Source organism: Vitis riparia, chromosome 18 (genome assembly GCF_004353265.1).
Source record: "Vitis riparia cultivar Riparia Gloire de Montpellier isolate 1030 chromosome 18, EGFV_Vit.rip_1.0, whole genome shotgun sequence".
In the NCBI taxonomy this organism is placed as follows: Eukaryota; Viridiplantae; Streptophyta; class Magnoliopsida; order Vitales; family Vitaceae; genus Vitis; species Vitis riparia.
The window spans coordinates 5,060,212-5,173,038 of record NC_048448.1 but is presented as its reverse complement, the minus strand read 5'-3'; the positions used below and the strand labels follow the sequence as shown (position 1 = coordinate 5,173,038).

At 32.7% G+C, this 112,827-nt stretch overlaps 10 protein-coding genes across 14 annotated transcripts; 2 read left to right on the top strand and 8 right to left on the bottom strand.

Annotated features, from left to right (window-relative positions):
• Positions 1 to 4,800: 4,800 nt before the first annotated feature.
• On the bottom strand, positions 4,801 to 6,206 carry LOC117907916 (purine permease 1-like). Its single transcript, XM_034821598.1, has 2 exons — positions 5,464 to 6,206; positions 4,801 to 5,351 (listed from the first exon to the last, which is right to left on the bottom strand). Exons 1-2 carry the CDS (start codon positions 6,175 to 6,177, stop codon positions 5,010 to 5,012), a joined length of 1,056 nt encoding a protein of 351 aa, XP_034677489.1. The 5' UTR covers positions 6,178 to 6,206; the 3' UTR covers positions 4,801 to 5,009.
• Positions 6,207 to 14,658: 8,452 nt separating this feature from the next.
• LOC117907239 (basic proline-rich protein-like) lies at positions 14,659 to 15,699 on the bottom strand. The gene has a single exon (XM_034820708.1). The coding sequence runs from the start codon at positions 15,697 to 15,699 to the stop codon at positions 14,659 to 14,661; it is 1,041 nt and encodes a 346-aa protein (XP_034676599.1).
• A 6,700-nt stretch (positions 15,700 to 22,399) lies between these two features.
• LOC117907231 (cationic peroxidase 1-like) lies at positions 22,400 to 24,207 on the bottom strand. The gene is made up of 4 exons (XM_034820701.1): positions 24,001 to 24,207; positions 23,530 to 23,721; positions 23,006 to 23,171; positions 22,400 to 22,785 (listed from the first exon to the last, which is right to left on the bottom strand). Exons 1-4 carry the CDS (start codon positions 24,205 to 24,207, stop codon positions 22,400 to 22,402), a joined length of 951 nt encoding a protein of 316 aa, XP_034676592.1.
• Positions 24,208 to 31,800: 7,593 nt separating this feature from the next.
• Positions 31,801 to 33,823, bottom strand: LOC117907030 (cationic peroxidase 1-like). The gene is made up of 4 exons (XM_034820359.1): positions 33,535 to 33,823; positions 33,071 to 33,262; positions 32,548 to 32,713; positions 31,801 to 32,347 (listed from the first exon to the last, which is right to left on the bottom strand). The coding sequence occupies exons 1-4, from the start codon at positions 33,739 to 33,741 to the stop codon at positions 31,962 to 31,964; spliced, it is 951 nt and encodes a 316-aa protein (XP_034676250.1). The 5' UTR covers positions 33,742 to 33,823; the 3' UTR covers positions 31,801 to 31,961.
• A 2,086-nt stretch (positions 33,824 to 35,909) lies between these two features.
• LOC117907028 (cationic peroxidase 1-like) lies at positions 35,910 to 50,675 on the bottom strand. 3 transcript variants are annotated; one of them, XM_034820358.1, is made up of 4 exons: positions 37,828 to 38,096; positions 37,381 to 37,572; positions 36,848 to 37,013; positions 35,910 to 36,456 (listed from the first exon to the last, which is right to left on the bottom strand). In XM_034820358.1, the coding sequence occupies exons 1-4, from the start codon at positions 38,032 to 38,034 to the stop codon at positions 36,068 to 36,070; spliced, it is 954 nt and encodes a 317-aa protein (XP_034676249.1). In that variant the 5' UTR covers positions 38,035 to 38,096; the 3' UTR covers positions 35,910 to 36,067. The 3 variants fall into 3 exon arrangements, with proteins under 3 accessions (XP_034676249.1, XP_034676248.1, XP_034676247.1); XM_034820357.1 differs by lacking the exons at positions 36,848 to 37,013; positions 37,381 to 37,572; positions 37,828 to 38,096 and adding exons at positions 49,472 to 49,637; positions 49,955 to 50,146; positions 50,384 to 50,675 and having other exon boundaries at positions 35,936 to 36,456; XM_034820356.1 differs by lacking the exons at positions 35,910 to 36,456; positions 36,848 to 37,013; positions 37,381 to 37,572; positions 37,828 to 38,096 and adding exons at positions 48,598 to 49,154; positions 49,472 to 49,637; positions 49,955 to 50,146; positions 50,384 to 50,670.
• Positions 50,676 to 59,897: 9,222 nt separating this feature from the next.
• On the top strand, positions 59,898 to 63,955 carry LOC117905940 (protein DETOXIFICATION 27-like). Of its 3 annotated transcripts, none has more exons than XM_034818826.1 (8): positions 59,898 to 60,187; positions 60,328 to 60,869; positions 60,961 to 61,047; positions 61,788 to 61,844; positions 62,771 to 63,009; positions 63,089 to 63,207; positions 63,457 to 63,543; positions 63,642 to 63,955. In XM_034818826.1, exons 1-8 carry the CDS (start codon positions 59,918 to 59,920, stop codon positions 63,693 to 63,695), a joined length of 1,455 nt encoding a protein of 484 aa, XP_034674717.1. In that variant the 5' UTR covers positions 59,898 to 59,917; the 3' UTR covers positions 63,696 to 63,955. The 3 variants fall into 3 exon arrangements, with proteins under 3 accessions (XP_034674717.1, XP_034674719.1, XP_034674718.1); XM_034818828.1 differs by having other exon boundaries at positions 60,098 to 60,187; positions 60,332 to 60,869; XM_034818827.1 differs by having other exon boundaries at positions 60,122 to 60,187; positions 60,308 to 60,869.
• An 8,555-nt stretch (positions 63,956 to 72,510) lies between these two features.
• LOC117906123 (protein DETOXIFICATION 27-like) lies at positions 72,511 to 76,771 on the top strand. The gene is made up of 8 exons (XM_034819081.1): positions 72,511 to 72,858; positions 72,962 to 73,503; positions 73,637 to 73,723; positions 73,824 to 73,880; positions 75,114 to 75,352; positions 76,090 to 76,208; positions 76,355 to 76,444; positions 76,536 to 76,771. Exons 1-8 carry the CDS (start codon positions 72,583 to 72,585, stop codon positions 76,596 to 76,598), a joined length of 1,473 nt encoding a protein of 490 aa, XP_034674972.1. The 5' UTR covers positions 72,511 to 72,582; the 3' UTR covers positions 76,599 to 76,771.
• Positions 76,772 to 78,460: 1,689 nt separating this feature from the next.
• Positions 78,461 to 79,861, bottom strand: LOC117907861 (putative clathrin assembly protein At4g40080). The gene has a single exon (XM_034821532.1). It carries the CDS (start codon positions 79,731 to 79,733, stop codon positions 78,723 to 78,725), a length of 1,011 nt encoding a protein of 336 aa, XP_034677423.1. The 5' UTR covers positions 79,734 to 79,861; the 3' UTR covers positions 78,461 to 78,722.
• Positions 79,862 to 94,521: 14,660 nt separating this feature from the next.
• Positions 94,522 to 97,227, bottom strand: LOC117906002 (protein DMR6-LIKE OXYGENASE 1-like). Its single transcript, XM_034818929.1, has 4 exons — positions 96,876 to 97,227; positions 96,515 to 96,750; positions 95,189 to 95,516; positions 94,522 to 95,088 (listed from the first exon to the last, which is right to left on the bottom strand). The coding sequence occupies exons 1-4, from the start codon at positions 97,074 to 97,076 to the stop codon at positions 94,843 to 94,845; spliced, it is 1,011 nt and encodes a 336-aa protein (XP_034674820.1). The 5' UTR covers positions 97,077 to 97,227; the 3' UTR covers positions 94,522 to 94,842.
• Positions 97,228 to 104,175: 6,948 nt separating this feature from the next.
• On the bottom strand, positions 104,176 to 106,109 carry LOC117906072 (RING-H2 finger protein ATL11-like). The gene has a single exon (XM_034819018.1). The coding sequence runs from the start codon at positions 106,002 to 106,004 to the stop codon at positions 104,775 to 104,777; it is 1,230 nt and encodes a 409-aa protein (XP_034674909.1). The 5' UTR covers positions 106,005 to 106,109; the 3' UTR covers positions 104,176 to 104,774.
• Between the last annotated feature and the right edge of the window lie 6,718 nt (positions 106,110 to 112,827).

Here is a 112,827-nt window from a genome sequence, read left to right as displayed (position 1 = left end):
AAGACCAAAAATGAAGTGAACTTGTTGTTTCAAAAATTTCATAAAATGATTGAAACTCAGTACAATGCAAAGGTTCGGGTTTTGCGTAGTGATAATGGTGGAGAATATCAGAGTTCTGATCTTCAAAAGTATTTGGAAGAACATGGCATCATTCATCAGACTACTTGATCCAATACACCCCAGCAAAATGGAGTCGTTGAACGGAAAAATCGACACTTGTTAGAGGTTGTTCGTGCTTCCTTGATAGCAGCAAAAATATCGATATCTTATTGGGGAGAAGCAATCACATCTGCCACATACTTGATCAATTGGGTACCTTCTAGCCCAATTAACTTCCAAACACCTCTCCAAGCTCTTACTAATGCCATAGTTGCCCAACCGTCCCAAATCTACCTCATCGTGTTTTTGGTTGCATGGCATTTGTGCATCTACACAAACACCAACACACCAAGTTAATTTCCCATGCATTGCAATGTGTGTTTGTTGGATATGCATTGCACAAAAAGGGATATCGATGTTACCATCCTCCAACTCGACGAATGTTTATTACAATGATGTGGTGTTTCATGAAGATTCGATGTATTTTTCATCTGAGTTGAACTTCAGGGGAGTACTATAAGGAAATTCAGACTCTCGATTATGATTATCATATTTATGAGGAGGATGAATCTGGACAATCTGAACTAGTGAACCAGGAAGCGGGTGAGTTGGATATGAGTGGTCAACAATTTGGGTCGAAGATGTCTTCACTGAAATACCAAACCAATCGTCGTCTGCTGAGGGTGTTCTTAATTTGGAACCTGATCCATTCATGAAACGGTTACCACACTGTCATAATAGAGGTATTCCTAAACCCACATATGAACCTGAATTGTCTACCAAAGTCAAATATCCCATGAGCAACTATGTGTCTAACCATCGTTTGTCTGAATTAAATAAGTCATTTGTAAATCAATTATCTACTGTAGCTATTCCTAACAGTGTGCAGGAAGCCTTAACTAATCTAAGGTGGAAAGCAGTCATGAATGAAGAGATAAAATCATTGCAGAAGAATGAAACATGGGAACTCATAGAATGTCCACCAGGAAAGAAGCCAGTTGGGTGTCGTTAGATCTATACTGTGAAGTACAAGGCAGATGATAGTATTGAACGATTTAAAGCAAGACTGGTAGCAAAAGGGTACACTCAAACTTATGGAATTGACTACACAGAGACATTTGCACCTGTAGCTAAGATCAACACAGTTCGAGTATTACTATCTTTAGCTACAAACCTAGATTGGCCATTACAACAGTTCGATGTGAAAAATGTCTTTCTGCATGGCGAGTTATCTGAAGAAGTATACATAGATCTTCCACCAGGATGCATGGTGTCAGAAAAGCAATGTTAGAATGTGTGCAAATTGAAAAAGTCATTGTATGGGTTGAAGCAATCCCTGAGAGCTTGGTTTGGAAGGTTCGCAAAGTCAATGAGAGCTTTTAGCTATTGTCAAAGTAATTCAGATCACACTTTATTCCTGAAAAACAACATGGTAAGATTGCGAGACTCATCATATATGTGGATGACATGGTAGTTACAGGAAATGATCCTGAAAAAAGAAAAGCTCTGCAAAATTATCTATCTAGAGAATTCGAAATGAAAGATCTAGGTCCTCTTAAATACTTTCTTGGGATTGAAGTTTCTCGATCAAGTGAAAGAATTTTTCTGTCTCAAAGAAAGTATGCCTTAGATCTTTTACAGGAGACTGGAATGTCGGGATGTCAACCTGTTAATACACCAATAGAGGAAGGTCTGAAATTGTGTGTTAAGCCTAATCAAGTATCAACCGATAAGGGAAGATACCAGAGACTTGTGGGGAATTAATGTACTTAGCTCATACAAAACCAGATCTTGCTTATGCATTGAGTGTAGTGAGTCAATACATGCATAATCCTGGAGAGCAACATATGAATGCAGTCATGCGTATTTGAGGTATTGAAGAATGCTCCTGGAAAGGGAATTTTGTTCGCTAAAAATGTTGATCATTAGAGTAAAGAAGTATATACTGATGTTGATTGGGCCGGTGCAGTGGATGATAGGCGATCTACATCTGGTTACTTTACCTTTGTAGGTGGTAATCTTGTAACATGGAAAAGTAAAAAGCAGAATGTCGTCGCCCGTTCAAGTGCAGAAGCGGAATTTAGAGGTGTGGCTCAAGGACTTTGTGAGGCATTATGGCTAAGACTCTTCTTACAGGATTTAGGTTACCTATCTCGGCATGTGACAATAAAGCCGCATGTGACATTGCTCATAATCCAGTACAACATGATCATACAAAGCATGTTGAGATGGATAGATTCTTCATTAAGGAAAAGTTGGATGATAAGATTGTGGAATTGCCTAAGATCGATCAGAAAATCAATTGGTCGATATCCTCACCAAAGCTGTCTCAAGTCAAGTGTTCTCAAAATTTTTAGACAAGTTGGGCATGTGTGACATCTATGCACCAATATGAAGGGGAATATTGAGATATTAGAAATGTTTTCCTTATATCATTTAGTGTTGAGATATTAGAAATGTTTAGATATTAGGAAAGTTGAGATATTAGGAATATTGAGATATTATGAATATTGAGATATTAGGAAAGTTGATATATTAGGATATTAGTTGTTATTTTTTATATCATTCTTTTCTTGTATCATTATTTCCCATTCTTAGAATGACGATTACCCTCTATATATACTCTGTACATGAACGAATGAGAAAAATTATTAATGAAAAAACTATCATTTATCAATTTGAAGACTCTAGACCATACGGGTGGCCAGCGCCACGACCTGTGGTATAGGTCGGCAGTAGGTTGTTTGTTATACGGATCATGTTTTGATCTCCAGAGCACGTCACACGGGCTTTATTGCATGGTTGCAATTTCTCAATCTAGGCCCAGTCTCTGAGATTCGACTCCCTTACAAAAACATGGGCCAATCAGTCCATCTCCAACATGATGAAGCCGAACCCTTGACGCTGAATCCATATTCCGATATGGTTGAGCCAACCCAGTCCACTCCACCTTCTAACCTGGACAGTTCAACCCAATGGGGCCATACATTGAGAATCCTCGGGAAAAACCACTTGGATTTTCTCACAGCTTGGAGGAACATCACCATTTCTCAAAGACAGTGCCTCTAAAGAGATGCGTTGGTCTTGGAGTTGTACGCAAGAGCATGTCTGGAATACCGGGAAACAATCAATAAGTGGCATCATATTGAAACGATGAATCCTTCTAAATCTAGCAAATTCAATGATAAAACTCTTACCTCGTTGCTTTAAACTGGGGACCATCACTTTTACTCTATGGGACAGACCAAATCTGAAGCTACAATACGTACCAAACCACAAACCTCCCTCTCGTCATATTCTGCTTTGGAATCTTTGATTATCTTCTTAATGTCCAGGTAAAGCCTAAAGAGTACGTAGAGTATCGAAATGACCTTGTGTTTTGTTTTTTCCTCCTCAAGCTTCACCCACGGAGATAACTAAAATGGATATGTCTGCACCCAACATTGGTAATCTTACAACTCCGTGTTGAATGAAGCTTCGATACCTGAAGACGAGAGAATTTCTTTCTTCCCTTCTTGTTATCTTATTATGATATTCTCTTCTTTTTACTCTAGTTTTTACGTTTATATAGTTAGGGCATGTGTCAAAGCCTGCCAGCCTGTTCCGATAATCTAAGAGTTGGTGAGACGTTCTTTTGAGGGCCAGTTCGGTAAACATGCCGGTCCTGCACGTGAGTCATATGCAGGCACTTATTTTTAGCCGAGCTCGTTTTGGATAGCTACAGTTGGTTGCATCCTGGGCGGCTATACTTTGGGGTGGCTTAAGGCCAAGTATTTGGAGGTGCCTATTTTGGCGGCGTCAACACCTATTTCAGAGAAGATCCATACGCCAATTCTTCCCAAAAGTTTCGATGCAATCAGTAGAAGTTGAAATGAACCGAGTCTTAGGAATTCGAATAGCCATTCATTCGCATGCAGTTGTTGGTCGACCATTATATATCAAACTACTTGGGCTACGACCCTAACATGTAACCCAAATCAGTGCAAAGTGCACTGTTGGTCCACTATTACATAACTTAATTAAGCTTTTAAGTTATACTGGATTAACAAAACAATCCATATCCACCTTCTCTTGATCCCAACCCTAACCTTAATGGCCCATCATCTTGCCTGGATGATGATTTCAATTCTTTCTCAGTGAGACCATTTCCTTATTGATTCTAATATTGGAAAATGTTGCAAGTTCCCAATCAATATTTAAAATATTCTTTAGGAATTTGAGGCATTTTTCAACCATTTCCACCGTTGTTAAATTTCGTTAAGTCAGTACTTCATTTTTTTATGGTATACACTATTGTGTACATCGATCGTGTATGTTAGAGTTTTTTTCATGGACCATGATCTTGAGTTATCTTTGGTTCTTCTAAAATATTCAATCAAGGTAGTTTTGATACCAGTTAATGTGTCAAGCCAAAGTTTCAATGCAAACATATTGATTTAAGAACATACAAAGACAAAACCAACCACAAACAAAATACAGGAGGTTTTAAATAATTTACCACTAATTTTTTATTTTCAAATAAAATTTCAATTTTTAAATGATATATAAATTATTATAATTATTTTAATTTTAATAATATATAAATTTTATATTTATGAGGTCATTCGTTTGATCATGGTTCAACAGTCGATCCCATCAATAAATCCTGAACCGATAACTTTTTCAATTGAACCAATTCTAAAAATATTGATGTCACTCAACTTGCTAACTAAAGTGGTGAATTCATTTATGGTAAAAAGGTATGTGCTTTCATGGCCCTTCCACTTTCTGTAGTGTAAAAAAATTCCGGAAGACAATTAATTTAGTTGATGGCCCTGTAACAACGTTTGACACACGCTATTCGGGCCTTGGCATTAATGGGCTTGAAAAAACGGTGAAAACGTGAAGACGCTTTGTCAAATTCATGTTTATCATGGATTGACCGTTTGAGGCAGCTCCGTCTCCGGAGTGGGATTCTTCTTTTTCTTGCTATCCTTCATCTCGCCGTAGAAGTATGAAACAAAACCCCAAAGAGAGAGAGCAAGTGAAACCCCCTTCTCTGCTTGAAATTTTTCGTCGAAGAAAATAACAGCCAAGATCTCTGTCACGGGGAGTAGGACAGCAATCACAATACCGGCTACCAAAGATGAAGCGCAAAAGATGACTCCTATTGCTCCTAAGAAGAAACACTGCATTATGATCCCATTCCATACCACCACCAGATAATATTTAGCTTCTCCAAGCTCGTATTCTTTTGCCTCTTTTGGAATTGCCTACAAAATTAAATAAGGAAGAAGCAAACATAAATTATCGACCTTTGTTTTTGGTGGTTTTATATGGCTGAATATGTTAGGGTAATTGGGTGGAGAGAAAATAGGAATGCACCTGAAAGTCATTATTAACCAGCATCCCCACTGTGCAAAAGACGGTGGCGAAGAAGCACATCACCATTTGAATCTCCATGACCAGTGAGTAGGTTATTGCCTGCTTTGCTTTCTTGTAGGTTAATTCAACCAACGGGAGAATGAAACCATAGAGCGCTGCAGCTGCTAGTGTCATGAAAAACCCGAGGTAATATTCTTTGTTGGACTCGTTGGCGGGGCGGTCAGAGCTACTGTGTAGAGCCAAGACACCAGCACCGATACTCAACAGAAATATGGCATTTACGGAGTATGAGGTAAACTTTTGTTTCACCAAGAGGAATGCAAAGGCTGCTGTGAAAGCGAGCTGGCTTGCGATAATGAGAGCAGATGTTGAAACGGGCAGTTTTGCTATGCCATATGCGTAGAAGTAGTCATCGAGGCCGGTGAGGACACCGATAACAGCGGAGGCCACGAACAGAGGAGGTTTCATGAAGAAGAGCTTGGCATGGGAGCCTTGCTTGGTTCGGCGGTGCATGTAAGTGATGATGAGAGGGACTAGGATCAAGGGCCACCCAGCCGTTTCCAACCAACTGGAAAACCATATTCTCTCGCCGCCACGAACGAAATACAGGCGCATCACCAAGGGACCACCGCAGTTTCCAATTGAAAGAATCACACAATTCAGAACCAGGAGAGCCTTCCTCATGTTGCTGCTCAGCTGAACTTCCACCTCCATTGTTTGGTTGGTAGGTCCCTCTCCCTCTCCCCCTTCCCTGTGGTCGCAGTGTGTAAATAGGGAATCCGGGTTATTTTAAGGCACAAACATGACGTCGAAATAAGAGTCAATTATAGCGACAACATTAGGTCCCGTCTATTATATTGCGATTTGACTGGCGAACTAAAATAGTGTGGGTCCAGAAGCCATTTTGATGCATGGCTGCTCTCTCATCCTTTGAAATCTCGTTGTCTTCCTTGATCGTAACAACCATATCAATACAAAAATTTGCCTTTCATCATTGTTTGAATAAAGGTTTATGGGTCCCAAAGGTCTTGACAATTTAGTAATGAAATCTCGTCTTTATTTGAAATTTGGAATCAAAATAACATAGATGTGGTCCGATCCTATGCATACATCAAACAAAAGAATACGACAAAAGGAGCCATGATTTTATTTGGGATTAAAATATCTAGTTGCACATGCCGTATGTGTCTGAAATTGGTTTGAGAAACGCTTCATCAATTTTTTCATCTCCCTGATTGTCTTGTACACTATTAAAATTGAAAATTTGTTGGACACCCAAGTGTAGAGATTGCGGTTTCCCTCCACATATCCCTCTCAAGTTCAAGACCCTTAGTCATTCAGGATAGACATGAAATCCTTCTGGAATCATTCCGTCCAGACCAAAATGAATTCCGTCTGACACTAGAAGTGAGAGGGTTCCCTCTCCCACAAGGTCAGACGGAATCGACAGTCTGAGCTCGTTGAACTCTCAAACAGGAAAATCAGTCTAATCAGATCCTTAGGATTTTTGGTATGCATGATCAATCGCATCTAACCTTTGAGTGTCAGCCTAGACACCTGATATTTAAGCGGCAGACAAGACCCCATTTACACCTAAAAGTTAATGTCAATTAATTATTGCACACAATCCCAAATATTGGCAGACTAAATGGACAATCAATTGCATGGTCCGAGATTTTGGCACGTCAGCAGATGACACCTATCAAGCGCCCTTATCTGATATGATTGCCCAATCGTGTTAAGGACAATCATCATTACAAGAAAGGTTAGAGTGCATAGTCAACACTACAATAGTAGTGTCATTAGTTCTATATAAGCCTCTCAAAAAGCATGAATAAGGTATGTGTGCACGATGCTCATTCTCTCCCACAAAATAGTTAAAGTTATTCTTATTTGACTTAAGCTTCGGAGGGGCGTGCTCATATCACCAGTCTAGACATCATTTTGTATAAAAAAAGAAGATCGTTTGACTCCAGTGCAATTGGATGGACTCCTTAAGAAGCACGAAAAATGAAAGAAGTCTGCTTGACTTCAGTGAAGCTAGACAGACCTAACTCCAGTTGGCTTGACACCAACAAAGATAAGAGTTTTAAAAGATTGATCTCTATAATCATTATCTTCGTTATAAGAGTTCAATAAAAGAGGGCAGCACCACCAGTTCCAAATTAATGGTTAGACTTACAAGGGTCCAATTATGCTTTAGTGAAGAGGACCCATTTTTTTGGCTTCTTCTATTGTGTAAATCCTGTGCAGCCATTCAAAGTAGTAAAACCTTCTAGATGACTAGTGTGGTGATTATAAGATAATGTTGTAATCCGTGCAACGATTTATGGTGAAAAATAGGGAAAAAAAGAAAGAAAGAATACGCAGATTTAACGTGCTTTGACAATTTACCTACTTTCACGGGAATAGGGAAAAGAACTTTCACTATATATTGAATTAGGGTTACATAAAAGGGTATTTATACTAATATTTTGGAATAAAATTCCAAAAATACCCCCCCCCCCCAATCCCCGAACCTATCATTCATCCACAACAATAGAAATACAAATTTGAATAACAAATGTCATCACTCCACTTTACTCCTATATTTATCCATTTTTCTTTATATATGTCTTTTGCTCGAATATGAACCACATACAAACAATAATTAAACTAATACAGTAGCATTCACCTTTTTTGGAATTTTGGGGTGGGAAACTGGTAATGATGACGTAACACATGGCAACTCTCTAATTCCAGAGGTCTTGGAACCGATGCATAATGCTTTCAGGACACATGTAGGCACAAACCGCGACTCTCGGAACCTATCCATAATGCTTTCAGAAGCATCCGGGCCTAAACCACCAGCCGACAATGTTGTTTGTGCAAGGTTTCAAACAAGGTTATGCTCTCCTTGATTAGGTTTCTTGAACAGAATTAATACTTGTTCTTTAGATTAGGATTGTGTGTACGTTATGCACGTTTGGCCATCACCAAATGCTAAATAGAAACAAGTCAATGACAAAATTGAAATGTTTATGAGAGAACTATACTGGTAATCGAAAACAAATTGATTGGGCATGCAAAGCAGTTGAGGACAATAACCTATTTTATTTTGATTATCAAGATTTGGTGGGAGGGATCGCATTTCCAGAAGGTTGCTGGGACCAAACATGCTATTAACTTGTGTTGTCGTTGAAGGACTGCCATGGTTCGTGCTTCAGTGCATTAATTGCTTAGTACACATCCCCTTTTCTTGAAACTCATTGAGGGGTATGGATCTTTCTTTTTCTTTTTTTCTCCTTTTGGTTAGCTTTTTTTTTTTTTCTTTAACTCTTCTCTTCAATTTCTCATCATGTAATTCCCCGTTTGATGGCCACATGTTTCTTGGGTGGACCATTTGGAAATCGGGGATGAGAAGGAATAGTGTCATTATGAGTTTGTGCATTCTCTACAGTCACTTTCCAGCTGCAAAAATTCAGAAACAGCTAGCATATACCCCTTGGATTTTCTCCCAGCTTGGAGGAACATTGCTATTTCTTAAGGATAGTGCCTCTAAAGAGATGCATTGGTCCTGGAAATGAAAACAAGAGCATGTCTGGAATATCGGGGAAACAATCAATAATTGGCATTATATTGAAACGATGAATCCTTCTCAACCTAGCAAATTCAATGATAAACTCTTACCTGTTTGCTATGGACTGGGGGGCCATCACTTTTACCTCAATGTGACAGACCAAATTAGAAGCTGCACAAATACGTACCAAACCACAACCCTCCCTCCTCGTATTCTGCTTTGCAATCTTTGATTATCTTCTTAATGTCCAAGGCTGAAGAGTAGAGTTTCAAAATGACCTTGTGTTTTGTTTTTCCTCCTCGAGTCTCACCATCGGAGATAACTAAAAAGGATATGTCTGCACCCGAAATTGATAATCTTTCAACTGTATGTTGAACGGAGCTTGGACACCCATTTGAGAGAAGATGCATACGCCAATATCCCCCAAAAGTTATGATGGAATAGTAGAAGTTGAAATCAATTCAAGTGGTATTTGATTTTTTACTTAATTTTAAATATAATTTAAAATTAAATAGTGTTTAATAGTATTAAGTATTAATTTTTTTAATTTTTAATATTTTATTTTTATTAAATATTAAAAATTAAAGAAAAATCAATATATTATTTTTTTTATTTAAAATTTTTTAAATTTTTTAATTTTTTTATTCAATAAAAAATTGTAATAATTTATAAAAAAAATTAGAAAATAAACAACTCAAAGTGTAACATCAAATTGTTTTCAACAAAAAAAAAAAAAAAAAAAAAAAACAAATATCCTTTGATTTTTCGGAAATTCGCATAGCCATTTATTCACATACAAAGTCAATTTGACCACCATTATATATCAAAATACTTAGGCTAGGACCCTAACATGAGATTTTTAATAAGAGTACATTATTTCATTTTAAAATCATCTATTTGAAAACGATTTATATATATATATATATATATATATATATGTATAAAAAAAATTGTCTTTTGAAGACATGAATTTTAAAATTCATTTTAAAAAAAAATTACATACTAAAATCGTCTCTTAAATATAAAATTTTGCATTCATAATAATAAATAATTTTTTTTATCATGATTGATACTTTATTAATTGTTGGGATATTTATTAGTTTTTTAGTATTTACATGAACAATATTATTGGTTTTCTTATAATCATGATGATAGGTGACTTAGATTCTTTAATATTGAAAACATTTGATAATTAAGGATTGATTTGATGTTTATATTTATGATATTGTGTATTTGAATTTCAAGGCTTTTATTTGAATATATAGTTTTTGTAAAAATAATTTCTTAATTTTTATTTATTACTTTTTATTTGATCAATTTTTTTGAAACTTATAACATTAAAAATTGAAAATAGATAAAAAAAATTTGATATAACAAAATATTTCCTCAATTTTTCTTAATAAAAAATAGTTAATCATTTCTAATTTTAAATGTATTAAATTATTTTTAAAGAAATATTTTATTAAATTTTCAAATTACTTTAGTTGTTTATCATTTATAATTACTAAATAAAATATTTTAATAGACAAATGATTATTATTTCTTTTTAAATTGATTAATACTTAAAAAAATTATATCTTTAATGCTGAAAATTTTATTGAAAATTAATTTATTTTTGTATATTTTATTCCTTCTACAGTTAAAATTTTAAATTAAATATTAATATTTTTTATTTTAAAATTTGTATAATAAAATTAATTTAAAAATTAAAATAAAAAATTATTTATTTTGTAAATAATTATTTAATAATTTAATAACAAATTTGTTTTTTATAAACGCATTTTTCACATAAAATTGATAATAATGTTTTTAAATTACAAAGCAAAAGAAACAAAAAATATTAGATAAATATATTTATCTTATAAATAAAAAACAATATCAAAGTAAATTAATTTTATTAGTTATAATTAATTGAATTAATTTTAAATTTTTGAATATTAAGAAGAAAATATTTTTTAAATCAATATTTAAATATTAAATATAATTTATATTTTATAAATATTATTGTTGATAAATATCTCAATAATCATAATTTTTTTATATATTAAAATTGATAAATAAAATTAATTAAGAAATCGTATTTTGAAGAGACAATTTTATTTTATTTTTTAAGAAATCGTATCTTTAAGAGATAATTTTAGTGTGTAAATTTTTTTAAAAATGAATTTTAGAAAATCATATCTTCAAGAGACGATTTTTTTGGAATATAAATCATCTTTTGAATAGACGATTTTAAAAGAAAATAACAAAAATTACAATAGATTTGAATTTTTTTTTTTTAAATTACCATACTCTTGTCAATAATCCCCATAAAATGTAACCCAAATAAGTGTTTAGTACAATATTGGTCCACTATTGCATAACTTAATTAAGCTTTTAAGTTATAGTATTGCATAACTTAATTAAACTTTTAACTTGTATGGACTAACAAAACAATCCATATCAAGCTTCATCGCAACCTTAAAATTTAATTTCCCAAGTTTCATTGCAACCCTAATCTTAATTGGCCATCATTTTGCTTGGTTGATGACTTCGGGCTCTCTCTTAATGTGACCATTTCCTCATGGATTTTAATATTGAAAAATATCTTAAATTCTTCATCAATATTTAAAATATAAAAAAGAAATATATATACTACATAAAAATTTAAAACATTTTTTATCAATCTCCATCTTAAGTCAAATTTTATTTAGTTAATCTTTCATGTTTTGATAATATATACTATTACGCACAGTGTGTGTTAGAGTTTTCTTCATGCATAATGATATTGCCAGCTCATGATTCCCTTGTTTTTTATACCATTTCCTAATGAGAGAATAATTGATTTTATTTTTAATTAAAATTCATTTTATAATCTTTTGTGTTACCTTTGGTTCTAAAAATATTGACAGAGGGTTTGATACCTGTCACAATACCAAGCGCAAAACTTAAAGGAAAAGAACAATAGGAACAATATAAAATATTTAAGGCTTTAGCGTGATTTGATTAATTATATCTATATCCATAAATAAAAAATATTATTTTATATTCTCACTTCTTATATCAACACCTTGAATTATGAGCTATTTTCACATTTTGCACTCCCCATCTTACCTTATTCACTTATCGTCCATATTTTATTGGAATTCCTTCATCTCAAGACCGGAAAGAAACCCACTTTAGTCGTGCATAGCACGCAATTGGAAACTTCAAAGGTGCCCATTGCAAATCCATCCACCAGTTTTTCTTGATTGAGACGGGCCTGTCTATCTCTGAAACTAGGCCCAACCGGATCATAACAGAGCCCAGCTGCAGCACTTTGAAGGGCGAGCCAACCCAGATCTATGCGCTGGGATTAGGGTTCCTTCTGCTTCTAATTCTTGCAACTCTTGTCAATTCCTTGGATGGGCGACAGGCACTTCCTCAGATTATCATTCTCTAACACTAGCCAGACCTATCATCATCATTACAACTTGGCTCACAAATTGCAATATTAAAGACTGTTCTTATCTGTTAGCCGATGTCATGCCAACTCAACTTACTAACTAAAGTTGTAAATTTATTTATAGGAAAAGGATATGTACTTTCTTGGCCCTTCCACTTTCTCTGAAATAAAAAAGTTCACGAAGATAATTAATTTAATTGATGGCCATCTAATGACAGTTGACGCATACTCTTTAGACCTTTATGAGCATTAATGGGCTTAAAAAAATGTTGACAATGTGAAAACGCTGTTATGTCGTTTTTTAACAATTAGTTAGCGTTCCAGATTATATTTATCTTATAGTATATAAAATTTATTGCCTTGGATTAAATTTCGTTTTCCCTTCATTTCAAACCTGTCGTTAACCCTAACTCGGCCCATCGGAGAATCTTTACGTGCCTGGAATGTTGACATTAGAAATAGTGTAAAAGCGAAACAGACAAAACAGATAAAAAGAAGGGAAAAAGTGGGAGAAAAACAGAAGGGAGATGTTTCCTGCCGGCGGCTTAGAGCCTTAGACTTGCAGCTGTAATCATGGTGGCAATATGACTTGTCAACAACGCTCCCACAATTATTCCATGTGACACATATCTTTCAAATAAGTTACATCCATGCCTGTCAAACCACATGCATCAGAGCTTATCTATCCAACAGTCCCCAGCCACGTTTCCAAGAGATATAACTTCGATGCAGATACGGTTGCAGAGAACCTCCGCCTTTCTGTCGCAGCCCAAACCATGTCTTGATTCCTTAGACGTGAAGCTAGAATAAATTAATTAGAATTAGAAACGCGAAGCTAGAATAAATTAATTAGAATTAGCTAGTCAAAGTAGGAAAATTCTAGGTAACTCTTCGCTACCTACCGAATTTTTTTTTTTATAACCATTGGATGTTCAAGATTACATATTGGTCATCCATTTTAAATTTAAAATAAAAATTTCACTTAACTAATTAAGGAAAGAACCGATGACCTTCTTTCTTTCATCCTTTTCAATAATTTTAGGTTTAAATAAAATAAATATGAGATAAAAATAGAATTGAAAAAATAATAATAATAATATAAAATTTAAAAACATATTTATTAACAAAAATAATCATCGTATATCATAATTATATTATTTTATTTTTAACAAATTATTAAAGATTTAAATTCAACATAAAAATGAATATAATAATATTTTAATATGAAATGAGTATTTTCATTAAAATTCAATATTTTGACAATCATATGTAAAATTTAGGTAATTAGATCATCTTAATTTTTTGTCATACTCTCCAAATTTTATATTTTTTGAATTTAAGATTTTTAAAATTAAATTAAAATAAAATAAATTACTAACACTCTTTTGAGTTATTAATGATAGTATTTTCAAAAATAAATTTGTAATTTTAAAAATTTTAAAACTAAAAATCAATATGAAAAATGTGATAAAAGTATTTATTTATCACATTAGTTCTAGTATTTTTCATACCCTAAATTATTTATATTTTTAATATTCCATATTTACTTTTTAAAATTTCAAAGAACAACCCTTCAAAGTATTGTAGCATGAGTCATGACAGTTACCAAACCCATTAAGGTCCACTGGGACATCGCCTTCATCAGCAATCTTGTCAGAACCTCCTTCCCATTTTTCTAGCACTCAACCTTCTCCTATCGGCTATCCTATTGTCTTTTAGTCTTATTAAACAGTAAAGTCAAGTGCATCTATCATTATATCCACTTCTCAGGCATATGAACCCTATTGCTTTTATTGTTACTAAATATAAACTTTGTTTAATACCAGTATGACAACAATGACGCATGGAGCACATGGAGCACAAGGTAGCAGTGCTAGACCAAGGATGCCCTCTTTCTGCTACTTAAATCCACAGATTCCACACACCATGAATAGATATATCTCAATGTAATACAAACAATCAGATAAGCCCCAATTCATATACACAATACAATACAAACAATCATGGAAGCCCCAATTCGCGGAACTTATTACAAATCAGTGAAATCACTAGTGTGACGAACTGTAGATTGAAATCACACCAATATGGGTTCATGCGTGCTGGCAACTTGGTTTATTACTGATCACTAGTGTAACAAACTGTAAATTGAAATCGAACCAATATGCATGCTGGCAACTTGATTTTGGTTTGAAGGGGAAAGGATGTACGAGCATTAGCAATGCTGTTGGGCTGGAGCATAAGAGGAAGCTCCGGCGACCCCAGGTGGGCCACCAGAAGGACCTCCGGCTTGATGAATTTGGACATCGTCCTCAACTGATCCTGTAACTGTTTGCTCCCCATAAGGCCCTGTGGTCATTGTCTCCCGGATTTGTTCGTGTTCTTCAACACAGAGGGGTGGGGGTACTGCTGGAACCATCACCGGCTTTTTCTTCTTCTTAGCTAAGCAGAAGAGACCAGCTGCGAGGAATGCGAGGAAGAAGAGACCACCCAACGAGACGCACACCGCAATAATGGTGGTGTGGTGGCCTCCGGAAGGTGGCGGAGACAGGACTGGTGGTGTTGGTGTGATTGAGCCATTAGTTGGGGGTGCAGCGTAAGGAGGCGAGGCATAAATTGGAGGGGAACCGTAAGGGGGATAACCATAATGAGAAGGTGGTTTTGCAACTGGTGGTTGTGCACCTGGTGGTGTTCCTTTTGGTGGCTGTGCACCAGGTGGCTTTCCATTTGGTGGCTGTGCACCTGGTGGCTTTCCATTTGGCGGCTGTGCACCTGGTGGCTTTCCATTTGGTGGCTGTGCACCTGGTGGTTTTCCATTTGGTGGCTGTGCGCCTGGTGGTTTTCCCTTCGGTGGCTGTGCACCTGGTGGCTTTCCGTTTGGTGGCTGTGCGCCTGGTGGTTTTCCCTTCGGTGGCTGTGCACCTGGTGGTTTTCCGTTTGGTGGCTGTGCGCCTGGTGGTTTTCCCTTCGGTGGCTGTGCGCCTGGTGGTTTTCCATTCGGTGGTGATAGTGGAGGTGAAGCAGTATAAGGAGCTGGCGCTGGTGTTGGTGTTGTGGTTGGTGTAGGGGGCTGGTACCCACACTTACATGGTGGCATTGGATGTTGGGGTGGGGGTGGGGATTGCGGCATGCCATGGTTACATGCGGGTGGAGGTGGAGGAGGTGGCGGTGGTGGCGTGACTGGGTTGCATGGAGGCGGTGGCGGCGGTGGAGGAGGTGGTGGTGGTGGAGGGGGAGAATAGTATGGGTAACGCATATTGTAGGAAAGAATTTGGAAGATTGGGTATGATCTGCAGATTGCACTTAATTTAGTACAACGAGATGGAGAAAATAGGTGAGGGTGTGAGCTCTATTTGTAGTAAGTGGAGGTCTTAGAGCAATTCAAGACTTAAGTGGCTTGCTCCCTTGCTAAGTTCCTGTTGAGTTGTATTCACATTTAAAATTGAATCGAATCATAGCAGTAGGGGCTCTCCATTAAGCAGCAGCCTTGTTGTCGGTGACACGCCATCTTAAATCCATTCGCATGTCTAAAATGAAAAAGAATATAAATAATAAACTCATGAATAGGGTCAGGCAACTCTTTGTTTTATATGTCCAAATAATATGTAGTTAGTGAGAAGCATTGTTCCCTTAAAAATATATTCCACCAAGTTGCACAAAAACTAACTCAAAGTTGAATACACCTTCTGAGTTGGGGATTCATTGACCAAATCCAGTTTTACATCTGCGCAAATCTTAGTTAACCCATGTGAGGTGATGCAAAATAATAATGGAAATGTTGAGTAAACTCCCATGTCTAGCTTGAAGCTGATGAGTACAGATGGAATCCCAGTTTGCTAACTTGTTCTATGAAGAACTCTCTCCTTGGGTTTTCTCCTTTCATGATACATTAGATCGAGAATAAAAAATCTTCCATTTTTTATGGTGACATAATCAAGTTGCCTGATCATGATGACAGTATTCCTAATTAATTAATGAATTAATCATCTATAGAGTATTGCTAGTGGTCACCCCGACTACTCACAATGATGTAGATGGTAAATATTTGCAACATTATGGCCTTTTATGTTCATGAGTATTCAACAAGCAATAATCAACCAGCTGTTTGAAATGGAATATCAATCATCTTTTTCTTCCTTTTTCTTCTTTTTAAAGTCCAAGTCGATTTGCACGGACATTGAATTCTTGATGTGTTGCTAATTTCTACCACATGTTCATTGCCTTCCAATGGCGCATTGACATCATTTCATGCAAGAAAACACTTCAAAATATTCTCGTCACATCCATAGAATTTTATCATCGTCCTGGATCAGCAGCAGGTGGCGACTGATACAAGGGCATGTAGCGGGAGCCATGATGCTAATTTGACTCAAGTATTAATGAAACCCAAATGCTCATTCCCATCCCAAATTTTCAATTAATTAAACTCGTATCTCGTGACCAAATTGTGATTAATGTGCATTTCAAACACTAAAACATAATGAATATTTTAAAGCTCCATATATAAAACAGCAACTTGGGGGTAAGGGTGATGTCCCCTGCCAGGTACATTTCAGAACATATTGATATATATAATTTTTTTTTTACTGGAAATGATGATCATATTATTATAGTATTAAGGTAAATTTTATTGTAAGACATAGGTTTCGCGTTTACGAAGCAATTGACGAGTTATCAGAAATTAACAACTTAATCCTTTTGACTGATGCTGCAATTTAAATCGGCTTATTTGCATTCACATCCTTAACCCTTCGGCTCCTTAATTCTCCCATTCAAGTTACTAATATGTATGTCATTACATTAAATTATATTTGATTATGAAGGAAATAAAATGGAAAGAAAAAATAAAATAAAAATCTATTTTAAATCAATTAACTTATTCATTTAATCTATTTTCACTTTCTAACATAAAATTTAAATAATTTGAAAAATATTTAAAATTTATAATTAATTTTAATTATATATTATTTATTTTATTTTATTTTTTATAGGATAATCAAACATGATAAATTTTTTTTTTCTTAAACGCTTTTTGGAACCCAACACAACCTAAAATTTATGAAGTTTCAATAAAACTGACATATAAGTGATAAAAATGATATAATTTGCCTTCTTTAAAAAATAATTAATGAATTTTATAATATCATATATTTAGTACGTCAATACATTTTGAGGAAGGTGAGTAATGTTTGATCCTCATCTACATGACATGAAACTTCAGAACATCTACCAAGGGAGTATAAACTGGTACCGTAACGCAAACATGAAGGTCAATGCGCAAAATGTAATTAAAAATTGAGTTAGTCGTTGCATTCGTAATGCTAAAAAAATCGTCGAGGCAGCATTACAAGCACATGCGAGGTCCAGTTTCACACATAATAGGCGGATTCAATTTTCAACCCTACATGAGAGGGCATGTGATGACTGAGAAATCGTAGGAGTTTGATTTTCTTGCTTGCTATGTGTCATGCTTGTAAAACAAACCTAAATAAAGAATGAATTGGCTATGGGGCTGCATACACGATACACCTACCCAATTGTCCGATCCGAGTTTTGGGTTGTCATAAAATCTTGGCTCTAGTTAGACAATACAGTGAATCATAGCTCAAGTACCCGAGGCATTGAAACCCCAATCTCTTCATTGTTTTCTTTTAAAAAATCCTTTTGTGCTATTTTGGTAAGTCAAATGAGATTCATATTTAGTTACGGTGAGTTATAAACACTTTTATATATATACTTTGTTTTAAGGTTTTTGAGATGCGGGAAGTAAGGAGAGAGATTGATCACTTCTTCTAAAATTATATTGAATAAAAGTTTTATTTTTCTTTTATTTTTCAATTCTTCTTATTTTATTTTCTGGGCAATTAAACATGGGTTTCGAGGAAAAATCCTCCACGATGTTTGGCTAACTTGGTGTGATCCAAAGATGTTAACATGAAAGTGAAGAATCCAAAGGTAGAGTCATAAAAAACAATAGAAATAAATCCTCTTTGTTAGTTTACCTTAAATAAGGTATGGAGGATTTTTACTAGGTATTAGTGATTCTTGGGAATTATTGTCTAGTTTAATCTTTATTGTTAACAAATCTAATAGTCGAATCTAAAAGATGGATATGAGTTTTTGATTGAAGAAATGAAAACCAAAATTAGTTGTTACATTTAATTGGTTTCTAATTTAGTTTAATCTTTATTGTTAACAAATCTAATAGTTGAATCTAAAAGATGGATATGAGTTTTTGATTGAAGAAATGAAAACCAAAATTAACTGTTACATTTAATTGGTTTCTAATTTAGTTTAATCTTTATTGTTAACAAATCTAATAGTCGAATCTAAAAGATGGATATGGGTTTTTGATTGAAGAAATGAAAACCAAAATTAACTGTTACATTTAATTGGTTTAAGAGATTTGTAAAACATGGTCAATTGAGTCAAGCACAACATTGAGGAGGGAATTGGAATTTAAAACTTTTTCAATTAGCACACTAAATGAATATAAAGAGAGAGATAAAGAAATGTAAACTTGATTTTTATAATTTTCACTTATGTCCACTCTTCTCAATTTCCTTTTAAGAATTCTATTAGATCAAGGCTTCTAACCCTAGCTTCAACTCTTACATGACTTGGATTCAATGCCTCTAATGGGCATGTACAACTAAGCTCTTCAAATTTAATCTTAACTTGAAGCTTTAACACTCAACCTTTCTCGAGGAAATTTAGGTTTTAATTTTACTTAATCCTGGCTTAATAAATGAGTAAGTACAAAAAAATGGAGGATGAATACAAAGGCTGCACTAAGAATGATTTGTAAGTGAAAGATTAATACGGAAATGAATAAGAGCTTTGAAAGAGAGAAAATGGTAGATGGACAATTCAATGTAAGTGTTCTCTTATTAATAAATGCATATGAGTTTTCTATTTATAAGTTTTTAACATTGGACACCTAAAAAAACATAAATAAGCCTTGATTGGTCGAGCTCCAATTTGATTGGTTCACTAGTCATTGGATAATAAATGCATAGTAGGTGATCATTAGTCTTTGTTTAAATTCAACTGGGCCTCGACTATACCTCAATTAGGAAAAATGTAGCCTAAATCAGGTATGAAAACTTCCTAGAAAAAAGAGAATTTTTTTGCACACTTGATTGGTCCTTGATCAAGAAAAAACAATTGATTTGATCGATTCCCAACTGGTTGGCTCAATTTAAGCTTCTCTTATGGTAACATATCGATATGCCGTGATGTTATCTTTGTTGAACATACCTTCTTATTTGCCAAATTGCAGTCCAAAGAACAGGTAACTTCTTCTTTCAACTCTTCATCCACTTCCATTCCTTGTCAAACCTCTTTTCCACTAATGATTCTCCTTTCTTCAACCTTTTCTCCAATCAACCCACCAATACCTCCTGCCACCTCTAACCAAAACGTAGCATCACTTCCTCTACCTTCTTCTTCCTCTCTTTTCCTACCCATCCTATGATCACTCGATCCAAGAATGACATTTTTAAACCAAAGGCTTATCTTATTTCTACCATTCCCACTTCAATCCTTGAAGTTCTCTAACTTAGCCATTAGAAACAGACCATGACTGATGAATATCTCGCTCTCCTTTGAAACAATACTTGGAATCTTGTCCCCCCCCACCCCATTAATCACAAATTGATCGGCTGCAAATCGGTGTTCAAAGTCAAGGAGAATCCCAATGGAACTATAAACAAATACAAAGCCTGTTTAGTTGACAAGGGCTTTCATCAAATTGCTAGACTTGACTTTAAGGAAACCTTTAGTCTGATTGTCAAATCGACTACCATTCGCATTGTTCTCACTACTGTCTTTCTCAATGGAAAGTTCGACAACTAGATGTTAATAACACATTTCTCAATGGCAACCTTCATGAAGAAATATTCATGCATCAACTTGAAGGCTTTATCGACCCTCTTAACCCAACTATGTCTGCAAGCTAAATGAATATCTCTATGGCCTCAAACAGGCCCCTAAAGCTTGGTTCAAAAAGCTACAACAAGCACTTAACACTTGTGGTTTCTAATCAACTAAATTCGATCAATCCCTATTTATCAACATCACACTTACTCACTCCACTTACATTCTAATAAATGTGGATGATATTCTTATCATATGCAACAATGATCAGTTTGTTCAACATGTGATCACTTAGCTTAACAACCAATTTGCCCTCAAGGATCTTTGAGATATTAATTACTTTCTAGATATCCAAGTCAATCATACATGTACTAGAATGCACTTGTCACAGGCCAAGTATATCTCCAATCTACTTCAAAAAACCAATATGCTTCATGTTAAGCCAATTCCCACACCTATGGTATCTAACCAATCCCTATCTAACTCTGGAAGTGCTCCATTCAGCAACACTCAACTCTATAGAAGCATTGTTGGTGCCCTCTAATATGCCACCATCACACGTCTAGATATCACCTATAGTGTCAACCGAGTTTGCCACTTCATGCAAGCTCCTCTTACTACTCATTGGAAGGCTATGAAGAGAATCCTACACTATCTAATTGGTACTCTTCAGCATGGACTCCATCTCCAATATTGCTCCAGCTCACACCTCAACTTAACAGCATTCTATGATGTTGATTGGGCCTCAAATGTTGATGATCACCACTTCACATCAGGATACTGCCTCTTTTTTGGTCCAAACTTGGTTTCCTAGCACTCCTGAAAGCAACATACAATCTCTAAATCTTCCATTGAGGTGGAATATCGGAGTGTAGCTACCTTAGTTGCTAAAATTTCTTGGTTGCAATCTTTCCTCAAAGAATTAAACATATCTTCATCCAAAACTCCGGTCATCTAGTGTGACAACTCAACACAGTATACCTCCAAGTTAATCTCGTTCTTCATGCTCATACTAAGCATATCAAAATTGATCTTTATTTTGTTTGAGAAAAAGTTCTTCAGAAACAAATCCACATCCATCATGTTCGTTTCTCTAATCAGCTACCAAATGTCTTCACCAAGGCAATTCCTAACTCTAGATTTCTCACCATGCGTGCCAAATTCAGTGTCAACCCAAGTCAACCCTAAGTTTGAGGAGGGCTGTTAGTGAACTCAGTTGAGTTAGTTTCCAGTTTCAACTGATCACTTCTATTAAAACTAGTCCCTCAAGTTAGTTATAAGCATTAGTTTGTTTGTTTCTCATTCTCCCTCATTCTAATATTGATTGTCATTCCATTTTATCGAACTTTAGGAATATTAATTTTCAGAGAGTGAAGTCAAATTAAAAATAAAATATGTCAAATTATATATAAAAATTAGCTCTTACTGAAAGAATTTCAAAAAATAATAAATTTACAAGAGACGCCCAATTAAGAAGACAGAGGCCCTGAACAGTATGCTGCACGATACACCAAATGTAGTGGGTCCGTTGAGCTTGCATAGTTTTGTTAGCAAAACCTAGATACAACATTAGGTTGCATTATTCACTAGGGTTTATTGAGCAGATAAATGACGAAGCTTTCACACTGTCACCATCAATCTTATTCGTACTATTATTATCATAAGAGACATATATGTATATGTATATATATAATATATATATATATATATATATATATATATATATATATACATATGGCTGCCAACTGTCCATCCAATCCCTGTGAAGGCCTGCTTATTTGCTTGGCTATGATTTATGACCCTTTATTGCAAAGTCTTTTGTGAAATTTTCTTATAATCTAGTTTTAATCAAATGAGTACGAAAATAATTTAAATCATTCAAATTTATGGTGCACAAAGTATGTCGCATGCAAAGAAATTTAATTTTTGTAGTAGATCCAAAACCAACTAAAAACTTTATTTGAGATAAACATTTAAGTTGATGAGCAAATACCGTAAACAAGATATATGTCGCAAATCACTTTGTGATAAGCTACTCCCAAATATTAACTGAAGTACAACTTTAAAGACATTTAAATTTATCCATTGATTTTCCTGCAGTTTGTCCTGATCTCTCCATCAGTGCCGGTCAGGGGACTCAATTTTCCCATTTTAACCATGGCGTTGGCCACATCGGTAAAGAAAGTGGTAGAGTCGGTGCTGTAGGTTTCGACCATGGAATCTGTGGAGTTACCATTGTAAAGTTGTTGGTCTGAGTGCAACAGACCCTTCTTCTCTATCAAATCCTTGAAATAAACAGTATCGAAAACAGTAGTCGTTTCATCCATATCAGACAGATTCTCATCCCCACCTGTCCATGGGCAGATTTTCTGTTTTGATTTTGCAAATACAGCATCGATGTTGGTCTCGTTGTAAATTCGATACCGAAATTTTATGCATTGTGCTTTACCTATGGTATGAGTTCCTAAAAGGCAAAAATAATAATAATAATTAAAAAAAAACCACATATAACAAATTATGAGGAATTTTGCATAATAAATATAATGATGTATATATGGGGCCCATTTGGCAACTGAAATGAAAACCACGCTTGAAGTACGATATCATTTTCTTATATTTAAAAAAAAAAAAAACTATTTTTATCAATTTTCTACTTATTTCTGCTACCAAATGCCATAGTATACCTGAGAGAGCCACCATTTCCTGGGTAGTGAAGCCCTTGTTGGAGAAGAGAGATATAAGAACATCAAGATCTGAGGTCGGGGCAGGGAGGTCAGCGTTAGCAGTACTTAAGCTCGCCGTGGTTGAATCTCTTCTGCCCAATTGCACAGTCCATGTTGGGCCACCCAACTGAAAAAAACCCGTAATCAATCAACAACAGTATTTAGTTAATTAACTAATTATTTGAAGTGTCTTAGCCCATTAATCTTTAATAGAACCATCATGATTTTTTGGGATGATTTTTATCGTAGTTCAGCAGAACACCGGTATACGGAGCTATGTTTTATCGTGCACCCATGTTAATTAAAAGTTTAGCCATGATGAGGGTTCTATGGTGGTTAATGAAACCTGGCCAGAAATAGTCTAAAATAATGGTGTTTGTAGAATAGGAAAGACGGATTATTATATCTCTGAACCCCATTATAAACTGCAAGGTTATGATTAATGGTTATATATATGGTAGTTGTGAAGGACGTTAGTCTCTTACAGCAACAACAGAGTCACGAGCTGCCACAGCTACAATATCTGCACAAGAAACAACTCCAGGGCACAAGCTTTCCATTTGAGATTTAATGGTGTCGATCACATCATATCCTCTCAAAGAGTTATTATTTGGTCCTGCTGTCTTCTCTCCAGTAAAGTTTGCAGTGTCATCCAATAATATAGAAGCATCACATCCCTGTTGAATTTATTCATGAAGATGTTATTAGTACGCATTTTCCTGTCAAACAGCTATATGTGTGCATGCATGTTACTAATATTTTCCTCTCCTGGCCTCTCATGTATGTAGGGATTGATTGAGGTTTATTAACATCTTAAAGTTCAACCAGTGCCAAATGATCCTGGTTGACTTCTGGATTTCAAACCTAAGTTGCAGAGCTAGTCAGAAGCAACCAGAACAAGTAATGAAAAACAGAATATCCAGAAAAAAGGAGTTCAATATACGTGGGGGACTTGCCAATACAAAACAATCATGGAAATGAAGGCGGAGCAATGAGGCCCCCATGCGGCGCTCTTTGGCCACTGCATTGTTTACTGCAGTTCGAATGGTAGAGAGAGCCCTAGGACATGAACTTGCATAGAAGTTGGGTGAGAGCTCTGCATGTGCCATCCCCAATAGAAACGAAAACATACAGAAAAAGGAAAACAAGGATAGGGAAGCCATGGCTTAATTTAGATGTGTCGAGACAAAAGCCAAGGAACCTTTGTGTTTGGAACTGGTTAAGCCCGATTTGGTGCTCTCTCTTGGTGGAGTAGCACTCCATATTTATGCTAATCGTGGAACTCTTTTCTTTTTCTGTCTACGTAGAAATGTCTACTGTCGAAGCCACCTTAGTTGGCCATGTTGGATTTTTTTGCATGTGCCGTTTCGGTGTAGGTTAAATTAAAGCGCATGCTGGGAAAGAGAACTTGAAATTGGGCATCTCTTGGACTTGGTCTTCCTCTCTGTAGATCTATTCATTACAAAACAGTTTTCGTACATGACCTACGGCTAAAAATTCAGGAAGTAATTACGTGCCTAGTTTTTTATTGGGATCAATTAATTGAAAGATTTAGAGGATGGTTTACCATATTCCTTAGTAAGCTTTAATTCACCAGTCTGTTGGGGTTTGACGCTTCAACTAAGCACCGACAAAAAAAGTAACCCAGGTCCAGTTTGAAGTTTGGGTATGAGGGTGATATTTTTTCATCTTTAATCACTTGATACTAATAAATAATCGAGTTCAACATTTTACGTAGTAAAGTAGGATTAACATTGAAAAAGTAAAATGGAGGATGAAATTAAATGAGAAGAGTGACGGCTGAGGAGTGTGGGTTGGCTGTTTTTGTTTGTTTTGTTGATTTGGAGTTGAGAATCCAGTTTCTTGCATGACAGGCGGATTGAATTTTCAACCCCCCAAGAAAGACCATGTGATGATTGATTTTCTTGCTGACCATGTTCATTTTGTGTGTTGTGGTAGACCTGTTCTTGGGTTATGGTGTTGATGATTTTGGTTATAAGTTTTGGGATAAACAAAATAAGAAAGTGATTAAAAGTAAGGATGTTATATTCAATGAGAAAGTTTTGTATAAAGATAGAGATGCAATATAGTCCATTAGACTGATATAACCTAAACCTGTTTACTTTGAGCTAGATGATATCCTAATGTAGTATGGTAGATAAGACAGGTTAGAATCATCAAATTGAAGAAAATATTGCATATGATGTTGATCATATACCACAGGATCTAGCCGTAGTTCTTACATTAAGGAGATCCAATAGGCCACATCTACCAAACAAGAAGTATTTGAATTATTTGCTATTGAAATGTGGAGGTGACCCTGAATGTTATGATGAAGCATGTCAGGTGGAACATAATAGCAAGGGGAGCTTGCAATGAAAAAGGAAATGAAATCTCTTATTTTTAATCAGACTTGGAAGCTAGTGGAGTTACCAGTGGGTAAAAAAGCTTTTCATAATAAGTGGGTGTATCGAATCAAATATAAGCACGATGGTTCTAAGAGATATAAGGTTAGATAAGTGGTTAAAAGGTTTCAGCAAAAAGAAATGATTGACTACATAGACATCTTCTCTCCAGTTGTGAAATTGAATACTATTCAATTTGTTTTGAGTATTGTAGTAGCAAAAGGTCTACATCTTGAACATTTATATGTGAAGACGGTTTTCTTCCATGGTGATTTGGAAGAGGGAATATATATGCAACAATCAAAAGGATTTGTAGTGAAATGTAAAGAGAATTTGATATGCAGATTAACTAAGAGTCTATATGGTTTAAAACAAGCCTCGAGAGAGTAGTATAAAAGGTTTAACAATTTCATGCAAAATAATGGGTATCTCAAGTGCAATGTAGACCATTGTTGTTACTTCAGGAAGATTGGTTCTAACTATATCATTTTGCTACTTTATGTTTATGACATGTTAGTAGTTGACACATATTTAGATGAAATCAACAAGTTGAAGAAGCAACAGTTGTCCAATGAGTTTGAAATGAAGGACTTGAGTGTAGCAAAATGTATACTTGGGATGATGAATAGTAAAGACAAACAAATGGGCACTTTATGGTTATATCAGGCTAAGTGTATTCGTAAGGTATTGCAGAGATTCAACATGAGTTATGCTAAGACAGTTAGAATACCATTAGCAAATCATTTTAAGTTGTGTAAGGAGCATTGCCCACGAACAGATGAGGAAAAAGACTTCATGGCTAAGGTCTCATATACCTTGATCATTGGAAATTTGATGTATGTTATGGTATGCAGAAGACCAGACATTACCTATATAGTGGGAGTTGTGAGCAAATTTATATCAAATTCAAGTAAGCAACATTAAGAAGTAGTGAATTGGATACTTAGGTACTTATGAGGTATTACATAAAAGTGTTTATGCTTTAGAATGAGTAAGTTGAAATTGTAAGGATATGTGGATTGATTTTTTTGGCGAGACAGATCGCAGAAGGAACACTATAGGGTATGTATTCACTTTGGGCATTATCGCTATCAATTGGATTTCCCAATTACAGAAGATTGTTGCTTTATCTACAACTGGAGCAAGGTATGTGGCTATGATAGAAGCTAGCAAAGAAATGATTTAGTTGTAGAGTTTGTTGGCTAAGTTAGGATTCAAACAAGTGATGAATGTTTTGCATGATAGTGATAATCAAAGTGCTATAAATTTGGCTAAGAATTCAACATTTCATTCTAGGACTAAACATATAGCACTTTGTTATTACTTCATTAAGTCTTTGCTTCAGGATGGAGTATTAACACTTGTAAAGATATAAGGTAGTAAGAATCTAGTTAACATGTTGACCAAAGCAATTAGTAGGTCAAGGGTGAGGATAGATTGTTTGAGTGCACCATACCTATTAATCATTTAAGGGGGATGTTTACTTGTTTACCTATATTTTAGTATTCAAGTGAGAGATTGTTGGATTATGAAACTTGAATTAGTATTATTACACTTCACTTGAGATATTGAGAGTCAAGCTACCCAATCAACTTACGGGAGTCGAACTCATCATTATAACTCTTGAGAGTTTACGGTCAACTCGCGGAGGATATTCATGGGGTTTTGTTTTCTAGAGCATGTGGTCATAATTGAATTTTTTTTTTTTTTTAATTTTATTATTATAACTCTTTTAATTCATTTTAATTAATCGAGATTATTGGGTGTTGGTATACTCCAAAATCGTAGATGTCCTATTGATTACTAAACCACGTTAAAAATGTCTCCTTTTTCTTAGTGTGATTTGATTAACAATTATTAAAGGAATCATAGTTTGACCCACGCCTGTAATGTCCTCTGCATTTTTTTTTTTTCCTATTTTCGAAGGTACATGATGTTGAGTACTTGACTTGGATGCTTATCAAGTCAAGATCGGTGAATATAACAAAACAAATAAGGTCGATTTTCATTATAGGGAAATGAGCCCACTTGCTTGGTGGAATGCAGCTCCAAGTCTTCTCTTCGAGAAGTAGTATCATTTTACATAATTATTAAAGTCAATAGCTCTCCAACCTCCATTACCCTCAATCTGAGGGAGAATACGCGGATATTGCAAATCAAAGACTTCCATATTGCTTCATCTGAGGAATGGTTTTCCAGAAATTTTCAGGGAAGATATTACGGAAATCTGCTTCATCGGGACTTTGAATTCCTTAATGAGTATTGAGTACTTGTCAAGATCAGCCATGTGGTTTCCATGGGCCAGTCTGAAAAAGTATGCCTCACTTAATATTTTTTTATTTTCTTTCTGAGAAATATCCCCCTGCAAACATGGTTAGTTGTTAGCTTTGTGGGATACACGGATGCAGCCAAGAGCAGAAATATCTATCAGAGCCTAGAGATGAAAAAAAACATGCGTTGATATTTGTAGGCTCCAGCTCCATTATTTTGACCAGAGAGCCAAATCTTGACAAACTCATAATATGGATGGCATCGATGTCCTTTTCCTAAAATTCTCTCTCCTACTGCTCCAAAATTAGACTTTGCCTTCCAAAGAATGAAGATAACATGGGCACATGCTGTCAGTTCTTGTGGAATCGTCTTCGCCATCCGCTTTGTCTGTTTAGCAGTAGACAACTTCCCCTCCCCGTTCATTGAATTAATAAAGTTGTTTGTTTTTACTAAAATCAAAATGGATTTAGCCAACTGGTTAAAATTTTGATGTGGTGGCTGATGATTTAAGGGAATCGAATAAAAGTAGTAGTTGGAACATATTAATCCGGATTACTGTTTATTGATATTGTATTATACAAACAAGCGCATGCATACATAAGTCTCAATTGTTGATTATTTTTCTCGTGAACTACTAGAGTCTTACAATATTGCGGACCAACAAAAATAAAAGAGTTTTAAGTAGAAAATAAGTTATTGTTTAAAGCCCATTGGACCTTTGCCATATCTCGAATGCAATGTATCTTGATTTATAAGTGGATATATTTTTATCGGTTGCGAGTAATAGGGATTGTACTCTTTATTTACATACCTAAAAAATTAAGAAAAAAAAAATGAACACAGCCGAGTAGAGTGAATATGGAGAATTTTCATACTGGTTTCACCTAATTTTTAAAATTTTAAATTATATAAGAGTAAATATGATTTATAAATATTATAAATTTTATAATTTATTTTATGAAAAGAATTTTTTTTTTTATTTGATATTATGTATTAGAATATGCGAGGCAAAACAAAATTATACCTAATCTAGGTTTAATTTTTTTACAAAACTCATTTATTTCTTTACATTTTATTTTATTTTTTAATAGATGAAAATGATTTCTACTTTTCTAGTTTAAAACTATTCTCTTTTTCAAAAATTGTTTTAAAAAAAATGACACATAATACTATAAAATTTTAAGAATAAAAACTGAATTTAAATCATAGGATGAAATAAACTTTTCGTCCTTATAAGTGAATTAATCTTAAAATTAAGTAATTTGTAAAAAGAAGGTTATGGATGTATTTGGTAACTGTTTTGAAAAATAATTTTTTATTTTTTCAAACAAAAAATTAGAAAAATATATTTAATAACCAAAAACTATTTTTTATTTTTTACTTTTAAGAATAAAAAAAATAGAATACTTTCAATAAATATAGTTTAATTATTTTTTATTATTTTCACTTGTTTTTTATAATTATTTTTTAAATAATTATATAAACATCTAAAATAATTAAAAATAAAACATTACGTATAAAAATTGTTTTTTAAAATATATTTGAAAATATTAAAAATATTTTAAACTTTGAAACAAATTTTTATATTTTAAAACATAGATAAAAGTTTTTAAAAATTATTTTTCCAGAACTATATGATAAAACAGTTACCACTGTTTCGTTTCTCACAGCCAATTTAGGTACACTAATTAAAAGAAAAAAAAATTCCATGTACAATGTTTACAATTTACGGTCAAGCTGATAAATTAGAACAGATTTTCGTTTTTCAAAAACCAAACTTTTGGCTTGTCTGTGTTGGTTCCTAAATCGACGTGACTTGCTATTATATTGGATTTTTGTTATATTTTATATAGGTTAGGTTAGGTTGAAGTTTAAGTTTTAAATTTTTAATTGAGCCCATCTGACATGATTTTGACTCAGAAAAATTCATAATAATTAGGTGGGTATCAGCCCAAGAAACGAGTATCACCTTTTTTTTTTTTTTTTTTTTTTTTTACATTATGAATAAAAAAAGTCATATCTAATTGAATAATTGACCCAAAAAAAAATTTAGAGGAAAATAAAAAATAAAAAGGAAAGTAGAAAAAGTCTGACTTCTTTTCAACTGTTCTTGAAACAGTTTTTAAGTAAAAAGACATGTTTAATTAATTTTTTATTCAAAAAAGGATTTTGTAAAATCTTGCTATAAAATAGAATGATTATTGAAAATAAATTCGAAGAATTTTTAAATTTTTTATTATGAAACAGAATAGAAAAATATTATAAAATAGAGAGAACAGAATAAAAAATATCCCCCACTCTTATTCTAAAAAATAGTCAAAAATTAAAAATAAAAGAAAGGGATTGGAACTATAAAACAAATTATATTACTAACTTAGGAGTTATGTATGATAAATAGTTGTTAAAATTTTAGGACAGATACCTGTTCGATTATTGTACATGGTTTAAACCTGTAGGAGTTAGATCCATGAACACATCTTCGTTACAAGCTCAAAAAGGCATGTTGCATAATGCAACAATGCCAACCGGCCTATTAATTAAGGCCGAACTGTTTTGTTAGCGACATGGGGCTACATTATTTGCTAGGGTTGAATAGACGGAAGAGGCAGCTTTCGCATCATCACTATTATCAAGTACTTTTTTCTTACTTTCATTATTATATGGGCCATAAGTCAATAAGTATCAATAATGACTCATCACTCTTTGTTGTGTTGCTGGCTAATTGAGACCGGGGAGCCAACGACTTTGATAGATAGGTTTATTTATTGCATGCATGCAAAGAAAAGTCTGCATTTGAGGCTTCCAAATTCAAAGTGTTGCTTGTCCATCTTACCCCTTTAGAGGTCTTCTGACGGGCTCAGAATGATTTAAAACCTTTTCTTGTAATATAATAACGTTAACCATTCAAAATTATGGTGCCCATGATTGATGGTACAGAAATTTAACTTTTGCAATAGATCCAAAACCGACTAAAAGCTTTATTTAACATAAATTTTTAAGTTGACGAACAAGTATAGATACCATAAACTAGACAAATTTCCTTAATTAATTACTTTGTGACAAGCTACTTCCAATTATTAATTGTAGTATATTAAAACGAGAAAGAAATAAAAGGCATAAACTGACTAGGATCCATTGACTTTCCTGCAGTCGGTCCTAATCTCTCCGTTAGTTCCGGTTGAAGGACTAAGATTTCCCATCTAAAACCATGGCGTTGGTCACATCCCTAAATAAAGTGGCAGAGTTGATGCTGTAGCTTTCGACTATGGAATCTGTGGAGCCATCATTGTAGAGTTGCTGGTCTGAGTGCAACAGACCCTTCTTTTCCTTCAAATCCCTGAAATAAGCATAATAAAAAACAGTAGTAGTTTTATCTAGAGGAGATAGATTATCATCTCCACCCGATCTTGGGCAGATCCTTGGGTCTAAACTCGTCTATCGTGGATAAGTTCTTCTACAAAACTAACAATATTATACTTGACTTGTAAAGTGAATGGCTTTTAGATACCATAGAAGAAAAGTGTCATCACTAGCTGACTTCTCTTTTCCACTCTATTCGAATAACGGTGATGCCTTTAGTTCGGAAAAAAAGAAGGATAGTATCAACAGTCAAGGATATTGGTGAAATACACATAGAGGGCCCATTTGACAACGGAAATGAAACCTTACGGACCACCGTTGAAAGTTGATATCATTTTTAAAAAAAAATAAAAAATAAAACAACAAACGTACTATTTTATCAATTTTCTAATATTACACCTGAGAGAACCACCATTTCCTTGGTAGTGAAGCCCTTATTGGAGAAGGCAGATACAAGCTAACTGAGGTTTAAGGTGGGGGCCAGGGAGAACACTTTTAATAGGCTTAGTTGAAGTGCATAGAAAAGTCTGGATTTGATGCTTCAAAAATTCAAACTGCTAACTGTCCATCCAATCCCTCTGAAGGCCTGCTGATTGGCTTGGCTATGAAAGTCTTTTGTGAAATTTTGTTATAATTTAGTTGTAATCAAATGGATACGAAAATACTTTAAATCATTCAAATTTATGGTGCACAAAGTAAGTCGCATGCAAACAAATTTAATTTTTGCAGTAGATCCAAAACCAACTAAAAACTTTATTTGAGATAAACCTTTAAGTTGATGAGCAAATACAAATGCCATAAACAAGATATATATCTCAAATCACTTTGTGATAAGCTACTCCTAGATATTAACTGAAGTACAACTTTAAAGACATTTAAATTTATCCGTTTATTGCCCTGCAGTTTGTCCTGATCTCTCCATCAGTACCGGTTAGGGGACTCAAGTTTCCCATTTTAACCATGGCGCTGGCCACATCGGTAAAGAAAGTGGTAGAGTCGTTGCTGTAGGTTTCAACCATGGAATCTGTGGAGTTACCATTGTAGAGTTGTTGGTCTGAGTGCAACAGACCCTTCTTCTCTATCAAATTCGTGAAATAAACATTATCGAAAACAGTAGTCGTTTCATCCAGATCAGACAGATTCTCATCTCCACCTGAGCTTGGGCAGATTGCCTGTTTTGATGTTGCAAATGTTGCATCGATGTTGGTCTCGTTGTAAATTCGATCCCGAAATTTTGAGCATTGTGCTTTACCTATGGTATGAGTTCCTGAAAGATAAAAAAAAAACCCACACATATAACAAATTATGAGGAATTTTGCATAATAAATACAATGGTGATATATATAGGGCCCATGGCAACGGAAATGAAAACCACTCTTGAAGTACGATATCATTTTTTTATATTAAAAAAAAAAACTATTTTTGTTAATTTTCTAATCATTTGTGCTACCAAATGCCATAGTATACCTGAGAGAACCACCATTTCCTGGGTAGTGAAGCCCTTGTTGGAGAAGAGAGATATGAGAGCATCAAGATCTGAGGTCGGGGCTGGGAGGTCAGAGTTAGCAGTACTAAAACTCGCCGTGGTTGAATCTCTTCTGCCCAATTGCACAGTCCATGTTGGGCCACCCAACTGAAAAAACCCATAATCAATCAACAACAATATTTAGTTAATTAACTAATTATTTGAAGTGTCTTAGCCTATTAATCTTTAATAGAACCATCAAGATTTTTTGGGATGAGTTTTATCGTAGTTCAGCAGGACAACGGTATACGGAGCCATGTTCTAGCGTGCACAAATGTTAATTAAAAGTTTGACCATGATGAGGGTTCTATGATGGTTAATGAAACCTGGCCAGAAATAGTCTAAAATAATTGTGTTTGGAGAATACGAAAGACAGATTATTATATTTCTGAACCCCATTATAAACTGCAAGGTTATGATTAATGGTTATATACGTAGTAGTTGTGAAGGAAGTTGGTCTCTTACAGCAACAACAGAGTCACGAGCTGCCACTGCTACAATATCTGCACAAGAAACAACTCCAGGGCACAAGCTTTCCATTTGAGATTTAATGGTGTCGATCACATCATATCCTCTCACAGAGTTATTATTTGGTCCTGCTGTCTTCTCTCCAGTAAAGTTTGCAGTGTCATCCAATAATATAGAAGCATCACATCCCTGTTGAATTTATACATGAAGATGTTGTTAGTACGCATTTTCCTGTCAAACAGCTGTATGTGTGCATGCATGTTACTAATATTTTTCTTTCTCTTTATGAAGGGATTAACTGAGGTTTATTAACATCTTAAAGTTCAACCAGTGCCAAATGATCCGGTTGACTTCTGGATTTCAAACCTAAATTGCAGAGCTAGTCATAAGCAACCAGAACAAGTAGTAAAAAACAGAATATCCAGAAAAATGGAGCTAAATATATGTGGAGAAAGACTTGCCAATACAAAGCAATCATGGAAATGAAGGCGGAGCAGTGAGGCCCCCATGCGGGACTCGTCAGCTACTGCATTGTTTACTGCAGTTTGAATGGTAGACAGAGCGCTAGGGCATGAACTTGAGTAGTAGTCGGAAGATAGCTGTGCATGTGCCATCCCCAATAGAAACGAAAACATACAGAATAAGGAAAACAAGGAGAGGGAAGCCATAGCTTAATTTGGATGTGTTGAGACACAAACCAAGGAACCTCTGTGTTTGGAACTGGTTAAGCCTGATTTGGTGCTCTCTCTTGGTGGAGTAGCACTCCATATTTATGCTAATCGTGGAACTCTTTTCTTTTTTTCTCTAGGTAGAAATGTCTATCGAAGCCACCTTAGTTGGCCATGTTGGATTTTTCAGTTTTGGCATATGCCCTTTCGCTATAGGTTAAATCAAAGCACATGCTGGGAAGAACTTGAAAATTTGAAATTGGGCATCTCTTGGACTTGGTCTTCCTCTCTGTAGATCTACTCATTACAAAACAGTTTTCGTACATGGCCTACGGCTAAAAATTCTGAAAGTAATTACGTGCCTAGTTTTTCGTTGGGATCAATTAATTGAAAGATTTAGAGGATAGTTAAATATATTCTTTAGTAAACTTTAATCGACCAGTCTGGTGGGGTTTGACGCTTTAACTAAGCACCGACATAAAAGTAACCCAGGTCCAGTTTGAAGTTTGGGTCTGAGGGTGATATTTTTCCTCTTTAATCACTCGATACTAATAAATAATCGAGTTCAACATTTTACGTAGTAGTGTAGGATTAACATTGATGTCGGCTGAGGAGTGTGGGTCGGCTGTTTTTGTATGTTTGTGTTGGTTTGGAGTTGAGAGTCCAGTTTCTAGCATAATTGGCGGATTGAATTTTCAACCCCCCCCAGAAAGACCATGTGATGATTGATTTTCTTGCTCATCGAGTGCAATGCCTCGTAACAAACCCAAATGCATAAGGAAGCTTTCATGGGGCTGCATACGGAGGCCCAATCTGTGCCCAACGGAGTTTGGCTCGACATAAACAAAACATTGAAGGGGTTAAAATGAAGTTTTGGGTTAGAAAAAACATATATATCTACCCAAACTATTAGGACTGATATTTGAAAGTTGTGTTTTTTATTCCTAAAATTACCCTAGGGGTGATGAATAGTATTGTCGACTGTAAAGTAAAGATGACTTACCAATATTTTGTTTGAGGTGTGGAAACACTTGAGAGTATGGAAAGCCATTAAAACGAATCATAATGGAAGACAAGTAGGTAACCGATTCTTGTCAAGGAACAGTACCAACGATTGAATGGCTCTGGGTTAAATTTGAGAGGTTCCTTCATTTGATAATGTCTTCATTTGATAATGGAAGACAATATTTTGATTGAGGTGTGGAAACACTAGAGTACGGAAAGCCATTAAAACGAATCATATAATGGAAGACAAGTAGGTGAACCGATTCTTGTCAAGGAACAGTACCAGCGATTGAATGGCTCTGGGTTAAATTTGAGAGGTTCCTTCATTTGATAATGGTTCTCCTTTGCATTCAATCTCCGCCTACACTAATATCTGCTTCAAGGATTTAATTACTTTGTTTTTATAGGAAAATTAGTTCATTTTCAAGTTAGACAGAGGCTATAAAGGAAAGATCCTACGTATTTCTCAAATTCCTTTCAGTGATAATTTTTTAGTATGTAGTCAAGATTAGAAGTAAAACATGTCAAATCATACATCATAAATAGCTCTTACGGGAGGGATTTCAGATAATGATAAATTTAAGAGAGACAGCCAGTGACGATGACAGAGGCCCAGAACAGTGTGCTGCATGGTGCTCCAAAGTCCACACATAGTGGGCCCGCTGAGTCAGACTTGTTTAATTTTTAGCGACAAAAATCTAGCCCCGGCATTGTGTTGAACTATTAGCTAGGGTTGAATTAGATGAAGGACGAACCTTTCACATTAACACCACCAATCTAATTCAAGCTATCAATTATCATATGGGCCTTACTGTCGACTGCATCATAAATGTTTCAACCCTTTCCTTTATCTTACTTATTTTTAGATATTCCATGTATATATTTATATATGAGTATGTGTTCCTCGTGGGATGACCATGTTCTCGGGTTTATCCGCAAATTTAGGTGAAAGAAAAGGAGGATTTTTTAAAAAAGTATTATTTTAAAAAATAAATTCTTTAAAAAATAAATACAAAAATATTCACCCTGTGGTGTTTTCGTTCCCGTTCTTTTCTTTTTCTCGTTATTAAATTTAGTTGTAATCAAAAGAGTCGGAAAATAATTTTTATCATTCAAAATTATGGTGCAAATGGTCTGGCGCACGGAAATTTTATTTTTTCAGATGATCCAAAACCAACTAAAAACTTTATTTGGGATAAACCTTTGAGTTGATGAACATTATACAAATGTCATAAGCAAGGTGAATTTTGCAAATCACCTGTGATAAGCTACTTCCAAATATTATTGAAGTAGTACAACATTAAAGACATTCATAAATTGACTAAGATCCATTGATTTTCTTGCAGTCGGTCCTGATCTCTCCATTAGTTCCTGTTAGGGGACTCAGGTTTCCCATCTTAATCATGGCATTGGCCACATCCGTAAAGAAAGTGGCAGAGTTGGTGCTGTAGGTTTCAACTATGGAATCTGTGGAACCACCATTATAGAGTTGTTGGTCTGAGTGCAACAGACCCTTCTTCGCCTTCAAATTTCTGAAATAAACATTATCGAAAACAGTAGTCGTTTCATCCAGATCAGACAGATTATTATCTCCACCCGTGCTTGGGCAGATTTTCTGTTTTGATGTTGCAAATGCTGCATCGATGTTGGTCTCGTTGTAAATTCGACTCCGAAAGCTTGTGCATCTTGCTTTACCTATGGTATGAGTTCCTAAAAATAAAAAAATAAAACGAAATATATTTCAAATTAGGAGGAATTTCGGATAATAAATTCAAATATAAAATTGAGTACTTGTGCCTCAACTAGCTCTAGGTCGTATGTGACTTCTTCTAAAAAATTAACAATATTTTGACTTATAAGCGTCATTTTTTGCTGTCTTTTCTTTTCCACTTTATTCCAATGATAGTGATGCCTTCACTTTGTGGGGAAAAAGCATGAGTAGTTGAGGATATGGTGAAAGACACGAAGTAGTGAAGTAGACAGCCCATTTGACAACGAAAATGAAAAAATATGATATCATTTTTTTAATATTAAAACAGAAAATACACTAATTTATCAATTTTCTAATCATTAATTTTTGCTACCAAATGCCAGAGCATACCTGAGAGAGCCACCATTTCCTTAGTAGTGAAGCCCTTGTTGGAGAATCTAGATATAAGAGTACTAAGATCTGAGGTCGGGCCAGGGAGGTCACTGTTAGCAGTACTCAAACTCGCCGTGGTTGAATCTCTTCTGCCTAATTGCAGGGTCCATGTTGGGCCACCCAACTGAAAAAACATATATAATCAGTAAACCGCAATATTAATTTAGTTAATTAACCAATTATTTGAAAGGTCTTAGCCCATAAATATTTTATAAAAACATCAATTTTTTTGGGTATGGTTTGTATCATAGTTCAGTAAACGCCGGTATACATAGCCATGTTTAATTAGCACCTATGTTAAAAGTTTGTCCATGATAAGGTTTCCATGGTGGCTAATGAAGGCTGGCTGGAAATAGTATTTCCGAAATACTCTAAAATAATGGTGTTTGTAGGATAAGGAAGACAGATTATTGTATCTCTGAACCCTATTATAGACTGCAAGGTCACGATTAATGGTTATATAGTAGTTGTGAAGGAAGTAGGTCTCTTACAGCAACAACAGAGTCACGAGCTGCCACAGCTACAATATCTGCACAAGAAACAACCCCAGGGCACAAACTTTCCACTTGAGATTTAATGGTGTCGATCACCTCATATCCTCTCACAGAGTCTTTATTTGGTCCTGCTGTCTTCTCTCCGGTAAAGCTTGCAGTGTCGTCCAATAATATAGAAGCATCACATCCCTGTTAAATTTGTACATGAAGATGTCATTAGTACATATTTTCCTGTTAAACAGCCTTATGCACGTATGCATGTGACATGTCGTGTATGAAGGGATTATTATTGAGGTTTATTAATTTCTTAAGGGTCAACCAGTGCCACATGATCATGGTTGACTTCTAAATTTCAAATCTAATTTGCAGACTAGTCAGAAGTAACCAGAACGAGCACTGAAAAAATGCAGTAAAAAGGAGTTAAATATGGAGGAGGAGACTTACCAATACAAAGCAATCATGGAAATGGAGGCGAAGCAATGAGGCTCCCATGCGGCGCTCTTTGGCCACTGCATTGTTTACTGCAGCTCGAATGGTAGAGAGAGCCTTAGGGCATGAACTTGCATAGAAGTTGGAGGAGAGCTGTGCATGTGCCATCCCCAATAGAAACGAAAGCATACAGAATAAGGAAAACAAGGATAGGGAAGCCATGGCTTAATTTGGATGTGTTGAGACACAAACAAAGGAACCTTTGTGTTTGGAACTGGTTAAGCCTGATCTGGTGCTCTCTCTTGGTGCAGTACTACTCCATATTTATGCTAGTCGTGGAACTCTTTTCTTTTTAAAAAAGTAATGTCTAGTAGACGGCTTACCAGACATGTTTGACTTTTTTTCCTTTTTTTTTTTGGGGGGCATTCTGCTTTTCGGTTGTGGTTAAAAGAAAGCGCGTGTTCGGAATGAGAACTTAGAATTAGGCATCTCTTGTACTTGGTCATCTCTCAGTGGATCTACTCATGGCGAAATAGTTTTCATGCACATTCTAGAACTAACTATATTTTTGTCGGGCTTTGTAGAGTTTGGTTTTATTTGATTTGATTTAATGACTTAACTCGAATAATATTGCATTCATGGACAAGTCTTTTCGAGGTCCGGGGCAATACCCTCAGGAAAATTTTTTGAGTCAGTTTAGCTCATTGTGGAACCGTCTTTTGTAATTAGGGTTTTTTAGTATGATGTCGTTACCGTGTTTTATATAAAGAAAAAATATTGTAACCAAATGTGATACTCTGTATTCTTTCATGATAATAGTGATATTCCTATAACTCCATAGACATAGGCAAATTATTGAATTATGTAAATATTATCTTATGCGTATAATTTATACTTTTTTCATATTGAAAATTCAGCTTAATTTCCTACACGTTCCTAGTGTTTGATTGAGATGAAGTAAGTAAGAGATTTGGAGGATACATAGCTTCAATACACAAGTTTGGTGGAGTTTGAGGTGGCCTTTAATTGACCACCGACGAAAAGTAATCAAGTCCAGTTTGAATTTCGGGTACGAGGGTGGCGTTTTTTCTCTATATTAATCAATTGATAGTAATATATGATTGCGCTCTTTTGACATTTTACGTAGTAGTGGATGATTAAAATTGGAAAAGTATAATGAAAGAAAATGAGAAGAGTGACGGGTAAGGAGTGGGTTGGCTGTTTTTGTTTGATTGGGTTGATTGGAGTTGCAAGTGGTGCAAGCCTGACCCACGCCTATACTTTACTTTTTTTGCCAGCGGCCTTTCGAAAAGACCATGATGTTGAGTACTTGACTTGGATGTTTATCAAGTCAAGATCGGTGGATATAACAAAACAAATAAGGTCGATTTTCATTATCGGGAAATGAGCCCACTTGCTCGGTGGATTGTAGCTCCAAGTCTTCTCTTCCAGAAGTAGCATTATTTTACATAATTATGAAAGTCAGTAGCTCTCCAACCTCCTTGTCCCTCAATCTGAGGGAGAATACGCGCATGTTGCAAATCGAAGGCTTCCGTGATTGCTTCATCTGAGGAATGGTTTTTCAGAAATTTTCAGGGAAGATATTGAGGGAATTTGCTTCATCGGGACTTTGAATTCCTCAATGAGTACCGAGTACTTGTCAACATCAGCCATGTGGTTTCCACGGGCCAGTCCGAAAAATATGCCTCACTTAATATTTTTTTATTTTCTTTCTGATAAATATCCCCCTGAAAACATGGTTAGTTGGTTTGCTTTGTGGGAAACAGGGATGGAGCCAAGGACATAAATATCAGTGTCAGAGCCTTGAGATGAAAAAGGCATGCGTTGATATTTGTAACCTCCAGCTCCATTATTTTGACCAGACAGCCAAATCATGACAAACACATAATGTGCGGATGGCATCGATGTCCTTATCCTGAAATTCTCACTCCTACTGCTCCAAAATTAGACTTTAATCGTCTTCCAAAGAATGAAGATAACACGGCCACATCATGCTATCAGTTCTTGTGGAATTGTCTTCGCCATCAACTTATTCAAAACCGGCTACTGCAATTTATCAGTTTAGCAATAGACAACCTCCCGCTCCCCATTCATCGAATTAATAAAGCTGTTTGTTTTTATTAAGATCAATATGGATGTAATCAGCTGGTTAAAATTTTGATGTGGTGGCTAATGATTTAAGGGAATTGAATAAAAGTAGTACTTGGAACACATTAATCCGGATTACTGTTTAGTGATATTGTATTATTTTTTGAAAATTATTAGACCAATAAACCTAATGCATAAAACCTTATTTTATTTGAAGTTCATGAAAATTCATAAAAGTGTTAAGGAGAATCAGAATAGTTATTTCAGATCAATTTTCACTTGTAAAATTCTAATAGTGGTTTGATTGATTTTTTAAATTTTGAAATTATTTTTAAAAATAATCTATCGGTGAAAGAATCAAATATATTAAATCTTATTTGATTTGAAATTTATTTATTTATTGAGAAAATTTGAAAACAAAATATATATATGTTTTGACCAAATGAGAAGCAACAAAGTTATTCTCCATTAATTTTTGTCCATAAATTTACAAATTCTATAATTTGGTTTTACTTAATTTAGAATTTATTTATCTAATTGAATTTTTTTTAAAATTAATTATGAAAAAATGATATATAAAGAAAAAAATTAGTAAAGTCACTCAAAATAAGTTTTAATCTATTATATATTTCCTTCTAATATTAATCAATATTTTAGTTTCAAATTATTTTAAAAAAATAAAGTAAATCTTATCTATCAAATCTGCTTTATTTGAAATCTATTTAATTAGCCATGAAAAAATTTAGAGAAATTAAAAGAAATTTTAAAAACACACATAATATAGAGACAACTTATATTTAAACATTTTTTTATAGGTTTTTTAAATTATATCTTTATTTCTCTATATTTTTATTTTATTTTTTAATAGTTGAAAATGATTTTTACTTATTCTTTAAAACTATTCCCTATCTTATTTTGTTTTAAAAAAATATGTTTTTAATTAGAAATAAAAATTGTATTTAAATCACATAATCAAATAAACTCTTGATCAAGTACCTTGAAAAAAAGAAGGCTATTTTATTAGGTCCCTAACCGCCTGTTTAGGGTACTCTAATAACAAAAAAAAAACGACAATGTTTACAGTTTGCTGTCAAGCTTATAGCTTACAACATATTTTCGATTTTCAAATCCTAACTTTTGGGTTGTTTGTGTTGATTCATGTATCCATGTGACTTGCCCACTATTATTTCGGGTCTAGGTAAAGTAAATAAAAAATAAAAAATCTATCAAAACATATGATATTGGTTCAATTTTTAATATAAAAAAAAAAAAAAAATCGGTTTGATTTGAGAATTTTGAAATTGGCCTTAATAGTTCAATTTTCGATTTTCTTATTTCCTAATAGTTAAAAACGAAATCAAACCAATATTTTAAAATTTATACATAATTGTTTGATATTTGATAAATTTTTATATATTAGATTTTATTAAAGTAATTCATTATTTTTATATTATGATCAAATCAATTCTAAATGGATTTGATAGATTTTTAATATCAAATTCAAGTTGGTTTCAATAATTTTAAAAATAAATAAAACTCAAGATTTAATATAAACTCCTGTTAATAAATTTTAAGTTCAAAACAAATACAAATCTATAATTAAAAACCAAACCAAATGGATCTTAAAATATTTGGTTTGGTTTGATTTTTCATTTTATATCTAGTTAATTTGATTTCTATGACATATAGAGTTGATCACATCGATTGAGTTCAGTTTTTATTAGAAACAGATGGAAGTATCATATTGGATTTTTGTTATACTTTATTTAGTTCAGATAGAGGTTTTAAATTTTGAATGGAGCCCATTGACATGTTTAATGAGTTGTTTATTCAAAAAAGATTTTGTAAATCTTATGTTAAAATAGAATCAAGACCAAACCATATATTTCTTCAACGGATTTTTTATAAAAGTACGACAGTTTAAAAAAATAATTTCTAAACTACTGTGATTGAAAAAATAATTTCAAATCTACCATAGTTTTTGTTAAGTATGAAAGAGAACGTTATTTCCTTTTAAAATCGTCTATTTTAAAACGATTTATATATCAAAAAATCATTTTTTTAAAATATGATTTCTAACATTTATTTTTAAAAAAATTTACACACTAAAATGGTCTCTTGAATATACGATTTCTAAAAGAAAAAAAATAGGGAGAAATCGTATTTTTCTCCACAAAAAAATAAAAATAAAAATTAATGATATATTTTTTAATAATATATATATATATATATATATATATATATATATATATATTATAAAATTAATTAATTTTATTTATTAAATTTTAATATATAAAAATTATAATTATTGAGATATTTATCAAAAATTATATTTATAAAAATATAAATTAAGTTTAATATTTAGATATTGATTTTTTTTATTATTTATTTGTTGATGGTTCATATGAACAAAGTTGTTGGTTTTTTGCATTCATGATAATAATTTATTTTTTTATCGTGGTTGATACTTTATTAATTGTTGGGATATTTGTTGATTTTTTAAAATTTATATGAACAATATTATTGGTTTTCTTATAATCATGATAGTTGGTGACTTAGATTATTTAATATAAAAAATATTTGGTAATTAAGGATTGACTTGGTGTTTATATTTATGATATTATATATTTGAATTTTAAGGTTTTTATTTGAATATATAGTTTTTGAAAAAATGATTTTCTTTTTTATTTGATGGATTTTCTTGGAACCTATAACTTTAAAAATTAAAAACAAATAAAATTTTTTATATAACAAAATATTTCCTCAATTTTTTTCTTAATAAAAAATAGTTAATTATTTCTAATTTTAAGTGTATTAAATTATTTTTTTTAAAAATATTTTATTATTTTTTCAAATTACTTTAGTTGTTTATCATTTATAATTATTAAATAAAATATTTTAATATACAAACGATTATTATTTCTTTTTAAATTGATTAATACTTAAAAAAAATTATATCTCTTCATATTGAAAATTAATTTATTGAATAATAAATTAATTTATTTTCTATATTTTATTCCTTTTACAGTTAAATTTTAAATTAAAGATTAATATTTTTAATTTTAAAATTTATATAATAAAATTATTTATTTTGTAATAATTATTTAATAAATTAATAACAATTTTTTTTATAAACGCATTTTTCACATAAAATTGATAATAATTTTTTTAAATTACAAAGCAAAAGAAATAAAAATTATTAGATAAATATTATTTATCTTATAAATAAAAAACAATATCAAAGTAAATTAATTTTATTAATTATAATTAATTGAATTAATTTAAATAAAAAAGTGAAGATTAAGAAGAAAATATTTTTAAAATCAATATCTAAATATTAAACATAATTTATATTTTTTTAAATATTATTGTAGATAAATATCTCAATAATCATAATTTTTTTATATATTAAATTTAGTAAATAAAATTAATTAAATTTATAATAATTATATTATTAAAAAATATATCATTAATTAAAAAATTTATAGGAAATGAAAAAATGGATTTTTTTTTTTTTTTTGGGGAATCATCACTTCAAGAGACTATTTCTCCCAACAATTTTTTTTGTTATGAGAAAATTGTCTCTTGAAGAGACAATTTCTCTCAACTATATATATATATATTTTTAAGAATATCATTATTTCAAGAAACGATTTTTTCCAAATTATTATTTAAAAATAAAATAAAAATCGGAGAAAATTGTTTCTTTAAGAGACGATTTTCATGTATAATTTTTTTAAACTACAATAAATTTGGAATTATTTTTTTCATAAGGGTAATTTAGGAATTAATTTTTTAAACTACCGTACTCTTATCCAAAATCCTTTCTTCCGCGGGTTTTACTTTGGTCTCTGTATCTGTATTTGTTTTCATGTCCGCAACACGCCTACATATTATAATAGGCTAGTTTGCAGCCTCAAGCTTTCCGTGTATAATGAAGTTAGATTCGGGATAGTAGCGTATTGCTTCTGGGCCAAGGCCTCTCCTTGCATGCGTGGCAGTAAAATTTATAGAGAGAATTACCCAAAAGGGTGGGTTAGAAAAAATAATGACTACGAAGGCTCACTGTTGTATAGGACAATTTTACCTTTAAATATGTTTTCTATATTATTTATAAATAAATTGATATTGTCAATCATGTGGGGTCCATACATGATGATAAGTACAGGTTGATAAATATTGTGGGGCTCATACATGAAGATAAGTACAGCTTGAAAAAATTGTTGTCAATTTTGAATAATTAATTGTTTAAAAATTTTCTATATTTTTTTTAAAAAAAACTTGAGATTTTTTAAAGAACCTTGTAAAAAAAAATTTAATATCTCATGAATAAAAACCATATTCTAAAGTTATTATATCGTTTTATATATAAAACATACAATTAAAACTTTGTTATCATAATATAATAAATAATTATTTTGTACGAGCACTCATCAATTGAATAATATATAAATATTTAATTGACTAACTCACAATTATTCATTGGGTAATATAGCACGTGAAAAAATTAAATAAAAATAAATTAAATTATGTTGTAATATATTGTAATGATAGTGTATTTATATTGTAAGTATAATGCATTTATGTTGTACCTATATTTCATTATAAAAATAATAATTCTAAAAATGTTTATTCATACCCTATTAGTATTAACACATCGTATTAATATATTAACAACATTTATTTAGTGTTTTGAAATTATTTAATAATTTTTGTATATATATATATAAACTACTTGAATTCAAATTAGTATTTCATTTTATTTCAAAAATTATTTATGATGTAGGTATGTTGTGAAATATGGTATAATCATACAAATTATCATTTTTATAAAAAAATTCATAAATTTCTTAATTAGGTTTTATTGTAATGTATTGTAATGTAAGTATATTTATATTGTAATTATAACATATTTTTGTTGTGCCTGTATTTTATAATAAAAGTAATAATTTTGAGGATCACCTTTTATACCTTATTAATATTCAACATATCAAATATATTAACATCATCCACTCGATGCATTGAAAAAAAAATTATATGAAAATTAAAATAAAAAAACACTATGCAAAGGAAAAAAATCATATAATTTTTTAAAAATTATTTTATTATAAAAATAAAAAAATGATTAAACATTCTTTGTCATTTTTTTATTCTTTTTAAAGAATTTGAATGAAAAATTAAACATTTTATCTTCCTTAAATTTAATACAAAAACATAATTTATCAATTTAAAATATATATATGAAAAAATCATCATTTTTATTATATAATTATAAAACTTATTTGTTTTCTTCATAAAATTAAAAATTAGAATAAAAATAAAAAAGGAAAAAAAATAATAAATGATATTTTGAAAATATTTTTTAAAAGTATTTTTGTTTTAAATAGTAAATTTAAATAACAAATTATATATAATTGTAAGGGTTAAATCTAAAATTTTGATTTAAAATATAAATATCAATAATTACAATAAATGTGGGACCCATGTACCATAAATGTATTGACAAATCAAGTGAAGTGATTTAAACGCTTTAAATTTTAAAAGTTTTAGTTAAATGACAATTTTGGTATATTAAGTTTATTAAAGTCCTTTTCAAGAATTATTAAAAGATACCACCCTTTCTAGTAATTGTTCTACCCAACTCACCTTTTTGGGTAATTCTCCCAAATTTATATATATGGAAAGACATTAAAAAGACACACATAATCGAACCCAAGTACTTGACTCGATGCTTGCAAGGGGATAGTGCCAATGATTGAAAGGCTCTTGTTAAATTTGTGGGGTTTCTTATTTCTATGGGGGTTGGTCCTATGCATTGAATCTCTACCTACCCTGCAATATATGCTTCAAGCATTTAAATTATTTGTTTCTATAGAAAAAATAGTTCCTTTAGAAGCTGGACAGAGGCTGAAAAGGCTATAATTTTGACCTCAAAATTGAAGGTAAACCATGTCAAATCATAAATTATAAACTGTAACTACTGAAGGAATTTCAATCATAATAATTTTTTTGAAGGCCTAAACTGAAGACTGGCACCAAAAATAGTGAGTCCATTGAACCTGAATAGTTCTGCTAGCAACCGAAACCTAGATCCAGAATTGGGTTACATTAATGTTAGATAGAGCATCTTCACCATCCATATATCTTATAAATACCATCCTTTTCATGTGGACCTAATTCATATATGTATGATTAATTCATCATCATTTTTTCCTGTGCTATCGTAAGTTTTAATATAAATAATATTAATTTGAAAACATAAAGATAAAACAATCTAATTAAAGATACAGGTTTTAATATGGTTTGATTAACAATCAAGAGGAATTGTTAAAATATATATATATTATTTTGAGTTCTGGGATGAGAAAATATTAGGAATTTGAGACCCATTTCAACATTGGTTTATTTTATTCACTAATTGAGACTGAGAGTGAACACCTTTGATGGGCTTAGTTAAAGTGCATGGAAAAGTCTGGATTTGGACCTTCCAAGTTCCAACTCCTACTTGTAGTTTGTCCTATGATCCTATCCCTTAAAGGGCCTGCTGTAAACCCTAAATTCATCGTTGGGTCTTGTTTTATTAAAACTTTTAATGTAGAATCTCATTCTTTAATTTTTGAGGGTGAAGGGGACTTTCTCAGCCATCTTGGGGAAAGAAGAGAACACAATCGCCACCCTCTTGGCAATCGGGTGGAGGGATTCCGAGCAAACAACACTACTGTCGTCGCCCTTAGTTTTGAAATAGAAGGCCATTGTTGTAGGCTAATGGCCCAGATTATGCAAGAAAAGCTCCTCGAAGATCTGTTGCTGGTAGTTTAGCTGGTCATAAATGGATTTTACCATTCGGTGTGCAACATCTATAAAAAAGCATAGAAAGGAGTGATTCCTTTCAGTTGTCAATTTTTGAATGCCTGTAGAGTTGGACATTCAAAGGTAAATTCAATTCCCACTTATTCTTTCATCACAGGAAGGAAGAGATTCGTTGTGGAGAGATTTATAAATATATATGTATAAAAAATATTATTATTATTATTGAAAAAGGTGCAAAAAATAAATTTTGGAGAGCAGGGCCAGAGCAATTTTAGAGAAAAAAAAAAAACTTTTTTGCTTTACCTATGGTACGACTTCCTAAAAGAAAAACTACAAATATGACAAATGGTGAGGAATTTTGGATAATAAATTCAATGATCTATAATACATGTGTGTATATATATAAAATTAAGCTCTTGTGCATGAAGTACTCAACTCGGCCGACATCGTGTACAAGTTCCACAGGACTAACATTATGCTCTTTAACTTAAAAGTTGAATGACTTTTAGATACCATAAAAGAAAAGTGTCATCAGCAGCTGACTTTTCTTTTCCATTCTATTCGAATGATAGTATCAGCCTTTACTCTAAGGGGGGAAAATAGTACAGTTAAGAATATTGGTGAAAGACATGCAGTGAAGTAGAGGGCCATTTGACAACGGAAATGAATACCACTCTTGAAATATGATATCATTTTTTTTAACATTAAAACAGCAAACATACTATTTTGTCAATTTTCTAATCATGCTTGCTACCAAATGCCGACCAGTACACCTGAGAGAGCCACCATTTCCTTGGTAGTGAAGCCCTTCCTGAAAGAAGGCAAATATAAGACCACTTGGGTGAGGTCAGTGATAGCAGTACTTAAGCTCGCCTTGATTGAATCTCTTCAGCCTAAAAACCCATAATCACTAAACAACAAAATTTAAGTTAATCAAATAATTAAAGTGCCTTAGCCCATTGATCTATTTATTTTACATCTGTCCGAGTTTAAAAAAAAATCTCAAATTCATTTTTAATCTATTTATTTTTCATCTCAAATCCATCCAGATTAGGATGATATAAGTATCCAAAAAATTTATCTTATTTTTATTCCTAATTAATTTTCAAGTATGAACTCAAAATAAGAAGTGGCATATATATATAAATAGTTTTTAACAAAAAAAAATTTAATAAAATAAATTTAGAGGATATACCTATTGAATTATTAATTTTCCTAAAAACTTATAATATATGTATAAATAAATTTAAAAGCTTATAATATATCATATACATGCTAAGATAAAATCCTTGAAGTTTAAACTCATAGGAGTATATTATGCACTACAACAAAACATCTTGATTACAAGCCCAAAAAGGCAAGTTGCATGATGCATTACTGCCATCGGGCCTATTAATTAAGGCTCAACAGTTTTGTTAGCGACAGAAGACTAGATCTAGCATTGGGCTACATTATTTGCTAGGGTTGAATAGACGGAAGAGGCAGCTTTCACATCACCACTATTATCCATCTGATTCATACTATCATTATTATATGGGCCCTGAGTCATACGTGTATCAAGAATTATTCATTGCCCTTTCTTTATGTTACTGACTAATTGGGACCGGGAGTCAACACCTTGGATAGCTAGATTTAGTTAGTGCATGCATATTAAAGTATGAGGCTTCAAAATGGCTACCTGTCCATCTTATCCCTTCAGAGCTCTTCTGATTGGCTTAGAAAGATTTAAAATCTTTTCTCGTAAGAAAAAATCTTTCTTACCATTTACTTGTAATCAAATGACTAGGAAAATAATGTCAATCATTCAAAATTATGGTGCCCATGGTTGATGATACAAAAATTTAACTTATGCAATAGAACCAAAACTGACTAAAAGTTTTTTAAGATAATTTTTTAAGTAGACGAACAAATACAAATACCATAAACTCCAGAAATTTCCCAAACTGCTTTGCGATAGGCAACTTCCGATTATTTATTGTAGTAGATTAACATGAAAGACACTTAAACCAGAAAGAAATAAAAGCCATAAACTGACTAGGATCCGTTGACTTTCCTGCAGTTGGTCCTAATCTGTCCATTAGTTCCGGTTAAAGGACTAATATTTCCCATCCTAACCATGGCGTTGGCCACATCCGTAAAGAAAGTGGCAGTGTCGATGCTGTAGGTTTCAACTAGGGAATCTGTGGAGCCACCGTTGTAGAGTTCCTGGTCTGAGTGCAAAAGACCCTTCTTTTCCTTCAAACCCCTAAAATAAACATTATCGAAAACAGTAGTAGTTCCATCCAGAGGAGATAGATTATCATCTCCACCCGATCTTGGGCAGATTTTCTGTTTTGATGCTGCAAATGCTGGATCGATGTCGGTGTCGTTGTAAATATGATTTCGAAAACTTGTGCATCTTGCTTTGCCTATGGTATGAGTTCCTAAAAGAAAAAAAATATATATATACATATATTAGAAATTATATGGAATTTGAGATAATACGTTAGTTCAATGATATATTATACATATACATGCATACATGCAATACATGTACATAGATTCAAATGACGGTGATGCCTTCATTTTGGAAAAAAAGGAAGAATAACAATAAAAGTTAAGGATATTGGTGAAATATGCATAGTGAAGTAGAGGACCCATTTCACAACAGAAATGAAAACCACCGTTGAAATATGATGTCATTTTTTTTTTTAAATTAAAACAACAAACGCACTATTTTATCAATTTTCTAATACTATACCTGAGAGAACCACCATTTCCTTAGTAGTCAAGCCCTTCTTGGAGAAGGCAGATATAAGCTGACTGAGATTTAAGTTCGGGCCAGGGAGGTCGGTGCCAGCAGCACTGAAACTCGCCGTGGTTGAATCTCTTCTGCCTAATCGCACAGTCCATGTTGGGCCACCCAACTGTAAGAAAAAAAAAATCATAATCAATAAACCACGATATTTAGTTAATTAACAATTATTTGAAGTGTCTAATCTTTAATAGAACCATCAAAATTTTTCGGCCTCATTTGGGCCACCCAACCATGTTTTAGCACCCATGTGAAAAGTTTGGCCATGATGAGTGTTCCATGTTGGCTAATGAAGCCTGACCACAAATGCTCTAAAATAATGGTGTTTGTAGAATAGGAGAGACGGATTAGTATATCTCTGAACCCAATTATAAACTGCAAAGTTGAATAATGGTGATATAGTAGTTGTGAAGGAAGTTGGTCTCTTACAGCGACAACCGAGTCACGAGCTGCCACTGCTACAATATCTGCACAAGAGACAACTCCAGGGCACAAACTTTCCACTTGAGATTTAATGGTGTCGATCACCTCATATCCTCTCACAGAGTTGTTATTTGGTCCTGCTGTCTTCTCTCCAGTAAAGGTTGCAGTGTCATCCAATAATATAGAAGCATCACATCCCTGTTAAATTTATGCATTAACATGTTATTAGTAGCCATATTCCTGTTAAACAGCTATATGCACGCATGAATGGTACTAATATTTTCCCATCTTAAAGGTCAACTAGTGCCAAGTAATAGCTGATTTCTGTATTTCAAACCTAAGTTGCAGAGGCAGTCAGTTGTAACCAGAAAAAAGTTAAAAAGCAGTGAAAAACAGAAGATCCATTAAAAAGGAGGAATGTGGAGAACGACTTGCCAATACGAAGCAATCATGGAAATGGAGGCGGAGCAATGAGGCCCCCATGCGTTTCTCTTTGGCCACTGCTTTGTTTACTGCAGTTCGAATGGTAGGGAGAGCCCTAGGGCATGATCTTGCATAGAAGTTGGGGGATAGATAATGTGCATGTGCCATCCCCAGTAGAAACGAAAATATGAAGAATAAGGACAACAAGGATGGGGAAGCCATGGCTTAATCTGGATGATGTGAGGCAAAAACCAAGGACCCTTTTTGTTAGGAACTGGCTAAGCTTCTGGTGCTCTCTTGGTGCTAGTACTCCATATTTATGCTAGTCGTGGGACTCTTCTCCTATTTCTATTTTTTTATTTTTTATTTTTTAAAAGAATATCTCTACATAGAAATGTCGACCACTGAAGACATCTAATTACTTGGAGACGTTGGATTTCTCATTCTTGGTATGTGGCCTTTCTGTGTCGATTAAAGGAAAGCACGTGGTCGGAAAGAAAACTTGGAATTATGCATCTCTTGGACTTGGTCCTCCTCCCTGTAGGGTGTAGATCTACTCCTTGTGAAACACGGCCTACAGCTAAAACTTTTGGAACTAATTACGTGCCTAGTGTTTTATTGGGATCGATTAATTGAAAGATTTCGCGTCTTCTTTAGCAAATTTTAATCCACAAGTCTGGTAGGGTTTGTGGAGGCCCGTATCTAAGTAAGCACCTGAGAGAAAGTAATCCAGGTCCAGTTTGAAGTTTGGGTAAGAGGATGATGTTTTTCCTCTATAATCACTTGATACCAACAAATTAATAACTGAGCTCCTTTTGACATTTTACGTAGCAACGGAGGATTAACATGGGAGAAGTAAAAATGAAGTATGAAAAATGAGAAGAGTGAGTGGTGAGGAGTGGCTTGGCTGTTGCTCTTTTGATTGGGATGATTAGGAGCTGAAAGTGCCGTCTCACCCACGCCCAAATTAAATTTTATACATTTTTTTTCCGCGAAAGGATCGTGATGTCGAGTACTGAGTCTTGGCCTTGGATGTTTATCAAGTCAAGACCGGTAGATACAACAGAACAAATTAGGTCGGTTTCCATCATCTGGAAATGAGCCCACTTGCTTCGTCGACTGTAAGTAGCTCTAGGTCTAGTCTTCCAGAAATATATAGCATCATTTTACATAATTATAAAGGTCAGTGGCCCCTCCATTACCATCGATCTGAGGGAGAATACGCGGATATTGCAGATCAAAGGCTGCGTTTGCTTCATCCGAGCAATGGTTTCTAGGAATTTTCAGGAAGATATTAAATTTCATCGGGACTTTCTTTCCCTTGATGGGTACTTTTTAATAATGAGCAATGTGTTTTCCTTCCACCATTCTGAAAAATATAGCTGTAGATGCATTTAATTAATTTTTTTATTTTTTATTTTTGAGAAAAAAATGTGTTTCCATCTAAAATCCGTTCTCTCATATTTCAACACATGAGTCAAAAATATTTATTCTACTTTCTTTCTTAGAGATATTTCCCTTGAAAACATGGAACTCTCTGGAAAAAAGGAACGGAGTCAGGAGTAGAAAGAGCTGTCAGTGTCATATGATGGAAACTGAAAGGGTTGATATTTGTAGTTTCCAGGTCTATTTATCTTGACCAAGTCATGAACCATGATAATATCAAAATGTCCTTTTGCCGAAGTTCTCACTCCTTCTGTTCCCAAATTAGACTTAGCCGTCGAAAGAATGAAGATCACACGTAGGCACATTTTATCCCTTAATCTCTCGGCACTGTTTTCGCCATGCATCTTATTCAAAACTGGGTACAGCTAGCATTCAGTATCCCCATCCGTTGAATTGGTAAAGTTGTTTTGTTTATTAAAACCAATATGAAATTGAATCAACTGGTTCAATTTTTCGTGTGGTCGATAATGATTTAAGGGAAATCTAATAAAGAGGTGGTTGGATGTTGAACATAATCAGGATTATCATTTATTTCGATGTTGTGTATTGCAAGTCCATGTGTATAGGTCCCAATTGCATTGTTTCTTCTTTATTAACTAGTCTTACCTTTCAAAATTGGGTTCCACCAAAAAATGAAGGAGCTTTAAGAAGAAAATAAGCCATCAATGCGTAGGGCCGTCGGATCCTTGCTATATATCACCAACGCACTTCATCACCATTTATGAAGTAACTGTTTTTATACAGTTGGTTTTGAAAATTATTTATTGGGTTAAATATATTTTAACCCTTTGAACTTGGTGTATTTTACCCTTTACCCCGTCGTCTTCCAAACATGCATGGGATTTGTTAAAGAACAATACTTTGCTATCGATTACAAATTTTTCATAAAATTATAAAAGAAATTATTTTTTTAACATTTTGATTTAAATATTGATTCGAATTTAGTATAATTAATTTTGAATTGATAATTTTGAAATAAAATTTCTTAAATGGTTTTGAAATATAACAAACATTTTTTTTATTTTAAATAAATATGTATATGACTATTTATGATTTTTACATGTACCTGTAATGTATGAAGGTTTCGAATTTGGACAATGAATGTTTTTTTTTTACATTTCACTCCCATTGACAAAAAGAAGAAAGTTGAAAACATTATCAAAAGTGGAGGTTCAACTAATAGAAGAAATCCCGTCTCGAGCTAAAGTAACTTTTTCTTAATTGACTACAAAGTTTTTTTAATCAAGTTTGGGGATAAAGTATTATTTTTTAACAAATTTAAGAGACAAAATATTAAATTTTGAATGTAATGAGGTAAAGTGTAAAACACGCCAAAAGTTTTAAAACTTAAAGTATATTTAACTTTTATTGATTTTGTTTTGTTAATGGAATACTCATAAGTTCTCGATAAACCTTTCAACATAGCAAAATTCTCAAAAATTATAAGACGGAGATTGAGTGACTTAGCCAAACCCATCAACAAATAGCAAGAATTATTTGTATGTGAAAGTAATAATAATGTAGGTGGAGAATGGGGAAAGAAACAAGGTCGTGTTTAATGTAATTATAGTTTATATTAATTAAAATCCCTTAAAAAATCTTAACATAAAATATAGGTTATAGAAAAAAAAGAAGTTATTTTTAGGATTTTTGAAATGAATAATTTTGTTTATAAAAGTAACAAGATCATAAATGTTCATAAAAGATTTTTTTAAAAAAAATAAATTAATTAAATTAGGTGATCAGTGAGAATGTAGCTAAGTTGGGTTGAATATGTGAAGAAGAAATAACTTACAACAAAATTTTCGAGGCAATTACTCCTTTAGGAGCCTTCGTCTAACATGATATTTATTATGGGTAAAGATGATAGTCTCCAATGATGAACTTCTTCAATGAAAAAGAAAACAACTAAACTTTGCAATTTTTTTTCTAGATTTTATAAATACATCACTGGGCACATGGGATGGATGCAGCAGAGAGAAACCTCCATGGAAAAATTCATTGAAAGTGTAGATGAATTCATTGAATTAATACTTGATCCTGAGGACCTTGAGGAAAAATTCAAAGGATGAAGATTAAACTATCATTCTATTAAATTCCTTACCAAACCTTTTGACCTACTTAAAGATATCCTAAAGTACAACAAGGATAAACCATCTTTCGAAGTAATGATTAAGGCTAGTCATTCCACGGAGAGACCTCAAAGCAAAAGACAAAGATAGAAATATCAGAGAATGGTTATACATTCAAGTTTGATCAAAGAAAGGGAATGGAAATGGCAAGAATAACCACAACAGATCTAGATTTAAGTAAAAAAGAAAGAAAAGTTATCATAAAGACGAACACTTTAGGCACGGTTGTCCTAGCTAACAAAAAATTTAAGGAGAAAAAAGAAGAGTCAACAAATGCAACCAATGTATCAAAATATTATGATAATGTTGAAGCTCTTTTCGTGTCTACCAAAGATACATCAAAGGAATCGAGTGTTTGACTCTGGATATGCCTTCCATGTGCTAAAAAAAAAGGAATTGTTTTCAAGCTATCAAGAAACAGATGAAGGTGAGGTTTTAATGGCGTTAACATGGCCTTGTAGGGTTGTTAGTTTAGGATTGGTATAAGTTAGGTTACATGCTGGTAATGAAATTAAAGATTCTATCCAATGCAAGAGATGTTCCTGATCCTAATAGAAACTTGATTTCATTAGGATGCTCAATTATTCTAGATTTACTATTAACCTTGAGAATGAAAGCATAAGATTCTCAAGAGCCTATTGATGGTGATGATGGGTGCAAAACAAAATTGTCTCTATATACTGCAGGGAGAAACTATCTCATATTGTTGTGGTAGCCTCCAATGCTAAAATTAATGAAATGAAGTTGTGGCACACGTGGTTAGGCTATGTGAGTGAAAAAGGTTCACAAGTTTTGAACAAACATGGAGTATCTAGCAAAAGGACAAAATTACCGATTTGGGATTTTGTGAACATTAATGTGTCATGGGGAACCAAACTAGAGTGTGATTCAACCTTGCTAAGCACATAACCAAGAAAAAGCTTGATTAATAATATGGATCCAAATGACACTAAAATATTTTCCTTAAATGATGAATGGTGTTTTCTATCTTTCATTGATGATAATAGCAGAAAAGTTTGAAGCTTACTGTCGGGTTGTAGGTTGACATTTGTTACCACAACGTGTCACCTACTCATCTAGTGCTCTTCGACTACAATTAATCTGAAAACACCATAAAAAATCTGAACAAGTCACTATGTTGATTATTCCACACTTAAAAGCGTTTGTTTAATAGCTTGAGTTCACATAAATCATAGTAAATTACACCAAAGGGAAAAGAAATGTAGTTTCCTTATCTACCCTCCTGGAGTGAAAGGATATAAGTTGCGGTGTCTAAAGCTTAAGAAGACAATTATCAATACGGATGTTACTTTTCATGAAGAAAAATTACTAGGCATACTTGAAAGTTCCACGAACCAAAGCAATCCCTATGATCAAAGGCAACTTACAAAATTTAAAGAGGAGATAATCAAAAATTGAAAATGTGACTAAAAATGCTCAAGATTCAAAGGAAATTAATAAAGTGGATTAAGAACAATAGGCACATAGACTTGTGAGAGTATTAATTGATTAGAAACAAATTCTAGGAAAATTGGACCTCTAACCATAACGGCTCACTCCCAACTTTATATATTATCCATTTTGGGCTTAAAGGACCTACACAACTTGAAAACTCATCTATAGGTTTAAGAAAAGCTCATAGCCTCATACATATATAATATCAAGACATTTTTTTCTCATTTGATGTGAGATATTGCAATCATCCCTCATTTAGATATGACATCCTTATCGTGTCTCATGAGATTATGAAATCAAACAACATATATTTCTTATGAGGTCAAACAAAAAAAGACTCACATTAAGGTTAATGATTGATTTTTTTATCATTTGTAACAACTCATTTCCAACCATATAGATATATTTATTTTAGACTTAAAGAGTACTTATGATTTTAAAATACATTTATAAGGTTAGAAAGAGCTCATACAAATATAGTATCACAAACTTTTTCCCCTATTTGATGTAAGATATTACATATATACATGTTAATGTCATAGCATATACATATCAAATAGCTAAGAAAATTGAAGATCAATATTCTAAGTTGTTTGTTTAATTTGGCCACAAAAATGGTTAATGCAATTGAATCATGATAAAGAAATGCTACGTAGGAATTACTCAAAAGCCAAAAGGGATAGAAATATTGAGATGTTTGAGGGTATATATTCCAAAGTGGGAATTTGTAGTGTAAAATCAACTAGCTATAAAGCAAGGTTGGTTATTAAGGGATTTACACAAAAGGAAATAATTGACTATCAAAAAATTTTCTCATCAATTGTTAAACACACCTCACTTAGATTGCTTTTGACCATAATAGTACAATATAACTTAGTATTAGAACATATGGATGTTAATATTGTCTTCTTGCATGACAATCTTAAGGAGGAATTTCAAGTGGAAGAATTGGGTATTTTCTTGATAAAGGATTTGAGAATCATGTGGTAGGTGAGGAAATCATTGTATGGTCTAAAGTAAACATCAAGATAATGACATAAAAGAATTGATAGTTTCATGATTAACATAGGTTTATTAAAGCAACTATGATAATTGCTTTTATCTTTTCAAATTGGTTGAAAAGGACTATGCATATCTATTGTTAGAACTTAGATGTTGATCATATGCTCCTTATCAATGATGACACCGAATGGAGAAACTCAAGTTACTTTTGCAGTCAAAGTTTGACATGGACTTTAGTCTAGCCAACAAAATCTTAGGAATGTAGATAAAAAGGGACAACTCAAGGGTTTGAGTCATATGAGCATAAGTTGAGAGATGGATTATTAGATAAATACCACTCCTTAAACCCCATGATGGATGTTATGGGATAGCTAAGCCCCACCTACTCGTTATAAGTTGTAAGATGAGTATAAAATCAATCATATATGGAGCATTGACTTAATCTTATTCAAAATCAATTGATTTTAAGATGAAATGATTAATTCCTACAATAAAGGTAATCTAACCTCTTTATAAAATTATAACTTTTTTCTCAAGTAAAAATCTATTTGAAAGGTTGAAATGTAAGGATAACAATAAGGTAATTTTTTCAAGTTCTCGTCATGCCTACTCAACTCGGGGCCATTTATATATATAATTAAATCTAAATTATTTTTTTTCATATTCCCTTTTTAGCACATGTAAAATAAAAAAAAATGTTGTTAAAATATAAAAGTTTTAAATTTTCATAAGATATTTATTTATAAATAGATTTACTTTTAATATATTTATAATTTTTAAAAAATAAAACAAGACGAAATGGGATGAGGAAAGGAAATTCTCATATCCAACTTGTCCAACCCCTTTTAAATTTTTTATTAAGAAGGGAATAAGAATAAGTTTATACAAAGACAACTCATTTCAACTTATCTCATTGTTATTTCTATTCAAATGTCCTTATTTCCTTCACCACATCTATCCACCTCAAAAACCTACCCTAAACATAAATACAAAACAAATATAAATTTATAAATAAAGTTATTAATAACTTTAATTAAAAAATACTTACACATATATCATTATTTTTTTTTATATCCTTCAACATATCCAAACTAAATATATTATAATTTTAATATTAATATGTTTTCAAATTTTATGCATTATAACAAAATATATTACACATATATTTTTTTTAAAAAAAAAAAACTTAAATATCTATATTATTTTTTATTTTATCATTTCTTGAAATTTAATAAGCAAACAAAGACACTTCAATCCTTTTACATAAGTTTTATCTGAAAATAAAAGAAAGAAAATGGATAGGATAATGGGGAGATTAAATGGTCCATTTAAATCATATTTAACCAAAATTTATCTTTGTAAGCTTTTTTTTTTTTTCAAAAAAAAATTATTGTATTACAATTTTTATTAAAAGCTTTTAAGTTTTAAGGTCCATATGAACCGAACAACCTTAAACAAAATTAAATACCTTACAACAAAAAAGACTTTATTTTCTTTGCTAAGGTATACCGTATGTTAAGAAAATGAATCCAATATTCACAATGTTTACAATTTACAATCAAGCTTACTAGAGACTTTCGTTTTTCGGATTTGATTTTTATCCCACGTGACTTGGACTTGCTATTAGATTGGATTTTTGCTAGATTTGGTTTATGTAAGGTGGAAGTTTTAATCTTTTTAATTGAGCACATATCATGATTTTGAATCCAAAAATTCACTAGGATTATGTGGGTATGTAATTTAATAATTTACCCAAAAAGAGTAGGGACAAAAAAAAAAAAAAAATCAAGCTATGGAAAATAAAGACTCTTTTGCAATAGTTCTTTAAACCATTTTTTAAACAAAACCATATTTGACAAGTTTTTCACTAATTTTTTTTTTTTTTTTAAAAGGGTTTTGTAAAATTTTATTCTAAAATACAATAATTTTTTAAAACAAATTTGAGATATTTTTAAGTATTTTTTTTAAAGTATTGTGATAAACAATTAGAAACATGAATATAAATTGAAAACATTTGTATTTACTATTTTTCACATTTAAGTATAATCCTAATTTTCAAGTCCAAGAATTAGGTTTTTTAATTATAAATTTTTTTCGTCAAAATGTAATATCTGAGAATTATAATACAAATCCGATCACATTTGAGACACTCGGTGTATGTAAAAAAATCACTTATAGAATCTACAAAAAAAACTTTACAAATATAAAAAGTGTGGATTAATTTATATAAAGTAAATTCACTAATTTTGAAACAATAATTACAATGATTTACTTATACTAGATGTTACTTTCTTCTCATGATATACATAAGTTAATATCTATATTTGTCTTTTTGCCTTTGAGGTAGAATGTTATGCTTAATGAATTTCTCAATAACTTGAGGAAATGCAACAAACCACAATGATTTTATGTGGAATATGAGTTAGTTTTTTATAGTGTAAGGCATATTTATGTAGAGAAAATCGTAGTCGATCAGGTTCAATTCTACAAATTTAAAAAACGCGGATTTTCAGGAGAAAAAAAAGAGTAAAAAATAAAGGAAAAATTGTTCCTAAGGCTATGTTTGGTTCCCGGAAAATTTGAGGGAAAATGCGAGGGAAAGAAAATACAAAGGAAAAGTAGAAGGAAATAAAAAGTGAAGGAAAATAAAAAAATAGATTAAAAGTTGATAAATTATTTTTTTTGTTACTTCAAACTCATTTTATTTATTTTAACTCATCAATATAAAGATTAAATAATTTAAAAATACATAAGTTTTTAATTAATTTTAATTATATTTGATTTTCTTTGATATTTTTCATAGGACAACTAAACATGAGAAAATCATTTTCCTTAGCATTTTTTTTCTTTCCTTTGTACTTTCCGGAAACCAAACATAGCCTAAGTGTTTGAGCGCACCCCAAGGGCCCTTGGGCGTTCTTGATGGGAATTCAATTTTCTCACTTGCCTTTTTATAAAACCCATTCACACCTTTTGTGGCTATTATCCATGTCAAGCATACTCCAATATGTTCACCCAAACGGTTCTATATTTGAACGGATGATTTCAAGTGTTCAATTCCCCAATATAAACTCAAGGGAGTACCTAAAATTAATATAGTAATATTTGGAACAAGATTATTAACTTAAATTACTTAATAGTTTCTATATAAAATTTTATTCATAAAAATAATTAAGAATTGTCTTTTAAGAACTGTTTTTAAAAATATTGCACACAGGCAGGTGGTCTTTTAACCCTTCCAAACAAATGCACCAAACGGGCTTTGGAGATTCAGTCACCTTTCATGGGAAGCCCAGAAGTTAATGGTGGGTGTTGATGGGAAGAAGATGAACTTTACCTATTTCAGCCCAATAACTTCGACCTAGGCCCAAGATATTTTGTGTTTGGGGATCTGGGTCAAGTGGTAGCAATCATTATTGTCTTGGGCCCATCCATATTTGAAAAGAGTGGAGGCTGAAGGCCCAGAGGATTGACTACCTTGCAAAATTGCGACGGTCTAGGCGAGTGAGACATGGCAGGAGCGAGTGCAGAGGAGGAGCCTCTTTTAGTTCCCTCCTCTCGGGAGGAAGATAATCGACTGCAGGCGCAAAGTTTAATACTAGAGACATGGTTGGAGTCCAAGAAGATGTGGAAAATTGCGGCGCCTTCCATCTTCAGCCGCCTAGCCATGTTCTCCATGACTCTCCTAACTCAAGCATTCGCCGGCCACCTGGGTGACCTGGATCTCGCCGCTATCTCCATAGCCACCACTGTCATCATCTCCATCAGCTTTGGTTTCTTGGTAACATACTTCTTCTTTTTTTCCCCCTATTTTCCTTTCCTGCATTTGCTCCATCGGCAAGCAAATGCAGCATTGTCCCCCTTTTTTTTTATCTTCAATTATAGATCTGTCATTATCAAGATTTGGGATGGTTGGTTTAGCTAGGTATGGCGAGTGCGTTAGAGACGCTATGCGGCCAAGCTTATGGGGCGAAACAGTACCATATGTTGGGTATATACATGCAGAGATCCTGGATTGTTCTGTTTCTTTGTTCGATTTTGTTACTACCCATGTTCGTGTACGCTGCTCCCATATTGAAGCTCATCGGACAGTCCACGGCGGTGGCGGAGCAGACTGGATTGGTGGCGATATGGTTGATACCACTTCACTTTAGCTTTGTCTTTCAGTTCACATTGCAGAGGTTCTTGCAGTGCCAGCTCAAGACTGCGGTGATTGCTTGGGTTTCTGGGTTGGCACTTTTGGTCCACGTGTTTGTTACCTGGCTCTTTGTTTATAAGCTCAAGGTTGGTCTTGTTGGGACTGCAATTACTCTTGATTTCTCGTGGTGGTTGTCGGTTTTGGGGCTCTTTGGTTACAGTGTTTTCGGTTGGTGTCCTCTTTCATGGACTGGCTTCTCCTCTCAAGCTTTTGTTGGGCTCTGGGAGTTTTTCAGGCTCTCTGTGGCTTCTGGGGTCATGCTGGGGTATGTGCTTTTAGCTCTCTCTCCTGATTAACTTATGTTTTCCTGTATTTAAGTCAAATTTTGGGCATTAATTTGGTTGCAATTTTTGTAGGTTGGAGAACTTTTATTATAGAGTATTGATCATAGTAGCTGGGTATATGAACAACAGCGAGGCTGCAGTTGCTGCCCTTTCCATTTGGTTGGCTCTTAGTCTTTCATCTCTTATTTCATTAACTAATTTCAGAGTTTGTTCTCTCTTTGACTCAATTTTGTATTTAGCAATGCCAGAACCAGGAATGATGTTGAGATAAATCAGAGGAAGAGAGCTTTGGTATTTTGTTTATGGCTATACTAAACATTCTTGAAATGTGGCTCCATTTATTACTTTTTGATGCAAATTTCCTGGGAAGATAGGGCATTCAGAAGTGATTACTTTGTTGCATTTTTGTTAGTTAACAATTAATTAGAAATGCATTTAAGGTTAATCAACTAATATTTGAATAAAAACCAAAAGGGTGTTTTTGATAGTGCTATTGGCAATGTATCACATGACGAAAAAAATGATTGTAGGAAGAACTTATCAAGTGCTAGTCTAAAAATCAAGCCATTTTCCAGATTTTTAGAACTATGTCAAACCTGAAAATACGCTTTCAAGCATTAAAAAGTACTTCTAATCCTCCCAAACTCATTCCTGAAGGGGCTCATATTCTGACCAGCAAGCTTTAGTCTTCTCTTGTTATTAACATTTCCAGTTATATGCATTGACATTGTTGTAATTTACAATTAAGATGACAGGTTGCATTATTCTGCATCACAGAAACATTTGTTTTGCTAATTTTACTTTCCACTGGAACAAGCAATGCCTCCATTTTTATTTTCATTTATTTCATTTTTGTGGAGCATTTGGTTTTCTAATTTTTTATTTTTTTTATTTGACAGCATAGCTATCTGTGGGTGGGAATCCATGATTCCACTTGGTTTTTTTGCTGCAACTGGGTACGTTAACCTTTGTAAGTCTCTCTCCATCTGTCTCTTTTCAAAGCTAGTTTTGAGATCAGAAAAGAACTTGAACTTGGGAATCATGCACAAAGAAGAAATGTGCATATGCTGCAACTTGGGATTGTTCAGGTGAAAAGCCTAATTGAACTTAACCCCAGGTTGGAGTCAAAGCTGGCAATAACAAAGTTTCATAAGGGGACTGGAGCAGGTTACCATGAAATGAAATACCATCTGAAGAGATTTGATTTGGAACTATTAAAAAGGCTCATCAAAAGGATGACTTATTTACATTAGAATTTGATATAGTTGAGTGGGTCAGACCATATGATGCTGTCCAGACCAGTCCTAATCTAATCCTAGATTGGGTTGAGGTTTATCAACCCAACTTACCTTTTTATAAGGTCACTTGGAGCAGGTGCACAAACGGTTTTAGGGCAGTGCAATATTGAAATCATGCTATTTACAACTTTTTAGTTGGGATAATAAGGATGGCCTCATAATTTTCTGACTTCTTGAATCTCATGAACTATTGAATCCTTAGATATTGAGTTGTCACACTGGTACTGGTTCTGCCACCTCAAACTTTGAACCAATTTTAAGTAGGATCTGAATTGAAAAACTTACTAAAATGATTCAAAACTTTAATAACTTCATTTTTGCATTTGTCCTGATTATTATTGGTGTTTAATTTGAAACAAAATTCTGAATTGCTAGAACTCTGTGTAGGGTAGTGGCCATTTACTGATGTCTCAATTTTCTTCTATGGGGTATCCTCTTAGTCCACAGCATATTCAAGATTGTGAATTTTGATTACCATGCTTCCATTCTTGCGTGCTAGCATTATGCCATCAAAGGTAATGGTTAAAGAGGACTGGAGAAAAAATGATCTCTTATTTTAACTGTGTGGTATTTGCTGAACACAGGGTACGAGTTGCAAATGAGATTGGAGCAGGCAATGCAAAAGGTGCCAGGTTTGCCTCATTCGTGTCTGTGTTGACCTCTCTAGTGGTGGGACTTTTCTTTTGGTCAATGATCTTAGCCTTCCATGATAAGCTCGCAATGATCTTTACGTCAAGCTCTTCTGTTATTGCAATAGTAAATGAACTAGCAGAATTATTGGCATTCACCATTCTCCTCAACTGCATTCAACCAGTTCTCTCAGGTGAAATAAGAAGCATCCTATTCTTGCAATCTCATATGCAAGTCTCCTGATATCCTTTTGTGTCCAAATCTCTCTCCAGGAGTTGCAGTTGGGTATGGATGGCAAGCAATTGTGGCATTTATAAACATAGGTAGCTACTATATGGTTGGAGTACCTCTTGGGATTCTCTTGGGATGGCTGTTTCATTTTGGTATCAAGGTACAAATGATTACATTGTTGCAATAGTATGAATATGTCAGCAATTCATACTCAAAACTTTGTTCTACCCATTTGATGATTTTTCAAATATTCCTTATCATGGGACATAGCATGCTTGAGTTAATTTTGACAACCTGAAATTAATGAACTTTATATAGAACTTCTATTGAAACAACTGTTGATTTGGCGTTTCTTTCAAAGTTTAGTATAAAATTGCATTGTGATACATACAAATCCATGAATAAACAGGGTATCTGGACTGGAATGCTAAGTGGAACTCTTGTTCAAACTTTGTTATTGGCAATCATGACAGTCAGATGTGATTGGGAAAAACAGGTAGAAGTAGAAATAGGAACTCTTGTGCAAACCTTACTTTACTTCCCTTCTTCCTCCATGAACTGACTATTTTGTGGTCCAAATTCATTCATCCACAGGCACAGAAAGCTCGCGTTCGCATGGCTGACTCACCAGCAACTTCCGACCTGTGATCCTGACACAGAAAATACCCTATTTGGATGCTCATCTCATATGATGGTTCTTATTTTACCTCTGAGATGCTTGGCGTACGTACAAGGGATTCTTTTTCCTTTTTATGTCCTTTCTATATCTTTATTAATTTTAACAAGAAAATGCACATTCTTGTTACTGCTGCAATTTGTGATTTTTTACGCTCCAAGTGTAACGGCTTGTTCCAACCATGTAAATATTCTTTATTCTAAGTTAAGTTATTTTTACGGGTTTTAAAATACATCTACATGATTAAAAGATCATATCTTATGTAAGAAATCACATGAAAATGTTGCTCATATCTTATGCAGAAATCACACATAAAATTGAAGGATTGAAATGAAATATTGACATCAAAGTCTCTCTCGATGAAAATCCACTATTTCATGAATAAACAGAACAAAAAAAAAAAAAAAAAAGGAGTGAGCAGACGGTACCAAAGGAGCTTTCCCAAAAGCTTGAAAAAATAACCCTGCATGCAAAGTCATAAAAAATCATCAACAAAAGCTTCACCTATCAACTTTTGATACATGTCCTTGGGCCTCGTGACAATTCTCAAAAGCCAAGAGCTTTACCTTGATGCTTTTATAAATATCCTTGAGCCTCTTAACAATGCTCGAAAACCCATCATTGTTTCTCTTTTTCTCCTCTTCACCATCTATTAATTTTTCATTTTTTCAGCATCTCCAAAAAGAATCCTAGATGATGCCAATATTTGAGCTGTAAACCTAGTCGATTATGGAGTTCATTTCATTTGCTGGAAAATACTAGGTTTCAACCTTGGCTGCATGGTTGATTGGAGGCTGTATGTGGACATGGGCTGTCATCAATCTTCATTGCTTGAACTACGTTCTCATGTCCACTTTGGCAGGTATACAAAACCAACGTATAAAAGACAAGACCAAAATTGACCATATTAATTTGTGTGTTTACTGACTCTACTAATTGGAGACTTCTAGAGTATACATCAAATGAATTTATTCCATGCCCTCCAAAATAAGAATTGGGATTTTTTTTTTTTTTTTTTTTTGTGAGCAAAAAGGTAGGATTTGTTTAGCAATTCATTTTAAAACAATTTTTACTCTTAATAATAATAATAAAAAGTTTTAAAATTGAAAAACACCTTTTAAAGTAATATGTTATTTTTCAGAATAAATTTAAGGTATTTCCTAATCCTAAACCGTCTGGATTGTCACTTTCTTTTACCCTTTTTTTTATTAGAATTTAATTCTTAGATATAATTTTTATTTAAAAATGATAATTTAAAATTTTATTTTTACATACTAAAATAAAAATTTCTTCTTGGATATAATTTAAAATTTTTATTTTTAAAATTTTATTGTATCTTGTTGAAAAGTGATTCCATTTGTGTTATTTCAAAAGTTTTTTTTCAATTTATAAGGATAAGCATAAATTTCTAAGCCACATCCCAATTTTAAAATTATGCTTGTGATCGGGAAGGTTGTCGAAACATCATTTTTATCAGTCATCTCCATCAACCTTTATCACCTCATAAAAGTGGTGGACCCATTGAAAAAGGACTCTTAACTTTTTCTTTTTGTTTTCATATTTTTTTATAATAATAATCAAATACAAGAAAAATATTTTATTTAATATTTTTAAAGAAGCAAACATAGTCCAGGCCTAAACATAGTGTAAAGGGTTACTAATCATTTCATTAGTGTGAGAGTAATTAATTTTAAAATTTATAGTTATTTAATGAAATAAAGAAGTTTAAAGATATATAATGCGTTTGGTAAAACTTTATACTTATTATTTAATAACTTAAGTTAACTTCAAGTTAAATTATACTTCAATAGTTAGCTTAAAACTTGTTAGTTAATTTTTATTTTAAGTATTAAAGCTGTTTAATAAAATTAACTTAAAATTTATTATAAATAATCAAATTGATATATTTATCCTCATAAATTGTAATTATAATAAAGAAAGTCGAATAATAATGGAAATTATGAAATACCAAAAATTGTAAAAGTAATTGAAGTAAATGAGAGTAAAAAGTAAAATGAAAATATTAACTTAAGAATAAATCAATTATTTTTTAGTTTAAGTAATGTCATTAAGTTATTTTATCAAATATACTTAATTTATTTAATATTTTAAATTAAATTATTAAATCACTTTAAGTTATTAAGTTATTTTAATAAATACTCATATAAATTGCAATTAAATTTAAATTCAATCATCATTTCATTCTTCATGCCTTTTTCTTTTTTTTCTTTTTTAAATTAAATGATGTGGATATAGAGGAAGAAAAAGTGAGTATGTTTACCATATTCTAAACTAAATTATCTTAAATTCTTTCTAAGTTATTGTCATTGCTAGGCTGGTGATCTTTTATGTTATTTACAAGACCTTGACACATCAAGGTTTAATAGTAAAAATTTATAATTCCAAATAATTATTAATTTTAATTCCCTTGAAATCTTTATTCTATTAATTTTTTAACCAATATTTAATTAAAAAATAATTTTTTTCACTAATTTGAAAACATAGCCTTTGATATTTATTTAATTTATTTTGTTATAAAAAAATATTACGATAAAAATCATTTTTTTATTTTTTTAATAATAAAATTATAAATAAAAGAATATCTATTTTGTAAACAATTTATCATATATTTCAATAGGACTTAGAGTAGTAAAACTAAGATGAAGACGCAAATCGGCCAAATATCCTTCAAAACCGGTACACACCCTATACTAGTTTGGATGCAAACATTATCAATTCCCACGATTTTAGAAGAATTTGTGTTATTCATCCTCACACATGACCAAAGTCTTCTCTTTGTGTAGGATACAACTATCTATATTAATGAGTCATTCTTTTTGTCAAGAAAGAGAGTTATTGCTTCTAACAACTAAGTTTCCCACCTATTTTGTAATGAACTCAAAATCAATAAGGCTTGCAATTCATCATAAAAAACCATCTTCATTGTAGCCGACTAATTCACAACATTCTCAAATTCATTCAAATGATTAGAAATTGAGTAACCTTCTTCAAACAGCATATCAACAAGCTTTTTAATTGAGAAGACTTTGTTTGTTCTATCTCATTAGACATGTGATGAAAGACATTATCATCGAATCATTGCCTAATATTTCCGATTGTTTTTCTATACAACTTTTTCCAAGCATCATCATCCATATTTTTAGACCTAGCATTCTCTCACCTTCCACATGTTCAAATAAGTCCTTATGATAGAAAATGTCTTTTATTTTCAATTTCTAAATACTTGCCAAAAACCAAACATAGTCATATGGTCATTAATAATTTTACTAATGTGTTAGGCATTCATTTTAAAATTTATGATTTTTTTTAACAAGAATAAATAACTTTAAACATAACGAATTTTAGTTAAACTTAAGCCCATTCATCTATTTCATTATTTCATGTTAATTATTTCTTTATTTTTTTATTAAATGAGGTGACTTAGAAGAAGAAAAAGTGAGTATGTTTAATATATAATTAATTAAATTATTTTAAATTCTTTCTAATATGTTATTATCACTTGTTAGGGCAATGAATTTACTTTGTATGTTAACAATTTTGTTCTAATTTATTTTTTAACATAGGAAATTTTTTAGTTAGTAACTTACATTAAAGATTTAAGATTGTTGTTTATTCAATCAAAAGGTCACAAATAAGTCTAAAAAGGTTTGATTCATGGCAAATTAGGTGTCCAAAGGGTTTAAAGATGATCAATATGTTTTTGTCATTTTAAAAAGTTAAAATTAATATTTTGGCAATTACAGGTTTGTTCAAGTGGTGGAAACAACACTCAAGCGCCCAAGGTACTATACAAGTTCTTTTCTTTGATAAATTCTAGATATTAATCCTTTACAACTTATATATCATATATACCCCTTTATAACCCTTTTAAGTTTTTTTCTTTGGTAAATTCTAGATATTGATTCTCTACAATCTATATATTATATATACCCCTTTATAACCCTTTTAGGGTTCAATATTCACTGAGGGATTAAACTTACTTTGTCACACCAAGATTCAAAGTATTGAGAATTTAGGGTTGTTTGAAGACTTTCATCATCCTTTCAACAAAGCTGAAGCGTATTCATTAAATATTGTTGTGTCGCGAATGTAAACCAAGTTGTAGGTTTTTAAGAGTAAGTGCTAGGGGTAAGTATAGATGTAAATCTGTGTAACTTGATCGATTTTCTACATAAGATTTTTTTGTGTCTATTGCATATTTCTTCAATAATCTTGATTACTCTGATTATAATGGTTATTTTGATGATTTAATTGGGTTAAAAATTCAAATCCCTATTTGAAAAATTTTTAAGGGTTCTTTCTCTTGAAGTATATTTTTTTATATTCATACTCTTAATAAGAAATTGATTAAAACAAATGTTTCATTATTTTACTAATCTAAAAACAAAGAAATTAAATTCGTTCCTTTTAATGCTTATTTAATTTATTTAAAAAGGATATTTACTATTAAGAGAAAATTACTTTTGATTTTTTAATAATTAAATTTTAAAAGATTAAAAAGATAATATATATTTTAGAAATAATTCATCACATACCTTGATAGGAATGAGGAGTAGTTGCGTGATAGATCATGTCACAAAAAGCAGCAAAGTCATGTTTGAATTGTACAAACGTGAATAATCATTTTTCTGAAATGACGGTGGAATTAGGAAAAGAAAAACATAAAGAAAGAGCTTTCATTGGATGCCATCATAATTTATATCCAAATAGAGAAACACCTCTCCACAAAATCATTACGGCTAGGTATATTCATTTGAATTGAATATGTAATAAGAAGATTGCATGAGCCTGGTCGGATTTGGTGGAAGAGTTAGAAGCCAACTAGAAGTCCAATTTGGGGGACAAAAAAGCCAACAATGTCACCACCACCATTGGTTGATTGCTATTAGCCGTACGCCCTCTTAGACAATAATGGTCGATGTCATATGTCTACAAGTAAGGATACACCTTTGCCATACTCATTTATTTGTACGTTCTTAATTTGGTCCTTGTCCCATTCCTTTTTTCAACCATCCAAATTTATTATTTTATAGATAAGATTGTACCACTTAGCGGGTCATTTTTTATAAGAGTATGATTATTTTAAAAAATAAATTTTAAATTATTATTATAAAAATAATAATTTTAAATCTATTATATTTTTTATCAAATAAAAAAATATATATTTTTAAAATTGTTGCTTTGATATATAAAAAAAATCGTTTTTTGAAAATATGATTTTTTAAATTTTTTTATAAAAATCGTCTTGAAAGATAAGGAGAAATTTTCTCAAAGATTTAGATTTAAAATTATTTTTTTTCATAAGCATGGTTTAGGAATAATATTTTAAAACTGCCGTACCCTGTACACTCTGCATGAATGGCCTAAAATCAATGACCGAGGGTGCAGGTCTGTTACCCAGAACCAACTTTCGAGATGCCGACATTTTATCCGACGTCAACTCCCCAACCATATTTTCATCATTTTAATCCGCTTCCTGTGAGGGGCTTTACCACTTCAATTTAAAGCGGCCCTTTCAAGTTTCAACTTTCAACTAGCTCTGGCTCTATCATAAACGTCAATCTTTCTAATAAACAATCTCTGGCACTCCCGCCAGTTTCAGGCTTTCAGTGGGCCCCTTCCTCAATTCCTGGAAGCCTCAACAGCCTTTGACATGAGTTTCCACGTGTCAAATCGCTAGGAGGAGCGGGTAACGCCTCACACCCACCGTAGATCCACGAAACCGGAGTTGTCACCAATCACCATCACTCGGACCCGAAGGTGCTGTATCAAGTATCATTAATAATCAACCCGCAGGGGTTTTTTAACCCCAGAAACTGAGCCACCCCAAATTCCAAAGTGGGGGATGAGTTCGGCTCTCTGCTTTCAAACAGACTTTTATGTCATTTTTCCTCTTCTTGATTAGTTAGCCCATAATAAATTTCCCTCGATTATCTCCCATTTTCGGCAAAAACAATCTTCGGGCAATTAAATCGTGATCAGCTTCCGACCAACTCCAGTTGTTGATTATTTAATACTGAAACATAAATAATTAATTTTTTTAGACACATCTTTTCAAGAAGGACCTCACGTCCCTGCTTTCGGCCCCACTCTGGAAATATCACAACCATTCACTTGCGCCTTGTTCTCACCACTCGCAAAATAATTATTTTCTCAACATTCTTTTGACTGCCATAAAGTCACCAGTAAACTTTTTCAAAACCCCACTCGCGAATGTGATGGACTCACGCGAGAAATGGAAATACAAATTTTTCTTCATAATTAGCTAATTAATTACCATCTTTCTAGTTTATTTTTTTATAGATAAAAAAATAATAATAAGTAACAAGTAGAAAATTCTACATTTAATTTTTATTTTGTGGGTTGATGGTCTTAAAAACATTTGATTCAATTTCAAATCCATTTCATCTTTTATAGAAGGGTATATAATTTTACAAATTTAGATTTCTATTTCCTTTTTTGGTTTTGGAATATTGTTTTGAAAAAGGCTTTAAAAACATCTAACTGTAGATAGCATTTTGTATGTACTAAATTACTAATTTCAAAACGATAAGAAAGTGTTTTAGGAAAACATATCTCGGTCGTCAGGGTCCTCAAGGTCAAAACATGAAAATCAAATTCCAGAAGTTTGAAACCTGATTTCACATCGTCTGCCATTAAGTGTCCATCTTTATCTTTTATGACTTATTATGTAGCATAGAAGTTTGTTACGGAAAAAAGGCAAGGCACAGCTGTCACCATGCTTATCACAATCTTGTCAAACTTTTACATTTGAAAGGCAAAAACGGTTTGAAATTAAAAGTACTAATACAAAGGATATATTTAGGGAGTCGCCTCCTAATGAAAAATAAATAAAATTAATTACCAATTACAAGGCCTTGAAAAATGATAGAAGTACAAGTGAGGAGTGCTTCAAGGGATACAAAACGCCTAAGGTCCATAAAATGGGTAAAATTTAATTCAAAGATTAATAAATATTTATAATTAAGTTAAAAGATGTGATTTTTTGTAATGTCAGAAATACTTAAAAGACATAAAATTTTTATAAAATAAATTTATACCATATGATTATGTTGTATCATCTACAATGAATCATACCTTTTTTTTTGAGATTTTAATTTTCTAATAATTTATTTTTTTAAATGATAAAAATAAATAAATTAAAGGGGCAAAGTAAATTTTTTATTAAAAAAATTTTATTTTAATATATAACTTTAAATTATTTTTCAAAACACAATTTAAAATGAAAACAATAAAATTGTTTTCTAAATAATTTAAACTTTATTTTTTTATTTTATATAATAAAATATAAAAATTAAATTAAATTATAAAAAAATAAAAATATAATTAAAAGTCTATTAATATGCATATTGTGTTTTTTTTTTTTTAAGAATGGTTAAAATGGAAAACTGTTAAAATACTTTTAGAAAATAAATTAAAATTGTGAAATAAATATGAAACTTGGAGATCGAAAAGAGAAAGTAAAGAAAAAGAGAAAAAATATATTAAAGTAAAAAAACTTAGAAGGGTGAAACCCACATGTACATTCATTTTTATGATATTCTTCAAGAATATTTTTATATTTCACATTTCAAATCTTTATCATCAATTATGTTCAATATATGGTCCTTAAATCACAATTATCCCAAGTTATTCAATTCAAATGGTAATTGAAAATCAAAATTTGAAACTCCCATTCATTTTTTTAGCCTCTTTTAAACAAAAATGTGTTTTACTTTTTTTCTTATAAAAAGAATATATTTATAGAAGAAAAATATATGAAGGTAATTAAATTTATAATTTTGAAGACTATTTCACTCCTTTTAATTATGAATTCAAATGAAAATTATGAAATACCCAAGGGATTTATGGACATATAAAACATATCAAATGAAATGTTTTAAAAAAAATTTAATATAGTAGCAATATTTTTTTACATAGAACTCTGATAAATAATAAATTATTAAAGCCCCATTGAATTAGTGAAATAAGATAAAATAAGATATATACATATTAAGATATTTTATTTTCCTGGATAAAAAATTCATATCTTTACATATGATTTTCAATGAAATATTATGTCTAATGCACGTAATATCTTACGATAGCTTATTCAATTAAATATGTTATGTTATGTTTATTTTAGTTTTTAAAATGAATAAAAATAGAATATATATACTTATATGAAATAATGCATATATTAATATTAGTTTATAATATATTTATAATATTTATTTATTTTACAAAATAAATAATATAAAAAATAATGAATTATATATTTCATCACTTATTTTATCTCATATTCTATTGAATATATAATAAATTAGTGATGAAATAACTTATCTTATGTTATGTCAATCAAATATGAGGTAAAATATGTTATGTTTTTTCTTATTATATTTTATATTATATCCGATAGATGAAATATAGTCTAATAATATATATTATTTGAGTTTTTTAAGAAATTAATATAAATATAATAGTATTGAATATTCGTAATTCATGAAAAGAGTTTACATATAAGAATTTTGAATTTTTTCCATGGCTTACCATGCACATAAGATGTTAGAATTTTTTATACGGTATTATAAATTCATTTTATATAAAATCGGCGTATCGATGTCCAATATTCATGCCAAATCCTTGAAATAATGTACCTTATAAGTTACATATCTGCTGACGAAGACCATGAGATAATGTACCACGTACGTGTAAGTGTGTAACACGTGACGTGACACAGCCACAGGCTAAACCTCTGGATGCCGCTCTTTCACTCGTGAAGGACGCCTCCTCTTTCTCTGTCTATTTCTCTCTAGTCTTGTGAAGAATCATAAAGAAATGGAGAGCATCGGCGGTGACGAGGATCTTAATCGGCCGTTGCTACAGGAATCAAAGGGCGTGGTTGTAGATCCGGAGAAAGAAAAGCTTGCATCAAGGGTGTGGATTGAATCGAAAAAACTATGGCACATAGTGGGTCCCTCCATCTTCAGTCGGGTCGCTTCTTACTCCATGAACGTTGTCACTCAAGCCTTCGCCGGCCACCTGGGTGAACTGGAGCTCGCTTCAATCTCCATAGCCAATACTGTCATCGTTGGCTTCAATTTTGGCCTCTTGGTGCCTGCTCCCACCCCCCCTCTCTCTCTATGTGTGTATATAATGTAACATACCTTGACTGGTTTCTTTTAATCTAACATTAGTTGTGGGTTTTGTGAATCAGTTAGGCATGGCAAGCGCACTAGAGACGCTGTGCGGGCAAGCCTTTGGAGCAAAGAAGTATCACATGTTGGGGATATACATGCAAAGGTCGTGGATTGTTCTTTTCTTATGTTGTTTTCTGCTATTACCATTCTACGTGTTCGCCACCCCGCTTTTGAAGTTGCTGGGTCAACCGGACGATGTGGCGGAGCAGTCAGGATTGGTGGCTTTATGCTTGATTCCGTTGCACTTCAGTTTTGCGTTTCAGTTCCCGTTGCAGAGGTTCTTGCAAAGCCAGCTGAAGACAGGAGTCATCGCCTGGGTTTCTTTGGTGGCGTTTGTGATTCACGTGTTCATTAGCTGGCTTTTCGTTTACAAACTGGAATTTGGTATAATTGGCACCGCAATTACTCTCAACTTCTCCTGGTGGATATTGGTTTTCGGAATGTTGGGGTATACCGTGTGCGGTGGGTGCCCACTTTCTTGGACCGGATTCTCCATGCAGGCCTTTTCTGGGCTCTGGGAGTTCGTCAAACTCTCTACTGCTTCCGGAGTCATGCTATGGTAACCCCATCCGCACTCCTCCTCCTTTTCTATTTCAATTTCATTTCCTCTCCTCAATCTTTCCGTTTGTGTGGGTTTTCCACTTCTTCTGTTTTTGGGATTATTTACACTGGGTTTGGTGTACCCTGCACAGCTTGGAGAATTGGTATTACAGGATTCTAATTTTGATGACTGGGAACTGGAAGAATGCCGAGTTGGCCGTGGATGCCCTGTCGGTCTGGTGGGTATTTTTGTAATCTAATTTACTCGTTTGTAAATTTGTCCCTCGTGTTGTAATTTTGCTTTCACCCGTCTTAATGTTTTGAAAATAAACTTGACAGCATGACAATCAATGGGTGGGAAATGATGATTCCTCTTGCCTTTTTTGCAGCAACCGGGTATTAATCTTTACCTTATCTCTCTTATTACCTCTTTGGGTTTTTTTGTTTTCTGTTTTTTTTTTTCCTTGGTTATTTGATATAATTTACTTCCTACAACATATATTTATGTTTACGACCTAAAAATTATGTTAATTTCTTTTAAATATTTTAAAAGTAAATACTTCATTCGTTAAAATGTTTGGTGACGACATTTTTAATAACACGTGTTGTAACCTGTAAGTTCCAATGAAACGAGGAACATCCGAAAAAGGAAAAAATCACCAGATCTAAGGTCAGCGATTGGAAAGAAATGGATTTAGAAAAACGACGATAAGCTTCACGCCTTGCATGTGGGGAGTGGGGCAAGAATCGCATTTGTTCATTTTTCTACCTTTTTCGGTGCATTTACGAGATTCTCAGAGGGATCCAATTCCCTTATGTTGTCAAGTGGAACTTAGGAAAAAGTATTAACTACTGAAGAAAATTTCGTAGTACATATTTGAAATTTAATCTTAATTACTGAATTTTAAACCCCCACTCCCTGTTAACTGGTGCCTTGATTTAGATACTTCCCGTTCCATTCTTCCTTTTGTAATGTTAGTTTTTCAACTTAATTTGTTGCTTTAGTTCCGGGTCAAAGTTTCAAACTTTTAGTTCAATAACTATATGTTACAACAGTGCTTAAACACCTTTAATTTTACTTTTACATAGGGTCTATGATGATTATTGACTCGTCTCAAACTTCATTATCACTTTACGTGTGTCGTGATTCTTATGAATCATGCTTCCTTGGTGCAATAAGAAAAAACAACAGAAAATGATTGAGATTAGTTGGCATTGATTATTCTTACTCAATTAGCATAATTAGAGTCAAGTCGATGTAGCTTCTCTAAGTTTTAAGTTCAGTTTTTGAGAATTTTGATTGATTGAAATGAGATATTTACGGCCATCCAATAATCTCATGTATGAGATAGTTCTGGTGTAGGAAAAAAGTAAAGGTACAAACCTCCATTGCGTGCATAAAACAGTCCTTTGGGTATTATTTAAACTTCTTTTTTCTCAGGACCCCGAATAAAATTGATGAAAATAATTAAATAATTGATACTCATTTTGATATAATGAAGCTAATGACGATCCCAAAATGGAGAGTTCAAACACTATCCCAAATGTTCTGCTCATTTTGGTAGTACAACTTGTGTAAGTTTCATATGGAATGATGGTTTCTTGTTATTTTGGTGATGAATTTTGAAGGGTAAGGGTTGCCAATGAGCTAGGAGCTGAGAATGGTAAGGGGGCAAATTTTGCAACCAAGGTGTCCGTGGCGACTTCTTCAGTGATTGGTTTTGTGTTCTTCCTACTTATCATTGTATTTCAGAATCAGTTGGCAATGATATTCACATCTAGCACTCCTGTGCTTGAACAAGTTGACAAGCTCTCCTTCCTCCTAGCGATCACCATTCTCCTCAACAGCGTTCAACCAGTTTTATCAGGTGAACTTCTAGATATATTTTACAAACTGATTTTACATGAACTCTTTCTAACCAATGCAGGGCCAAAACTGTTTCCAACTGGAATCATCTGATTTCATTTCCTGAAGCACTTTTTCAAGTACTGATCATAATTGTGCACTTCTTGGAAATGATAGAATAAAGGCTTGCTTTTTCTTTTTGAGATGCTATTTTCCAAAGAATCTTAAGCACATTTTTATATTCTTCAGTAGTGCGATTTAATGTTCTTACTGGTTCAAAGACAATACTAGTCTGATCTCATATATCAGTATGCATGAAGGGATTTGTTTTCTTGTTGGTTTTGTTGTTCTTCTAAGCATTAGTGTCAGTGACAAGAATTTGTTTTCCTCATTAAGGTAAAAAGGATCCTACTAATTTTCTTCTTTTATAAAGCATACACAATTGAGGGCCTGTAGCCCTTGCCAATGGGCCGCCAGTTTGTATGACCCTAGTCCCCATCTGCTGGCTACATTTGAAATAGTATTATAACGCTGAAACTAGTAGCATCGCTATTACATGAATATACCAATGAAAAGTTAAAAATAGTAGTGGAAGACGATCGACTAATTTCGGATACGAACTAGCAGATTTTTCTTATGTTTCATCAATCAACAATGGGTGAAGCAATCTCTATAATTTGGCTTTATTCTTTTATTTTTTTCATCTCAAATCCAAGGCTCAATCCTAATATTTATATTCTGTCCACAACTTTTTTACAGGGGTGGCTGTTGGGTCGGGATGGCAGGCATGGGTCGCATATATAAATTTAGGATGCTATTACATCATTGGGCTCCCGCTTGGAATTGTGATGGGCTGGGTTTTGCACTTTGGTGTTGCGGTACGCTCCTTTCCTCCCTCCATTGTCTAGGATTGCAATGCACTTTCAAAATCATTTTGAGATGGATTCTAAATCATATCCTAGTGTTGTTTTAAAGTGTTCACAGTTGTTAACTGCTAACTGACCATGCCAATTGGACAAACCAGGGCGTGTGGGGTGGGATGATTGTTGGCGGGACTGCTCTTCAGACCTTGATATTATCCATCATGACAATGCGAACCAATTGGGAAAAGGAGGTAAAATTACAAGAACTCACCGCTCCGGTTCCAGTCCATTGAAAACTCAAAAGTAAACTCACTCTTACCTTTCTTGTTCATATTGGTGCAGGCCGAGAAAGCTAAGGCGGATGTACAAAAGTGGTCCGCTCCTAGTCCAGTTGATGAATCCTAGATATGATAGTATTGATGGTGGAGGAATTGTATTCCCCAGCTACGGTTAATCCTATACACAATGAGTTTATTTATTCATTTTTTCTTCTTCATGATTTTGTGGGATAAAATCATGCATATTATGATTCATGATATTTGTCTTTAAATTATATTACACGGAAATTATGTTGATGATAAAAAAATATGTTCACAATTTCTAAATTTGTCAAAAGCAATATACTTATTAAAAATTATCATGATTTGAACTATTATAATATAGTTTCATAGGTTATTATAAGATAATAATTACTAAACCGAATTGCTATCGTATAACTCTGGGTCTCTTATTATCATGTTAGGGCTTGTTTTTGTTAATATTATATAAGGTTATTTAACTTCAAGGGTATTAGTAATGGTATTTATTTTTTTAGTTTTTTGTTAAAAGTAATTTACTTTCAAACTTTAAGTTTTTTGTTTTTCTATTTTTTTTTATAATTTATTATAAATTTTTTGTTTAATTAAAAAAATCAAAATATTTGACTTTTTCAAAATGGAAAAAAACAATAAGTTGGTTTTTTTTACTTTTTAATGATTAATAAAAATAAAATAGTTAAAAAACAAACAACTTGATATTTAACACCATTAAACATTAAAGTTCTATTTAGAATTAAGTAAAAAAAATAAACAGAATCTAAGTATTATGTCTGATATTATATAACTTCATTATTGTCAATTGTTAGTGTCTAATAATGAAAAACTTTATAATAGGGGAAAATATTTAATATTGTATCATATAAATGGAATATAATATTTACATGAATTCCTAAATTGGTTTTTAAAAAGATCTAATTATGAGAGGTGAAAAGCTTGTAAACTTGGATAATGATAACTTTCTTTGGATTGTAAAAAAAAATAAAAATGGTTAAGGGAGGACTAATATATAAGTAGACTAGTAGTGAACTCATTTGTATATCTCCTGGTTTTTTTTTTAAGTGAAATTATAATTTATAAATTAATTTATTTGAAACAAACTTATTAGAGATCAGTAAAATTGTAAATTTATTAAGAATAAAAGTTACAAACAAATAAAATTGTAAATTTATTAACATCACATGTGTCGCTTTCAACTGGTGAAGTAACCCCCGAGACAAATATTTTGATGGGTTTTGGGATAATGCCTTCAGCTTTCTCAAACATGATCCACCCCGCCAAAGGAGCCCTGCCTTTTTTCTTTTTAATTTATTGAATACCTATCATCTTAGGAGCCATGTCCATGTGGTTCTACCGCTTCCTATCATTCCTAGATCTGAATGTGACTATTTGATACTCCATTAAACACTATCGATTCCACTGATTGGTACAAGTATATCTGAAAGATGCAGAGAGTCCCTATCTGTGCTGGTTTGATTCAGCAGCAGTTAAATTCAAACTTTTCCGGTTAAGACTTAGAAGAGTACCATTCATAATGGCTTTGGCATATTCGGGAATGCATACAAATCAAGTCTTGAACATAAAAATGTGTCCCGCTATCTAATCCTACCCCATGTATCAGAAAATTAAATAGAGTGTTCTCACGTCAGGAAAATCGTCCACAACCGATGATGCCATTGGTTAAGGCTGCTGCAACCAGGCAACTGCTAAAGCGCGGAAGGGTCATTATCTAGGGAAACATTTCTCAATGATCACCCCTATCCCATATATTCAACATGTAGACCCATCATCCACCTCTTTGATTACAACCGCACTTTTTGAATATGCCTAATCCTAAGTCTAAGTCCTAACCCATCTAATAATAAATAAGTAATTAAATTCAAATTGTATCCAAAGTCTAAGTCCTAACCCATCTAATAATAAATAAGTAATTAAATTCAAATTGTATCCATATCCATTGAAATGGTCAAGTTTATTGGGCATGTTGAGTGATGGAATGGAATCTTGGATGGCAAAGGGTCGGGAGAAAAATAAAAAACAAACATTCAAAGTATGTATCCTATTTACTAAATTACTCATTGAAAGGAGGGCCAGAAGAAAAAAACACCCAATCTCAAACAAGGTAATTTTCTCAATCATGGAGTCACGCGGTGCCCAGCGTCATCTAACTGTTGAAACAGTTAAAGGACATTGGTTCACGCCTAACAACTCGTCATCACCTTTGAACCGGCATAACTGTAACGACCCAACGATTCCTTCCCTGAAACGAGTTTAACTCACTCGGCTCATCTCTCATCCCTATCGTCAACAATCTCTTCTCTCTGCTCTCCTTCATCGTCACCAGTCCCTCCTTCGCCTCACTTATCAATTCCCACAGTGCATCGTTCCTTTTTCTGTTGGCGAACAGCTCCGCCGTCCTCTCTTTGCAGTTCTCCAACCTCTTCAAGCCCCATAAGAAATCAGCCGCCTCCCCCAAATTTAAACTACCCATTCTATCTTGTAGATCCTTCACTCGGAGGAATATTTCGTATTGAACCAACCTATAATCTTCACCCACCAATCTCACCACCTCATACACCAAATCATTTCTTTGAAGATGTAATGAATCGGGCACTCTGCAAATTTCTTCAACCATGCCCACCAAAGCATTTGTTTGTGCCAATAAATCCAAGTTCAACAGCATAGAAATATTGTCTTCTCGTTTGTGATTCTTAGAGGGCCCTGAAGTAGAAGAAAGGTAGTATCCCAAAGCCCTCGAAACTATCAGGTTTTGCTCCACGACTCCAGCGTACCACCTGACCCACAACGACAACTCCAAGGAGTCAACATCGGAGCCGTCACGGAAGACGGAGAGGTTGAGAAAGTTGTGACCCCCGGAGGAAGGGCAGAAGGAGAGCTGGTCCTTGAGGATGAAGGAGCCTCTTCTGACGATGTTGTGGATGGTGAAGAGGCACTTGAGGGCCACAGACGCATTCCGGGTGTTGTGGAGGCGGTCCATGAGACCTTCGATACATGCACAGGCGGTAGCACGGGTGCCATGGCCAAGGGAGAGGACGGCGGTTATGCGATACTCCGGTGGCGGTGCGGCCCGGTCATGGGTGGTGGCACGAAGGACGGCTACGTGTATAGAAGAGGTATTGTGTTTGGATAACAGACTTGCTTTGATTATGGAAGCTTTGTCCTTGAGAAAGCCAATCAGATCTTTCAGCTTCGTTGGACGGCCCATCAAAATTCGATACACAGAGCAACATGCATCCAGAAAATGAAGAGAGGAAGAAAAGGAAGACTCGGATAAAGACCAAAAAAGCGCCGTTAATTTTGTTAGCAAATATTCGTGTTTTCTGAGGAGACACCAAATTACTTATGTAATCTAATATACCTTAGCCGTGTTGTCTAACCTAGAAATGGGCCAAATGGTCTCATCATCACTTCTTTCTCTATTATACCATATTTCATTATTATCCCAGCATAATTGATTCTTGTAAAAGTGTCAATTTAAGGTATCCGAGGACTTTTCCTCTTTCCCTATTTCAATGTTGATGCTCATTCAAAATTTCAATTATATTAATATTACCCTTTACGTCTTTTCGTTTCTTCAATTTGTTATTTGGCTCAAACCTCCACGTCTCTCTCATCCTCCACTCCACAATAAAAAAAATTTATTGACAACTTCAAATTTTTCTTCCTCTTTGTCACGGCCTCATAATATTATTGGACCAGAGAGTGGCAGGAGATGAATATATAGTTAAGATGAATGATTTTTTGGGCAATTCAATAAGATAAAATAATAAAAATAATTATTTTTTAACTTAAAGTCAAGACATGTGGTTGGGTGTAAGTAAACTTGGTGCCACGTTCAGGGCCAGGATATCATAAAGCGATGCCACGCAAAAATAGGAGCCTCTTGTACATTATACAAATGGGAGTTTGTTTACGGAGAATATACCTTGCGCCAATCTGTATAATAATCAAAGTTAGCTACTACATAGTGGGGTTTGGTGCATTGAAATTAATTTTTTTCTAAGAGAAATGTCGTTTTAGCTCCCTGTCTTGGCTCTTTTTGGACGTATTCGTCCTTCAAATTTCAAATGAAAGAATGGGCTACTGCCTAGTAATGCGGGATAGAAGCCACATGGATTCACCGTTTCATTGACACCTCATGAGTACAAAGCCAGTTATGTAACTCATTGCATAGCCCTTTTTCTAAGGTTTTCAGGGACTAACATTTTGTATCATTTTATCACTACTGTGATTTTCAAAATTTTACTAAAATTAATACTTTATGTCTTTTCTTTCCTGGACACCTTTTTCGATCTTAATGCCTTATACATAAAAGTTCTCCTTATGTTTTCCCTCCTATCCATAATTAAAAATTTCAAATTGCAATTTCAAAATTTTGAAACTTTTCCTTTTTTGCTTTTTCTTTCTTCATTTCCTTTTGAACGGCAACCAGCTCTTGTAGGTCCTACAGGAATGATGAAAGATTTTAATGGTTAAAGTTTCATTGAGTTTTTTTTTTTTAATTAAATAAAAATATATTTGTTTTCAAGGCGGAGATGATTTAGGAACGAGTAGGGAAACAATTTTTTTATAAGGCTGTAGAGCTGGACCAATTAATCAAAGGCGGAGGCTAAACTGGGAATTGTATAAAGGGGAGAATTTATACAGAATGCCGATTTATGCTTTACTGAATTTGATAAAACAATCCAGTTTGATTAAGACAAGGCGGGCAGGCGTTGAACAGGTCTATTTAACTTTTTGTCTTTTGCTATTATTAGAGTCGTAATTGGATTTTTGTATGAAATTTCCAAATCAATGAAGAACGAATGTGAAAGGGAAATTTCTGGCCAAGTTCTCTTCGGCTGTTTTAGTACGGCTACCAATGGTGTCTTTGTCTAATCTGAATTGACAATGTTCATACTAGTACCCATTAGGCAGCAAGGAAGGCACATGGATGGAGGGAAGCAGGCCAGCCCAGGTGAATGGTTGGGCCGGCTCGTTGTCTCAATATAAAGTTAGGACCTACATGGACTTAGGGCAAGGCCCAATGCAGTATGACAAGCAAATTCTGAGAACCGTGGGGTAAGTCATCGTGCACTCATGGTTACAACGTGAGTCATCATCCTTTTTGCAAGTAATTATAGCATTCACAAAAGTACTGGTGAGAGCAGGCGTTGTTGAAGGTAATCTCTTATGAACATTTGGTAAGATGAAGATAGAAAACCACGGTGCTTCCTATTATAGTAGGGTATTCTTTGTAATAACTTGGTCCTTACATAAGAAATTACCCTTTGTGTTTTTGTTTTTTACATTTTTAGATATGTTATGCACAGACCCAATGCCAAATTTTGATGATAGAACATCTTCCACCTCTTACGAAAGTTTTTGCACTTGTGATACAAGAGGAGCGACAACGAAATATAAATTATGGATTCTCATCTTTTGGAGATCATCTAGTTCTGGGTTATTCCAATTCAGCTTTAGCAAATGCTCATACCGGCAATGTTCTTTCTAAAGGAAAGCGAGAGTGTCCTTAGTGTGTCCATTACCGTCTTCAAGGACATACAGTCAACAAGTGCTTCAAGCTTCATGGGCATCCCCCTGGATACAAACCTCGATCGAAGAATTCAATGAGTCAAACTCAAGCCCATCAAACCACTTTTGTTGTATCCGACGATATAGGTTCTGCTTCATCAGATGCAACATTGGGTGCTCTTTCCTCCAACCAATGTCAACAACTTATTGCTTTGTTGAGTTCACATTGCATCGAAGCACGACTGTCATTTCGGAATCACAAAGCAGTGAGCCCATTTTGTTTCAATTTTTCTTGGTAAATATTCTTTCTCATATTCATTTTCTCATAATTCGATTCCTCCCAATTCCTAGGTACTTGACACTGGTGCTACATATCATGTGTGCACTTTCCTGCACTTGTTTAAAACCTCTCTTCCTTCAAGGAATTCTAATGTCACTTTGCCGAATGGTCACTTTGTTCCTATCACTCAAATTGGGTCTCTTGAGTTGTTTACTGGTCTTATTGTTGATAATGTTTTATATGTACCTGAATTTCGATTCAATCTTATTTTCATTAGTGCTCTCACATAATTTCACCACTGCTCAGTACACTTTATCTTTGAATCTTGTCTTATTTAGGACCGTATGCAAAGGAAGATGATTGGGATGGGTAGCCACTTTGGAAATCTCTATATCTTGGATCATGCCAACATTTTCCCTATGTTTTCTCATGTCTCAGTTGTTTGTAATAATGCCACAAAGTTTGATCATTAGCTTTGGCATAGTCGTTGAGTACACCCATCTCTTGTTAGGCTTAACACTTTGAGAAATGTATTGAAACTCAAGGATTTAATTGTTCGTTCTTCTCACTGTAAAGTTGCCATTTAGCAAAACAAAAACGATTACCATTTTATGTTTCTAATAAAGTTACACATTCTCCTTTTGAGTTGATTCATCTTGATATTTGGGGATTTTTTCATCATCTTACACATGAAGGATACCGTTATTTTCTTACTGTTGTGGATGATTTTTCATGTTTTACTTGGGTTTATTTGTTGCATTCCAAATCTAATGTCAGTAGCATTTTTCCTAATTTTTACAAGCTTATTCAAACTCAATTTGGTGTGAATATCAAATCTGTTCGTAGTGACAATGCCTTTGAGTTGTTGTTGTTGTTGTTTTTTTTTTTCCCAAGGTAAAGGAGTAATTTCTTTCCATTCTTGTGTTGATAAACCTCAATAGAATTTTGTGGTTGAATGAAAGCATCAACATTTTCTTAATGTTGCACGTACACTCTTGTTTCAGTCTTACATTTCATTAGACTATTGGAGTGATTGTATTCTCACTACCACATATCTCATTAATTGCATTCCATCTTCGATTTTGTCTAATAAAACACCTTTTGAGATTCTTTATAATAAGGTTTCCTTCTATTCTCATTTATGTGCTTTTGGTTGTTTGTGCTATGGTTCAACTTTTGATCGACATTGCACTAAGTTTTCTCCTAGAGTCATTCTCTCTGTTTTTCTTGGTTACCCACCTGGTTATAAGGGATATAAACTTTTAAACTTGTCAACCAATGTCATTTACATTAGTCGGGATGTTATCTTTCATGAATCTATATTTCCTTTCTAGTCTACCAATTCCACCCTCACTTCTATGAATTTTTTATCTGAATTTGTGTTTCCATCTTCATTTCCTCATACTTTTCATCAACTTTTTTTCACCATCTCATGACCCTAGCCTTATTTCTACTTCTCCCAAACCTCCTACACTTTCTCTTCTATCTCATTCTCGTCCTGTTCACGTGACCCGATCTCCTTCATATCTCAAGGATTTCCATTGCTATTCCACTACTTCTCATTCTTCTTCTCCTATTCATCCACTTTATGTGTTTTTAGATATGCTAAACTCTCTACATCTCATCATGCTCTCATCAATGCCATTTCTTCTCATGTTGAGCCCACTTCCTTTTCACAAGCTGTTGTGATTCCCGAGTGGTGCCAAGCAATGCAAGTTGAACTTCAGGCTCTTGAACAAAATGGAACTTGGTCTCTCACTACCCGCCCACTTGGTAAACATCATGTATGCTGCAAGTGGGTATACAAACTCAAATTCCAAGCTGATGGCTCTCTTGAGCAACACAAAGCTCGACTTATTGCCAAGGGTTATTCTCAACAAGAGGATGTTAATTATCTTGATACTTTTTCTCCCGTGGCAAAATTGGTCACAGTTAAGCTTCTTTTATCCTTGCCACCATCAATGGTTGGTTTCTTGTTCAATTAGATGTAAACAATATTTTTTTTCACGACGACCTAGCTAAAAAGGTTTATATGTGTTTACCTCCTGGATATCACCATGAGGGGGAGCAACTCACATCTAACACTGTTTGCCAATTACATAAATCGATCTATGGGCTTAAGCAAGCCTTTAGACAGTGGTTTGCCAAATTTTCAGGTGTGTTATTGGAAGAAAGGTTCACTCAATCTGTTACGAATCAATCCTTATTCATAAAGCATGAAGGTAATTCATTTCTTCCATTACTAATATATGTTGATGACATTGTCATCACTAGTAATAATGCAAAATTGGTTGAAGATCTCAAAGTATTCCTTGATAGTAGATTCAAACTCAAGGATCTTGGACAACTCAAGTATTTTCTTGACCTTGAGGTTGCTAGGTCTAGTAAAGGGATTTCAGTTAACCAAAGGCATTATGCTCTTCAGATATCGTCTAACACAAAATTCTTGGCTTGTAAACCTGTAAACACACCTATGGAAGCTAATATTAGGCTTTCACAAGATGATGGGGAATTGCTTGAAAACCCAAGAGTGTATAAACGATTGATTGGTAAGCTTATTTACCTCACAAACACTAGGCCTCATCTCTCATACTCAGTCCATCGTCTCAACTAGTTCCTTGTTAATCCAAGATCTAGTCATCTTCAAGTTGCTTATCGAGTTCTACAATATATCAAAGGATCAGTTGGACAGGGTCTCTACTTTCTTTCCTCTTCAACAACTCAACTCAAGGCCTTTACTGATGCGGATTGGGTAGCTTGTAAGGATTCGAGACAATCTATTAGTGGAGTTTGTATCTTTCTTGGGAACTCTCTAGTTTCATGGAAATCTAAGAAGCAAAATACAGTATCCCAATCATCAGTTGAAACAGAATATAAAACAATGGCAAATGTGACTTGTGAACTTATGTGGTTATTATCTCTTCTTTGAGACTTTGGCATTGAACACAAGCAACCAACAATTTTATATTGTGATAATGAAACAACCCTCCACATTGCAGCCAATCCGATGTTTCATGAGCAGACCAAGCACAATGAGATAGATTGTCATATTGTCCGAGGAAAAATATAAGCAGGTTGTCTCAAAACACTTCATGTCTCTTCTCAAAACCAGATTGTAGATATTCTCACCAAGCCATTTTTTTCCAAACCAGTTCAAGTTTCTTCTTCACAAAATGGGAATTAACAATATTCATTTTCTATCATGAGGGAGAATATTAGAGTAGCAGAGTATTCTTTGTAATAATTCAGTCCTTACATAAGAAATCACCTTTTGTATTTTGGTTTTTTACATTTTTAGATAGGCTAAGTTTTATAGTTGGTTAGGAGAAAGTTCTAGAACTGATATATATATATATATATATATATATATATATATATATAACTTATTTTTGTACTTTATTTTTTTACACAGTTCAAGAATGAAAATAGAGCAATTTTTCTACTATTGTGAATCTTTATTTTCTGGTTGAAACCAGTATTACTTTCAAACTTCATATCCCTAACTCTAAATTTGATGTTTGTTAACCAAGTGATGGACAATTGACAAGATTGTGGAATAATGTCATTACTGTGATTCCAATTATAATTAGATGTTGTATGGACTATGGAGACTAGAAGAAAGGGTTCATAAATGCCAACCATACCTCATTTATGAACCCTTACTGATCACTATATATTATGAAGGATGTTATTTGTCACTAAATTGGAAAACAAGCAATTGTTTTCTCCTTACTAAAAATGGTTCCTTCATTAGTTGAAACTACTAAAGGTATAGGAACCCCTAACTTATATGGTGATGTCAAACAATATGATAGGACCCAAAAATCCATGAATTAGATAACCAGACTGAGTCGCTCTATGGAGTCCATTAGGCTACTCGATCTAAATATTGCCTAACTCAACATTAGATTGTTTAACCAAGTTGGTGGGGACAACCAATCCCAACCTTTAATACGTGCATATCTCACTATCCAACCTGCATGTTGTATGAATCACACTTTTTAACTATCACCTTCAGTAGGTCCCTCGCAATCGTTGGAGAAGGGACCTATTGAAGCACCCAAATCTAGCATTTCTCTCCATGTGCTGAAAATTCCTAGAGTATGAAGCTACTTAGTGGAATGACTTGTTGTAGCTATCGTAGAGGTGCAGACAGAGTTGAAACTTGAGAAAAGACATTTTTATAAAATTTTGCTCCAATGATTATCGATGGAGAAGATGTGTGGCTCAATGGCGGTAGAGCCCATAGGGCTTATAGATACCAACCATACATCATATAAGCCCTCATTGATGACAGGAGTGGATTATCTCAAGTGAAACAAACCTTCCTTATTTTCTCATCTAATTTTTTAATGATCTAGTGTGTTTTATTAAGCCACCTCATTTTCTTAATTAGCTCTTATTGTTGTAATTCCAAATAAGCTCCATTAATTGATTGTACATAACAAATAAAACAAAAATTTAAAAGATACTTAACATTGTGTTTGGAATTGAAAGATTTGGAAGGTTACAATTTAGAATTGATTTGAATCCCAAAATTTGGTGTTTAAAATGGAGAGAATTCATGAAAAGAAAAGAATGTCAAAGGATTAGGTAGAACATCTTTAAGTTAATTTAGTTTGGAATTTTCTCTTCAAACAACGTAAATAAAAATCATTTTCCTATAAATAAAAATCAAATTCATCTTTTTAAAATATGAGTAAATAACTTCCTTGAAAATCGAATATAAGTAAAATTTAATCAAATCATTTGTTGAAAATAAATTATATAAATAAATAAATTAAAGTCATTCATTTGACATTGTTTTTATTTTAAAATATTCATTTTTAAATCAATTTGCTTAATTCTCTCATCATTTACCTTGTATATTGTTGTGATATGCTTTTGTGATTATTTTCTTGTATATTGATTTGTGTCATTAATCTTGGTATCCATGCATGATTCCATGATTATTTAATTAATTATCAAAAATTCCCCCAATTCATTTAGTAGAGACCGTAGATATACAAGTTTAAGGGTGCTACGTGTAGATCCACCATTTTATTCTCTTAGCAGATATGACACTAGGTGTCTTCCCATACTTCTCTCTTGACTCATAATCATCCATTGGTTGCCTTTTGAGCTTAATTTAGGTCTCACTTAGATCTTTTTAAGGATAGATTCCACTTGGATGCTTCTATAGGCCTAGTTTATTTAGGTTAGCTTTGTGAGTTTGATTTCCTAATTTTGAGTATAAGTAAGCTTTGTGTCACAGGATGCTTCAAATGACCCTCCCCATGGGCTTAAATTGGAGGAGGGAAGCTTCTGGAGACTCTTAGAGCCATCTACACTAAGTCATTGGTGGGAAGAGTGTGGAAGGTTCTAGAAATGCCTAAAGATGTCCACACATCTCTACACTATGGTGGAAGGCATGGGAGGAGTTCAAGGCTTTCTAGAGACTTCTAGGAATCTCTTGTATATTCTTGTACATAGGATTGTACATAGAATATGGTAGGATGTTCTAGAATATTCTTGATTTGTAAGGAACCCTCCAAGGTTCCAGATAGTTCCATTGGTGCCTATAAATAGGTGAGACCCTCATTTGGCCAAGGCACCACCCAAATCACTTCCTAACCAAGCAAGTGAGCATCCAAGCACTTGTAAAGGCTTTCTTGAGCTAATAAGAGCTTCCATTCTTTAAGGAGTTGCCTACCAAGCTTCTTAAGCTTTTGAGTCGCGAGTGTCTTAGCCTAGCAAGCTAAGCATTGGGGAGCAAGGCTGACTTAGCAAGATCAAGCGTCTTGGCTTGTCTAAGTGTCGCACGAGCTTAGGGAACGACTAAGTCCGTGACATTTGGCTTGATTTTGGATCTTTGATTGCATGAAATGAATTTTCGATTTTTAGTTGTGTGAATTTGACATTTTATTTTATTATTTTTAATTTTTATTACGATCTATAGGGTTCGTTTAATATTCTTATCCATTTGATTGCAAACGTGATATTTATATTTGTATTTATTTTATTTACCTTTATATATATATATATATATATATATCATTTTTGCATGAGATTTGTACTTTGTTTTCTTTTGCACATGTAAGATTAATGATCGATTTAAAATATGCATATGATTGACACTAATTTTTAAATTGCGTAACTTTAATGTTCAATTTTCTAATTGCATGATTTTTTTTATTTAATCCTTATTTTATTTTTGCATGGGAACTCGGGATGTTGCATGGGAAAGGGAGAAGTATTTTGATTTAAGAAGGGAATTCAAGAAACGATAGGAAGGGCAGTCATTTGGAGGATTTTCAAAGCATCAACATGCACCATGAGAGGTGAATGAATGCTATCAGGTTTAATGGGAATAACTGTGTGCATCAGATGGGAGAACTGGATTTTCTCTAGAAGATTGAAAAAACATGATTTTGGAAGAGAAAAATAAGATATTTTTGGAAGTGAACACAAACACCATAATTTTTGGGTGGAGATTAGTATTGGAATTTTTTGAAAGGAGGTTGAAGAGATCACATGATTTTGGTTTGGTGAAAGACACCATCATAGTTTTGGTTTGAGGAAGACTCAACCAGATTTCAATTGGGAGAAGAGTGCATCAGCACCACTTTTAAGGAGAGAAGAAAAACTTAGGAGGATTGGGAGAGAGTCACCATTTTTGGGTGGATAAATGAGGATATAAGGCGACATAAGAGCGTTGAATCTCAAGGCTGAATTTGTGGATGTGGATAGAAGCCTTTTCATGGTTGAGAATTCACAATGAAATATGCTGAAAATTTGGTGAAGGACCATTGATAACTGAGTTGAAAATTATGACTGAAAGTTTGTTGTAATTCAAGTGGAAATATAATTGAATTTTAATAAATTTGAATTTTGCATAGAAAAAAGTTGTTGGCTAAAATTCTATTGAAATTATTCATGATTTAGGTATGGCCTTAATGGAGATTAAGACTGATTTTAATGGTTGAATATGCAACCATTAATGGAGCTTTGTGCAGCTGAATCATGGAAAATTTAATGACTAAAAGTGTCAATAATCATGTAATGGCTTAAAGTGACCACAATGCAAGAGATGAATTAATGTTAATATGTATGATTAGTGCCCGAAGTTTAAGTGTTTGCATATAAGTGCTTTTGATGGCTAGAAATTCAATACAAATGAAGATTTTTTAGGTTGCATAAAGGAGATGAGTCAAACACAACTTGGAGAATATCAAGGCATGAATCGAATTTTGGACACCTTGAGATGAATTATCTAATTGTCCCAATTATGATTTATTGTTCCATATCTTCTTTATTTATTTCTTTTGATCTCATTATTTTCTTTTGAATACATCAGAATAGGCTGGATGTGGACAAATCGGGTCACACATGAGTGTTGTTAGATTTAACATTTAGGATTTCGTTTGATTGAATGTTGATTGTTTGATAAATTATGATTGAGATTAAGTTATTTTTTTCTTCAAATTCTTGTATTTGAGTAAGCATTGGAAAATTGCTTGACAATTGGCTTTGAATAAATGCATTAATTGGGTTTGATGCCTCGATGTTTGATTGATTTTCTCTTATAAAATGCATGTTAAATATCTGAACTAACTTTGATGATCTTGTGATAACGCTTAAGATACTATTCAGGTACATATACTATCATTCTTTATTATTGTGTTTTGAATTCTTCTTTGGCAATGCTAGTCACAATAGAGTTTCAAAATCACCTTAATCCATTTATGTATCCGTAATAAACGGACTAATTGTCATGCTTCCCTCAACTAAACTAGTGGAGGCCTTGTTAGGGCTTAGAGGGGTGTTACTTCTTTGGAGGTGCCTTCCTGATAGGTAACCTGATCCTCGGACCCATATTTAGGTTTTTCGCAGACAACTTTTCCAAAAAATCAGAAGTTCTTTTGAGGGTTTTGTTCTTATTTGTTTTCCCTTTTAAAAATAAATAAAAGTAAGTGTCGACTTCAACTTTTTATAAAAATCAGTTTTTTTTACTTTAATAAAAAACGAGTCTCGCCAATAAAATTCTATTGTTAGTATTTTTCAACTGAATACCATTGAAAAATAAAAAGTATCCATCTTTGAATTAAATGCACAAGCATAATTTTTTCTTCTAAAATTAAATAGTTTGCCTATTTCTAAACTAGGACAAAAATTTGGACTTTATCGGAGAAGCATTTTTAAAAATAGTTTTTAGAAACGGTTTTTAAATATGTTAAACAACTTGAAAGATTTTTTCTGATTTTGGAACCATTTGAAATTTTAAAATTTTCTTTAAAAATAAATTCTCTTAATAAAGGTTCATTTTTCCGAACACTTCATATTTTTATTTTCTATTTGTTAACACATGTTTAAAGTCTTTTTATTAATATTTTTTCATTAAAATGCTAAAAATCTAAAAAAAAATGAATTCTTTAACGATTTCAGAAGAATAATGAAAATTTACAAATTAACAAATCCAAATAATCTATTAAAAAAAAAGATATTAAAGATTTGATTATAAATTTTATAAAATTTTATATGGAGGAACTGATGGCTTGGGCGCAAACACGAGGTCACGGGTGCAACCGTGTGGGCCTTGCATTGAATGGAGTAGCGATTGGCCTTTAATTTTTCTTTGGCGTTGGGTGCAATCCAATTGGCCCTACCTTATCAATGAATCAGTACCCACCAAAACAATGTTTGTGGTGGCAAGTCTTGGAATATTAATGCCAACGACTGCTAAAGAATTCGAGTAAAGTTGGTCATGGCATTATTGTCACCAATAAAATTTAGAACTGGGACCACTCTGATACGCATGGCGAGACTTAACTAACCATATCAATCAAAGCTTCTATCCTCCCTCTTTTATTTTTCTAGTACTGGAATTTTACTATGAAGAGGCCTTTCTCACCTCTTCATCTTATTAGAGGTTTATAAAGTAAGAGTAAAGACGTTGGTGAATCAAGAAACCCCCATTCCTGTCTACCTATAAATAACTGCACTTCTTCTTCTACTAATTATGAGAGCGTTAATTTTGAACATAGTTTTGTCTTAATGTAAGATATGAAAATTTGTAACTCTTAATCAAGAAAAGTTACAATTTATTACAATTTACAATATTTTTCCTATATTTCAGTAACTTTCATTAATTCTTAGATGGTTTATTAGAGTAGCTTAAGCCTGAAAATAATGCACCTCCAATAATCACAATAGAAGAAAAAAATTTCCTGTTTTTTTTGGCTCTGACACATGTTGAATTTGGTCTTTGGTATTTCTTGGATTTGAGGTTTTCATGCTGCTCGGGGTTACAGTATTAATTCAACCACACTTCCCTAATAACTTCGATTTAAATATCAACTTACCCAAGATCAGCAGGTTTATCAGGAGCATGAACCTTTAGATATTCCCTCTGGAGATGTTTCCCAAACCTTATTGAATCAAGCACTTTTTTTCTGTGTACTTTGCTTTTCTTCATCCGTTAGATCAAAGAACTTTTTACCTACATTCAACATCTCGTCCATCAGCGTCCTGGGCGCATGCTGTGATTTGTTACCTAATCAACGATGCTCCAAGCCGTCAAGACCTAAATCATGAGTACATACAGCACATGAAATAGAAAGATACAACATGCATGCAAGGAAAATTAATATTAATTAGCGATTAATCTGTCTCAGTAGTACTAATGTTATCGCAAAAAATCCTCATTCTCGACATGAGTGGGCCATGACTTGGATGACTTTGGATTGTTGATCAGGGGTACCAGTAGTGAGTAGTGAAAAGTCCACACTTGGGACCTGTGGAATGGAGTTGGGGCTGTATGAAAATGTGTTCTCCTCCATGATAGAAAGCAGGATGACTTGAGGAGATCTCTATTTGCATTAACTATAGTTATAGGAATAGGGTTGGAGCCACCATAGGCTCACGGGCTCATGCCACCCTCAATTTTTTTTTTTCCCAAAAATAATTATTAGTGAAGTTATTTTTTTTCTTTCTAAAAGTTCCCTAGCAAAATATTTTTAAAAATTATCAAAAATATTTTGGTTAGAATTCTTACTATTTTTTTTTAAAAAAAAATTAAATATTATTTGAATTTTTTGATAACATTTAAGACTCCTTTGCCAATATATTTAGTATTTTTATTATTTAATTAATTATATTATAAATTTTTTTTTCTTTAATAGCTAATATCAATAACTGTTTATTTTACTGAATGATACCGATGCTATTTTTGCTAAAATATGAAAATTTATTTATATTTATTATAATCCACAAATTTTCTATTTTGTCCCTTGACTACTAAAATTTTACTCCCTAGGAAGATGGTCTTCTTGTCAACTTGTGATTAGAAGTGCTAAGGTAATCTTTACTATATTTCATGTAAAAGTAAATTTTGTGAGTATAAATTTTATGTCAAATTACATTTGAATATATAATGTTGAACAGATTTCATATTTTACAATTTTAAAAAAATTTCAACAACTAGGGTTTGCAAATTGAGATAGCTTACTCATATTTGCTATCAATTTGTTTTTAATAAAATTTGAATATTTTTTAAATTATTTTTTTTCAAATAAAAATAATGTGAGAAGAGGTACAACCAATCTAAAAAAATGGGTAAAAATAATGGGAGAGATGATTTGGGTAATAGTCCAACCTTGTAATGGTTAGGGGAATATAAGTTAACTTGAAAAATATTTGTTAATTCACAAACTTAAATTATTTTATTTCTTTTAATTAAATAACCCTTTGTTATTTCATTTTTTTTTTCTTTTTTTCTTTTTCCCTCTTGGCGTGTAAGTACTCCCTTTTATGATTGAACTAATTAATTAAGAATATAAAATAATTTGTTAGAGAAAAAATGACGTACTTAATAATGAACTTAAAAAAATTTAAAGAAACAAAGACTATGGTGTTGCCATGTCTCTCTCTTTTCAAACCCAAAGAAAAAAAAATTAAAAAAAAAAAAAAAAAAACTCAACGGGATTTGTATTTAGATTTCTGTCTTACTCTATTAATTTTAAGGGAGAGTTTGAATAATATTGATTATTATCATTTATTACAAGTATTCATTGAAGCACAACACTCCTAAATTTTAGGACTACAATTCACCTAAAGGAATTAAATTTTAGATTTCTCACTTGTTTTTTCTTTTCTAGATATGTTTTTTTAAAGGTTATTTCCAATCCATTAAGGATATTTTTTATATTTTTGAATAATCAATAGTTAAATATCCTCTACATTAATTATATTTCAACTTTTGATTTTTGCATCTAATTATACATATTTCATATAGCTAATTACATGTGTACACACAAATTTTGTGAAAGTCCCCTAAAATTAGCAAAATAATAGGAAAAATAATGCAAACAAAAATTTGCATTTAAATTAATAATTGTGAGGTATAATCTCATGCAAAACAATCTCAAAATATTTCTCTTCCTATTCTTTCATTTTAATCACCACTCAAAGAACAATAACAAAAGTGTTTTATTGGATTTGAAAATCAATTAAAAGCTTAAAGTAATTTTTTCTCGAATTAACTTATTGAAGGATGAAAAACATATATGTATAACCTCTATCGTTTATCAAAGAATTTTTATGAAGCTTTTTCTTTTTTTGTGAAGTTTTTTTTTTTTTCACGTAAAATCTTCTTGGTTTCACTAATTTGGATTTTCCCCTCTCCTTATAAAAAATTGAATTTTAAGTTCTCAATATTTAGTTGTTTAATTCAAACGATTTTGTTCCTTAAATTTAGGAACTTTTCTTTTTCCTCCAAAAGATTATTTTGAATCCGGAAGACTTAATTCTACACGTCCAATGAGCCCAGATTTTGTTCAACCTGAAATTGCAATTTTGAAGCTGATTTAATCTTCTTCTTTTTTTTTATATCCGCAAATTGTTGTTGGAAGCTCCAGAGGATAATTATTCCCAAAATATTTCCCACTTTGAAAAAATAATTTTCATGTGTTTGAATTAATAAATATAATCAAGAGTGAGCCAAAATATCCTTTACGTTATTTTATAAAAAATACTTAGTGTAATTGATGTAAAAGAAATTTGATGGATTTGACAAAACCAGCTACGGACCAGGAGGGGCACGTGCCCCCCCTAAAAAAAGAAAAAAAAAATATATAGTATAGGGGATTAGAACCCTTGTCGTTATGCTTAAGGAAAAAGACTGTTTTCTACTTACGTTATATATCATTGCCCCTCCTTGAAATAATTCATCTATTTGTGTCCCACCAGGCTCCACCACTGAATTTGGGAGTCGGTTTCATATTTAATCAAATAGGCATTATCTTTCCAGGCCATCCTGTTCTCTTGTGATTTGATAAGGTGGATACGGAAAGGAAAAAAACAAAAGAAAAAAGACAAGTATTTAAGGACACCTTTTTGTGCACCAGCTTTACTTGAAACGTCAAAATCAGTGGAGGACCATCTAGGGGTCACTAATTAATTCGACGCATTGCGATTCATCGCATGTCCTACCATACGTTTCTAAGGACAGGAAACTTTAACACGAATATTATGATTGCATAGGTCAAATTCGAACACGATCCAAGCAGGATTTGCCTTCGAGTTGATTGGTTTGTTGAAGCTCGATGTAGTCCCTATATTTCATTCCCTGATACTTTGGGGGATGGTTTTCACTGTCTACCAGCTCTGCTGCTGGGCTTATAATGGCGCCTAGTGGTGGTCCATGTCCTGTTGCTATGGTCATCCTTGTGGCATTGCTATTCACCACAACTTGGTGCACCACACTTTCGTACCGCCCATTTGTCAGTATCTGCATTCATGGGATTACAATCCATACATTAACAAAAAAATTCTTCTTAGAAGATCTACTTTATATAGAGAGAGATGAAGCCTGAGAATGATATACATACCTCCATATGATCCCCTGTGTTGACAAGAAAAGAATAAGGAGGGGGGTTGACGGGCACCCACTTGCCGTTGTGTAGAATTTGAAGGCCACACACATCATTCTGCATCAGGAGTGTCAAGATGCCATGATCCGAATGAGGGGGCATCCCCATTACAAGTTCTGGCCGCGGGCATGGTGGATAAAGATTCATAACAAGCAGCTGCGATCCTGATTCTATATCCATTTTATTATGTATGTAGTTTTCTTCCTGCCCCAAGCTTTTGGATATCCCTTTTAGCAATTCTTCAGCCACGTCTCGAGCTTTTTTGCAGTATTCTTCTGAAGTCTCTCTAAACCATGATAACAGACCATCTTATTTTTAAAATTCAAAATAATGTAATTAATTAGCAGCCATGCATTTTTGGATTTGAGTATCCTATCCAGAAGCTTTTTGTTGGGTTGCAATTGGGTCCTTTCACACAATTGCATTCTATAATGAAAAGGTTTCTTTGGAATTTTTTTATGGAACTGCTTCCTCTTGCTTAACTTTATGCTAGGCTTCAAGGAAAGGTAGATTTCAAAAACAGCAGACACACCATATATAGGGTAGTGAGTCATAATGATATGGAAAAACCCAAAAACAAAAAACCTTCTAACCATGAGGTGAGGTGAGATTAACTTTATGCACAATAAGATGCAGAACTCATCAGGCACCAAGGACTTTGGTTCATTTTTGCAATCATGGTAGCGCTGCTGGTGCATGCAAAATTTGCTTCAGTTTTTTGGGATTAAAAAGCTAGCTGAATTAGATCCATCATTTGGTTTTTCCTAAATTTGAGATTTTTCATGCAATAAGAGGACATTTGAAAATGTTTTCAAAAAAAAACTTCTAGCTAAAAGAAAACATTTTTGAAGAATAGTTAGCCGTTAAATCTAAAAAAACACTTCTAAATAATTAAAAAATTCACTTGTAATGGTTATTAGAGACACTTAATAATTAATTCTTTTAAAAATATATTTAAAAGAAAATACTGTCATTGAAAAATAGTTACAAATGTACGCTTTTTGTAAGAAACTAGTTGACAATAATTTTAAAAGTGTTTTAACATTAAAAGTATTTTTGGAAAACAAAATTAAATGTTTAATAAAATTCAGGAAATATTTTTTAAAATATAGAAAATCACTTTTGGTATTGAAAATTACCGAGAGTATTTTCTTAAAAGATAATTCTTTTAAAAATACTTCTAAAAAAAACATTTTTATGATGGTGAGGAAAAATTTGTCAAACATACTTTAAATTTGATTATCACGTGCACTTACAAATGGCAATGAGCATGATCTCAATTACCTGAAATCAGCGGGTTTGTGAGGAGCATGAAAGCGGGGATGAACATGAACCTTGAGATAATCCCTCCAGAGAAACACATTGCCCAGTCCGTTATTAAAGCCTGTTCCACACCTTATTGGATCAAACAATTCTTTTCCTGCATGGTCTTGCTTTTCCTCCTCGGTGAGATCAAAGAACCTTTCGCCTACATTCAGCATCTCATCCATGAGTCTCCTGGGCATGCTGTGATTTATTACCTAGTATAAATTATAGTATCACATCAAAACCTCACTCACTAGGTGCACATATATACAAGAATATACACCATGCACTAAAATAAAAAAAAAATAAGGTAGCTAGCCAACTTTGTAGGAAATGTTACCATAAAAAATCCCCATTCCCGACATGCCTTGCCAATGACTTGGATGGCTTTGGATCTTTCATCAGGTGTACCAGCAGTGAGTTGTGAAAAATCCACTGTTGGAACTTCTTCTACTTCTAAATCATTTAGATTTGAGGGAAACACAAACTCGGGCGGAATGGAATTTAGATACCCCGACTCAACTAGTCCTTTGATTCCCATATTCTTCTGAGAGTGTAAGTTGGCGTCCCCTGTGCAGCACGTTAGCCGCTAGCGCCCCGTTCTCCGGGATACCCTGCAACAAATACTTTGACAAAAGCTGCACTCCAAGAGGTGGAACAACCCACGTTCTTATCTCTTAATTTAATTTGTCATACATATCCACACTAACACCCCTATATATACAAGTAAAGAGGCATCCATGGTCCCAGAAAATTTCTGGCCAGAACTAATCCTGGCTACTGTTAGATGTCCGTTGTATAATATGTGGAGTCTGTCACACACCCAAAAATATCCCGCTATTAACGTATCTTAAAACATCACGGTTGAAAAATTATTTCCAATCTACACTTTTTTTAGAAGTCAGAAAAGTGGAGATAATAATTTGGCAATGGTGGCCCTCAATTTTATTATTTCTTTTCAGAACTTTATATAAATATCCTAAAATTATATATATATATCATTTCATAAGCTAAGAGAATTAAATATTAGAAAATTATTCATTTTTTTACCCCAAATGGGAACTTTTGTCTTCTTAACCATCTCAATGATGAATGTGCCCTCCAAATAAAAAATTATGCATACTCAAAAGAACATTTTCTCTCCTCCTTCGTGACAAGTGATTGTTTGTCTTAAAAAGCTGCTATAAATATAGATTAAAACAAGGGTAAGGTAATTTAATAAATATAATAAGTGGAAAAAAAATTTATTCCTTTATCTTAAGTTATGAATGAATTAGCAAATTTTGTCTTAGAAATTGGTTTTTGATTTGGACGAGATTCTTACATATATTTTTCAAGTTTCTTAAATATTTTTTAAGAGATCATCACTCTTTTTTCTTTTATTTTAGTCATCAACATAGTTTTTAGTTTTTTTTTTTTTCAATTATAACAAGAAGCAATTGTTTTTTAAGAAAAAATCATACATCATATACCATGATAAATCTATCATTATCAATTCGTAATTAGTATTATGGGATGAAGCTTTTGTTTCCCTATGCATCCTTAATTTCTCAATCAGGTTTTTTTTTTTTTTTTTAATTAAGAGATACCGGAGAGCACTAACACTACAAACAAAGATGATGAAGTAAAAAAAAGTTACAGTGTTTAAATTGATTGAAATAAAATAAGATTGTTTTTTAATATTATCGTCATTTTATAAGAGTATATAAAACTTTTTATGACATTTAACTATTGTTGAAAAGTGTCTCAATTCAAACATTTCCTTTAACTTTAATACTAAGAAGTTATACATCTTTTGATCATTCTGCATCGTATAATTTTGTATCACATCATTTATATTTTAAAATAGTAATTTTAAACTTTTTGAAAGATAACTTTAATGTAATTTAACTATTAAAGTTGCTTCTTTAAAAAATAATTTTTTTATTAATGTTCTACAAATTATTATAAATTTGGATGTTATAAAATTTTAATTATTTTTTATATTTTTTCAAAAGGGTGGTCTAAATATTAAAAAAAAAAAAAAAAAAAAAAAAAACCCACCACTCAGCCGACAGAATTGGAGCCAAATCTTTTTTGCTTCGGCTACCATAACTATTCCCGTGGCTTATGGTCTAGGAATGAAGTAGTTGATAACCAGAAAAATTCTTCATGTGCAAAACAGATGATCCACGCTGAGCTTAGCTGTGAGCAAGAGATACCAACGCGTGTACCATCAGGACTTTTTAAAAAATGCATATTAATTTTAAGAAACATTATTAAAAATATATATAGATAAAATAGAACACGTTTAACATCAATCTCATATTTTTAAAAACAAATTTATTTTCCACGCTAAAAAGTCTTCTGAAAAGATCGATTCAGCCAAGACAACTCAAGGTATTTTCAAACCAACGAGTTCCATGAGTACGGGTGTGGCTCAGTTTTCTTGGGTCTAATTTGCAGTTGGTACACACAATAATGTCATGATAGACCGGCTTGTCTGGGATCCTAGAGAAAAAGATTGAACAACGGACGGTAGACTTTGTAAGGATAGCTTTGGGTCCTTGTAAACGAGTGGTGGAAATGAAATGGGCTGACTCCTAGCAATTAAGGTGGGTTTGCTTGGATATCGAAAAGGAAAGGCCAAGCAAGCAAGCACACTACTCCAAAGAAAAGGCTAATCACCTCTCCCGTCTCGTCCCACCCAAAAGTTTTCGTCCTCCCACACAGTCCAACCACACACTTCACCTTCAATTATTTTTGCTCCAACTACCGTACGGAAAAATATGTCATCATTCGTATTATAAGGGCGTAGGTATAATTGCGTAACATATTGTAAGAAGTGTTTTTAACCCTTTTTTTTCTTTTTTTTTCCCTAATATCATGTGTGCCTTTAAATTAAAATAGGTTTGCCCTAAATGTTAGATTAGGAGTTTGCACTCTATTGTTGATATTGGAATCATGTATGGGTTACATTAAATCCCCAACAATGATGTGTTGTAAAATTATAATTTTTGTTAGATCATTGGATTTGTTTGGATTTATGAAATTATTGAATAATTTATTATTTTATAATTTCAACATTGTATGATAAAAGTTTAAAATGATTTAGACAAAATTTAGGAAATTTTCTAATATTTTAAAATGTTGCAAAATGAAATAGTTAAAAGAAAAATGAAGAAAAAAAAGATTGTGAATTTAAGTGGGTAAGTGAGTATATCTTTTTGAAAATGCTACAATATTTAGAAACATATGAACCATTCTATTTCATTTTTATAGACAACAACAAAAAGAAAAAAAATACTATTATTTGGTAAAATTGAAAGGAACATATATTTATATACATATTCCTTCAACCACTTGCATTCTCAATAGTCAACATTGAGAAGAAAATATTTGTACTTCCTCTTTCCATTTGTCTTGTAATTTGAATCTATAATTTAGGTTAGATAATCATCCTTAGCTACTATTTGATGTTGAAATAGTAACATAAGTTCTAAATAATTATTTTAACATTATTAGAAAAACTAAATTTACTGTGATCTTATTTCCATAATGTTTTGATTGTTCATAAATAATTAATACAATCATAAAACAAATCCAAATAAATTAAATATGTTTGAAAATTTCCCTAAAAATTTAAAAAGATATAATCAATCGAAAGTGTCTTCTACACTATCAAATCTATCTTTTTAATTAGCGAAGAATCTGACATATGTTGGATGAAGAGAGCATGTGTCCACCTTAGAAAATTTAATGAGTATACTTGCCTAACATTTGCCCCTTTGTACTCATTTCATGGTTCTTACTATTTTGTATATCTTAAATTTTTAAAAAATATAAATTAAAAAATAATACAATTTTTTTTTCATATTAAAAACCCTAAGTATAATTTTTTTTTTTCATCATAAAAATCAAATGTCATAGGATTTGAAAGTTTAAGATTTCAATATAAATTTTTTAAGAGAAGATTTTAATCCTTAAATTTTTATTTTAGATTCGTTAAATAATTTTAAACAATTTAAATATTATTTTGAAAAATTTAAATCTTATGTTGAAAATTTTAAATATAGATTAGAGTATGATTTATTTATTTTATAATATATATATATATATATATATATATATATATATATATATATATATATATATATATATATATATATGAAAATAAATAGATTTATTGATAAAGATAAAGATAAAGAAATTCTAAATATTCAAATGATTAAATTTAAAATATAAAAGTAAAATAAATGGAAGAAAAGAAAACATTGATAAATTTATTGATGGAGATAGAAAATTTTTAAATATTTAAATAATAAAAATAAAAATAAATAGAAGATAAAGAAATCATATTGCAGAAAAGAATGATTTGGAGAAAAATGTATGGTAATAAATGGATACGAATAATGTTTGTCCTTGGAAGAAAAATTATTTAAAAAAATGAAAACATGTGTTATGTGAGGATAAAGTTGAATTTCGAATCTTTTTTTGTTTTCTCTGTGTTAGGTGAGCATCAAGTCGAATTTTGAATGTTATTTTGTCTTTTTACATTGATGATATATCAACCATATTTTTGCAAGAAAAATATGTTTGATTATCTTTGATTGTTTATAACAATAAAAAATAATAAAAAAATGGAGATATCATGGGTATGTTGGGAAACTGTTTTTTTAGAATAATTTATGTTTTTCACAATAAAAAACATAGAAAATACGTTAAAAAAAAATTGTTTTCTATTTTCTATTTTTAAGAATAGAAAATATAGTATTTTCAGATAATAACTTTTAATTGTTTTATATTATTTTTACTTGTTTTATAAGGGTTGTTAGAGAATAATTTTCAAAAAATATTCTTAAAAATTATTTTTTCAAAATTGTTTTTTAAAACAGATACCAAATATGTCCTATGTTCTTTTTTCTTTTTTCTTTTTTGTGATCTTGAATATAGAAACAAAAGTGTTTGATTTTAGTTTATTTAACCCTAATCCATAAGGTGATTATTCTCAACCTTTACAAGAAATGATAGGAAATATAATTGTTTTGAACCTCAATTAAAAATGAACAAATTTGAGACTAATCATTCATTTGTAAAGTTTCATATAATAGAACAATAAAATCCTATCTAATGTCATTTTTAAGTTGACAACTTACCATATTTAAACTCAAGAGTTTTTATGAAAAAAATTATACATTGTATCTTCTATTTACTTTCATAATTGATTTTTTTTATATCCATAAGTTCTATTGATATATATTTTTTATTGAGCTTTGAATTCATTCCCTTTTGTTAACCTGTTTTCTAAGTATTTTTAGTTCAAGCCATGGGTGACGATAATCTATCCTTATTAGATTTTGGTTTAAACTTTTATTTTGGTACACTATTAAATGTTGGAAACTAATTACAATTTGATTTGTTTTAAGTTTCAAGTTGTTTCAAATGATAGTAAAGTGGTTATCTGTGTTAGTTTTTTCTCTTTCAAGATGAATTTTGAAGATTATAGCATGCTTTACTTACTTTGAATAGAAATTTGGTAATCGGTGATATTTTAGTTAGAAGATAATTATTTGAATCACTTGCACTTTGAAGAGTAAAAACGATTGTCATAAAAATGACTCTTATGTCCTTAAAGTGGGTTTTGGGGTGTGATAGAAGAAAGACGAGATTTAAAAACCAAAAATACAAGAAATATCTTACTATAATTCGAAAAGAAAAATATTGATTGCATAAAAATGGGATAATAAGTTATAGAAATGGTAAAGCAAACAATAATCTACATATAAAAGTTTTCTTGTTGAAGAAAATAATTTAATAATTTATGTATGACAAAATATGTGATATTATACAATGTAATGAAGAGATGAAAACAAATTTAATACTAAAATATTTAATCTATTAAAAAATAAAAGGAAATAATTATTTATGTATAATTATTTTTTTAAAAAATTATAACTTTATTTATAATTCATATTTTTGTATATGTAATTACAACTTATTAAAAAATTATCATGATAATTTTTGTATTTTGAACTATCGATCTATCGATCAATAGAATTTGATAATAAAATAATTATAATTAATTAATTTATTAAAGTTTTATTTTAATATTTCATAAGGATACTTATAAGAAAGAAAACTAGGAGAATAGTAAATTCTTAAATTCTATTTGGAAAGTGTTTTTAAAAATAATTTTGAAAATTATTTTATGTTATTTACTAAAATAAAAGTATGTTTGAAAGCTTGAAATGTCCTTGATTTGTTTTTTATATATTTAAATATGTTTTAAAAATAAATTTTATATATAATATTTTATTTTTAATCATTATGATATTTATATGATTATTTTTTAAAAGCAATCATTAGAAAATAAATAAAAAATGTTTTCTGAAAACACTATATTTCTATTTTAAAAAATAAAATTTTATTTTTTTTATTATGAAACATATTTTATTCTTTTTTTATTATACATAATTGTTATGAAAAGCAATTACGAAGCAAGCCTTACTTCCTTCTCTCTTTCTTGTGTCCCATTCAATAGCCCAAGGTTTTTCCAAAGAACATGAATGGTTCCTTAATCCAATAGTGACACCAAGGTCCTAAAAGAGAAGTGTGAGTCCATGGGCCTTGTGCAATGTTGCCCAAGTCCAATCCATTATGGCCCACAATATTTGCCACTAATTATGCAAGTCCACACTCAAAAACAAGCTAATGGTCGATCTACATAGGGGGTGAAGAGGGACATTCCTCCTTAATTTAGATAAATTCAATTTGATGTTTTGAGTAGGAGACTCAAAATTTTTATATCCCTCCATTTGCACCCCAAACTCTTAGGAAAATAAAATGTATTGTAAAGTTTTCGAAAATAATTTAATAATAATATTACTTAAAATCAAAACTAATTTAAATCATGAATAAGAGCATACCAACACTCGAAATTTTTTATTAATTCCCTATCACAATCAGTAATTCTTTAATCTCATATTAGTGTCTCATAAGCTCATTATCTAACAACAACAATAATAACAATAATAATATGTGCAAAATTATTAGTTTCAAAATATTTTTAATTTAGTTTTTTTCAAACAATATTAATATTGAAAGCATCAAATAATACGTTTTCAATTAATAAAACATAAATATTTAAGTTTAAAATTAACAAATTAACATTTTTTTTAGTATGTTTTTAAGTCGAAAATTATTCAAAATTTTAAAATAATTATATTTTCATTAAGATAACATTTTAAAAAATAAAAAGGTGATGAGTTAAGAAAAAATAAAAATAAGCAGTTTTTAAAACGTCTTAAATTTTAAAATTTAACTTAAAAACAAACAAACAAACAAATAAGGTCTAAGTCAATCCCACATTAAATCATCTTTGATAATTAGTTAAATTTCAATGTTATACCAAAGTATGACATAAGTAGAGCACTGTTTGCAAGATATAACCTACGTATCAACCAGTTTAACATAATATAAGGACTTTGGTTTATCAAACTTAAGCTTTGGATTAAGTGGTAGTTTAACAATCATAGTTATTTTTCTTTAATATTGCTTGTTTAGTTAGAACTTAGAAGACATGGTGAGTAAAGTGATGACATTCTAATAAATTTGAATAATAGTGATCATTATATGATTAATTTATGCAGATGAGTCCGTACTATCTGGAATGACAATTTATTAGCCCAAATTCTTTTTCGAAGTTTTAGCCCGATCATTGGATAATTTCATGCATGACAAACAGAGTTGGGCTTCTGCGTTATGCAGAGCCTAAAACAAAGGGCCCAATAGGCTTATATCCAGTAAGATATCTTTGTTTTTTGTGAAGCTGTAGTCCATTCCTCCTGGTTCCATCGCAGGCAAGCCATCGATACTGAAGAACAGGGCCGCTTTATGGTTGGGAGATTGGAATTTTAGAAACAGTCCAGAGTCCTGAGTCCTTACCAAATCAAGACCAGCCCAGAAGTATTTGGGCTGGGTGCTGATGTCCATCCCCACTGCCACTGGTAAAACGACCCAAATCCGGAAGGCAGTCACCACTTAAAACAGTTTGGTCAACAATCGAGATTCACACCACTTTGGTACAGCATGCACATCCACTCATTCAATGGAAAAAACTCTTGAATTCAACTCACAGTCTCAAAATCATAAAGATGGAAGGAGATCTCCTCTCTAACCCTGTAAAACCTGTTGTTTGGTTTGAAACCAAACCGAAAAAATTAAAAACCAAGTTCTAAAGCCCGGAGCCCATGGTTGACATCTAAACGGGACTATCGGAGCGGGGTCTATCAGATAGGCGTTCACCAACGCTGCCTCCCGGAAGAAAAAGACGATCGAAGGGGGATTTTAGGGACCTGAAGAGAGTCTTAGGAGTCAAAGATCCCTCGCAGCCCTGGGGCGAGCGGGCGTGGGAGGAACCTGTCCTTGGGACGAAAGGTGGCGTCATGGAAAAACCCAACCGTTCCGCCCTGACCTCCCCGTTGAATTGCTCGTAGTTAAAATAGGTCTTTCCCCGAAGACTTCCCACACTATTGGCCCTGTATCCCCTTTTCGAGCTCTGCACACCCGGCAATGCTACCCAACTCTTTGTACGACTTAAACTCGTATTCATGATCTGATTCCTTATCTCCTCCGGTAATCTGAGCGTAAACCTCTCGCGATTCTCACCCGGTTGAATCAGCGAATGACCAGTGGAGTGCGAACGCGGGAACATTCCAGTGATTCGTGCCCTTATCGATCTTGATCTTGGCGGACGATTCGGCGTGTCCCGGCCATGGTTCATTACATCTGGGGACTGCGCGTCCACGGCAATCGGAACTTGGTTTGGCGTCTCAACGATCTCTGCTCTGGTGTCCGATTCATCGGATTCAGTTTCCGGCCCAAAAATGGGTACGGGAGCGCAGAATTTTTCACCTGGTTTGGGAGTAAGGTTGGCACGACAAACAGGACAAGTGACGTGAGAGGCCAACCAAAGATCGATACAGTCGGAGTGAAACACGTGATTGCACTTGGGGAGCAAACGCAGCGTTTCATCGTCTTCGAACTCGTTTAGGCACACCGCGCATTCCAGCCCCTCTTTCCCTATCTTGTGCGCCTTTACCGCCGAGTATACGAAAGTGGGAAACCTCTCGACATCCGAGCTGTTCAGACCACGAGCCGCCATCCACGAGCGATGTCCGCCAATTCCAACGATTTCCGTGTTGAATCGTCCGCGGACGCGGCGTTCGATACACTGGCGGAGGTAAACTGAGAAAAACCCCATAAAGAAGAAGGCGCTTACGATGGCGATCATTACAATAGCCATGGAGGGGTTGAACTTCTGCGCTAACGACATGAGTTCGGAGGGCGGGGGTGGCTGCTCTGCGGCGGTCTGAGCGGTTGCGCAGGATAACAGGGGCAGCAGAAGAGAGATGTTGAGCAGGCAAGCGACGCCATTGAAATTGAAAATTGGAAACATGGAAAGGCGCTGAAACTTGGTTTCCTTCGTCATCACTCATCAGGGGATTATCCACAAATCCAAACTCTAATCGTATATAAACGTTTTAGAAATCGGAACCTGAGAGTGTGTCAGAGCTGACAGGGGATTTCACATATCAACACTACGAAGCGCGAGATATGGCGCGTGGTAGACAGCTGAGCACACGAAATTGGCGTGGCATTACTGAGAAGAAGACCGAAGACTAAGTGAAAACAGAACACCCATTTAAGTGAATGGATGGTGATGTGCAGAAAGTGGACCACTAACCATCAAGTGAATTGGTGAGGTGGTAGAGTTTGGGATTTGGGTTGAGCTTGAACCAGGTGGGCCCAATGCTGACATGGAGCGGCCCAGAAGCAAATGGCCCGTACCCATCTCACCCAAGTGTCTGCCCACGCCGCATTTATGGGATAACATTAATATTGGATTATTACTTAAAAATTGATTAAGATGAAAATAGTAATAGTACCCTAAAAAAATCTATATATTCTAAAGCAGAGTCTCAATGTTGGTGCAAAAAGGCTTGTATGGTGGGTGGATACCGAAACTAGAAGGCAACCCACTCAAAATCCTTGCATTTATTGAAGCTCCCATGATTTGATGTCTTCCTAATCACACACACGCATTTACCCTTTTATCCCTCTTCTACTCTTCTGCGATCCTTATAATGACAAACAAAATTCGCTGCCTTTTTCCTTTTTTTCCTTAAGCTTTCTAATCCCGGTCATAATAAAATGGTTGTAAGTCAAACTAAGAAACTTGAACCTATTGATTTGAGGTTCTAGCTAAGGGACAACAAAATTTAATATCTTAAAGGGCCCAATAGGGGTCGTCCGCCCCAACTTATAACCAATGATGTGTTCAAATTTGGAAGAAAAATGGTTAAATGTTATTATTTATGTCGGAAAAGAGGTAGAAATATGTTGGATTATTTTATTTCCTAGTCTCCGTCCTTCCAGAAGCGCTTGGAGGCGCCTTCTGCGCTCCCTCCTTTCATTGACTTCCATTCTAAATTTCATTTCAGTCATCAAATATCTCTTCATTTGTCAATATCATCGTCTAATTATGATAAGATTCAAAATTGATCCAAAGACAAATACCATCCGTTTTATAACATGCTTCACATTTTTACTGAATATTAAATGAGAAAAAGAATTAAAATTTAGCTTATTTATCAAATCGAAAGTCATAATTCCCTTCTTCAGACAACTATATAATATATAAAATGACTTCATTCAATGGTTGCATTCGCCCTTTTAGAAACTTGAGTAGCACGTCAATATACCCTTGCGTCTCCTTTGCAAATCTTAAGTTAATTTTCAAATTCTTTGGTTTTCTTACATAAAGAAAATTAGCTTTAAATAAGATGTTACCTTGCCCTTTTCATCCATCCCAGGGGAGAAAAGGACATGTCATTATTTTTTCTTGACTATATTTCTAATTATTAAATTAAGAACTTTATATGCAAACCTATCCATAATGTGACAATATATTAAATCCCTAACTACGAGCTGTGTTATCACCTTGTTTTGGTCCACCAATATAGGGTATGATTTTATGTCTTTTTCTCTCTTCCCTTCTCCATGGTATCACGTCATCCCCCCCGACCCATATCAATTGAAAACACAAAAAAAAGGAACAAAATAATCGGAATTAAAATGAGGACAGAGGCCATTGAATTTGAAAAGTCTTAGGTTGCAGGTGGTCTTCTGATGTTTTGGGTTCATCGATGGCTGAATGGCCTTTTGGAGGCTTCAATGAGTGAATGCCCAACAAGGACATTAAGAAATGAACTAAATAAAGGCCATCCCATATAAGCTAACGTGGCAATCTTATCTTTTGAGTTGCCCTCTGCAATCTCGTTTTGGGGTGTGTTGAACTAGGCTGCTAGTTCTGGGCTAACTAGAGTAGAGGTCAAACCAGCCAAAAAAGTTCAAAGCTTTGGGCTTGGCGGCCCAATAATTAAGGGGTTGAAGTCCAATCTCACTCAAGTTTCCGTTAGAATGGACTTCTCAAGCCTGAATGGAAAGAAACTAAAGAAATTTGAAAGCGAAAAGATAGCTGCTTCGATTTTTAGAGTCATAAAATGCCTAACCCACTCCGCTCTTGCAGGCTCGAACATAAGATCCAATTGAAAATGATTTTGCAAGAGGTAAAAGCATTTTATGATGTTTGCAAACTTTATATCAGATATTTGACAAATTTTTAAAAATAACTTAAAAGATTTAAATTATGTTTGATTTCCTAAAAGGTGCTAAGGAAAAAATAATATATTTTTTAAAATATTTGATTATCTTATAATTAAAACTGCTTTAAAACATATATATTTTGAAAATATTATTAATTTTTATATAAATGAGTTAAAATAAGTTAAATGATTTTAAAGTAATAAATAAAAATAATTTATTAATTTTAAAATTTTAAAATATTTTATTTTAGTTTTTTTTTCTTATATTTTCTGTTAAATTTTTTGAAATCGAATATAAAAATCATTAAATAATTCTTTAAAAATAATTTTTAATTACAAATTAAAAGCAGTATAAGATTTAATCGTAATCATTTTCAACTAGGGAAAATTGTATCTTGCCCATCCATTCTCGATAGAATAATTGGAGAATTGTGTTTTGGGCCCAATTGGCCCAGAAATTGACCAAAAATCCATATATCATGCATATTTAAGCCCATTACCTAAATAAAGTGTAAAAAAATGATAAAATTTTTTCATATAAAATTTAATGGATAATCAATGAATGAAATTTAATTATTTTTATTGTTTTCATATAAAAAATAATACTAAATAAGATTTTCAATTTTTATTTTTAAAAATAGTTTTCACTTTTTAATTAATTTTTTTTCAAAAAAAAATATAAAAAATATAAATCATATTACCATTTTTTTAGAAAGTATTTTTTAAAATAGTTTTTTAACTTAATTTTTCTTTATTTATAATTTAAAATAGAAAATAATGTTGATTTTCAATTATTTATATAAAAAAATTAAAAACAATGAAAAATTCAAATGATTAAAATAAAATTATTATGGTTGTATGAATAGTGGTGTAATAAATATAAAAAAAGTTTATGTGAAAGGTCAATGGATATTTTGGTCTTTTGATATCCTATATCATTTCCATCAATTTAGTAAACCTTAATTTTAGAGTCAAAAACACAATTGTCCTTGTCCCTGTAATAATTTCCTTTACCATGCTAACCTATTCCACTATTGAAAAAGGGACAAGCCACTTCTAAGTACAAGCGATGCTAGGAACAACGGTAGCGTCAATGACTAGGTGTGCTGCAACCTAGATCACAGGGCTATTCCTTCGCACCATAAGGAGGGATTGGAGGAGGGTTGGTTTGCCTAAGAAAAGAAAGCAAACCCTCTCATGGACAGTTTGCTACAAAAGTAATCTTGAAAAAAAATAAAAATAAAATAAAATCTTAATTTAGATTATTTTCAACATATTTTTCAAACTAATAATTAGTGAATGTGATTTTAACTATAAGATTAAAACTATAATTATTAACTGTGATTTTAGTTATAAATTTAAAACCTTGCTACTAATCAATATTTTAACAAAAAAAAAATTAAAAATAATATATGATGCTATTAAATGGGTATTTGGTAAACTAATTTAATAACTTAATAATTTAATTTAAGTAATTAAAGTAAATTAAGTATATTTAGTAAAATAACTTATTTGTATGATTTAAAGTAAAAAATAACTTTAAATAATAAGTAAGAAAGACAAAACAATTAATTTACTTTTATATCAAAATCTTTAATTTACCATTTTATTCTTATTTGTCATATTTCTATGATTTTCTATCATTCAACATCTTTTATACTAATTATAATTTATGAGAATAAATATATCAATTTGATTATTTATAATTAATTTTATTAAATAATTTTAATACTTAAAATAAAAATTAAGTAATAAGTTTTAAATTAATATATTAAATTTTATCAAACACCTCCTAAATCGAATTATATTTTTAAAAACAATATATTATTATTATTTTTTATTTAAAAAAAAAACCGGATTAATTTTATTGCAAATACTATTCTAGCGGTTCTAATAGGGAAGGCATAGGGCCGCCCATAAGATTGGTCAGGCCCATCTAAACCTGAACGGTTTGTCATGGAAAGGATGCTTCAAATGAATCAGAAACCGCGTCAGCCCTTCGTCTGAAAGCCGTCCCCATGAACTTTTAACTGAAATTTGGTTAATGAGAATGTTTTAATTTTCAATATCATTTTATTAAACTGAATTTTTGGTCATGTTTGAATATGACAGGCATGATTGGGAAAACGGTCAATTGATGAGAGGTCTGACCAAGATTTACTTTCACCCTTAAAGGAGATTGAATTGCAGGCATAATTAAATCAGTCGACCTGCGAATGGGGGCATCTCGATCGGTGGAATTATTTGCTTTATTAGTTCTGCATAACAGTCAGTTGTCTGCCCATGGGATGCCGGCATGAGTCTGTTGACATGTCTCTTGGGGAACTCAAATAATCACTCGTCAGCCAGACGCATTCTGTAATTCATTCTGTATGCCAACATATGGTAGGTTGGTTCTACTTTCACTTTCACTTTCACTTTTCACTTTCACCTTGACCCACCATGCTCATATGTGATAATTTCTTGACTTAATCACGTCATACTATAAACCAACTCTGGAATCTAGATTCTTGGGCAATTAATGGTATCGTGTTTGAATGGTTGGAAAGAAAATCCTGAGGATCTAATTGCTCTATACCCTATGATTCGTAGAGAAAGGGAAAATTATAATGAATTGTTCTCAACAGTTTGAATAATAATTGATGTGATGAAGAGATGTAATCATTGTTTAAGAAATGGAAGAAAGAGCATTTAATTTGAAAGACAATTCATAACCATAAAAGGATGATGAGCCCCCGGTTTCCAATTCCAAAACCGGTTTTGGGAGTGCCGCGGTTTCATGCTAGAACATTGAGTGGGGGCTTACAAGTTACAATGGCGTATACGGGCGGACATCCCCGACTGGGTATTTGTCTCAGCGAATCTGACGAATCCAGATGCTCCATGCAAAAACTTTTGGCCTTTTCATCGTCTTCTCTCACCTTTCACACCTTCTCTGTTTTTTTCTAGCTCCAGTTATCGATGTGTCACATGAATCCACTGCAGGATAAATCTCATGAATTCCCAGCACGATTGAATTTGGGTATGGATAAAAGCTCAACTTCGGAATTCACGCATATCAATTGAACTCGTGGGTGCTGAGGAAAAAATAACTTTTGATTTAACTTTTTAATCATTGGAGCAATGGATGCATAAAAATTTTTTAACTAAACGAAAATTATATTTTATGCAAAACACTACATGTTGAATTGACGCAGAGATTTATCACAAGTGTCCTCTCCTTAGAATGTGTTTTACAACGAAAATCTGTGTTAAATTCAACTGGTGAGCTACTAGTAACAAGAATATGCCAAGAGGATGGAGGATGACTGATATTTCAGATTTAGGAAGTGATGGGCGCACACACCATGTTTTTAGTAAATATATAGAAAGGCAGAGGCCCTCAGGTTTTGGCAAAGTAATTTTTTTAATCCAAATAGGAATGACGGTCCAGGGTGGTTTTGATTTAGGTTCAATGCACTTCTCTGGGGCCTGTCGAACCCATATTTCAACGCAATCATAGATAATCACAGCATGACGCCTTCATAGTAGTATTATTGTCGGAATCTGATCACAAGCTCGCTCTCTCTCCCTCACACACACGCGCGCGCATACATCCAGACAAGAATGTTCTCTCTCTATCTCCATTGTCCAGCATCTATATGCATTGAGAATTTGAGGGATATAGAAAGCTGTGAACAGTAGCTTCATTAGCACGACTGATTGGTCTATACACCATGGAATGGTAAATGTGTGGTCCTCAGCTTCCCATACCAATAGTCATGAATTTGGTGATGAAGCTTTCACTGTACAGCAGTTGCTTGCCTAGAAAATGCAACAATGCATCATTTCTACTTCTGAGGACTTTTTAGCTCTTTTCCTAAATGACATGCATTTTGTTTTTAGGGTAAGGCAAGGTTTCCATATTATACGGCCAGTTGCTTACTTTTTCTTTTTTTTTTTGTTTGTTTTTTTGTTTTTTTGTTTTTGGCTAATGTTAAAAAAGTTGTTGAGTGGGTCGTACCCATATAAGCAGTCACTGAATTTCTCTTAATCTAATGCCACTATCATATTTGTTTGTTGAGATTTAATTGGCAAAATATTGTTTAACTGTTATTTTCTTCATTTATTATCAAGCTTTGTCCCATTCTAGGCAACCTTATGTGCCTAAAGTTAGCTCTAACCTTGTTTGGAAGTAGGTGTTAAACAAATTACAATGTGAGCTAATTGTATCTATATATATAGAAACCAAGTCCACAACGGAGCGCCACAGAACCATAAATATAATTATTAAATTAAACCAGGTTGAATGGCCATAACAGGCCAAGAGCATCATCTGCTCATCACGACAGCCGTGTTGGGAGGGTATCAGCTCCCTCTCAATTGTCATCAATTTAAGAAATTGAGTGCAATTTGTTTTAATCAATATGCGTGGCACATCAGGGCACGCTCTGGTCTCCCTGTAACAATTTCCTCAAATGAAGGGAACGTTAAAAGACAAAGTTTGAAGAATCTTATTCATCACCGAGGCATCATAATTATGTGGGATCACAATTAAAATATTTCTGTCAATAATTTTGTTCCTCATTAAAAAAGTAAACACCTTACGTATCAAGATGTTCTTAAGAATGAATGGAATCACCTATTTGGGTGATACTTAAATCTGAT

Bases quoted from the DNA above. Each gene is read 5' to 3' on its own strand.
- LOC117907916 (XM_034821598.1), bottom strand. From the start codon at position 6,177: ATGGAGGTGGAAGTTCAGCTGAGCAGCAACATGAGGAAGGCTCTCCTG. The intron at 5,352-5,463 runs GTGCATTCCTAT...TTAATTTTGTAG, and splicing joins TGGTTAATAATGACTTTCAG to GCAATTCCAAAAGAGGCAAA.
- LOC117907239 (XM_034820708.1), bottom strand. From the start codon at position 15,699: ATGCGTTACCCATACTATTCTCCCCCTCCACCACCACCACCTCCTCCA.
- LOC117907231 (XM_034820701.1), bottom strand. From the start codon at position 24,207: ATGGCTTCCCTATCCTTGTTTTCCTTTTTCTGTATGTTTTCGTTTCTA. The intron at 23,722-24,000 runs GCAAGTCCCCCA...TAAATTCAACAG, and splicing joins TCCATGATTGTTTTGTATTG to GGATGTGATGCTTCTATATT. The intron at 23,172-23,529 runs GTAAGAGACTAA...GGTTTTTTTCAG, and splicing joins CTCGTGACTCTGTTGTTGCT to TTGGGTGGCCCAACATGGAC.
- LOC117907030 (XM_034820359.1), bottom strand. From the start codon at position 33,741: ATGGCTTCCCTCTCCTTGTTTTCCTTATTCTGTATGTTTTCGTTTCTA. The intron at 33,263-33,534 runs GCAAGTCTTTCT...TAAATTCAACAG, and splicing joins TCCATGATTGCTTTGTATTG to GGATGTGATGCTTCTATATT. The intron at 32,348-32,547 runs GTATACTATGGC...TTTATCTTTCAG, and splicing joins GGAAATGGTGGTTCTCTCAG to GAACTCATACCATAGGTAAA.
- LOC117907028 (XM_034820357.1), bottom strand. From the start codon at position 50,593: ATGGCTTCCCCATCCTTGTTGTCCTTATTCTTCATATTTTCGTTTCTA. The intron at 50,147-50,383 runs GCAAGTCGTTCT...TAAATTTAACAG, and splicing joins TCCATGATTGCTTCGTATTG to GGATGTGATGCTTCTATATT. The intron at 36,457-49,471 runs GTATAGTATTAG...TTTTATTTTTAG, and splicing joins GGAAATGGTGGTTCTCTCAG to GAACTCATACCATAGGTAAA.
- LOC117905940 (XM_034818826.1), top strand. From the start codon at position 59,918: ATGGCAGGAGCGAGTGCAGAGGAGGAGCCTCTTTTAGTTCCCTCCTCT. The intron at 60,870-60,960 runs GTATGTGCTTTT...CAATTTTTGTAG, and splicing joins GCTTCTGGGGTCATGCTGGG to GTTGGAGAACTTTTATTATA. The intron at 61,048-61,787 runs GTTGGCTCTTAG...TTTATTTGACAG, and splicing joins GTTGCTGCCCTTTCCATTTG to CATAGCTATCTGTGGGTGGG.
- LOC117906123 (XM_034819081.1), top strand. From the start codon at position 72,583: ATGGAGAGCATCGGCGGTGACGAGGATCTTAATCGGCCGTTGCTACAG. The intron at 73,724-73,823 runs GTGGGTATTTTT...TAAACTTGACAG, and splicing joins GTGGATGCCCTGTCGGTCTG to CATGACAATCAATGGGTGGG. The intron at 73,881-75,113 runs GTATTAATCTTT...TGAATTTTGAAG, and splicing joins GCCTTTTTTGCAGCAACCGG to GGTAAGGGTTGCCAATGAGC.
- LOC117907861 (XM_034821532.1), bottom strand. From the start codon at position 79,733: ATGGGCCGTCCAACGAAGCTGAAAGATCTGATTGGCTTTCTCAAGGAC.
- LOC117906002 (XM_034818929.1), bottom strand. From the start codon at position 97,076: ATGGGAATCAAAGGACTAGTTGAGTCGGGGTATCTAAATTCCATTCCG. The intron at 96,751-96,875 runs GTAACATTTCCT...AATTTATACTAG, and splicing joins GGGAATGGGGATTTTTTATG to GTAATAAATCACAGCATGCC. The intron at 95,517-96,514 runs GTAATTGAGATC...ATCATGGTTTAG, and splicing joins CACAAACCCGCTGATTTCAG to AGAGACTTCAGAAGAATACT.
- LOC117906072 (XM_034819018.1), bottom strand. From the start codon at position 106,004: ATGACGAAGGAAACCAAGTTTCAGCGCCTTTCCATGTTTCCAATTTTC.